The sequence below is a fragment of the Numenius arquata genome, chromosome 16 (genome assembly GCF_964106895.1).
Source record: "Numenius arquata chromosome 16, bNumArq3.hap1.1, whole genome shotgun sequence".
Classification (NCBI taxonomy): Eukaryota; Metazoa; Chordata; class Aves; order Charadriiformes; family Scolopacidae; genus Numenius; species Numenius arquata.
Window position 1 is genome coordinate 8638149 of NC_133591.1, and position 119368 is coordinate 8757516.

The following is a 119368-nucleotide window of genomic DNA, read 5'->3' on the forward strand; positions in this document are numbered from 1 at the left end:
ATTCAAAGAAGCCATTAGGTTCCTAGATATGTTACAGGATGGCAAGACTGAATGCCAAATTAAAAATAATGGGGTACTTTTTATTCCTTCTAAGTCCCACAGTGGACAGGCTTTCCATTGCCAATCCCTTCGTGCCCATCTGGATTTATACTTGTTCAACCAGCAGCATCCCAGGCCCTCCTATGGCCTCTGTTACTGCAGTCGATCGCTGGCCCCACAATACTTAATGTATTTCATCCTCTCTACTCTGCAATTCCCCTCACCCTATTTTACAGAGAGAGCAGAGGCATAGAGGGATTAGCGAGGTTTGTCTACACTATTTAATTTACCAGCATGATTATCTTGCACTTGCAGAGGTGCCCAGAGATTCCCAGGAAATTCATTGCAAAGCAGGGAGCATGAATGCACCCAGGACTCTGGAAATCCCCCTTCCATGCCCTGTCCAGGGTCAGACTATTTGTATTACACTGTTAAGCGAGTGCATAACATTTAGGCAGAAGGGGAGACAGTTAACCTTGTTTACTGTATTTTATCATGTGGTTCATTTAAGGCTACACTCTAGTTTCTACGTATTTGTCTGATAAATTTTGTTTATTTGCAGTAGAATGGAAGGGAACTGCATTTAAATATAAGCTAGTATTAATAGCTTGTTGCATGTGGTCATGTTTTCTGTAACTGGATTATATTAATGTTGCTATTCAAGCCTCAAAGCTGCAAAAAGTGTCCCATCCTAATTACTTAACCTCAGCTGAAGTCCCTTGGTAATAAGTGAGTGGAGAAAACTCTTCCTTACAAGTTTCTTGAGAGTCAGAAAGAGGATGTTGGAACCCTGCTTATTATGCCATGTTCGTTTTAAAAGACTCTTGTCAACCAACGACTCAGTAGCTTTTCTTCCCTCTGGGTTTTGTTAGGTTAATTGATGAGTCATGGAATATTTGACTACAACTTCACAAGTCACGGGAAAGCTCCATAGCCCTCATAGTTCTGGATGATCTTGCTGTCCGGTACTGCCAGGTCAGGTGTCCTCATGGTGCCTGGATACACATCGTGAATGCATCCTGCAACATTTTGTAGCGTCGATAAAGCCAAAATCCTCTACTGGGAAACAGCAGGGTTAACCTGGTGTATGAGCAGAACAGCTCTCAGAGCTTGTACCTAGCCCTGGGGAGAGCATTGGCTACGGGCAGAGAATTCCGAAATCAGGGTTAGCCTTTTCCCTCTTGCTTTCTGTCCTGGTTTGTTTCTATTAGTGACTGTACCTTGTTGTGTTTGACAAAGGGCGAATGACAAAATGCTGAGATGTGTACATTTCTAATCTTTAATTGGACGTAACCAATACTGCATTAGAGTCGCTACCAAAATCAAAGTAGTACAGAAATAATTATGAGATATTAGGTCTTCAAACACCTTGCCATTTACACAGATGAGGGAAAGGAAGAGACAGCAATCTAGGGGAGTTAAGTACCTAAATACCTCTCAGAAATGCATCTCTGATTTGTCAGGCAGGGAGTCGGTAGTCAGATATCTCCAATCCCAGTCAAATTGTTCAGCTAAACTGCATTTCTGGGCAATTGCTATATGAATTCATGGAGCTGAGAGGTCAGACGTGCAAAAAAGAGGGAAATAAATAAAAAATCAGGGTAAAATAACTCTTATTTTTATTATTTCCTTGACCTTGCGCCCTCCTCTTTGCTGTGGGGCAATAAGTGCTGGGGTTCAGATATGGGCAGGTCTGACATCTTAGCAGATCAGTGGGTTTTGTTTTGTTTTATTAAAATGAGTTTGAATGCACTAAAAACTGAAGAAACTTCTCTGACGCTCCACTGGAAACTTTTCTTCTCTGTCACTCACTGCTTCAGGATTCCGTGCTGGAGAATTGTCCCTCTGGATTCCTAGAAATGTGCAAGGCCGAGGGATGGTTGCTTTGGAGTGTTGCGATGCGGGTACAGATCCCAGCTGCTGCAAACAGCAGTGCCCAGACTCGCTGTAGGGTGCATCTCTGCTGAGTTTTACATTTCTGCAAGGCAGCCTGTCCTTGTCGGTTGAAAAAGCTGCTTGATAACAGGACCAGAGGAAGAGCCTGAGTTGTTTGGGTTTTTTTTTCCCCAAGTGCTCACTCTTTGTATCTGTAGGAGTGGGACTAGTATGGTAACTTCCAAGGCCTGAGTTAGGATTAACTGCTCATATTGGGTTTTTAGGGAGAGAAACTCTCAGCCTCTGCCCGAAACCAGAACACTGAAGGCAAATCACAGAAAGGGGGAAAGAACTCGGTATAACATAGCTCATCTGAGGCCACAGTTTGACCTTGCCTGTGTTGTTCCTGCCAGGTGTTCTCCCAACCTGTCACAGAAAGGACAAGACATAACGAGCTTCAGCAGCAATGAAGGAGCTCTTCCTCCCCCAGATGGTTCAGGAGGGGAGCGGGCAGCAGCGCACCATCACCGCCGGAGCCTATCTCTCCTCTGGACATTCCTCACTGTTACATCTGTTATTTACATATGCCTGTAAATAAAGGAAACTATAATTTCTGCCCTGGCTTTACATGGGATGAGTAAGGCCTTGGCTGGAGCAACGCCTGCTTGAAATTGTATATGCTACTGGTCTACTTGAAAGCATAGACATCCCCAAGCCAGTTAGTCATAAAGAGGAAAGTTTCATTAGCAGTCCCTTCCCAAGGTGAAGCTGAGAGCTCGCTGGAAACAGCCATCCCAAGTGAGCTGGGCCCAGGGGTGCTCCTGGCCGTGCCTCCCCTCCCCAGGAGCAGGTGCTGATGGACCAAACCCCGGCTGCAAAAAAATGCTTGAGAATCCCATTTTTAAGCTATTACAGGTCTCAGCACTTCCCAGGTTTGCGTCAGAGAGGAGGAGGTGGCTGTTTTTATAAGCACACACGCTTCTGTGGCTCTTTGCCTTAAGCCAGCAGGGAGCTGGTGTTAAACCTGGTCTCAGATGGGCAGCTCTTGGAGCAGGAAAAACAAGGAGGCCTCTGATTCATAACAGGATAGATACAGGCTGCTCTGGGAAGTCACTGCTGGCTTCTAATATTTTAGCTTTCATGGGTGATTTTTGTCCTAAGGCTGCTTTTAAGGTCAAAGAGAGATGATAAATGTGACTTCACTGTCTACCTGGACTGCTTTGGAAAGACTTTCTTGGGCTGAGACTTTCTGACTATGATTTTCATCTCTCTCCTGGAGAAGAAGGTGGTCCTTAAACCTGGAGGTTTCCCCTATATGAGTCATGCCCCTTTTTCACCCCACGTTGGCCCTGCCCTATCTGGACAGAAACCCAAGCTGAATGCTGAGCAACCTTCTTCTGGCCCCTTAAATTTATGACTTCATAGATGTGAAAGATGAGGGATGTGACGCTCTTCCTCTCTCTCCCCCCATGAGGTGAGTAGTTATTTTTAACACAGGGGTCACCAAAGCAAGGGCTAGTACTGAAGCTTGTTGGAGCTGCTGCAGAGGATCACGTTGACTTGAGTGGGCATTGGAGGGGTCCCAGAGGACCAGGGTACTGGCTGAAGAGCAGCTGTGTCCCCTCCCAACAAACCTTGGCTTCCCCAGGACTGATGTGAGGGGGTCCCGTGGATGGCATGGACCAAGGCGTGTATGCAGATGTGAAAGAGGCTGAGAGTGGATCTGTTCTCATCCAGAACAGAGGCGATGTCTTACAAGGAACTGTGTGGTGATACCTGCTGATATATGGACAAGCAGTGTTCTGGCAAGAAATAGCTTCCAATTAGTCTGAAAACAGATTGTTCTGGGTGGAGATTTGCAGACTCTCTCTTATTTACTGGCAAGCCTCATTTTAATATAATCAGCCGCTTGACAGGCAGGTTAGGTAATGGTCCTTGATGTAAGCGCTAACAGATTTGAACACCGAGTACAGCCTTTAGTGCCCAGAGCCCTCTGCCAGCAGCTGAAATGCATCTGATATTAAAACGCAAGGGGAACCTAGGAAGCCCCTTGCCAGAGCACCTTGCTGAGTACATTAAAACGGCACCTTCAATAATTCATAAAATCTGTTCAGTGTATATGTGTGGGGAGAGGGGTAATAAAACATCTCAGACCTTGGCTGCCAGGATAATTGAGTGGCTAGTTAAATCTCTCAACAGTATTAATCAATAAAGGGGCCCAGAGCTTAAATAAATCCAGACTGTAATATGATAGGGCTATGGAAGTGCATGGAAAGTGATTCTTCCTCTCCTGTGCAGGAGGCTGGGTGCCATACTGCTCCAGCAACTGGGAGCTGAATAACCTCAATGCTCTGAGGGTTCAAACATCCAGCCTTTCCAGCTGTGTTATCCTATGCTTAGATGTCACTTAAATGTCTTCGATTCAGCTGTGCGTGCGCGGGAGGGAGCAGTTGGCTGTGGAAGGCAGGGAGCAGACTGTAAACTCTGTCACTTCACCCAGTGTCTCCAGTTTCACTCATCCAGAGTTGATGTCGCGAGCGGAGGATCGCTCCCTTCCTAAGATAAAAGCATTTTACTGGAGTTGGAGTGCTGTTTCTGCAGATCCCCAGGAAGGTATGAACAAATACTCTTGACATAACTTACACCGCTGCTGTAAATTTACAGATGTTTTCAGGGCTCCAAATTAATCCACTCATTCAACCTCCCCAGGAATGCAACACAACTGGGCTGTGTTCAAAACTCACTTATCCTGGTGGGACTTTGGTGCAATTCTACTGTAATCTGTGTCTTACTGTAACTGAGCCAGAATCTGACCTACTAACAAGCATCTGAAATAGATATGAATAAAAGATGTAATTTTAATTTTCCATTAAATTCAGCCTGCAGCTTGCCTTCCATTCATTAATGCTAGGCTAATATTTACTTTTACCATTTACAGATATTTGTAGACCTTCCACATATTTCTATCACCAAACTGATTTTCAGCCAAGCACTGCATATTCAGCTCCTTTGCTCCTTCCTGATGGATCTGGCAAAAATTCCAGCATTCAGGTTAGTGTGGGCTCTGCCCAGATACTGGCGATTACTCTCAGCTCTTAGGATGTGTGTGGAAAGCGGATGTGTAACTGTCTTAACACGTCTGAATTTGAATAAGATTTTGAAACCGCACGAATACAATGTCTGCTTTTCATCCAGATGCACTCTGAAACTGAGCCATACTTGATCTTTCCTCTTGTGCTGCTCCGTCCATCTTTTTTGGCTATAAAGTACCCAGAATAAGTTTCAAGCATCCATTTCTGTGAAGAAAATAAATTACCCAGCAGCAGCACTACCTACAACCGTGCTACAGCTCCTCTGCAGGCTTAAGCTTTCATTTCATGCAAAGAGGCGATGTGTGGCCAATTAACAGGCTCAGTCCGTGTGCAGTAATTTGTTCAGTCACATCTTGCTCATGTGCCCAAGCCTCACAGTTCGGCATTTCCCTTCCTCCAGAAACACAGATTTGTTTTCCTGGCCCTTAGTGCTTCTGTCTGTGAGGCAACCGCTGCAATAAAATGATTGCACAGGAGTGTCTTGGAGATTCCCTCTCTGTCAAGCAGAACTTTGATTTCAAAATAGAGATATACGGTGAGGGAAAGAACTTGTTCTTTGCAATCGTATCCGGCCAAGGATTTCCCCCACGCCTTCCAGATACGGTGCTTCAACTCCGTGGGTGGCCGCTGTGAGGCTTCTGGTGTCTCATAGGACACCGTGGGGAACACTGGGATGGAGCTGCTGAACTACAGAAGAAAAAACATTAAGATCCTGGGAAAGACAGTTGTGTGGCCCACAGAGGATGCTTGTGGTAGCCAAAACTGTCTAGAACAGCAACAAGTCACACATCTGGCCCAGGTTCTTCGGGATATGTGAACACAGGCCTTTCCTATATAAGGGCAAATGTAAAATGTCACTTGTCCTAGAAGACATAGTCAAATAGATACATCTTGCTCCCTGGGTATGTCAGGATGGGACTGTAGCCTCATGTAAGTGTTCATGGAAGCTCTGGTCCCTACAGCAAAGTGCACACAGCAGCAGGCAGCCCTCAGAGCATCCACCCAGGTTCCAAGTTAGGCTTTGCAGTCCAAGATGAAGTCTGTGTTGCTCCCGGTTACTGATAAGAGAGTTAGTTTGCTTAAAACTAGTTGTACCTACATGAGCTTCAGTCACACCTTGAGATACTGGTAAGGTACACACATAATTATTCCATAGGTTGGACTATGATGAGAACAATTTAGCCTTAGATGGAAATCTCTAGTCTGTCTTTATTCTAAATCTTTATTCTGAGTTTGCTTGTTCTTGCGTAATTCCCTCATACTTCTGCATACAGGTGATGTCAGAGATTATGATGATGATAATTATATCATATCTCGGCATCCCAGAGGTAAGGATGGCACTCTGGGATTCTGGTAGGTAGAAAGAGCCGTATTTATGACTACTGATTAAAACATGGTATTGGAAAAGAGTATCATGTGAGTCATCAGGATATCAGTTGTCTGTTGCTTTCCTTCATGTGTGAATTAGAAAAAAAAAAAGAATAAAGCTGCATTAAATTAAAAAAATAATTTCAAGAAAATTTTCAAAGGTTTCCCACAGTTGGGTGGATGCTTATATTTTTTTCCACCCATTGTAAATCACAGCAGTAGATCCTCCTCCACTCATGTTTTGCATTAGTCAGTTGAACTGTCCCCTCAAACGTTAATGCCTCCATCCGAGGCAGCAGTTGAATACGTGCCGGTGGTAGTACTTTCATCATTAGCAAATGGGAGACTGTGGGAGGAGAGCAGAATTTCCATGTGTTGGATATTGGCCTAAACATACTCTCACTGAATTCTGGACATCAGGGAAGAATTGATAGAGCATAAGTATTTAATCAGAAACCACAGGAGAAAAAAAAAATAATGGAGGAACCCTACTTTTAATTAAAAAGCTTTTCAGCTGCCTTTGTTCCAAAGCAAACAAACGTTTTGCTAATACGTTTTGCTAATATGTCTGCACAGTGCACTCCAAATATCTCAAAACTGTATTTGCTGTCAAGTGGCATTACATTTATTAGTTGCCCTTGGTTAAGTTTTTAAATCTCTGTAGAAGTTTGAAATCTTTTCACCAGCCTATTTTTGGAAGAGACATTTGAGATACATTTAACTGCTACAAACGTTAAACTGTCAGTTCAAAGAAAGTGCCGTGCCTCGTGTGTGCGCACAGCATCCAGTACAACTTGGCCCTGATCCTTGAAGAGACCTCTAAGCACCTTCACCACTCTTACGCTACTTTGAAGTTCCACTTATTCACTAGAAAGCTACCCAGTGAGTCTGCTTAAAAACAAACCCAGTTTGCTCAGAATAAAAGTAAAACGTCAACAGAGAGGAGGCTGACTTTGCCACCTGGCTCTGTATATAGCTGCGTGCAGAAAGCTACCTTAGAACCCACCTTTAACCAAAAACGATTTAAGTTAAACATTTTTTTTTCCCCAACCAACAGCACGTGAAGGAACAAACAAGCACACGCAGTACAGAACAAAGAACATTCATCACGGTGATATTTTGGCCTCTAATTGAACAGCAGTCGTATCAACTTCCTCCTTCGCCCCGCGCTAGGACTGCGTGTCTCTGCCGTGCTAGGAAAGTCAGGGCAGAAACACCTGTGGTCACTAGAGATTTTACCGCAGTTCTCGCAAGAGCGCACTCGCTAACCGTGGTGCCCTGGCTCTTTTCCAGCCAAGGGGGATAAAAGATTTTGCCTGCCTCGAAGTCATCTAAGAAGTTTCAAAACATTTTCTTCACTTCCTGCCTTAAACTTTTGCAACTGGTATGCTCTGCATTACAGGCAGCGGTTTTTAACAGCTGGTAAAATAAATTCCCGTGTCTGCCATTTGTCAAGTAGCTTGATTTTTTTTTTTTGCGAGTTTGATGATGTTTGCTGTTTTTACTGGTTTCTGTGTTAATTTTTTAATTAACCCCTGTGTGATCATTGACAAAAGCCTGAGATTGTAAACCCCATGGATGGCACAGGCCTAGAAGTGAGAATAAAAACAAGGAGCAGAGTAAACTGTATTTTTTAAAAAGATAAAGTTTTAATTCATTTCTGCTGAAATCACAAAGGCACTCTAGTCTTCTTTTGGTTTCAAGGCTACTTCAACAGATGCTGTTATCAAATTCCTATAGAAGAATACCCTTATCGCTTTTACAGTTCCCACCAACCACTAAATAACTGCTGGAATTTAAGATGCAAACTACCATCAGTCAGGCACTGTGACTTTTATATCAGCATTTGGTATATGCTGTCATTTTTTCAACAAAATTTTAAGCGCAGGATGGTACCTGAACACGAGTTACGTACCATCCAAGGGCAGCAGACCACAGGCCAGACGCTGTAGCAGTCAGCCAGTGCTTTTGTGTAGAAAACAAGGTTTGACGCTGTGAGGTGCTGCTTGTTCCTCATTTTTGCTGAAAACAGTGATAACTGCAGATGGTCAGTGTCACAATACTGAGCACCCTTTGCCTTGCGTCTCTGTAGGGGCGCTGGCGTTGTAAGAGCAGCGGATGTTTGGCATTGCGGTGCCAATATGGTGTGATACACAGGTCGATACTGCGCAACCGTGTAAAAAGCAAACTTCAGACCGGTCTGTGCGAGCCGGGGTGCTGCCCATGGGGAACGTTATCTTCCCTGCAGCTGGAATATGATGTTCTGCTTTGGACAATTTGATAAGGCTGCAGACGGAAGGGAGTGAGTGCGCAAGCGGTCCTGATACCACCACGGCTGGCGGGAGCGGGTAAGGGCAGCCTGGAGCCGGTCAGACCTGGGAGAGGCTCCCGCCATGGAGGGAATGACCCATGGGCCCGCACCCCCAGGGCAAAGCTGGTGGGTAACTGCACAGCCAGAGACGGGGGATGGAGAGCCGAGTACCAGGCTGGCTCTGGGCAAGCTTTCTCCTCGCAACGATGGCACACTGAGCTCCACAGCGGGGTGTGGAGAGCTTTCTCAGAGGAAAGCCTCCTCAGGGCGAGCTGTGGGCCTGCTGCCCTCCTGTCAGAGGAGCGGCGGGGCCCTGGGTCCCCACCACAGCCGGCTGTGGAGAAGAGCCGGGGCCTGTGGAGGAGCTGGGAGAAGAAGGGGTACTGTGGAAGGTGGGATGGGGCCCACGTGCCCCCTTCCCAGCCCCTGGGGTCCCGCCTGGGCCCTCTCACTCATCCTGTGGTGAATTTGTAAAAATTCACCCGAACGGACTCATTTCTTCATTTGTTGGGAACAATTTTCAAAGGCCCGGACTGGGCAGAGGGTGACAGGAGCTCTCCTGCCCCGGTCCCCGACCACAGGGCCGCAGGGGACCGTGTCGCGCCGCTGACTCAGGGCCACCGGCGGGCGGCGCCTTTAAATGCGCCGGGCTCGGCCCCCTCCGCCTCAGGTGCCGCCGCCGCCACCGCTCCGCGACCGCCTCCCCCGCTGCCGCGCACCGCGCTTGCGCCGCCGCTCGCCGTCCGCGCCGCGCTCCGCGGAGCTTTGTCTGGGCCCGGACGGGCGGCGGGACCTCGGGGGCGACCCCGGCCCCGCTCCGGACCCACGGTCGGGGGGTGCAGGCAGCTCCTTAAGGTGGACTCGCTTTTAAGGTGGCCCGCTCCCCTTAAGGTGGACCGGGCGTTAAGGTGGACTCGCGCTTAAGGTGGACTCTTCGCCAAGCCGCGCCTGCCGGGCGGGGAGGGCCGGGGCTCGGCATGGGGAGCCCCGCCTGAGGCGGCCGCCGGAGGAGCCGCGCCGGCCCGTCCTGAGGAGGAGATGGGGAAGGCCCGCTGCTGAGGAGCCAACTTCTCCCCGGCCTCTAACAATGACCAGCGCCCGGCCGCTCGGCAGGAAGAGGCAGCCCATGGAGGAGGGCGAGGTGGGGGAGAGGAGCCCGGGGCTGACAGGAGAGAAGGGGGGCGGCTCCTGGCGGGGCTGACAGGAGAAAGGGGGGGCAGCGGGAGGGGGGGTGGTTGAGCCGTTGCGTTTGGATCGGGAGAGGTTTAATTTTCTTTCAAGGCAGCTCCTTCATCACCGCCATCCTCCTCCTCCTCGCCCCTTTGCAGCTCTGAAGCCCTCCCGGCCGCAGCCCCCCCGCCGGCCCCGGGGACCCCCCGGCGCAGCGCCATGGAGACGGTGGGAAAGTTTGAGTTCAGCAGGAAGGACCTCATCGGGCACGGAGCCTTCGCCGTCGTCTTCAAAGGCAGGCACAAAGAGGTGAAGAATCTATTTTCCTTTGGTTTTTTTCTCCCCCCCACTTTTTATTTATAGATGTATTGGGCCGAGCTGGGCACCGCGTCCTGGTCACCCTGTCCCCGCTGGGCTGGGGTGGCTATTCTTAGCCTGGGCATCAGCCCCAGGCTCTGGGGCAGCTCTGGTGATGGTAGATATATTTATTATTATTTATTATTGTTATTCTGGAGTTTCTTTGGGAGGCAGACGTGTGTCCCAGCAGGACCCAGGCAGGTGGCTTCACCTTGCGGCTGCCCAGAGCAGGGCCAGAGGCTGGCAGTCCACCGTGGATTCTGGTTGCCAAAACTGGCCCTTACCTTGAAAATGAGCAAGAAAAAAAATCCTCCCACACTGTCTGTGAAGTGTGTAGAGGGCTCTTGCTTTGGGGTGGCTTGGGTTGTGGGTTTTTTTTGTGTGTGTCTGTGAAGTTTTGTTCTTTTCCACTTAATTTTTCCAAGAGGAGGGGAGATCGCTCACTGGTAAATAAAAGGAAACCAATCCGGCCGTGGATTTTCCATCATTAGGGCTTGGGATAAGCCATGGCTCCCACAGTGCGTTTATTTCTAGTGATTAAATAAGAGGATAATCACTGTATAAAGGAGTAACAAAAACCCAAACCTTGGGCTGACAAGCATAATATGGGAAAGGGCAAGTCTGAACAAGTGAGGGATAGGCATTAGGATATAAAGTGAGGGGCCTTTACCGGTGCTGCAAGACACTTCTTTCAGTAGTATTTGTAATCTGTTAACAGGCTGCTTATCCTAATGTAAATTAATAGTGAAATTTACATTTATTATTGAATTACATATGCACTCTTTCAGAAGCCTGAGCTGGAAGTAGCTGTGAAATGCATTAACAAGAAGAACCTTGCAAAATCTCAAACTTTGCTGGGCAAGGAAATAAAAATACTTAAGGTAAAAGTAGACTGACTTGTTTTCTTCAGTCTTTGTTCTGTATGTCCTTTGTTGTTCCTAGCTGATGGTCTTTGTTTTGCTTTTTCTAGGAACTGAAACATGAAAACATCGTTGCCTTGTATGACTTCCAGGTAAATACATTCAGTTATGGCAAAGCATTTGGGATTTGGGAGAGGTTGAATAGAGTTTGTGGAATTTCAGTTTTTAACAGATGTTTGTAATCAAACACATGTATTTTGAGGGGGGTGGGAGTGGAAAGTCTTGTGATAAGTTAGGGAGAGATAAACAAACATGGCTGAGCAGCTCATGTATTAATTGTTGTCCGCACCACGAAACTCCCATGCAGTTGAGAGCTGAGGTGGGAGCTCCTGCTCCCAGGATGTTACGCAGTGAAATCATTGTCTGGTGAATATGTCTGTGTTGGAAGCGCCTAAGTTCTCAAAATGTTAGCAATAAAATTACAGTAGTTATTCTTGGCATGCCTACCTTTTATTTTCTTTCTCTGGTCTGGATATACTCCCTAAGAAAATCTCTTTTTCCTAAGTAATGTAAAAATAGTGTGAGCATGACTTTGTAGCATATGATTGTCTTCAGTTCCAGAGAATTTTCATTTGCATTTTTCTGTTGTCCTTGTGGCAGTCACTAAGTGTTAAAAATTGCAGCAGGCATTTTTAGATTATTGTGGTTTCCCGCAGTTGCTTTTTCCTTCAAAGTCCTCTGAAGATCTAATCTGAGGGGCTAAAACTGATCTGCTCTGAAACCCAAGTTATCCAATGACTTTTTTTTTTCTCCCACCCATGAATTTTTAGTTAAAAACAATGCTACTGGGTCATAGTGCAAGTCTTCTCTGACATTTGTGATGCTTTTTAAAAAAAATACAACCAACCAAACAAAACCATCGCAGGATCTAAAAGCCTAAAATGGATCCCTCCTGTTCCTGGATGGAGGGGCTGGTGTGCGGTGCATCGGTACGGCCTGTGCCGCCCCAAGCTCTGGTGTTTGCCAGCGGTGGCTGCGTGACTGCCTGACGCCCTGGGGTGGCTTATCTGGAGCTGCCTGCCCCGTCCCTGATATCACATGTCCCGCAGGCCGCCGTGTTTGTTGACATTCCTCCTTCTCCCGTGGATTGGCTCCGGTGGCCTCTGCGTCACCCCGAACACGAGTCCCAGCCGGTTGGTACAGCCTAATTGCAATGCTTTCTGGGTGCTGTAGTCTCCCCGCGTCACCCCGGCCCCCGGGCTGTGTCACCCACCCTGTCCCACTCCGCCAGAGTAGGGGGTCACCGCAGGGTGCTGCGGGGGGGTAGGTCCTTGGGAAGCGTTTCGTGCCTGGCGTTGTTTTGGAGAGGTGTGGAGGTGGGGGATTTCAGGCTGCTCCGGGAGGCAAAGCTGCTGGGAACGGGATTGCTTCTTGGAAATATCCTTTGGTTGCTCCTGAACCAGTCTTTGGAGCTGGTCGTGGGAAACAGTGACCGCCTTTGGCCTGATGTGTACTGCAGAGTAGCTCAGAGGGATGGGGGAGCTTCCTCTGGGCACAGGCCGCTTGGGGCATTAGATCTCGTGGTTTTTTCATTCTCTGTACCTTCTAAGTTTACTTAATAATTTTTCAGTTGAGGGAGTGAGTGTCTGCTCCTGCGCTTCCTCTGTAGTTTGCATTTGTATGAAGCATTATGCTGCTGGATTTGCTTATGGCAGATCTTTCAGAACCTTTGTTCATGTTCTGCTCCTTGCCTTGCTGGGTAGGAGGGAGCTCAAAGACATTTCCTGCAAGGGGAATGATTTCATCACTGTTACAACTGCAGCAATACATTTTTCTCCTTATGTGATGGCAGATGAGCTTTAGTTAAACTCTGTGTATAGCAGCGTAGCCTGGTGAGATATTGGCAAGAAGCTGTGTAAGATACCACAAAAAAGGAACATGAGAATGGTCCCAGGCTCAAGGTATGCCCAGGTGTATGTTCAGTTACTAGCTTTGTCAGAGAGTCCTTGTATGACCAGGGTAATTTGATTTCTTGGACAAAATGAGATGACTTAGGTGGCATTGGGTGTTATATCATTCTGCCAGGGTGTGGAGTCTCCTCTGGTGTAAGGTGATGGGTCATCAGACACAGTCCGGTGCGTTCCACCCACCTTGGTTGTGTATGATGTGTCTGAGTGGCCCTGCTCTGTGTCCGCTTAGGAGTTGTATGGGAGTAAATTACTGCAGAGGTAAAAGTGCAGTTCTGTGGAAGGCTGGCTGCTGCCCACCTTTCCTTCCTTTGTGGGAAATACTTATTACTCACCTTGTTCCCCTGATACAAGATCAGTTGCTTCATTCATAGCCACATATGTATTTACCCTCAAAAATGTCATAGTTGCATTTAATTGAGCCCTTGCTTTTAGACTTTCTAAAACTGAAGGGGTTTATTCTTGTATTACAACATCATAGAGTAAAAAGGAAAAAATATTTCCTGTGAATCTTGATGTTGCTCTGTAACTTTGTCTGTTATTGCATTTTGTATTGTCCCTTCCTCTGTGCCTCCTGTCAACAGTGCCTTTAACTTTTACTCGTGTGTTCCTTACACACAAGGAAATGGTTGCCAAAACCACAGTGGCTGTAAGCAAGTGATTACACCCAATGATGCTTTCATTTGCATTTTCCTGGTTAAAAGCTAATGCTAACCAGGCCTCGTACAAATCAAGATTTTTGATGTAATGCCAGATTTGCCCCAGACAGATACTTACAGTGCTGATATTTAATACTGACAGCAGCTCTCACCCTGACACACTTTATCCTTCAAATCCAGGAAAATCACTGTGTTACTTCTTGTTTCATAGATCTTTGTGGTATTGGTTCATAAATAATGACAAAATAAGAAGCTTCCTAGGAATAAATGATACTGGTGAATGTTTAATGCATAAAAGTGCAGTGTCTGGACTTTTATAGATCCCCTCACTGGAGTCCTAAGAGCAGCATCGTTACATGAGAATGGCTCACAAAATGAAATATACATATTCCCATTCTTATGTGCTCATGTATTAATGAGAGGTGCTGTGAATAGTCGAGGAGCCTAATGCAAGAACCTCTGCTCAAAAAGAGGATAAATCATATTCTATTGTTTTTCTAAAAGTACTGTCTATTTAGTGTCTGGAGTTGTGGTGCGGATCTTTTCTAGGCGCAGGAGATACTTGGCATAAAGTAAAAACCGTATTTCACCATATGTAGGTACATTAGTTGCTGCTGAGCAGTTCCTGACTCCTTGGCTGGCTCTCAGAGGGGCTGGAGTTGGAGTCTCCAGGCTGCAGCAGTCGAGGGGAGTACAGCAGTCTAGAGGGACATCTGGATACCACAAGTCTTCTAACTCTGAAGGCAGCCAAGTGAGGTCTTGTCCCTTAAGGTGGAAATTAGTGACAACAAGGGTATAAATGATGGCTTCTGCTGGGAGAGGAAATGGACGTTTCTTGGAAAACAGTTTTCCAAAACTCTGAGGATCAGCTCAGCTCTTCACACATGTTGACGCTGAAAGCTTAGCAGCCTGTGGTCTGGTGTGTGGGACTTGCTTTGGGACTTGCGTTGGTTTCTTTTGTGACTCTGGACATGGTCTCTGATCACAGATTCAGATTCAACTTGATAAGCCAAGGGGATTCAGTGGTAGGAAGGTAACTCTTGAACTTGTCAGGTCCTGGGAGCACTGTGCGGTAGACAGCTTCTTCCAGCACTAGTAAGAAGTAGGTTCTTCCATGTAACTAAGATCTTTAGGGCAGTGGGAGGTTCTGGGTATGTTTCCTTCCCTGTGCTGTGCCAGCTGCCCCGGGAAGGTTCGTTGACTAGGTGTCAACTGAAGATCTCACATGTGGCTGTGTTGGTGCTAGGGCAGGATATCTGCTATTTGTGGACATAAATCATGCTTTGGATATTAGAAAGTGTTTTCCTGCATGAAATAGGAAGAAGGATTATTTTACTTCGTTTTCCTTAGTTGTGTGCCATAATCTCAGCTTGCTTCTTAAAGCAGCCTAGCTATGACTGTGCTTGTGGGGGTCTTGGGTGGTTTTTGGTGGTGGTTGTTTTTTTTTTTTTCTAATTTTTGCACAGGTGGGATGGACAGGTTGTGGGAACATAGCTGTTAATGTCACACAGGGTGCTGTGCTGCTGAGTTTCTGGTTCAGCCTAGGTTACCTAAGGGTCTGCTTTCCATAATTTTGTGTCAAGTTGGGTTATTGTACTCACCAGCTCAAGATGAGCTGAGAGGAATGCTTAACTCGCTCGTGCAGTACAGACTTACCAAAAATATTTTTGCTGGGGTGACTGTGTCACCTGGAGCTCCTGGAGACAAAGAACATGGTGTCCTTGCAGTGCAGTTTTTCTTGTGCAGATGGATTAAGGCATGGGTGGCAGAACAAACACGTTTCAGCTTAATGATCAGTCACCCTGGGCTGGTCTGGAGAGCCAAGTAATAACAGGCTTGTTCTGTTGTTGCTGTGTAGAAAGTCCTGGTGATCAATAGGTCCTGGCTGTTGGGCTATGATGTCCTGTTGTGCTGTCTGCACCATCGCACTTTTCCGACAGGGAGCCTTTAGCTGCCAGTCCACATCTTGTGTACGTGCCTCCTGCTGTCCCCTGGGATCTCCAGAGCTCTGTGTACGGCAGTGTCCTTTGGTGTGCCCTCCAGCTCCTCTCGCTTCTGCTGCAGCGCTTTGCTGATGAGCGTGATGTTGGATGAATCAGTGTTGCTGCAGTGTCACCTCCTTACCTTGCCACCTCTCGTGCTACCTAGTGCAGGATCTTCTGTTCCTCAGGCGCTGCTGTTGGGGTGCCCCATCTTGGGAGACAGGGCTCTGCTGTGACACTTGGAATGACTAAGGAGGCACTCTGTGCCTGGGAGATCAGACTCCTGAGGTCGGGCTGCCTGCCTGGTTAAATCCTGTTTTAATTCCATCCCTGAGCAAAGCTGGCAAGTTGCCTGGTGAGTGGGTGTAAAGTGCAGGCTTCTCTGAACTGCCAAGCAATCCTCTTTCTGTTTGCGCTGCGGACAAGAATGGGGTGTCTGCTGTCCTGCTCCGTCAGCATCCTCCCATCTGTTGGAGGGATTCACTCTGTTACTGAAGATTGGGTCTGGCTTAATTTAGAGCTAGAAGGGGAAAAGGACAAAAAACCAACCACTCTCTGCCGGTAGTGTTGTAGCACAAGTCTTGAGAGTTTAGTGGACCAAAATGGCTATGTTTATGGAGTGTAGAGAACTTTATAGTCTTGAACTTCTATTTAATGTTGGTTTCGCTAGCTGAGTATCCTACTCTGCAGGTCACAGAAACATCTAGCAAATGCTGACCACTAAATATAGACCTCAGAGGAGTCATGGGCTTTTTTTAGAGGGAGTGGTCTTGTTGCATTTCTGAAATCATGATCACTGTTTTACTCATCCTGTGTGTAAAGCACGTACCTGTGTTCCTCTCACATGATTAGGATGTCATGGAAGAGCCAGCGACGTGGAAGTTAATAGCCTCTAAAGCTCCTGTGGAAGGTGGCATTACTCAGACTATAATGACAGATTAAGGAGTGTTTCCCAGGAGTAATCGGAAACTGCTAGGCTGTTGTGTTCACAGTTTGACAGCAAAGCTCTGGTAATGGCTGAAGTGCTATTCGTGCTTCTCTTCTTGAAGCTCCATCAGTGTTTCCATTATGAAAATTTCCACTGTTTAAATCCTTGTGATGATTGAATGCACTTGGTTGGAGTGAGGAAAGCAAGGAGGTGGAGATCTGGAAGATTGGTCAGAAGAGGTGCCTCCTAATCAGTGGCTGGGTGGGATTGAATTCAGATAGAGAACCACAGTTTGAATTTCTTTCAAATATTTATAGGTCTAAACCGAAGCCCAATTAAAAGATTTAATTTTGTGGCTGGACTTGACGTGACCTTAAACTGTGAAGCTGCAATAAAACTAGGTGTTTCAAAAGCTCATCTTAATGCTCAAGCCTGTGTAGAGAATTGAGGATACAATTAACTTTCATGCGTGTTCCTTTTTCCTCTCCCTCTCCTGCACCCACTGTCTTCACACCTGTTGATACCAACTGCAAAGCTTTTGCTCAACAGGCAGGCTTGTGGAACAGAGAACGCAGGGTTGGTGTTGGTGGTAGGAATCTGAGCTGGATGCCTCTGGTTTGCTTTGGGGAAACTCAATAGAGAAGCTCTGGGCCTCCGAAGCGGATGTGTGTCTTCCACTGAGATAGGTGGGAAATGAGAAGCCAGGCACGGGGGTGTTCAGCAGAGGTAGTGGTCTTTGATTTGCCAAGTCAAGGAGAGAAGGTTTTTGGGTTTGTTTTGTTTTCAAAATAAATATGTACTTTTTCTTGCTTGTTGTTTTTTCTTTGGTTAGTTGTTTTGTTTTTGTTTTTTCCCACTGTTACTCATGTTCATGTAGCAACAATAATGGCAAACTTGATGGAAAGTGAATGAGTGATGTGGTCTTCCAAGGCAATGTTTCTCAGGTACAGACTTAAATGTACTTTGCTTGAGAGAAGCCATCTTAATTGTCTTCAGATGTTATGGTCCCTCTCTGAGAAATTTAATGATAAATGTCCACAGCAGAATCCAGGGAAGAGCCCTGCCAAGAGGTAGCTTTAGAACCTCTTTTGTGCTTAGTGTATAGCAAAGAGGTGCTTTAACTGTGTGATGTCTCCTGCTTTATGATGTGCAGGCCTCAAATACCACCATAAACATGAAGAGATGCTCTCAAAATGCAAAATGGGGATCTCAAAGCTGTGTTTGTTTATTAAGCAAGGTTGTTTCAAGGGGGGCTGGTAGCAATGAATCAAATTCTGCATCACAGGTTGCTTAGGGCAGTGATGTTCTGTCTGGCTGCAGGAGCACCTGGCTTGTCTCCTAGCATCAGAATAACAGAAGGAATTAGGTCAGCTGAGCTGGCACACTAGAGATCAACCAGACAGTGTGGTTCCAGTGGGGGGAGTGAAAGATGCAGAATTTTAAGTCATTAGAGATCCTATTTAGCAAAGCGTCTTACATCTCCAGGAAGGGAAGGCCTCCCAGTTGGCTCGGTAGGCACTGGTGGCCCAGTGAGAGCTGCTGGTGGGATGGGAACCCCCCGGCTGGTGGTGGAGGCTGTATGGTTCCTGTGCTGAGTGTCATGGTGCACACAGTGGGGCAGCTGGGCTACTTTCTTTCTGGAGAGAGGCTTCTTCATTTGTGTTTGACTGGGGTTTTTTGTTTGTGTTTTTTTTTTTAATTTAGTTGGCAATTGTAGCCAGCATGTAAATATGTTAAAACATACTTGGTTTGCTTCGGTTTTTAAATACTGCAGATTCAAGCCCATGTTACTCTGGCTTCCAATAATTGGATTTTTTCCCCCACTTAATTTAAGACCGTTTTAATTTTAAAGAAAAAAAAGCATGGGTTTTCTTTTAACTCTGTTATAACATTTTTGTGCTGTGTGTTTGTTTTCTTAAATCTAGCAAATGAAGTATGAAATAAATGGATGTAAAGGAGAAGACTTGCAAAGGCTAGTCAGTCATCAACTGCCATAGCAATTGTGGAGGCTGGGCCTCTAATTTCCAGAGTTGCTTAAAAAAAGTTTCCTGCAGGGTATCAGACTGTTTGGGGTATACTGGTAAAAAACCAAGCCATTCCCAGCTTTATCAGTAGAACTCCATAAATTGGTTCTAAAATCAAACTTCTGGACTGAGCCACTTTGTTTGTATTTGCACATATTTCAGTAAGTGGATGTGTCTCAGTGAGTGTGTGATTAAAACTGAAACGTTCCCTCCTGTAGCCGGCCTTATTATCCGCCTCGACCCGCAGCACTCCCCCCACTACTCCTGCTCTTTGGGCAGGCTCATAGAATGCAACTTTATGGTATGCAAGGATTTCAGTCCAGTACATGTGACTGAGCTTAAGGTAATGGGGAATTCAACCTTAAATGTTCATTTTATAATATGACTGTGATACAGACAGGAGATGAGGATTAATTATAGAAAAGCAAATCAGATCTTCAATATTTTTATCATTGTTTTTAGAATTCTGAAGTTTCCTCTCTTGGTAGTATTAACATAATTGCGTTGCTCTTTGCAAAAAGGAGCTTGCTTTTGTTTAAAGAAGCTTCTGGGTCTTACTCTGCCTGTTGGCAAAGGGGTAACTACTTCTTTCCATTCCATGTCAGAAAGTCTAAGCTTTTCAGGATTCTGCTGCTCTTTTCCCCTGCAGTCTCTTGTCCTTGCTGGGCTGGTGCAGCTGCTCACACAGATGTGACCAGCGGTAGGTGCCACCAGACAGTGATGCCTTCCTGAGAGCTGGGGGCACAAACTGGTGTCGGTGGTACAGTGTTACCCCAGACAAACACGACTGCTGTAAGAAGCGATTGCTTTTCAGTGTCCCAGCAGTGCGAATCTTCAGTTTACTGCATGTTTTTGGACTTGCCTTGAAGCTCTGTGACTTGTGGAACCTGCCACTTTGTCTCTACACTCTTATTATGACTTTAATCCTATACTTTGGTTTCTGTGGTTAGGCTCAGATGCAGCTCTCAGCTTTGACTTGCTGCAGTGTGTTGCTCTGCAGAGGCCCAGTCTGCCTCCGAAGGAGAGTTGTGTTTTCCTGTTTGAGCTCTCTGCAAGTGCTGTAGACACCCACCACCCAGCAAGTGCGTTGAATCTCAGGGCTTTGATCAAGGCCTGCAGTGAACTCCTGTGAAGCCAAGAGCAGAGTGTCCGGTCGGTGGGGGCTGTGACAGGCACTGCAGCCTCCACCACTGGGAAGTGGAGAGGAGAAGAGAACTAGGGCTGGTTTGAAGGAAGCTGCAGAAGGCTTGTGTCCAGTGGAGGAGATGGGGAAGTTTCTTTATGTCACTTGAAGATTGAGCTGTCTTACCAGCTGTCCTACCATTTGTCTGTGGTGGTATTGGCTGCCTCGCAAACAGTAGCTCCATGGACATGGTGTTGCCTTGTTTGTTGTTTTAATGTCATACAGTCAGACTTTAGGACTGTTGCCAGGGGGATGGGAAGTACTTTCCCTCCCTTCCTGAAGTCCATGTAGGACCAGAGGACAGCTTTCCTGCTGTTTTTTAATCTGCCCTGAAGTACGACCTGTCCTGAAACAACTCATCTGTTTTATAAGCAGAGAATACCGTAGTGCCTGGAATAGGGTAACACTGGCCCTCAGCATCGTTGTTCTTCTGGTCCTACAGAAATCTACCTGCTGCAAGGCTGGCCATAAACCACTTCAGTGCTGCAGGGCCTCTCTCCTGCTTGCCCTGTGCCTTCACTGGTGCTCCGCATGCTGGAGTGAGCTGACAGGTCTGTAGGAAGCAGAATGCAGTCAAGAACCATTGCAGACATCTGTGGGTGTCTTGATTCTTATGTTTATTCTCTGGGATCTACACAAAGAAATTAGGAGCCCTCATTCTTTCGGGAAGTCAAAGATCTGCTGACCGTGGTAATAATGCTTTCCAGTCAGTAGCACTAGGTTTTATTGCTGGATCTGGATGTGCCAAAACGGGCAAAGATACTGAGTAGACTGTTGGATGATGGTATTTGTTGCTTGTGTATTGTCTCCTGGTCCCTGCTTATATGTGGCTGCTACCATAGTCCAAGATTTGTCACTTCCAATGTAGCCCATAAGTAAGAGGAAAGCGGATGCTGGTTACTTACAATGTGCTAACTCTTCTGGTACAGGACCTCACCATCTGCATGACTTGAATCCCAAAAGTCAGTCCTAAAATGTGCTTTTTTTTCTGGCTGTGGAGCTATGTCTGGGTTTGAGAAACATTTTGTGGTGGTGCATGTCTGTGCAGAGAGGAGATTATACTGCAGTGAATGAGTACTTTCCTCTTCTTTCCTATTTTCTTCCTTTGTCTGAGTTAATTGTTGTCTCTTGAATTGGAAACCTGCTTGAAAAGTTCCTGAGTCCTTATTGGTAAGGTTCAGAAGGAGTGAAAAGAGCAACCAGGGCCAGAGAACAGAGAAACACAGTAGGCTCTGAGATATGTTTTTCTTTCTGCATGAGTTCAAAGGGTATGTGAATATCTAATAGCTATTTGCTTTAGATCTGTTTTCCAAAGAGTGAGTATTGGTAGGTGTTCCCACAATTCAGACCGATGTTACTATTGTCTTTTATCTTGCTTCCGTTCAAATAGTTGCGTCGGGAGATAATCCTTGCATAGTGTGACGGTTTTCCTTTCCCTCAGTAGAGGTTACCCTGCTTGAGCCAAGCTATGAGCCAGAGTGAAATAATACCAAGAGATTTTACTGTTTGGAAAGTTTCTTCTCTCTTTTGAGAACCCTGGGTTCTGTTTCCCAAGCCCAGCCAGCCTGGGAACCTCTGTCTTAGCCAGAGGCTTTGCAGGTGCTGTTGGCCTAGGAATTGGTTTCTGTAAAGCAAAATTGTGTTTGACTCCAGCGCCACTGTCAGAAGAATGATGGCTAGAGACCATAGGCCAAAAGGGTGCTGGCTCCATGAGATCCTACTGGCAAAACAGGAGGATGCAGTCTGCTGTGGTTCTGCTGCAGCAAGTAGAGGAAGTAGCATTAAAAAAACCCAACCCAGAGTGGAAAAGCTTAGCTTTCAGTTGATGTCGAGTTTATCTTCCACTGTCAGACCCTCAGCTTTATTCTGTGCTGCTGTTGTGTTGGTACAATTGATGAGTCCTAGCCCCATGTACAGAGATCTGCGTGCAGCCATTATCTGTGCTTGGCGGCTGCTCCGGGTGCTGTTTGAGAGGCAGTGTTGAGCAGCACATGGGAGATACCTTCTGAGAGGTACAAAACAGGAGCCTTTGCCATCGGAGGGAGGCCAGGAAACAGGCAGGGGTATGCTCTTCTTCAGGAGAGTAACAAAACCAGTTTTGAGGACTTGAGCCCATAGGGCTCCTCTCCCATAGGCAGTAGGAGTCTTGTCAGCCACGTGGCACTCAGTGCATGGGTGAACAGTGGAGCTACGTTCATCTTCCAGGTGTTCCTCCTGCAGCCCCCAGTCTTCCTAGAAATGAGGATTTGTGTGAGGTGGAAGCCATTCTTTGCTGTTTCTACCCCAGTGTCTTTTACAATGCTGGTCCCATGCAGATTGGTGACAACACTGCAGTGCTGAGAAAGTTTTGGAGTGTTGTGTAATTAAACTTTTTTTCCCTTCCTAAACACCTTTCTAAACTTGGTGGAGGGCTGGGTGCTGGGGTAGAGTGCAGAGGAGGATTTCTCTAAGGAAGTTTCCTCTCGCAGACTTTTTAAGCTGTGGTAGGAGGATGACTAACTGTGGGTACACCCAGACATTTCCCTTTGGACACACCTAAACACACACTTTCCAAGAAGAGAATCATGCCACCTTGTATGGGTGGAGACAAAATTTAAAGGGAGACAGGACTGCTGGGTCTCATTGTCTGTAATGCCATCCCTCCCAGTGTCCCAGTGAGGAATTTTAACACAGCACTGTCCTGGGGTGATTTATGCTGTGCTGCTAAATTAAGTTTCTTCATTTCTTTGTCCTCCATCAGATGTGTGTTATTTGTAGACAGTAGAGGCTGTTGCCTATTTTTACACTCAATTAAATTGTAACTTCATCGCTGGGGCCTCTGCTGCAGGAACTAAGAGTCAGGCAGTGATCCAGACTGATTAATTATCAGCTTAATGTCTTTGGCAGAGGCTGTTTGATGCTGCTGTGGAGTGTGGTCAGGGTACTGCTGCACTTTGTGATGAGAGGAAAAGTTAGGAGGTCGCCTCTATGCTGTTCCCTTCGTCAAGCTTGTTTAATGACAGGATTAGCCTTGGCTGCATGGGCTGGCACATGTGAGTAAGAGGCCCAGAGTAAATTATCTGCAGCACTTCTTGGACATCAGCCTCTGCAGAAATACAACAAACTGATATTCTTGTTACTGATGTGGAAATGAGTGGGTTGGGCATTTTGTTTCTTTTTAGAGACACTGGTAGCCTGCAAAAATCTGGCTTGCAGTATTTTTTTCCTTGTTTTGTTAATGAACAAAACATAAATACTGTGGAAGGATAAAAGTGGAAAAGAAATAGCTTCTGCTGCTAAATCATCTTGAGAGAAGCCCGTCAGCCCATTTGGGAAACCAGAAGTCACCTTAGACCATTGTAATCCACAGTAAGCTACTTGCTTGAAAGCTTTTTTTCAAACAAGAGCTTGTTTCCAGGGTCCTTCCTGAAATAAATGTTTACTTTTGTTGGCAAAATTCCTACAAATCTCTATCTGGTAAGTTGGTCTTAAAATGCTGAAGTTGCAAGTGTAGAAGATGTGTCATCACTGCTACAGGCGTCTGCCATCTGAAAATAGGCTTGTTCAGTGTCTGCTGCTGCAGTGGGGGTGCGTGCAGCATGCTGGTGAGTGTGTCCTAGTGAGGCTTGGATGGATGGATGTTCAGAGAGTGCTTCCTAGTGAGGCTTGGATCAAGGATGTTCATGGGGTGCTGTGGCCATGGAAGTGTTGGGGGAGAAACCTGCTTCTCTCCTAGAAGCCTTTCAGGCATTGCCCTCTTATCTTGTCACCCTGTGTTGGTGGGATAAAACCACCAACCACCAAGGTCACTTTGTCGAGCAGAGCATCTCCCGTGCCTCTGTGGGTCCTTATTTAACCCTAGTCACTGTACACACTGCCTGCCAAAAATCAATTACTTGCTTGATGATGTTTGTTTGCAGAATCTTTAAATAACGTACAGTGGAAAAATAACCAAACTGTACAGTGTACATTAACTATTGGCCAATAACTTATTACAAATACCTTTTGGACTTAGTTTGTGTAAGCTAAACTTCCTCTTCATTTTCTGTAAAGGTAATAATATATTAAGCTTCCCCAAACCTTGCTGGCACTATACATAGTAACGTGTATGAGATACTGAGCTGCAGTGATCACAGCATGTTTAGACAAGAAGTGTCTCTGAAGAGTGTTGCTGTGGCAGCGATGAGCTCAGTGTGGGCTGCAAAAACCACTTCAGACACTTGCCCATGCCCAGCAGTTGCCCTGCAGTTGTTCTCTGAGCAACTGCAACCTGCTTCTGAGGTGGCCTTGTGTCTTCTGCTACATCCGTGGCTGGAGTTCCCAGAGAAGTGAGAGACCTGGGTGTCTTCCATAAACCTTGTCCTTTTGCTGTTCCTGCCAAGGACAGCAGGAGCTGGTGGGCTTTGAACATGTAGGAAAATTTTCCCCTGGTCTTTGTTAGGTGCAAAGCTTGTGATGATGGCTGGGGTTTGCTGCTTGCACTGCTTCCCTGGGCTGGTGCTTCTAACCACAGACTGGTTCCCCACTTCATCTGAGGGGTGTGTGGAAGTGGATGACTTAATGCATACTGCTTTTAAATGCAGATATTGGAAGACAAGGCCTGTTTAAAGCAGTATTCATCATGCAAGGAAACGCAACAAACGCCTTCTTGAAGTATCACAGAAAACTGCTTTTTTGGACATAAAAGGAGACCTCAGAAAGCTCAGCTGGGCTTGGCAGAGCTGTAAGAGCTGGGGATGGCCAGTCCTGGTCTGGTGAATGCTCGGACTAGGGGATGCGAATGAGCTGGGGCTGCTGGGTTGCCCAATGCCTTGAGCCCTTCCAGGGAAGGTGGATGCATACTGCTGTAGCTTGAGTCTCTTAAATCACAGGTAGTTCAGCTTCCTCCCCTCTCCCCTCCTTCCTCCAACCAGTCTTCCAGCAAGCATCTGGAAACTCAGATTTCATGTTGAGACATTAAAAGAGGACTGCAAGAGAAATGATGGGAGGTGCTGAGGGCTCCAGGCGTTGACAAAGGCAGTCAATTTGGTACGGGCTTGACAGGAGGTAGAGTCCTGTGGGCAGACGGAGATGAAAGGGGCTGAGAGCAGACAGCAGAGGCTGCTTGGAAGCTAAAAGGCTGGTAGGGTGGATGCTGGGGCTTTTTGAAATTGTAGTTGATCTCAGAAGAGGAATCGGGTGGGCAGGTGTCTAAACGGCCTGTGAGTAAAGGCATGCTGCCATGGAGCTGTGGGAATGGAGTGAAGGCCCTTGCTCTGCTTTCGGAGCTTTTTCATTCACCCAGGCTATTGCTGCCTGCACTTAACCAGGACCCGGCCTTGAGTTCAGGAGTGACTTAGGCCATAGAGGCTTTTCTGTAGCAGGTCTGCTTCTGTCTTACTCCTATTTCAACAAGAGGGTTGAGTCGTTCACCCTTCTGGGTCTACCCAGGGTTGAAACATCTGGCTGTTCTCATGCTTGTTCTCTGCTGGTGGCTCTGCCAAACAAGTGCCCAGCAGCCGCTGGTGCCAGCATGTGTTGCACAGACACCAAAGTTCCCAGTGTGGCTCCGTGGTGCTGGATGTTTTCGGGGCACTTCTCTGCGGTACCTTGTGCTCATACGGTATATATATGGCCTTGTACATGCTTCCTAAGGCCGGGGAGCTGGTGGAGAAGATCAGTGAAGGCTGGAGATAAACTTTCCAGACTGGAAGCATCGTCACAGTGTAGCACCTCGTAGCAAATTTAGGAAGATGAGCATTTGGCCTGGAGTTTGCTGGTGTTGCCCCCCAACAATAATCCAGAAAGCTTTAGCCACCTGATAATAGCACTCTGTTAATGCATGTGTAGAAATTCATTGGCTGATGATGCATTTTTGACCCAAGATCTTTCCCTTTTGCCCTCAAATCATAGGTGGAACTCTTAGGCACTTTCCACCCGGAGGGTTGAATTGCAGATCCCAAAGTTGTGTGGCTCTTACCTCTCTGTTCATCCTAGTGCTGTTCATGTGGGCATGGCTGCTATAAAGGGCCAAGTTAAATGTAGAAATGATTAAGGCTGTAAGATAGTAGTGTGCCAGCATCTGCGTTGCATACCGCTGTTAATCCCAAGAGCCCGAAAGGAACATGAAGACTCAAGCCACAGTGCAGGAGATCTGCTTGGGTAAACAGATGCGCGCTCAGAAAGAATTTAACGTGCTTAAATACCTGGCACTTTCAAAGTAAGCAATCTTCCAGGAATTAATCTGTAATGAAGTTTCTACCCTCACTTCTGTCGGAATCATAACAGAGCACAATTTACCTGTTTAAAAGCAAATGCAGCCATTGTAAAGTGTGTGAAATATTTCAATGCATAAATGTTTTATTTTTCCATTTTCTCTTTCCTCAGGAACTGGCAAACTCTGTCTACTTGGTTATGGAGGTATGTGTCTTTTTTTTTTTTTAAACTTGGTTTAAACAGACCAGCTTGTTACAGAAGTAGTGCTTTCTGCTTGCAGTCTCTCTCACCTGTGATGTTTTTGCCAATCTAATCTGCAGCTGGGTGCCTTTGGGGACTGGAGCTGTGTGGGTGAAGATAGCAGCCAGGGCGATTTTTCATATTGCTGCTGTCAGAAGGTCATGCTGGCACAGGTTTAATCAGTCAGATGTCTTACCTCAAGGGTCAAATGGGTGTTACTGGGTAGTATCTGCTTCAGAGATACATGGAAAGTAAATTTTCTCCACACGGCTTGGCTGCAAAGCTTTCAAAAGTTTTCTTTCCTCTGCAGTCCTCACTCTCAGGTCTTGTTCGCTTTCCCTGATGATATGGAATGAGATGTGGGGAATTTCAGTTTTCAGCTGTGGCTGCTCCCAGCCTTTCCTCAACCAGTTTTCTGGTGGTGTCTCCAGCAGTGACTCTTCTGCTTTGTTCTGGGTTTATCTTTCCCTGATGTGCACGTACAAGGATGTGCACACACACAAGAGCTAGTTAGTGTTGGTGTATCATAATGCAACACAATGTGTAAGGGAAATGGGACAGAACAGGGATATACTGGAATGGGGTTTTCCCTGCCAACTTCTGAATGTGTATTTTGACTCGTGATTGTTTATGTTTAAATACTATGATAAGCCTACCATCCTAGTGAAGTTTACTGTTTTTCTTTTTAATCTTTCATTTCCTGTGCATTTACTGAGCTTTCTGTTCTGTTTGCAGTACTGTAACGGTGGTGACCTGGCAGACTATCTTCACAGTAAGTAGAAAAATATGGAGAATATTCTCTGTATTCAGAAGAAAACACTGACTGTTTTAGCTCATTACACTTACTGGGGTTTGCGGAAGGTCTAAGTAAGCAGATGGTGAATTTTTTTTTTTAATTTCTGCAAAATAAACAGAGTATCACTGCTCCTCTTCTAAGAGGTTCAACCTTGATAATAACTTGAAAACTGAGAACCCATGACAATAAAAGCTAGTCTTGTAGTCTTTCCTATATAGGTCAGTGGTGACTGCTGTCAGTAGTTACGTATTTTAGTTACAACGGCCTTATAGATTAAACATTTTAACACTGCTAGGGATGTGGTTTGTCTTTTTCTTGGTCACTGGAAAAAAGCTATTTATACTTGCAGTTAGTTAGAAGTCTTGCAGTTCTGTAGGATTGGATCAAAATAAGATTCCAACAGTATATTTTGCTTTCTTTAAGTTTTCCTCCAAGGTTGTCCCCACATCTAGAGCAGAACGCGTTTCTTTCTTCAGTGTTTTGAGGGTGACTGTAGTGTAGCCAGTAGTGTTGTGAGGGTGATGAAAACTACTAACTTCAGGATATTTTGAAGAATATTGCTCAGGTATCTGTGACTGTGGTGCCTTGAAGAACCTTTTGGAGAGACTGAAGTGTGTCTTTGCCGTCAAACTGAATGAAATGTGCTTTGCATGTTATCCAGCAGTGTTACTGGGACTCAGGCTTCCATCTCCAAAGCTATTTTTCAGTGCAGCCCCCTGCATGGGTACAGGATCCTGGCCTATGTGAAAATCCCGTTGTACCTGAGCACCTAAGCGGTAGGGGAATAACATGTTTAACAAGTTGCTTAGCTGCAGTCAGACATAGCCCTTATTTTCTGTTGGCCTGACTGTATTTCTTTTTTCTTTAAAGTAGCTTTCTTCTTGTTTTGCATGTTAACTACAAGATTACTAAATGTGAAGAGACAACTTTAATCGCATTTCTTATGTGGCTCTGGGTCATGGTTAAACAAAGTTTGTTCGCATTGTTTAAATTAAAAGCTAGTCAGCTGGATAATACTTCAGGCTCCTTATTTGAGGTACATGATGCCTGGAAATGGCAAAAATTGAAGGATTAAAAGCTAAATTTGCATTTGCCCTACAGCTAGTGTTGGTATCCATAGAATGATTATTTGGTGCTTGATGCTGGTATGTTGCACTCTATTCATACAGGGTAATGAATTATGTTGGTAGACTTTAATTTTTCAGAAGGGATTTAGTACTTGAAGGAAAATGAAGGAATATTCTGCCTTTCATGTGTTTTATTCGTTTAAAATGTGAGTGAGATAGAAGTGACAGGCATTTGTTTTTCAAAACCCAGGTTTAGTGTGCTTTGTCTTAGATAAGTGATGGTGTTTTGCATCCATTGGGTATTGCTGTGTTTCAAACAGGAGCATCTTTGGTGGTGGTGAAATGCTGTTATGAATACCAAGTGAAAATGGTTTTGTATTTGATACCTTCTTTTTCTCCTTGAATGTAAGTGCAAATTTTAATAATGAAATGCTTTTTAAAAATAATCAAACTTGAGTTTTACCCATGTGTAGGCTTTGAAAGCTAAAGTTTTTAGCTTTCATGCACATGAAATGAACCTTCATATTAAAGCACTGGCTATGCACTGTTGACAAAACTGCGTATGTAAATAAGAACACAACTTCTGGCCAAATGATTTATAGAAACATGGGGTTATAGAAAATCTTCCTGTTCATGTACTGCTTCTATGTGTACATTGTCATCTTCTCCCTTCCACCACCCCATCAAAAAAAAGTGAAGCCTGCTGTGAATTAGCTAGGCTATTAATGCAGCTCACTTCCTTGTTTATCAAATGAGACTACTCAGGAAATTAGTGGCTAGTTTGAGAAAGGGATGGTAAATTGTATTTTTCCAAATAAAATTCAGTTGTACCCCAGTTTGATTTGTTTGAGTGCTACCTGGGGTAAGGTTCGATCCTTCTTTGCCTGAGTTAAGGTAATATTGTCAAATTTAGTTCTGTTTTTACCAAAAAAATATTTTACCTTGACAACTGTAAAGAGCAGCTGTTGTGACTGGGAAATTGGTGCTTGCTTTTATTTTAATTCTCACCATCTGTGTGCCTGTTGCCAGTAAAGAAAACCCAGCAGGCACAGATTTCCAGAGGGAGCAGTCCGTAAGGGACTGCAGTAAGAAAGTTATTGCTCCAATCACTGCAGCGGAGATCTGGGTATTCCAGATCCCGGAGCCTAGATACAAGTGTCTGCTTTTGCATCCCGTGGCTTTTTCCATTCCACCATGTTTTCCTTTGGGGTATCTCCTCTCCTGGCTTCTGCAGGTGCTCGGGGGTGCTTTTGACAACAATGATTTTTTTTTTTCCTGAAAGCTCATCTTGGAAAGTTCAGATTTCTTCCAGGGTATTTCACTGGTATGTCAGAGTCTCATCTATATTGAACGGTTATTGTGATGCTTCGGTTACTTTGATAATTGTGTGATGGTATTTAACTGCAACATCTACTTTCCCACTGACTCCTCAGACATTTTTGCTGGTAGTTCCTGTAACACTTACGCAAACTGCGCATGCAAATCCTCTGTTTCTCATTGAACGAGATGCTTGTAAGCTTCCCAATCCATTCTGCCCTCTAATTACAAGCATTAGGCAATATGGTAATTCTGTGTTGAATCCAAAGGCACTCTAATTCTCCTTGTCTTCATAACTGGAAGACGTGCGTATGTGCACATTTCAATGCAATATGAGTGTTGGCTGGGTTACGCTGTTGGTCAGCCCCATCTCTTTGATACAACCCAAGGTTGTGTGTGTTCCACTGAGCGTAACTTCTGTGGTGGTGTTCTTTAATGGTGTGGCATGACTTCCCTTCTGATAGATCTCTGTGGATGTTGCTTTCATTTAACGCCCATCTGAGGGTATGTTTTGAGCTGAGAGTGGCAGATTGCTGCTGTGGGTGGTAGAGCTGTGGGCAGCGTTACAAGTGACTGTCCTCTGAACGGGAATAACTGGAATTCTGTGGCCTTGAATACTCAGGAGGTCAGAGTAGATTGATCTAAAACTTCTTCTTAAATTCTGTGAATTGGCCTTGACACAGGCTGTTACAGACAGTTCATAAGTGCATATTCATGACCTTCCTTAAAGCTGCTTCTTGGAGAGCATTTTATGTCAGAGCGGGGCGTTTCTTGGTTTGACCATGACATGTGCCAGAAGCTGTGATCTTCTAATTCATCCCAAGTAGTGTGGGGACCCCTTTGCAAACAAGAGGTGTAAGGCACTGCTGTGTGACTCTTCACCCTCTACAGCTAGGTAATTAAAGAATATCTATGATAAGACTAGACCTATCTGGAATAAGTCTTCTGACTTGTACAGATTTCAGAGGAGTCTCGCTGGCCACGCTTTGCATGGGTGGAGCTGGGGGAGTTACATGATGGGCCCCAAATAAGTCAGCTTGGGTTTGGATTGGGCACATGTTAAAGAGAAGCTTGTGGCACCTGTGGGTAAGAGGAGAAGCTTTTTTTTCCTAAATAACTTTTCCAAAATGGTGTTGTCATGTAACATCAGTGGGTGGACTCCAGTGCATCTACCCTTGGATCTGCTGACAAGGGCTGTTTACTACAATTTGCCTGGCAAGTTAAACATCTGAGCACAGGCTAACCAGGGCACTCTTTAGGTGGTTTCATCCTTTTCCTATGCCTCACGAGCTACAAGGCACACAGGCCCCACACTGACCCGCAGTAAATATTTGCTCTGATCTACTGACCTGTGTGGCTGCCGTTCCCAAGGCAGTAGGCTGAGTGCCTCGTAACTGAAGTGGAGCCCATGAAAATAAACACAGGGATATTATTACTTCTCAGTAACGGCAAAGTAAGGCTTGTGAAACAGCGTTCTCTGCAAGAACGTGTTGCTGACCACAGACCTCCATGGGGATGCCCAGACTTCAGTGTGGATTTAGTGATTTGCCAGCAGTTTTCTGGTAAAGATGATAGATGTTCCCTTTCTACAAGGACAGAAGTACAAGTTAAAATCCCTGTTTGGGATGTAACAGGGGAGCGAGTTGTTTCATTCTCCATGCTTTATTTTTTTTTTTGGTGGTACCTAAATAGAATGAGTCTTCTGTACTTCTCCCTCCCTCTGCCAATGGGAGCTGCTTTAGAAGGTCTTTTGCAGACCAATATCCTGAAGTTGCTGAAAGTGTCAGTTGTATTTATGTCTCTGTCCTTCAGTTGGAGATTGCTGCTGTCATGCAGTAGACTGATGGGCTGGATACGAGAGATAAAGACTTTCGTTCTTCTGTGTTACAGCCTGTTTGTTAATGGAGGGAGGTAAAAGGGTATGTCCCTACACTCCCCAAGCAGCTGACTGTCCCTTCTCTGTTACTGAGGGCAGTGTCACAATTTCACAGTCCTGCCTTGCTGCAGTACCTGGATTTGTGAGATTTAATGCTGCCAGAGGACCCAACAGACCTCCATCTAATTTTGCTGTGCTGCAACATGGTACCTCTGCTGTGCCATAGCAGTTGCACTGGGAGAATCTGTCTGTGAGCTCAGGACACCAGCTTAGATTCTGCGTGTGTCAGGAAAACAGTACCTTTGCAGGGCTGAGAGCTTTGTACAGACTTCTGTGAAGTGGAAAAGCTTAAATTCTGCAGAAATTAGTAGCTCAGGGGCCCTGTTTTCTCTGGGTGAATGGATTTTTCTGATGTCTGTAGCAATGTTGTTTTCAGTACAAAAAGTAAGAGCCCACATTAGGGAGGCTCTGCTAAGGGATGGTGGCCGCTGCTGTGCTAGTCTTGTAGCCACCCAATTATATAAAGGAGAGGGAACGCCTTAAAGATGTGGCATGCTCTTGGGACTGCAGGTCAGAACAAGGCTCTCGACAGCACAGTTTCTCTGCTAGAGGCAGAGCGTATTTAGCCAGGAGTTTGTAATTGCCTGCTAGCTTAATTTTAACAACTGCCAAGTTTCAGGTCTTGCTTCATGTTTGGGGGAAGATGAGATGGCCTGTCCTTTCCTGGGCCTGAGCTGAGTTGGGCGAAAAACTTTGGAATTCTTGCTTTTTTGTTTAAAGATGATGTTTTAACCATTCCTGAATAGATTTCCTTGAATAGGAATCGCAGAAATATTGCAGAGACCTTTTGTTGGAGAGAAGATTGAGCACAGCTGAGATGCTGGACTTTTAATAGACAGAAAATAGTACAGGACTGAGTACACTGATATATTTCAGCAGGAGGTCTGGGAAAGCCTTGTTAAAGATGAGGCAGTGCTTTTGTGAAGATGCAAGTGGGTTTGGAAGACTTGTATCTGAGCTGCCTTTTATTAGCCTTAAAATCCCTTCACGGAATCTCCCCTTGCTAGAGGAGTCTCTTGCATTCCAGCTGAGTGCCAGTTCATGAGCAAAAAGGCCCAGTGAGGGGAGAGAAACTCTATATACATGTGCACTGGTCTCACGTGTATGACTCCAGGACCAGCTGATAGCCCTGGTGACATTTTAGCTCTGCTTGTGCTGCCTCCTAGAACAGCGAGGTTTGGGAGTGGTGGGAGTTTATTTTCTATTCTAAGTGCTGTTTAACTTATCTGTGTCCCTTGCTGTTTCCCATGCATGTATTTTAAAAGTTAGATTTTAATTTCCTGTGTTGTGTTAAAGCTGTATGCAACCTCATCTGTGTTTTTGTAAGGATTCCTCCCTTCTAACTGACTAGGTAGAGTAGCATTTTGAAGCTCTTGCCAGCTTGTTTTAATGTCCTACTAGAGAACAGCTGCAAAAACACTAATGAATTCCCAAGTAATTTACAGGGACCTTTTACAAAAGACATTATTTCATTCAAGTGGAATGGCGCTTGCTTTAAGCCTGACTTGCTCAGGCCAACCAGCGCTGTTGGTCCTGGGGTTTGTTTAGCAGGCTGCTCCCAGCTTTGGCAAGAGTTTCATACATATAGCTCTTAAAATAACGAGAGCTAATGTCGCATCACTCTGATTAGAAGAGCCAGTTGAACATTATTTTAATCCCTTCAGTGTTTATTTTCACACCACTGTTCTTGGGAAGTCTGTATCTTGGGAGAGTGCAGTTCAGAGCTTCCATATTTGCAGATTTTGATTACTAATTTTTTTTTTTTTTAAAAAAAAGTCGCTTATAAAAGCGTTCTGAGATGGTCTTCCTGCTCTTTCCTACCTACGGATGCAAGATAGAGGATGTCAGATAGCAGTTTGCAGTGGCCATCTGGTAGGGGTATGATGTTAGGTATTGGGCTGTGGTTCACCCTAACACTGAGTTTGGGGTTAGAGTGATGGTTTGGTCTAGTGGGTGTTGATGCACAAGAGCTGGGTCTGGACTTGGACTCTGTAACCCTGAAGTTACAGATCCCTGCTGGTCATGTACCATAACTCACTCTGAACCTACTGAGCCTTAATGATTCCTGCAGATGTGAAGCCTAATCCTAACTGCCTTTCCTCTTAGCTTCAGGTTTACACGTAGTCTGTGTGATAAAATTCTGAATTTATTGACCATAGCTCAAAGGTAGTGACCACAGGCCCTGCTTAGTGCATGCCTGTAGCTGGCCGGCAGCTTTTGCTGAGGAAAGCTCTAAACCTCACCAAATGTCACTTTTTGGACCCAGTTGATTACCCAGATTTAGCTCCCGCCACTAGTCTGAGCTCACTGTGAGAGGCTCGGGACTGAGAACAGCCCTGACCACAGAATAAGCTGGGAATAAAAAATGCTCTCTCTTGTTGCCTGTAGGAATCATCCAGAAATAGCATGTGTAGAAAAAACACCATACGTGGAAGTAAAAATGCCAAATTATGGCTAATTGCTGTGGACAGTCTGCCCTCTGGGCTCTTCAGAGAACTGGCATTGTAATTTTTTCATCTGTGGTTATTTTTTCCTCCTCCCTAGCTATGCGGACACTCAGTGAAGACACCATCAGGCTCTTTCTCCAGCAGATAGCAGGTGCCATGAAAATGCTGCACAGCAAAGGCATCATCCATCGAGACCTGAAACCACAGAATATCCTCCTTTCCTACGCAGGAGGCAGGAAATCAAATCCCAACAACATTCGCATAAAGATCGGTAAGACCCCGCTACAGATGTCTCCATGAGAGCTCTTGGGAGTTTGGTGATGGATATGTGGCAGGCCTCAGTCCTCCTTTGGGGAACTGTCTAGAGGGAGGAAAATTGCTGCACTTCTTAAAATGCCCTCATGTTTTTCATCTTAGTTCCTGTGCTAGACACAACCATTAGTCGGCTCCAAGCAGTAGGAGCAAGAGCTTTCTGCTCTGCCAGGACACAAACCAACCCAGAAGAAATTGGGCAGGCCTTGCTCTACTTCCAAGCTGAACGGTGCCTCCCTTGGTAAAAATAAATACCAGCCTGCCCTAATTGGCTTGTAATCTCCAGGTTTACCAAGAAATGAGCAGCCATTGTGACTTTTGTCTCCAACTTTTAATAGAATTGAGGTAAACGTTGGTGTCTTAAGGCCTGAAACTAGCTGTTCTCCTGGCTGGCCTCAGAGAGCACAGTGGGAGTCAGGCACACCTGAAAGCAGGCATTTCCACAGTCCCGATTAGAGGCAGGCTTCTTGGCTGCATCTTGAAGAAATTAACTTTTTGCACATTAGGCAAGTGGCACAGATAGACCAGTAGTTGGGACAAATGCTCCAGTAATCCAGTTACAGAGCACATGTATTCCCTGCGGCCCCTCAGAAATGAGCGCTGGATGACACTACCCTCAACACTGAGGGTGATATCCATGACTTTGGATTATGTTACAGTTCATGAGCTGAAGCTGACACAAATTAGATAAAATTAAAATGGGGTCCAGTGGAAAAGTTTGAAGCGTTGCTGCCCACTTGGATGAGGTGTTTTTTGTGAAGTGCAGAGTTACCTGAAGGTGTCTGTGACTGCCAGTCACTTCTGCAGGAGGGCCGTGGGCATGGCTGCTCTTGATGTGATGTACCCTGTAACCCCTCCATTCTGCTTCCCTGAGAAGTACATGGTCCAGGGAGTAGCTAGCTGTACCAGTTCATTAGTGACAGGTGACAGTGTAAACAGCTGTGTCAATCTTCTAGCTTGAAATATCTGGTAACCTTGAGAGAACCTTTAAGTGTCATATGATTAGATGCTGAGTAACCTGCAAATTCGTCTTGTTATTCCTTGTCCCTGGCTTTTCTAGCCTCCAGGTGAACTATGGCTCAGCTTTCTGTCTTCCTGCTGGGGTTAGCGTTTTTGAAACTCTTCTAAATGAACAGAGCAAGACTGTTATCAGTAGGGCTGGTCTAGAAATGTGGGTGGTGGTGGGCAGTGGTTTCTCCTGGATGCCTGTTACACTGCAGCCTTTTCAATGGAGGGGAACTTTTAGTTCCCTAAATTAAAAGTTGAGGTAGCAGCAGATGAACTAGCTGGTATGAACTGGCATGCTCTCACTGAAGTCAAGAGAGCTTTACCAGCTCCCAGCAGCTGACATTTTGGAGTGCAGGTGAATAGGTACAGCAGGAAGTGACTTAATCTCTGAAAAATGGGCGGGAGTTTGTTCTTCTGAATACTTCTTCTTGTTGTGGCTTGGTTTGTCCTCTTCTAGTGCCTGTAGTGTGCGTTAATAGCTAGCACAAGGATGTTTCTGCTTGAGAAGAGAGCTATCAAAGTCTTATTAAGATGGGGTACTTCACTTGCTGGGAAGATTCACAGGAAGTGAAATGAAAGAGGGAATCAACTGGGGAAGATGCAGGCTCTCTACAACTGGTGTCTGATCCTGACCTACCTCTCTCTCTTTGTAGCTGACTTTGGGTTTGCCCGATACCTGCAGAATAACATGATGGCAGCAACACTGTGTGGTTCACCAATGTACATGGTAAGTGTCTTTTGCCTTCAGGTTTTTCTGTATTGTTCTTGCTTTGCCCTCCAGAAGCAAGGCTTTGTTTTTTGCTAGTCTTTCCCCCAAAGGTGAAATTTTATTTACTTGTCAGAAACCAGCTATTACACAGGGAGACTTCATAAAGTTCTAGCTGCTGGTAATGTTGGACAACAGGTGCCTGTGTTGTCGTCTAACTTTCTGGTGAGCTGTTGATAAATAAAAACAGAACAAAACAGAGTATTGATTGCTGTCTGCTCCCGGAAAGTGCATCGTCCAGAGGGGACTGGGGCCTCTCCGCTGAAGGCATTGGGAAATTAAATCTATTTCCTCTGCTGCCAGCAAAGAAACAGCAATAGAGAGTGAGGGCTCGGGTGATATTTCACACATCTGGCTGTATTTGAGGTGTTGCCTCCTTGGAGAGGAGCCTTAGTAAATCACTGCTTCAGCAGGCCCTTTTGAGACAGAGTGGTTCCACAAGCCTGCTGTCATCTCGGGCTTTGCAGTCATTTTTGCTAAGGCCACAGCATCAGGAACAAGGTCCCTTTTTAACAGCAATTTTGAAAATCTCCAACTGTTTTTAGCTCTTTGGTCTTGCAAAATCCCTTGAGACCTATGGACCTATGCAGGCAGAGATTTTGCCATTTTTGCTAACTTACTCCGAAGTACACTGTGCTGTGCAGCTCAGCAGATGGGTGTAAATGGAGCTCACCTGCTTCTGTTTGCAATTTGTTCTGTGCATTCCCACTTCCTAACCCTCCTCCCACCACTAATTCTTTGACCAAACCAGCTGCTTCCAGAATGACTTCTTAGCTTGTGAAACAGATGTGTTTACAAAAAAACCCAAAACTGATCCCTTTCACTCCCCTTGTACTTTCCATTCTGGGACCAGGATGGGAGGAGGTGATTTTTTATTTGTGCTTGTGGTAGCAGTCAAGATCTGAGTGTCACATCAAGTCAGTGAAATTAAAAATGACAAAACCAGGCCAGAAATAAAAATGTCAAAGCCAGCCATGTAGTAGTTCCTGGGGATGTGGGCGTCTGAGCTCAAAGTAAAAAGATGATGTGGATGAATTTAGGTTTAATTTTTTACAAGTGCCCTGGGGGTAGTAGGCACCTGATTTTGAACATGGTCTAATCCACTCTAAGTTTTTCTTTTTTTTTTTTTTTTTTTTTTGTCTGTACTCTTTGGGCAGAGTTAGGCTGGGCTGTGCCACACAGGGGTAGCGTGTTTGGTAGTCTGTTCCACAGTATTAACTCAAGAAAAACAGGCTTCCTCTCTCTCTCTTTTTTTGAAGCCTCATGTTTATTTGAACTATGCTATATGTGAAGATGATGTAATTTTTTTCTCCTGTGAGAGTTTCCTGAATTGTCTATTTTTAGAGAGACTTTTTCTTTCAGAGTGTTTTGTGAAAGTAAATGAAAACACCCAGCTTATTTTTTGAAAGGGCTGGAGGAACCTAGTGATTGCCTTTTTCTATTTTATTTTTTTATTTTAAACAACTCTGGACATTACAAGGAATCTCAGAATGTTTCATATTGTCCTCTGTTTACTGATGGGTTTGAAGGAAGATGAGGAGGGAGGGTTCAGTTGGGATTTAGGAGTGTTTGAAGTTTTTCCCTACTGCTGTTGTGTGGTAGCCCTGGGAACATCTGCTGGCCAGGCAGACCCTTATTCCCTGCTTTAGCTCGTAGCCCATTGCTGCTCTTTTCATTTTGCTCTTTTAAAAAAGAAAGGTATTTTACCCATACCAGGATGAGCTTTTTGTCTGAACCCTGATATGATCCATGTCATGTGAGACTTGAAACCTCCTTGTGCAGTTCTTGTCCTGTTTCCTTGGCTGTGTTTGGGGTGTCACGCCTGCTTCCCTTAGGGACAGACCGAGCTCCTGTCCACAACTTGTTTGCTGCTATTTTTTTTTTCCATTACATGTGGCCTTTACTCTTCACAGAGCTAGAAAATTGATCCTGTTCCATGCTGGCAGCACTGCGATGAAATCTGTTGTTATAAACATGTGGGATTAGCAAGCCTGCCCTTCTGTCCCTCTTCTGCTACCGCTTCTAAGGCACGCTGCCTCCTGAGCCACGGGGCTTTGTGGACTCACACCATCTCCAGCTTCTGCAACTAGCCTGGGAGGGAGCAACCAAGGGCACAGTGTGATATTAGAAACTAGAGTCTGAGGGACAGAAGGGCTCAAGCTGTTGGACTGAAATGCACAGATCTGTCTTTGAACCCAAACTGTGACCTTGGCAGCAGGAACAGGCTCTGGAGCATAATTAATATACTGCCATCTTAGACTAAATGAGGAAAGTGCCCAAGTGATGCAGATCAGGATGGAGGCTCAAGGTTACCTGTGTGGTGTGAGCCTTTGCTTTTCTTGATCATTTACCTGTTACTTTAGTTTAGAAGACCTGTCTGTGCAATTTCAGTGAGGCTGCTTCTGAGCACAGGTGGATTGAGCAGAAATTGGTACACTGAGAAGGGAAAGTACTGAATTTGCCCAAAGTAGCAAAACAGCTTCTGGTATTTTTTTGTCTGACTGAGTGAAAGTCTCTTAGACAGGGAATTGGCCCTTTCAAGGTAGTGTAGCAGTCTTCGTGGGAGCAAACCTTTCATGGTTACTGGGGAGTCTAGCTCAGGGGTTTTTAAAGCCTAATACTAACTTCTGTTTCTTTCTTGTGCCTGACAAAGAAGGCCCCAAAGCTACTTTTTTTTTTTATAAAACAGATTTCTGTTCTTTCCTCAAAAAGGCACCAGAAGTCATTATGTCTCAACACTACGATGCCAAAGCTGACCTCTGGAGTATAGGAACCATCATTTATCAGTGTTTGACAGGAAAGGCTCCTTTTCAGGTGAGTAGCTTAGAGCTAATGTTTCTGACTTTCTTGCTTTTTTCTTTTTTCCTTTTAATCTGCTTACTCTTAGGCTTCTGTCATCTATAATATTAATTCCCATAGATCCAGCCTCATAAAGGTCTGGCTGTCCAACACCTTGACAATGAGGTGCTTTATATGTTGTAATGCTGGACGTTTTACTAAATGTGACTCTCCTTCTCTGGACTGTGTCTCAGTGAAATGTATTTCCTGATTATAAATCCTTAGGAACGGTCATCTCTTTAGAAGACTACCACAAATCAGTTAAAGCAGAGGGATTTTTCCAGGCCCACACTTAAAAAAATCAGTTTCTATTTACAACTGTACTCAGTGTATAATTTATAATTATAATTCTGTTGGGTATGGAAGGACAATAAGGAAGATTGTAATTGCAAGTTAATGTTTGGGATGATTTGGTGGTAACTGGTGTGTTGCAGCTAAATTGATTTGTTTTTAGAGCAGTTAGGTAGGATCTTATCAAAAGGATCTTATCTGTCATCTCACAGCAATCCCTTCCTGAAATGTTTGTTCATCAAGTCCAAACCCCTCCAAACATAACACAGTCCAGTAAAACTTCACCCTGTAATTTATGCCATAACTTCTGGATGAGCTAGAGCATATCTTTTGTGAAAGGTATTATCTGATTCTAAATTTTTGAATTATGGAGAATTCATCACAGCTTTTATGTAAGTTGCTTCAGGATTATTTTACATATTTTTAAGCTTATATGTAGCTGAAGTTCATCTAGATTCGGTGTATTTTTCTTGTTCCCAGTCGTTTGTGTGCCACACTGCGTATTACTCTTCTGTGTTGAATGAAATCTGCAAGACTCTCCCTTGCAAGCACTATTTTAAAGTACTGTACTTGCCAGATTTTTTTCCTTTCTGTCTTGCAGCATAGCAGAAAGATGGTTGAGTTGCTGATAGCTCTTTGCCTCTCTAATGTGTGAGCTTTGTAGAGCTCATCTCTAATGTATGGGCAAAGACCAAACCTCAAATTTACATACTGATGTGTCAGCTGGTGCCAACTCTTCAGCTTCTTAGATCAGTTAGGGCAAAGGTGAACTGTGGCCCTCTTTTCTCATGTCCTGGTATCTCTTTACCCTGACTCCCTAACAAAAAACCAAAACCAAAATCAACCAACCAGAAGCAAACAACCCAAACAAAACAAAAGTCAGTTGGGGGTGGGGTGGAATTTATGCTCATGTAACAAGGCCAGTTTTACGAACTCTGGGACTTTCTGAGCTTGAGTTCCACAGCTCTTTAGAATTTCACACAAGACCTTGAATGTTTATGCAATTACATCATTGGGAAGGATAAAGTGAATACTGAATGTGTTGCAGGAAAAAGTGGGCAAATACAGAAGTAAAATAATGGTATGTTTTGGTTTTGTCTAGAGCCAAGAACACTTTTCTCCTTCAGGGTAATTTTTCCCTGCTGCTGTAAGGATCTTCCATTCCAGTGCTTTATATTCTGTCCACTAGCTTGCTCTGTATTTAGAGCAAGACTTCATTTCCTTTGCATGTTTCTTTTTTTATAAACACCACTACAAAGTACACAAACTCCTGAATGGCTCCTCTTTACTGGCTGCATCCACTTGTTGTCAGTGTTGGTATCTTTGTTTGAGAGGAGAAAATGACTGTTGGGATAAAAGAAAATAAATATTTATGCATTAAGAAAAAAATGTGGGGTTGAAGAAAGCCAGCTTTGACTCTGCATGCATAGGAGAGCCTTGCACTCGTTCTATCTTGTAACTTGGTGCCTTTTAGTCTCTAAAGGCACCTTGATACTGCACTCATTCAAATGATTTAGTTATCATTTAACATGGTGACTTTATCATTCTTAGCTTAGTAGCTCACACACAACCTTCGGGGATCTGATTTCTTTGAAAGGAATTTGGTGGCTTTTGTCATTGGTCATTGAAGCATGTCACAGAAATGTTCTTCTGAAAACATTTGTTCTTACAGAGAAGATATTTCAGGGGAAATAAAACTGAGTACTAGGCAGCTTCATTCTGCTCTCCAGCCAAGGTTTGGAAAGGGCAGGTGGTCAGAAAGCCATCAGCTCCCTGCCTGTACACGTGTCCTCTGGCTCACACAAAGGTGACAGCAGTCCTGTATGCCTGTGTCTCTCTGCCTGAGGCATGGCAATACCCTGCCTTGTGGTGGGCAAGGAAGGGATATTTCGGTCCCTGCCCAGCAAGTCCTGATCCTTTGTGCTTGCCTAACTGGATGACTTCTCTCTTCCCCATATACATCCAGCATATATTGGATGGGGGATGGGGGTCATTTGTTTCCCTATTTTAATTTTTCCCCACACCCTTTCCTCTTTCAGGGTTTGTATTTTGAAGGAAAATGCCAGGCTCCGTGTGTTACTGCAGTAGCAGCTGTGGATTTGTTTGATCAGGGAGAGAGGAGAGCTCAGCCCAGATGGCTCTCTGTGCACCACTTATTTGTTTTGACCATGTGTGTCACAAATTGCCTTGTCCTGGCTGCGAGTTTCAGGTGAAAGAAGCCTGTCCAGGGCAGATGTTGGAAAGCTAGTTAAAGGTTAACCAGCTTTATTTCTTTGTCGGCGTGACTGTGTTGTAAGAATTTGCTGATGGTCGCTGAGCAGGCAGAAGCTATTGTTTACAGGGCTTTTATGAGGAGAGAGGGATGGTGGACAGAGGTGATGGGAATTCTGTGAATAGCAATGAGTGCTTCTGGGAGGGACATCTACAAATGGGTGGGGAGAAAACAGGCTGGTTCCACACAGTGCCACCAGCAGACCCAGTTGTACAGGGCAGCCAGGAACTGGATTTCTGACATAAACCTCTTCAGGCTAAATCCTAAGCGTGCCTTCCCTCCCAGACTGGCAAGGGCAGCCCCTCACCTCTGCCTAGCTGAGATTCCCATGGGAATCTGGAGCACAGTGGCATGAAACATCTGCATTTGGGTGCCCTGGCTGTTCGCTGCATGACCCAATTAGGCACCTTCATGGGTATGCAAACCAGGAGGATTCCAGCGTTATCTGCAGTGAGGAGGAATGAGCTGCCAAAAAAAAAAATAGGGCTTCGGGGGGCTGGATGGAGAGAAGATCAAATGTGTGGAAAGTCTGAGGCAGCTGTCAATCCAGAAGGTGCTTGTAAATCAAGGCAGAGATGTGTGTATGTGCATGAGTGTGATTTCTAGCTGTCTCAAAGTTGAAATTAACTATAGCTGGGTCACCCAAGGCAACTTCCCAGAGCCATTCCTGTCCCTTCCCTGCCTCACTGCACACAGACAAGAAGCTGCTGATGCTCAGATGTGGACAGTTGGTAGGATGGCTGATGAAGCTGTCTTAAGGAGCTTTTGTATTAAACATGCTCATAAACAAAACAGTGAGACTGTCATAGGGATGAGATTAATGGGGTGCATAATCCCTATAAACAGATTTGCTGAGCACTGTATTAATGTGGAATTGTTAATTTGCCTTGCCTAATAAGTGGTCTGCACTCGCATCTCTTCATTTCTTAGTTGAGGACAGGACTTGAGCAGTGCATTTCCTGCTCTTGCTGACTGGTGCTTGGAGAAGCCTTGAGAGTGTAAGGGTTTTCCTTTGTCCTACCCGAGCTGAAAAGACGGGGACCCAGTGCCCACCACGGGATGATGTGGGCTGAGTAGACAAGTGACAACCAGAAGCAAAACTGGAGACGGATTTACACAAGGTCTAAAATACCTTCCAAAACCAATTTGGTCCTTCACAGATGATGTTTTAAATATGATTAAAGTTAATGGCCTCAGTTTCTTTTTTTTTTTTTTTTTATTGTGGTGTGTGGGAGATTGTTTTGTTGTGTGACTCCTTTAAAGACTGGGCAGCTCGTGGTAAGCAGGCGCACGGCCAAGCTCATGCTCTTTGTGTCGGAGCTGTCTCTGGCAGTGGCACAGGTCCATTTGGACATCAGTTCCTTTCAAGGACCACAAAACTTGGTTGCTGTCTGAGCCTTTGGGTGGATCTTCTCCTGGCTGCTTTGTGGACATGGTGCGCTGTGTCTGTGGGAGAGTGAGCTGGGGAGAGGGAAGTGGCAGGAGAGGTAATGCAAGTTCTGCAGCCTGTTCCGGCAGCTCTGAAGGAGTTAACCTGCCTGCGTATGTTCTCATCCCAGCTAACTGCTAGGCGAAAAATTAATTTCTAAGCCTGGTGTACCAAGTCCACTGCTTTATTTCTGGGTTAATTCTGCCTGCATAAGCGCTAGGATTATGTGTCACTTAGAACAACTGCTATTCTGTGAAATGGCCCTTGAGGAGGATGAGGAAAGGGAGGATTTTATTCCCAGAATTTGAACTCCTGGTTTATTTGTTAGGCAGGCTGCTCTTACGTGCCCAAAGCTGTTCCTCTGGAGATGTTCTCTGTCAATGGGGACAGGTATTCCTGGTGAGGGTAGGTTACTCTGCTGAAGTTGGATGCAGTGATTGACTTGTTGCTGCAGACAGCGAGCTGTTGGCTTTTGGCCCAGAGTTTGTGGGCCTGATCCTGATCTGTTGGGAGTAGAGAAAAAGGTTTGTGGTTTGTTTTGGTTTTTTTTTTTTTCTGGTTGTTGTGCTTTCAGGATCTCCCAGCCACTTAGTTGTGGGAGTCTTAAAATATCAACTGTAAGACTGCACAAGCAGGAGGTATTTGCAGCAGATTTAGAGCTTTTCTCTAGAACTGTAAAGCTAGAAACATCATTACTTATTTCTCCTTTCTTTCTAAAGTATCTGAATCCCCTCTCTGCACCTCCAAATCCCCAGGAATCCCAGAGGAAAGGATTCAAAGAAAAGAACAGATACCACACACCTGCTGTGAAGTGTTGACAGTGCTGTTCACTGAGGGTGTGAATGTCTCTGGAGCTCTTCTGACTGAGTGCTGGGCTTTTGCATCCAGCCTTTGCCCAAGCGTGACAAATCCAGTGCTGAGTGCTTTTGGAAACACCACCCTGCGTGCTCTTCGCGTGCAATTCACTTGCAGGCAGCCAGCACCGAGTGGGATTTGGCAGGGTTACTCTGGATGCCTTTGTTGGCTCAACATATTTCCACTGCTGCTGAGGACAAAGTAACAGGGTGGCAGGACTGGATTTGTCCGATTGTCTTTATATATAGAAAGGACAGACAAGAACAGAGCCAGTTACTCTAATGCAGCTGCTCCATAGTAACATGAGAGGGGGAACAAGCGTGTGAATTGGCCTGCTGGTCCCTCTCCTGGTCTCGGGGAAAACTGAGCTGTCCATTCTGCATCCCTGTTTCTGGCAGATGGATGCTGTCCTACAGGTAGCAGCTGGCTCTGTGCATCTTGAATGATCTAGTTGTTAGGTGCCTGAAATGTGCTTTCTGCTGTTTTTCTTGGGTAGGGTGTATCTGCCTGGAGGGTGGATTTCAAATTAAGTCCTTAGCTTCCTGGAAGGAATTCATATGGCATTTTTAGTGTCTTACAAACACTTCTGCTTTTCTTTTTTTTTCTGCGATTCTCAGAGAAGCACTATTTATTGAAAGAAGAGGTGAGCAAAGTGGCTGAAGATACCACTGCTTTACGAAATGCATGCTAAGGGCAGGAGAGCAGTGAGCATGTTAGTGCAGGTCTGAGAACCTGCTACAAGGAGCAGACCTGTGTGACCCAGTTGATTAATGATGAAGTTACATGAAGATGCAGCTGGTTTTGCCAAATTCATGGTTATCCACAGTTGTCTGTCCTGGGCACTCCCTAAAATGAGCCTATTCCCCAGCAGGCAGCTACCTATATCAGAGCCAGCCTTGAATTGCGGGCTCCTGGGGCCAGCCCTAGTGAGGAAGCATGGTCTGGGTGGGCAGGAGCCTGGCACCCTGGATGCGGTCCTTGCAGAACAAGTGGGAGTTGTACTGAGACAGCAGAACGTGGAGGACCAACATCCCTACAGGGATATCTCTTTCATTTGTACAAAGAGGAGCGGAACTTTATTGAGGATTTTGTTTCTGTCTAAGCTAGTGCTTAGAAACCCTCTCTAATGAACTAGGCTTTGCATGTGTGCTGCTTTTAATATACTCTGTCTTTATTGCCAGGAAAATTTCTGACAAAACAGTGTTTGAAATAGATCAGAGCTTCATTGTATTTGTGAAACAATTGAGTTGTTGCGACAGGAAATGAACAGAGCAAACAGCCAAGGATTGTATCTCTCTGATGCGAGCAAGCACTTCGCTTCCCTGCGGTGGAGTTCTGTTCCTCCTTGTATGTTACCTCTGTCAGGCACATTTCTCATCACGCAGGGCACTGTGGCCAAGCCAGTGTGTACACTTGCCTCCTTAAAGTTTGCCAAATATTAAAAATCTAATTGCAGGGCAAGATCTGCAAGGAGAAGGGTGTAAAATGGAGTATTACTGAACCAAATCAAATTGAGTGGCAGCGATTGGAAATTTCGATGCAGTTTGGCTTCTATGTAACAAGGTGCTTTGCTGAATAACGTTCATTTTAATGGTTTGTGAAGAAAGTATTTTTGCACCTCCTGTTTGGGTCCCTGCTCTGTCTGAACAGCAAAGCATAAGCTATTGCAGAAAGGAGAACCAGGAAATCTTATTTCCTTCTTTTAGGAATGCAGTAACTCTTACTGGTACAAATTGGTAGGAGAGCTGCGAAGCTTGAGTTGCTAAGACTATGCAAGAAATACTGTCCTGGTCAGTACTACAGGAGTCTATTGATATTAGCAGCTTTTGAGACTCTCCCTTTGGTTTCTCTTGAGGTTTTGCGCTGAGCTCTCACAGTTATCCTTAATTTTCATCTTCAGCCAGAGGGAGTAGGTGATGTTGAAACAGTGTCTTATGTGTCTGCTTTTCCAGCCGTGCTGTGTTAGTGGTATTTTGATGGCCATCTGCAGATTGGCTTGTCTGATTTGCTGTTTTAAGCATCTTAATTGACCTTAAATGCTTCTAATTTAGAAATGGAAGTAGGTGGAAGGCTTGAGGGTTTTTTGAGCCTGCCCTGAACATCAGGAGAAGCTGCCTGTTGCCTCCTCATTCACACTTTCCTACACACTCTGCTGCACCAGTAATTGATTGCAGATGAATCTCTCTGATCTTCCTTCCCTATTTATATGTGCCTTCATGTCTGTGTCATGCCAGCCAGCCTGCTCTGCCTTTAATAAAGAGACTGCCTGAGCAGAGAAGCCTGAGACACTAGGGTTAATTTACTGGCCTGTATTATTCATTGCATAAAAACAAATGGAGAAATGACGTTAGGAGATTTTTATGTGTCTGTGCTTCTATACTGGAGAATTTATTTTTAACCTCAGCCATAAACCTCTTGTTGTGCCCAGTCCCTTTTTTTTTTTTTTTTTTAATCCCATCTCTCAGAATTTGGGATCTTGTCGTCAACATCCCCAGCAGTTGTGTATATTACTGGGACTGTGGCTTGAGACCTTCTGGCTTCCTGGAATTAAAGTAGAAAATCCTAATTCAGTTGCTATTTCTCCATGTTCCTGGTCTCCTCACAGATCCCTTGCCCATCAACAGGCTCCCTGCCCCTTTTCTAAATGCCCTGCAGCACTAATCCATGTTCTCAGCGGGAGCTGCCATTCATCATTTGGGACTCCTCACGTCTGCAATTATTTAGCCTCCTGGGTGAGGCTATTAGGCCAGCTCAGACCTGAGCATCAGAGCCCACTACAATGAAGCTCAGCCCTTGGGAGCAGGACAGAACCAGGTCAGGGACAAAAAGACAGCAGGCTGAAATACTGTATTTTCACTCTGACACAGTGCTGGCTTTTCAGTCTAAAGCAAGCTGCAGGTTCTCATTGTCTGTGCTGGTTCAGCAATTGAAAAGTGCCTCTCTGCTCTTCAGAATAACTGTGAAATAGAAATGCTAATCCGTTTCCTTCATTGTCCACTGCTTCATGCACTGGTTTTCTTTCTTCTCCACAGGCCAGCAGCCCACAGGATCTTCGTCTCTTCTATGAGAAAAACAAGATGCTGATGCCGAAGTAAGCATTTTTCCAGTGCTGCCATTTGTATGCACTTGTTTACTCTGTATTTACACCTGTCCTCGCATGCTCCTGGCTTGTCACTCAGGGAGGTGACTGTAAAATATTTGGCCACCTGCCTTCCCCCATTCCTTAAACCAGCAGTGATGTGGCCAAGAGAAAGTCAGACAGCAGTGGACTGCCAGGGTTGGTCTTCTCTCTTTCCACGGATACTACTTCTCTTCTACACTGCAAAAATTCAGGATCATTAGTGATTTCATGAACCAGCGTGGCGTCCTGTCCCACATATGGCTTCACTGAGGCTGGGAGCCCTGGGGAGAAGTTGTGGCAATTCTTGAATAATGTGAGCAGCCAAACTGCAGTCTCTCCTGTAACCTGCCATACCTGATGGCAGATCACATTCCCTTTTCTCACGTGCCAGGACAGCAACTGCTTGTGTCCATCCTGCTAATAGCAGGAAATTTTATAACCCCAATGGAAATGGACACTATTGCAGTTCCCAAGGGGAAGATAACTGCTTTCGTCCCACCGGGGTGTATGTTACCTAGTGAAGCATCTAGCTGCTGCTCAGCGCTGTGATTTGTCACTATATTTTGGTTTTGTTGCTGTGGTCTTTCCTTTTGATCTCTGAGCTCTTAAAGCAGAACCTTATGCCTGCTCTTAAAACCTCAGCCTGGTATAGAGACAGGACTGAAGTTCCAAGTATATACATAAAAAAAACTGGAAGCTGTTTTTTTAACCAGCAACTTAGTTTCCATTTGGCAGAGCTGTTAATGTAGCCACATACCCAGGAAGTTAATTAAGTTGCTCTATGTGGAATTTATTTTTCCTTCTCTTACCAGTTTAGACAGCTCCAAGAGATAGCAGAAGGAAGTGTCAAGAAGCTAGAGCTCTTATCAATGACTTGTGCTATGCATTTAATTTCCTTACAAGTACTTCCTTTTTTTGATTTGGGGAGAAGGGGCAAATTTCTACCAGGATTAAATGTGGGATATCTGTATGCTCTTTTGGATTGAACCAGGGAACATGGTAGAGTAAAACACCCAAACAAAACAACTCAAAGCAAAAATACTGCCACATAGTTGGAGCTAAATAGTCTGTGTGAACAGAAAGTAGAGCTTCTGTTTCTCCTACATAGCTTAAAACATGACTGCTCGCCTTTGAGGTAGTCCCTCTTGCTGAGAGAGAAATTAATCCCTACAATTAATAAGCTTCCTTGTGTTGATCACGCTGCCCTGCTGCTGCTTTGGCTTGTGGTGTGTGCAGTAGGAGGCAGGTGAGGGGAAAAACGAAACTGGGCTGTAAGAGGACAGCATGTCATTTCTTGTAGGGATTAGTCCTCCTTTGTTGGGAGTCCTTGGTACGCGCTCTGCATCTACCACTTTCACTTATTTCTGCTTTTTAACTACCAAGTTCCTCCAAAATTTAGATCCAAGCCCATTGGGTTTTCTTTTTTCACTGTAGTTATCTGATCCCAAGCAGTCTTTGTGTAAATGCCGGTTCCCTGCTTTCCAAAGTCAGTTTGTCTCTTTAACATAAGCCGAAATCTGTGCTATTTCCTGAGTAAACATGAATAAACTGCCTCCGCCAGCCCTGCCAACACAGGATGAAAGACAAAGCCACTCCAGAGACGACCTCCTCAGGCTGCAGCAGTGCCAGGGTTTGGTTTTGTTCTCCTTGGGGCTGGGCAGGCTGGTACCCGCCTCCCAGGCATCGCCAAGCAAAGTGCTGTGTTTTGGCTTGGGAATGGGGTGGGGAAGAAAAGCTCCTGAAATGCTCCCCAGCGGTCTCTGCCTGCCAGGCTGCTGCTGGCAGGTGAGATGCCATTGGGAGGTGGGGAGCCCATGTCAGTAGGAGCAAGCCCAAAGGCCTCACAATTTTAATAGCGCTTATCTAAATAACTAACACTCCGTGTGGATTTGCGTGGCAAAGTATATTCTAGATCACAGTTGGAAGGAGGCAGTTCTGTTGCTTATGTTTAAAAAGATGGCCTTGGAAAACAATACTGTAGTGTAGCAAAGCTTGATGTTTAAGACGTGAGAGATGAGGCAAACAGGCTGTTTTTCTGCACTGTCTTCAGTCTGTGTTGTGACATCTGAGGTCTACTACTTGACTTTCCTGTTTCTTGGCTTTAAAACCATACAAAAGCTAAAGTTATTGCTGGGAAATGGAGTCATTTTGGATGAGAGCTTTACGTGTCATGGATAAATTATGACGATAATGCTGGAGGACTGCAGGTCTCCAGCACTAATGTATTTTTCAGGAGACTCTGCTAGCAGTGGTAGGTATCTTGGGTTATTCCATTACGCAGTATACTTACAAGGCCCACCTTTTTGGATGAGAGGGTGTTTTTTCTTGGTTCAAACTGAGTCTTGGTTTAATTGCATCCCTTCTGGAGTCCTGGTGGCCTCTTCCTCTGTTAGCCTGGGAAGGCATATGAAACCTTTCTAGTGTCAGGGATGGAAAAGCGACTCCTCCAGTACAAACAAGGATAAGGGATGCTTGCCATCATTCTCTGTTCTAGGAATTGCTGGGCTCAGATTCCTGCTCCAGCAAGTCCTAGGGCTTCACTGAAAAATAACTGGGTAGTACTGAAACCTATAAATACACACCTTGCCTCACATGTCTAGTTTCACTGAACAAGAGTCTGTTAGTGCTAGCTAGCACCTCTTTTGCCCCCAGTATTTTTGTCCCAGCTTCTTTTTTTTTTTCTTTTTTTTTTTTTTTTTTTAACCCTGTGTCAGGGTTGAAGGTGGTGGAAATGGTGCAGGAAAGATTTTCTCCAGCATCAGTGGGGCTTGGCTGCAGGGCGGTGAGTGATGCCAGCCCGGCCAGTGGAGCCCTGCCCAACCAAGCCACGAGCAGGCTGGAGCTCCACAGTTAAATCGCTGTGCTGAGCACACATGCCATTACCTCGGCTGACCTGTGCACGGGGAGAGGGGAAAGCCTGGCAGACCATGGGAACCATGCTGGCCACAGCAGTGATAAATAGAGTCAAGACTGAAAAGAGATGGAGCCACCTACGCTTAATTTGGAGAGCTCTGCTCTGGCTGTGGGCAGGACCTGGCTGCGACAGCCCCAAACAGGGCTTCTGGTTAGGGAGGAAAGTCAGCTGAGCTGAATCCACTTATGCAACAGCTGAACTCTGCTTTCCCTGCCTTAATCCTTTCATTTATTCCCTGCCTCTCGCAATGTACTGGGCTTGTGAAGAGCTGCCCTGTCCCCTTCCCCATCTGCCTGTGGGGTGAGGGAGAGCAGAATGATTTACTACCTCTTCTGTGCTGCAGTGGCCATTGAAAAGAGCATTTTCTTCCTAGCTATACTGGAAAGTAGGGTAATGGCTGCACTAATTTTAGCTTGCTTGGGTGGCAGTTGCTCACGTCTTAGTTGCCTTCAATTAATAAATGCTGTATATCGAGGAAGCAAATAGACAAAGGTCACTTGCTAGTCTTAAATAACCTGCATTGAAAAAGAAATGCCTTAATAAAATGGTAGTAACTGGTGATACACTTCACCACCAATGACTTAATTGGAAGCTTCCCCTTGGTAACTGCTTCATTCTAATGACCTCCTTATTCCCAGCAGAGCAAATAGAAGATGTTTTATTTATTGTGTGCAAAATATTGCATGCTGAATGGACTTAGCTGAGAATCAGAGGGATGACATTGGCACCACTGTGGAAGGGAAGGATATGCAGGTGCTCATGGGAGAGGCCACTAAAGCTAGATTAGCTGTAGCCTTAACAATGACAATGGGGAGCAAAAGCTAAACAGATGCAAATAGAGTTGTTCCTGTTCAGCCTCTCTCCAGTGAGCTCGCCTTAAGTTCCTAGCCCAGCAGGCACAAAGTGAGTTTGCATTTGCAGGTTGCCTTCCTGAATATGTAAAAGCAGTTTAAGTATAGACTGCAAGTCTCCCTTATTTTGCTTTTGTTTTCAATCCTAGCATCCCCAGGGAGACATCGAGCCACCTGAGGCAGCTGCTGCTGGGCCTTTTGCAGCGTAATCATAAGGACCGCATGGACTTTGGTAAGACCTCCTTCCAGTTTTAGTTCTGCTGCCTGTGTCATCTTTGGTGCCACAGCATTGCACAAACCTCCATGCTTTTGGCTGGTGCCATCCAAACACCCGGGTTTTACCTGTGCCTGGAAGATTGTGTGATCTTGGGGTTTTTAGTATATGTGCTGGTTCCAGTACAGTTTTGTAAACCCAGAGATTTGGCACACCTTCAGCAAATGTTTCTTACTTGTATTCCCTCTCCTGGCTTCTGCTTTCGTAATATTTCTGAACTTCCGTTGTGTTAAGCATGCTACCAGGTAAAACGTGTATCTTGTGCATCCAGGTTCTTTCTCTGTTGTAGTTCCTTCCCAAAGCTGCACCCATTTAATGAACAGTTCAGTCAATAACTTCCGTTTCTCAGGGTCTGCTGTGATCCCAGCCAGGAGACCGTTGCTGATTGCAGACCCTTCACTCATCCTCCAGGTTTCAGTGAAAGGATTCCTTCATTCTTACCAGGGCTCAAGCTGACAGTCTCTTGGCTTTCCCTGTAGACCTGCATTTCAGTCTCCTGACTTGGCTGGCATGAAGATGTCCTTTCTTGTTTTTTTCTAATGTCTAAATTCCTTCTAAACTGAGAACAATCATTATGTGACAGGCAGTTCTGGGTTTGGCAGCCTCTTCCAGATGTGTCTACCTGAGCCAAAATGCCTGAAGAACCTCTAGTGAAGCCATGCCTTAGAGGAAAGCAGGCAGAGATGGTACCTTTCCTAGAGCCCCTGAATGGGCCAGGTCATCTAAAAGCAACCCTGTGGTCTTTAGTCTTCCCCCCACCTCTCCCTTCCTCTTGGGCAAAGATAGGCTAGACCTGTCTCAGCTATAAATCAGGATGTGAATGCTCTCTCCCACCAAGGAAGTTGGTCCTGGTGGTGTGCCTCCTCTGAGTGTGGAGAAGAGCAGGGAGCAGCTTTGTTTCCATGGGCCAGTGCTGCTGGTGGAAAGGGTAAGTTTGACTCTCAGCCTCTGTGTTTGGGTAAGGTTTGGTGCTGGACAAACCTGTTCAAGTGGGTTTCCTGAAACAAGGCAGGGCCAAAGTCCACACATTTGTGTTAAGTATCAAGTGGGCACTATCAAAGCAACTCATAGAGCTTTCTGCTTTTTGCACAGATACTACCTTTTTTTTACCTGCAAATGAAGTGTGCTGCTGTGTATTTTCAGGATGTTGATTTTTAGTCAGGCTTGGGGTAAAAGGGTTTGATATTTGAGACTTTTGGGGGTTCGTTTTCTGTTGGTTTTTTGTTGCTTATCTGCTTGAGTGGATTGTTTCCTGCTGGTAGCGTATGCTAGTTGATGAAGAGAAATTGTTTTGCAGCCTCTATTATTCTTTCGGATTAGAGATACTGGGAAAGCCTTTCTGGGGGCAGTATCACCTGGATGAAGCAGCATGTGGATTAACTGGGGCTGATCATGATTATCAAGTGCCGAATGTAAAGGACTACTGGTTACTAGGATGCAGAAGTGAGAAAACAAGCCTTTTGAAAAGGGAGTTGTTGAAGCTGCTGACAGACTGACTTGGATATAAGCACCTCTCAGTATTATTCCCTGCAGATCTTCTATCTGGGCTGTGGATCTCTACCTCTTCTATCATGTTGCTGTGCATTTCAAAAGAAAAAGTCTTTGAGGTTCCAGTCACAGCAGAAATTGAGTCTGGTAAACCTTTTTAGCCCCCCTGTGAGCTGTTTTTGTGCCTCTTGGGAGTAGACTGCAGGAGTTAATGTCTTGGAACACTTGGAAACACTTGGAAATCTGAGATAATATACTTTGATTTCGCTCAGGACAACAGTTACAGCACATCTTGCTGCACTGAGATCGTTGCCTGCCCTTAATCACGTGTGGGATCCTTTTCTCTACAAATTGGCATGTCCTCCTAAGATGTAATTGTTTCTCAGGGAGGGTTTGTGAATACATTCTATGCAGAAGCCTGCATTAGAGATGTTCCTTGTGCTTTATAGAAGGTAGATCTCAATGGTTTTCTGGCATCCCATGTCATATTATAGTATCTCCTGTTGGTTGAGAGGAAAGCAAGCATCGGGGACATGATTTACTCTAGACCAATACACTTTTTCAGCATCCAGTTGCATTCTTGGTCTGATCCACCCTGGCCTTCTCTCATACGAGTCTTTAAAAATCTGCTGAAGCATCTGAGGTTCCTCCCTGCTTGTGACACAACTGTTTTATCTTTTCCCTGCTGTCCGCTGGTGCAATTCTTCAGCTCCTCTGCGTTCCTGAGGGCTTGGAAACACTCTGACCTACACCTGCTGAATGGACCCTTCTTCCTTCTCTTAAGAATGTCAGCTCAGGAGCCCTCTAGGTGATGCCCCTTGCCAGAATAGTAGCAGTACCTAAATGAGAGCACTCCCCTGTGCCCAACTATTGTCATGTTTTCAGCAGCTGTCTGTGGCCAGCTGTGCACAAGCTGTCAATGTCTCACAGCTCCAGTCTGAAGCAGATCTCCCCTTTCTCTTAGATGGCTCCTGGTAGACAGGTGCTTTGTCCTGCTGCTGGCAAACTAACCGTAGGCTGCTCTGTTCACCTATGCTATTTATAAAAGGTCTACTTTGGCTGATGGTTCCTTTGTTCGCTGTTCCTTTACCCTCTTTCACCCTCTGTAAGGTGAAGATTTGTGCGTGATGCTGGGTCACGGATGATTCCTGAGCCACAGTCCCCGGAGGAGCATGGTGTCCTACTGCTCTCTGTTCCCTGGGGCCCTCTGGAGTCTACCCAGAGATGTGTGCAGTGCCCTCCACAGAGCTCCCCCAGAGTTTGGTCAATTCACACAACAGCAACACATAAGCTCAAAACTTCCTTTACTTGTTGTGTGTCTCAACTGCTCTTCTACCAGGAACTGATGATCTTTGCAATCTCAAGATTATCTAGAGCAAAGCCAGGAGGGTTTCAAGTTGCAGGTCTCCTGCTGATGATTACAAGCAGGGTTGTTAAATTTTGCTTTGCAAGCGCAATTAATAAGCGGTTTGGAGGGGGAAGGGAGAAAAATGAAAGAAATCATCATTTCCACCCCCTCAATTGAATCAGCTCAGCTGAGAGATGGTACCTTCTAGAGGAAAAAGCTGAAGAAAATGTAGGAAAACCCAGCAGCTGAGCAGCTCCCAGCAGGATAGGGGTGTTCTCCATCCACAGCAGATCTAATCTGTGAGATTCCAGCATTCCCTGCAAGAGATTTCCATCACTTCTCACTTGTGCTGAGCTCCAGACCAGTGTGCTCTGGTTGCGGGACCCTGGCCTGGCAGTGGCAAGGAGGAGCTGGAGAGGGAGGGATTGTGTAAGTTTAGAAAGCAGACAAAGAAATAACCCGGTTGCTACTTTCTGGAAAGCTCACTGGCCAAAGAGGAGCTGTTTACTGAAAGCAGAAGTTTGTAAACCTTGGGTGTTGCAACAGGAAATCCATGCTGGGAAAACAAGTTGAACTGCCTGCAGTTAACCAAATAACCAGTGTTGGTCCATGACTAATGCTGCTGAACGGCTGTGTTGCTGATTGTGATAGGAGAGGCCTTGGCATAGGGCTGCAGTGGATCGGAGATGAAGGAGGGGTGGCTACTTGTGAGGACAGGAAAACATGTAGAGGGTCTCCAGCAAGCCAGGGCAGAAGCTCTTCTTGGCCTGGATCTTGTAGAATATCCCCTCGTAACGAGTGAAGAAAGCAGTTGTGTCTGGTGTGAAAGGGAGGGAGTGCTGGGCTGTTGTTCTGTGGTGGCCTTTTAGAAAATGCATTTCTGCCTTCAGTGCATGATGGGTTTGTCTCTGTGTGTGATGGAAGATCACTCAGTGGAAGTCTTTTTGACCATCACTCCTCTTCTGTGGAAGGAGTGGCAGCACAGTGTGATAAATATAGCTTCCCTGGTTCCCTACAATTAGGGTAACTTGCCATCCTGATCAGCCACGGACTTTGTCTTCTACTGCTACTTTGTGCTTTAGGATTTCTCTCTTCTTGCTGATAGGAGCTTTTGAAGCACATGCACAGACGTGGCCATGCCAGGTCTTGACGCAGTCACCCTATCTGGCCCCCAATAACTGATTCTCATTCCTATGAGTGTAAGAGCTGTTGCAAAACAGGAGCATTAACAATTAATTTAGTGTATTCTCCCTGGCAGCCCAGGGTTGTAGCTTGCAGCAAAACCTTTCTAAGTTCTTTCATGCCCTGTGGGGAAGGAAAATCCCTTAGTACTGGTGACAAGTCCCAAGGTACAAACCCTCATGTCCTTTGGCTGTGCTTTTGGCAAAGGTTCTTTTTTTTTTTTCTCCTCTCTTTCTTTACTTTCTTCATTCATGTAATTGCCCCAGCTGACTTCCGTTCTCTGCCACCTTTTTTTCCATACTTATATAGCAATCCCTGGATCCAAATAATTTCCAATCTTTTTTTTTTATAAGTAGGTCCTGCATTTATAATGCTAGTCTGCGTTCTTGACCATTACTATATGCAACTGCAGTCAGTTCATTTCCACGGTTGACTGGATTGCATAGAAAAATCATTGTAAAATACTATACTTTGCTATGCTTTAACTGCTTTGTAAACTTCTTACAATTTCCTTTCACTGAGTCATTGTTCTTGATTTTTTTATTTTCAGATGAATTTTTCCATCACCCGTTCTTGGATGCAAGTGCCTCTATGAAAAAATGTAAGTGTTGCGTTTTTGATTACAACTCTTTTTGAACCATGACGTGACTTCCTTTGCTGTTAGTTCAAAAGAAAAGAAAAAGACTGCTTTATGTTTTCTTAGTTACTTAGACAGGGATTCAACGTTTGTTACTGTGTCATGTCCAGATTTTGCCATCAAAATGTATTTGATTTTGCTGAGCTATCTTCAAAGGGATGATTAGGGGGCTATTTAGGAACATAAAGTAGAAGTAAATTTAGCTTTGAAATTTATTCAGCTGCTTTGTATGAAGTGCATGGCCAGTGGGGATGCTTGTAGCTAAACAGGATTATGCAGCGTGATCTTGCTTTTCATCCACATCTGTGGGACAATTGAGGCTAGTGAACAGTGGAAACTGGCGCTTCTGTCCCTGCTTGCCAGGTAGTACCTTAGGTTGGCAGTGCCAAACAGCAGGCCCAAAGTTCGTTCTTTCCTCTCTTGATTCAAAACTTGAAAATTTCCAACCATGTGTGCTATGATTCAGAGGTTTGTTTTCGGTGGAAAACAATTCAGAATTGCTTCTAGTGTATGGAATATAACAGTCCTGTGGCCAAGAGAGATGTCTTAGTGGAACTGTGTATGGTTGCCTTCTGGAAGGATCCTCCCAAGCCTTTAATCTCCTCAGTAAATGATAGAGCCAAGAATTTTCATCGGTGACTGATTTGGGGTGACCAGTGAAGCAGCTGGAAGTTTTGGAGGAATCATGTCTGATGCTTTCTGAACACAAGAGAAATGCTGTGGGTGGACGCCTCTTGTCTGATGTCCACATCACTCCTGACAGCCTCTTGCTTTCCTGGTTCCAGAGCAGGACTTCTCAGTTGTTCCTGATACAGATTTTAACTGTGTACTTAGGTGAGCGTCCTGCGGGCAAGAAAAAACGCTTCTGGTTTAGGGGAGCATGCAAGCCAGACAGACCCCTATCTCCATCTGCACCAGCAAGATGTGGGACAAGTCCTGTCAAACAGGCCTGCTCTGCAGGCAGGAAAGGACTCTGCCTGTGCGGGACTGCTCCTAAACCAGCTCAGCTCTCAGCACCTGCTACACCACTGCTGTGTGGGAAAACCCCTTCAAAGTCTGATCCTCCTGCAGGCAGAGGAAGACTCTCTTGGGATGTTCTTGCATGCCCACCAGCTCAACTGTTACCTCCGGCGGTTCCATTGCTTCATTGGCCAGGGGAACAGAAAAAACCCTGCAAACAGGAGAGGGTTCTCCTCACTTGGCCTCAGTTTCCAACTTCTGCACACTTGTGCAGAAACCAGAGGCACTATTATAAGCAGGGGACTGTAGCACAGCCTTTGCCCCCAGCTGCACCAAAGTTAATGGCGTGGGGTCAAGGCCTAGTAAAAAGAGCACCTTTACAGGCAGGTAAGGACTATACAAACTTCAGACTTCTCTGCTGCCCTGCTGGTCCTCGCCTCCAGGCAGATGTCCACAGCCTGGAGTCCTCTCCAGGCAGGAGAGGCCACTACGGGTTTTGAAAAGATGAGGGGAGAAATATCTCACCATTGCTGGAGGTCTTCAAGTTGCTCACAGAAATCTACTAGTGGAGAAGGTGGTTCTTATAGAAGGTGATCTACCGTGGTGAGACTCCACAGTCTCATAGTCTCTGCTACTGCCAGATGGCAATGATGGATGAAGCGCAGTGAAGAGCCTGGATGAGGATGGCTGCATGTGGGAATGGTGGTCCTTTTGATTTCTAAATAGGTGAGAGGAGCCAGCCTGTCAGCAAAGGTCTGGGTTATGCTGGTCTCAATAAGAAAGACTCACCTGAGATGCACAGAATGCTGCTTAATATGGTAGCATGCTTAACATTTGCACAGTTTTAGCTGAAATACGTGACTTATCAAGGTAGCCGTTGCTCAGGGGCTGGCTCCCCTGGCTTTGCATGCAGAACTAAGGTGAGTCCAGAAGTTTATTGTGCTACTTCATCTCAATGTGTGGTTCAGCATCATGAGTGTAGGAAATATCAAAGAAGAGAAGAGATATGGCTGCATCTGAATCGTGATAGTTGCGCTCAGACTGATTTAGAGTCCTCAGGTCTGCAGTGGAGAAGTGAGGAGAGGAACAGTGTGCCCTCATGTTTTTGTTCTCCTTGGGATCTAATAATTGGGCTACCACTGTCTTTGGTGGAAGCAGGACTAAGTAATTCACACTTGAGTGTGCGAGTTTCTCTTAGAGGAGTTTGGATGATCTGTATCAGCATCTGTGTTGGAGTAGTAGCTGTTGCGTGATGAACATGCTGAGACCTCAGCAAAGCTCAGGGACCGCTGTGTGGCCTTCGCCTAAAGGGCCTTCTATTCAGAGGCTCTTGCACTGCAGGTGTAGGCAACTGTGCATCCATTTAAGTCCCAAACCAATTTTAAGGTGAGGCGCTTCCTTTCCACCTGAGAACACTTTGCAGTCTGGGCAGAGCGTGGTGGTCTCTGTACCCTTGTGGGCAGGGCAGAAGGGGAGAGCTGCCACCAGCGTGCAGAGCTGAGCACATCACCCAGGCTCAGAGCTGGTCACTCAATGATTAAAAATAAAGTGAGAGCCAGCGGCTGTTCATTCGGTGTGGATATGTGTTAGTACACCATCTCATGGCATTGGAAAGAATTTTTTTTTAACATTATGTAATTTTGGAATGCCAGGAAATTGGGGAATCCTCAAATGTGGATAACTCCCTAAGAGGATAATTTTGAAGTTGCTAAGGTGGATGGTCCCCCTCATTTAAATGAATCTGCGTGTTTATTCAAGACACTCCAGCAAAATCAACATTTCTGTCAAAAATGCTTAAATACAACATTTCTGAGAAGCTCATCCTCTCCAGTGCGGTTTCGAGGGATGGTTGTTCTCGCATCCTCCTCTCATCTCACTCCTGTAGTGAAGCAAGGACTGAGCCTGCTGCCATCCAGGGGGTACTGCAAAGGCTGTTGCCTGGGCACCGGGGTCAGGGCCTCGGGCTTTGTTAACTAAAATGTGTACTTTCTTTTTTGTTTGTTTATTTATACTTTATATTGTGGGTTTTGTACCTGTGACTGAGCATGTACTTTAGATGTATTAAAAAAAATATTTATTAATAAAGTCTTTAAAATACTGTGTCTAGTCAGAATGTCGTCCGTCTGTAGCCAGGTCTGATCAGCATATGGTATGGGGCAGTGTGTTACAGTAATAATGCATGAGAAGGCATAATTAGATGCTTGTGCAAGTCCTCTCTCAGTAAACACATTGTAATTGGTACCCGTGCAGAGTATTTTGGAGTTTTTTTTGCTCCTGCCTTTAATGAATTGCAAGCTGGTTCCTCCTTTACTCTTGAGTTCAGACAGCATGGGACGTGAGCGGTTATGGTTCAGAAGTGTGGAACATCTGTCAGGCTTAACTTGAATTCTACCATTTTTATAATCTTCTGGTACATAAAATACTCAGATAAAAACTAGCAAAAAATCACCATGACTTCTGCACGTAAAAGACTTTAATGGTACAAATTCTCTAACTCTAAAAACCAGCTGATTCTTTAGGCAAGTCCTTTCAGTTTTTGCACTCAAACTATTGCCTTGTCAGAGACTGCAATTAAGTAACTTTTTGATGACTGGTTTTAATTGAACCCAGATAATCACAAAAATGCATCTCTCCAGTGTGTGTGAAACTCGGATTCCATATAAGGTTTTACATAAAGCTTGAGGCTCAGGTATTTTTAGTACAACTGAGGCCCTGGTAGGGTGATTTGTCAGAAGTGATTTTTGCAGGTGTGGGATCCGGTATCAAGATCCACACAGTTGGAGCATGGGCTTGCCTTTATGGCTCCCAGCTCTCCCATTTTGAAACCAGTTGGCATTGGTTACACAACATACAGAATGACTGTTTTGCTGCTGGAACAAGTTGGAGAGGACAATTATGAAAACACAGTTATTTACATTACAATTACAATCCAGCAATTTCTGGATTTGGGTGGGGGCTGACAGTTCAGGTTAACATTCCCTGCATTCAGACTTGAGTTGAAAACATGATGAGCCAAGCATGTGCACCCTTTTTAATTTTAAACTGGGAGTGCCAGGGTGTGTGGAGGAGATGGAAGAAGCGTCTTGCTTTCATGCTGCCCTATGTGGCTGACGCTGAAAAATGCACCAACAGGGATGTGGTGGTCAGAGAGGGTTTGTCAGAGCCAAACCTCATGGTTCTACATGCATGAAAGTTCGTTTTTAGTGTCAGGACCTTTTGAGTTGGACCTCACAGCATTACAGTGCGAATTTTGGGAGTTTATAGGGTTTTAAATTAGAACATGATTAATAGAATGTATATAATGGTGTGCTTCATGCAGATAGTTTTAACTTGAGTTTCAGATGATAGTGACAAAGTCTGCTTGCTTGTCGGCCTTTATAGGTTAATAGAAAACTGTTCAAAACAAATAGCCAAAAATAGAAAAGTCTTAATTCCAGCCAGGTTTAAATCAATAATGAACACAGAACCAAAATAGAGTGGAGGGGACCTTGAGAGAGCATTCAGATGACTAACAAAAATACCAATTCCAGTTAAAATGAATGGTGATGAGAAGTCTTGCAGCAAGCGTGTGTGGATACAGTTGAGAAATCATTTACCTTTTCTTAAAAGTACTTTCCATAATAGGAAGGTCTGTCTGCACAAGGGTGAATTGTTCTGTAACAGTTAGCAGGATAAAAATGGTTTGTTTGGTTTTTTTTTTTTTTTTTCCCCTCTCTCTGATTGTTGGTGTTAGGTATCCAGGGAAGGTGGTAGGGATGACTCTGTGGGCAGATGGAAGCTGTGCAGTTAGGCAGGAGAGAGCTCTCCCTTTGACAGGCCAGTTCTCTGACCACTCTGTGTGCTCCCAGAGCGTGGGGAGTGTGAACCAGCACTGCCATGGGTGCAGGCGGTGGAGCTCTCCATGCCCTGACTGACCTCCCAGAACATCCACCTTCAGGGGACCATGGTTCCTGTTCCTTTACCGGAGCCAGGGCAGTGCCTTTTAACAGGACAGTCCATCAAGGGCACAAAATCAAGTGTAGAATAAGTGCAGAGGATAAAAAGCAGGCTCTTGCAAAGCTTTGGAAAGATTTATTTTGTTACGGAGCCAACCCTCCCAGTGGTGGCAGAGTGAGCGCTGCCGCTGTGGCCCAGCACAAGAGGGGAAGGCAGCGGCGTGTGCCACTGCACCAGCCCCATGGCACCAGCCCCATGGCACCAGCCCCATGGCACCAGCCCCATGGCACCAGCCCCATGGCACCAGCCCCATGCAGCCTCCCCCTGCGGCTGCCTATTGCACGAGCCCCGGGACTCTGCTGCACCAGTCTCTATTTGCAGCATAACTTAGCCTCTCCAGAAAAAGCTTTTGTGTTCTGTTAATATTAGCAAAGGGTAGAGAAGATCGCTGTGACCCTGGTTAAACTGTTACAGTGGTTGATTACTTATGTGAAAATGTATATTTTAATTCTTTGCTGCTTTGGCTTCATTTTCCCGTTGTTGGATCTTGTTACATCTGTCAGACTGAGCAATTCAGCGTCTAAGTGATTGCTCTCTGTGCTAGGAGACACTGACTCAGTCATCTTTTAACCTTCTTTGATAGGCTTCATAGAAAGACTTCTTAAAGCCTTTTATTAAAAAGCATATTTTCCCATTCTTTTATCATTAAAACACTGTTTCAACAGTTAATTGCAGAGAGATGTACTTTTATTTTTCTAGCCCGTTGAATAGAGTGAGTACTTTGTAGTGTCTAATGTGATTAATGACAGAGGTAGTTTTACTTCAAACATAAGCATTCTTCTTCTAGGTGTTATTAACCTTCCTTGTACTAAGTATGGAGTCATTAGCACAGATCCCGTAAAGGTAGAAACCTGATACAAGTTGCTAATTCTCTGCCAGCATAATGGCAGAGAAACAAAGCGTTCTTCTCCTCATTTAAGCGTCGCCTCTGATCTGTCTTAAGTCATTCAAATACCAAAATGGTTGCAGAGTAAAAGCTGACTTCAGGCTGCCTTAAAGTGGGGATGTTGGGACTCTTCCACACTGTTCAGTCTTGGGCGGGCGGACTGGGGAATTTGAGCCACTAAATACTTCAAAGTCCTTTAAGGAGCTGATGTTACCTTTGACTTGTCTCCCTCCTTGGCTGAGCTAAGCTCTTGGAAGTTATTTACTGAACCTCACTTGCATAAGTTGTTGGAGTATTCTTTTCTCCTGTGATGCCTTAATCATCTTTTCTGCCTGAAGGTATTCAATGCTAACTAGTCCTTTCAGTGTGAGCTTTGTGCTTCTGTGGGAATTAGAAAAGCTAGTTCAACAATGAAGTGAATAAAGTGGGCAGTTCTGATATTGAACAATAAAACATGAAAGGAAGGGATGCGAGAATAGCCTGTGCTGTGGAACAATTTCTGTACAAAGAGATTAAATAAGCAAAACCTCTTTGACTTGCAGAAGTGACCGAGGGAGAACGTGTTAAGGTATAGGAAGTAATGAACTGTTTCGTTCTGTGGGTTTTTGGTTTTTTTTTATAGCCTGGAGTGCCCAAGTGATGGTTTGGGCAGCAAGCGCATAGGGCTTGAGTAGGCATGTGTTTAATTGAGCACAAACCTCCCAACGTTTGATTTAAGTGTGCTGAGCCACAGGGTCTGATGAAGAAGAAACTGTAAGGGATGATCTAGTTTTTAGCCTCTGTCCCTGACATGAGTAACTCGGACCACTTTTCTGTTTATCCTTCCCTTCACTTGCAAAGATGCTTTAGATGCTCTTTAGGGCAGGAACCACCTTAGTCAGATGTTCTGAGACCTTCTACCCTGTGAGTTATAACTGTGAAATAGCGCACGGAGGAGTGCATGGATGTGAATCATATAACTGAACAGAATGTTAATTTTTCTTTTGTTCTTTAATTGGGTACATTTGATACATGAGATAAAGCTGATGGGAAAAGATGATGAAGACTTTTTATTATTTATTGATCTTAGTTTGACAACTTCTTTCGTTTTTGTCTTTTGCTGTTTTTAGCTGCTTCGGTGCCAATGCCTTCTTATCCCAGTTCAGGCTCTGGTAGTTCCTCTAGCAGCTCTTCTACTTCCCACCTGGCATCACCTCCCGTAAGTACAGCTCAGAGGATGTACTGCTTGTGTTAATGGTCTCCCTGCTTGCTTCTTTGAAACAAGGCCTCTGCTTTTGTTGTCTTATGGTACAAGTCACTGAACACCTTAGTTCTGCCTGGGTTTGTTTCGGTGTCTTCTCCAGTCTGAGTTTGGATCTTGAAGATTGTCTTTCTCTCCACAAGAAATATTTCAGTTTGCCATTGCCTATTATATGCAAAGCCTTTACGAAAAGTTGCTATTAATGATGCTAGCTTGTCTTGACGGAGGTGGAGAGTGCCTTGGAACGAAAAAATGGTGGCTAATTCAGGGCATAGCACTGCTTACTTGACTGTAAGTTCTGTTTTCAAGCACAGTCTCTGCAGCTTGACAGCATATCCACCTCCTTTGTGAGGTGACCCCCCTCTTTTCTGACCAGCATTCCCATGCGCCACAGAGGGACATTCAGCAAAGTTTTCTGCTCAGACCAGACCTGCCACAGTCCGGTGGTCTTGTGAGAGAGGATCTGAACTGACAGATTTTTCTTTCTGGTTACATGAAATGATGAAACCTTTTCTGGAGGGCACTATATTAACTGACCAGTGAAGTGACATTCCTCCAGCTGGCTAAACTGAAAGCTTGTTTTCGGAGGCTCTTGGTGAAAGCTGCCTTTTGACTTTGAATTCAGGAATGCTGGTGGTGTGATGTGTAGGGAAAGGGAGAAGGATGGAATTTTTTTCCTCCCTGCTATTACTGCTTTTTTGCTTTGTTCTCTGAGTTTCCCTGGGCCAAGATGTCTCAACCTGATGCGGGAAAGGCTGAGAGGCACTATCAGAAGTCGATGTAGGTGCTCGTGACGCTGTGGGCTGTACAGAGAGGAGAGGTCTGGTCTCCTCTGAATGTGACATAACTGCATCCCTGAGAGCTTCTTCCCTGCTGCAGCCCCAAGTAGAGGGTTGTTGGCTGAAACCCTCCTGACCATGAGACTCCATGAATGGGTAGATGGTGTGAAAAGCAGACTCTCCTCTGAGATTTCCTGGTTTGGGAAACCAGGGCTGACTCACTGCCAGATCAGGAGCTGGTCCTGTGTCAGAATTTTTCTGCACTGGTCCCATTCTGCATTTTGAAGTTTTGCTGATGGAAGTGTTCTGGCTTGGCATGTGAAAACGCCACGTCTGCAGGGCAGAGCCAGCAGGTTGGGTGGAAAAGAGACATCTTTGAACAGTGGAAAATTCCTTCTGCGGTACTGCGTGTACAGTGAGAGAGTCCCCGCTGGTACAGGAGGAGAGTCACTGGAGGGTGAACAAGGTCTTAATGGGGCCCAAGTGAAAGCTGATTGAAGTCTTTCTTAGCCTAAAAATGCATTAGGATAAAGATTGTGATCTGCTCTGTGGGCAGTTCAGCTGTCTTAGAGCTTTCTTAAACCAGCCGGCCTCCTCCATCTGTCTGCAAAATGTGAGGATTGTGGGGCTATTCATTGTTTGGCTGAAGGAAGCAGAAAAATAGGACTTTTTCGTGTCTGTTCTGCCTCTGATGGCTGTGAGGTGTTCATCTATTGAATGCTTAGCCTCCTTTAAGCCTTTCTTTAACTCCTTATTGGAGCTACAACAAAACACGGTTGTCCTGAAAGTGCAGGGGCACTTATGTACATGTTCCTGAGTTCTGCTTACCCCCAAAGTGTGAGTAGAGGCCAGATGTTTCATGTTTAAGAACAAAACAAACAAAAAAAACCCCAGAAGAACAACCAAAGCTATCTCTGAAAGTTCCTCTCTGTTTCACAGCCATACTAAATTGAATTGGTAGAAAACGTGATTGATCCAGAAAGCCTTAGCAGAGGGATGCAGTACCTCAAGTGATTTTTTTTCTTATCTAGGGGGCATCAGACATGTTGGTGGCATGTTTTGTGTAACGGAAGATGGGCTGTTCTGACATGGACATAAAAGGCTGTTCCTTTTCAGTAAACTAAACAGCTGCTTCTGGCAAACTATCAGCCCTGGTTCATCAGCAAAATGTTGTTTGTAGCCTTGTACAGCTCAGTTTAAAGGATTGAGCAGAATGATGAAGTAGCTGTGCTGAAGCCAGTGTTTGTTTTCTTCTTGAATTAGCAGTCCCTTGGAGAGATGCAGCAGCAGCTGCAGGAGAAGACGCTGGCATCTCCGACCCAGGATTCCCCCGGCTTTCTGCATGGATCGAAGGAGTCTGCTGGAAGCAGCAGTAAGAATTCGTCCTGTGACACAGATGACTTCGTTATGGTCCCAGCACAGTTCTCAAGTAAGCTGGTTTCTGGAAATGCAAATGTTCTAAGCAGAGGGGGATGTGGGTGCTTAAGGATAGTTACTAGAAAGCTGAAAGAGCAATTAAACCTGTGTGGTTTGACTGAATAACAGGAATGGTTTTGTTCTCAAGCTGGAAGAGACATCTGTCTCAGAGGCTACTTTCATAGGATGTTTTGTAATTACCCTCAAAGATAGGATTTGAGAGTGAAGATCATTTGGGGACCTCAATAAGAGATTGAACCTGGAAATCCAAATGGAATAGAAGATAAGTAGGCTCAGAGGGAAATGCCTTCCTCTCAGAGAAGCTGTTCCCATGTCATCTTGTCTTCAGTTTCACTCAGCATCACAGTCCAAGACAGGACTTCAGCTAGCAAGATGGGTTTTATACTTGAAAAACATTTTAAATTTAATTTTATCACCTCTGTGTTTATACTTTGATGTAAATTGTTTGAAAATACATATGTATGCAAAGATTTAGGTCTTCAGCCACATGCCTAAGAATGTCCATGCACAAGTACTTAATTAACCAGCAGAAGAATATTGTTCAGCCTTGACTGTGTGTCTGATGCTTTACTGAGTTGGAACTTGGTGATAAATGCTGTGATTCATCCTTCCACAGTTGCACTACTTGTATTAAAACAAGAATTTGGAGGGGCAGAACTGCAATCTGTGAAAGGTCTCCACTGTGCAGCCTTTGATAAGGAAGAGCTCAGTGTTGTTTGTATTTTTCCCGGGAGCAGTGATGGGACTAGTATACACTTGTCTTGTGATAGTCGTATTTCCAGTGTTCAGATGTTCTGGAAAAGGCACAAACTCCCCTGTGTTGTGTATCCAGCTGCCAGTTCATTTGGCTGCCCTTGATTTTGGCCACGTAGGACAGGGATGTTTGGAAGCCCTACGTGCAACATACACCACTGTCTTTTTACACAGCAGCTAATTGCTTGCACCAAGCGGGCATATACCTGTTGCCCCAAATGATTCTGACAGGTTTTGGCCCCCTTCCAAAAGGGCTCCCTTTCAGCCTAAATTTTCTAAAACTTCGGGGTGTAAGAATCAGTAGCATCCACATCAGCTTCAGCCCATATGTATTTGGCAAAATGATGGCTTCAGAAGCAACTCAGCAGGTTTTGGAGGACCAGGAAATTCTACCCAAAACCTCCTTTGCTCAGAATATATAAAGATTTTAAAGAAAATTATCTTGAATTAATCTGTTTCTGCACTTCCTTGTTCCTCAGGTGATTTAGCTGCTGAGGCTGCAGGAGGGAAACCAATCCAAGACAGCCTGATGTACAGCGGGTAAGACCACCGAGGCAACTGGAATAGTTTAGCCACTAGAACATACTGTGCATTAGGGACTTTTGGGTTCTGGTGGATGGGAGGGAAGATCTTGCTGAGTTACCTTCTGTTTCAGGGATAACTGTCGCCTGTCTGATCCTGACCATTTTTAGCTAGATCATCAGCATGTGGCATCTGAACACCAAAGTGTATGTGGGGCAGCGTGAGAGTCACCAGGGCTCCTACGACTAGAGTGGGCAGAAGGTGCTAGGCAGACACAGCTCTGTAGGGGTGCGCAGGGGTGGTTCCCAGGCTCTAACAGCTGGCTTCTTTCTATCATTCTTCAGGAGTTCTCTGGTGACTTCAGCAGGCTTGGAAAGCCAGGGAAGGACACCATCTCCTTCACCGCCATACAGCAGTTCTCCCAGCCCGTCCAGGTAAGAAAGACTGTTCATTGGTGACTATGAACCATTGTTTAATTGAACACCCATTGGCTTCCAAGAGGGGATTTTACAGATGTTGGTATGCTGAGCAAGATCCACATCTCTTCTTTAAAGGGTAACAAGAAACACACAGGAGAAACTCCCCAGCCTCAGGCACCGATCACTCCCAACTACTGAGCCTGTCTCTCCCTCTTCTGGCCCTCAGGAAGGGGCCAGGAGAGAATGCAGTAGAGCTGGAATTAACTCTGTTCCCTGGAGGGCCAGGGATTATTCTCAAGCAGAAAGTAAATGGACTCCACTGGCATGTATGTGCTACTCATCCCTTCTGTGCTCAGCCTGCAGAGGCGGTGAATATTTCAGTTTAAGACCCTTCTGAAGTAATGCAATGAATTAGAGTACAACATTTCAGCCAAGGCTGAAACTACTGCGGGCTTGAATTACTGGGCAAGAGATAGGAGGGCAAATGTGGAGGAGTGTTGCTCATCTCGCCTTGCTGTTGAAGGGCAGATATGGGCTGATGTAGTTGTTTGCAGTTTGCTTGAAGCTCCAAAGTATAAGCTTTGTATGAAGCTGTATGAAGTCATGCTGCTACATGGGCCTTGTTTAGTAACAGAGGGTGCAGAAGAAACAAGTGCAAACAGGCGTGGTTGTAGGTTTAGTTCCAACTAAACCAGTTGCTATGAACTCAGCTTTGGCGTTCAGAAATGTCATAGGTGACAGCTGCCCACACGCAATGGCACCAGCTGCCCAGCACCACCAGGGCCCCCAGACCCATTTACGTTCACAAGATGTTAATGGTCTGTGGAAGATGATCCCGTTGACTCTAGAGCTTGAAGCTTTAGGGTATGTGCTTAGCTTACAGGGAGCTGGTGGTGTTCTTCCCATCTCATCCTTGCCTGCTGGGGAAGCAGGACAGCTTTCATCTTCTATTCTGTCAGTATGGCACCTGGTGGGGGAGGGCAGTTGAAGGGGACTTCATGGATGACCCTAAAGTCTCTCTTACAAAGAATACATAGTCCCAGGCTATGTGTTGAACACACTTATCACATAAACGGAGCCCAGAAAATGACAAAAGATAGCCTCAAAGCACACAAATGTAAAGGAGAAGAATATAGCTCAAAGACTTGCTGACGTGATCAGATTAATTGGCAAGCACGTACCACAGTGTGGAGTTTAATTACATGAGGCTTCTTATGCCATCGCCTGCTAAGCTTTTTAACAGCTTACTCCTTAACTGATTCCTTTGCATTTTCGGGATCAGGCTTTGTTAAAGGATTTGGCCTTGTTTCTGGACAGCAGTGAGTGGAAATTCATAGAAGTTGACTACAAATGCTGCCTACTTTTCAGTGTTCACCACTCTCTTCACCAAACTGGCCTCATCGTATTCTACTGGATCAGCAGATGGCAAATCAGTGCCAGCTGATATGATCTAAATGTGTTTCTGCTCTCACTGTCTTTCCTACTCATTCCCAGCATCTTCTGTGGAGCAGATACCAAACCCTCTAGTGCTACTTCCCACTTTTCTATCTGCTTTGAAGAAACTGAAAAGTTACTTCCTACCCTGTCCGGGATGGGGAGTAAGACATAAGTAATGAAAGACTGGAGCAGTCACTCTGAATCCAGAGGGTAAAGCATGATCTTTGTTCTGTCTCCTGAAAGGGCTTTGAACTGGTGCCACCCAGGTATGCCTTTGCTGTTGACATGGGTTTCAGTGCCCTTCGCTGTAGGTGTCATGAGGCCCGTGGGTTCAGCACTGGCAGAGAGGATTCCTGATCTTCTCTCCCTCTGTCTTTGCTCGCTCCCAAGCAGGAGCACTTGCTTTTGTGTGTGGCTCTAGGCTAGCAAGCAGTGCTGGATGTGGTCCAACTAGGACAGAAAGCAAAGGCTATTTTAGAGTGGCCAGCAGTAGGTTTTCCTCAGGATGTCGTGGTATGCTCTAGAGTAGCTCTTCTTGCTCTTAACTGAGAAGGTAAGAATTAGGCAAAATTAAAATATGCTGGTAATTAATGTATCTTTTTTTTTTTTTTAAAAGCACATCCTTGCTGAAGATGCTTAGTAAGTCTAACAAAAGGTAATTCCTTGGATGTATCCCACAGCAATGGATTTAATACCATTTTCAAAGGGTTTTTAATTACTGCCAAGTAATTAAACTCCCTGTCCCAGCTTTATCTCTAGGTCTTTGCAAATTTATGGTCAATTGTAGTCTTTAAGCTCGAGGCCAATTAACAAGGTTAGTATATGTCACCTCATTTGGATGCTCTCTTTTTGCAGCTTGCAGCTTGTGGAGAAACCTGGCTTCTGTAAGGACTTGATATAACTCTGTGGGAGAGGGAGGATCCTTTGCCTCCAAAGGATTTTGACTAGATGGAAAGATAGCATTTGAAATGTATATTGAAAGTGAGGATGTGCACAAAGTTTGACGTGAACCCTCATATTTCTTGGTTAAAGCTCTGTTCGCTTTATGTCTGACTTGACACCATGTTGTACACTGATGGAAGGCAGAGACACCAAAGCCTCACCTTTCTGCTGAGCAATCAAAAACCTTGAATGTCTTTTTTTTTATTGTATGTCAATGAAAAATCAAGTCTTCCATGCTGCCTTGTAGAGTAAAACATCAGATTAAGAGTCTGTTCTCATGATGGAAGAAACAAGAGCACACAAGGAAGAATATATAGAATTTAAAAAATTAGTAAACCTACTGAGAGAGAAGTGAAGAAGTAGGAAGCACATTTTGAACTCTTCCAGTTATCTGGTTATCTTGTGATGGAGGAACATCTTCATGTGCACAATGTGGAGATCTGCAGACAAGTTTCTGCAGGTCAGCTTTGTTTAAAACAGTCACCATAAGCTACAGAATACTATTGACCTTCCCAAAAAAGAAATTCTGGTAATGAACTGCCAAATAAGTCACAAACCTTTCTCTCTTACCCTATATGTGCATGTACATTCTTGCTGAATTAAATATCTCCTTTCATCTTATGTAAAACACTTTCACTCTGAGCATTAGACCCAAAGAAGTGATGCTTCCTGCTTCTCAGGGACAGACCCAGGCGTGTGTCCTTGACTGACAACAAGGAAAACTGCAGAAGCCTTCATTACCAATAAGATCTTTCTGTAATTGTGCAACATCCCTGCAATTGGTGTTGGCAGTTGTAAATAGCATTGCCATGGCAATTAATCCTAGAATTCTGGACCCTTTGGGAAAAGACTTTAGGCGGCTACTTAGTTAAATGTGCTGTTTGCATGGTTTGTGTATAGTGTGGTGTACAGGCTAAGAGTGACAGGGGAAGCTGTCACCCGGGAGAATAGGTATCAGACATGAGCTGATTAACCTCCTTGGATGGAACTAGAAAGTCTGAAGCTTGCAAAATGGGCATGTCCCATTTTGCGTGTGTGATGCTGTAGCTGACCTTAATGGATATATAGATACCAACTCCTGTCCTCCAGATTTATTGTCTCCCGAGTTGCCTTCTCCACCCTGCAGTTAGCTTGCAAATACTCGTGATATACACCACAAGTTTGTATTCTCTTCGTGGCATGCTGAGACTTTCATGGCAATGCCATTGCAGCAGCAGTGCCTCGGCATGAATCGCAAGTAGATCTTGGCAGCAAAATCTTTGCTGGTGTCCTTTGTGAGCCACAAATGTTTAGCCCCTGTTCAGTGATGTGCTCTTTGGCTGTGGATCTGAGCTGTTGGAAACTAGGGCAGTTGTGGCCTGAAATAGTCGGGCTCCAATTTTCCTGGAGGGAGTGGTGAGCTTGGGTGTATGTTCTAACTTCAGTCTGTGGGTGGGGATCATGCTGGAGGAAAGGTGCCGGTTTTCAGGAGATGTGTGGTGCCACTTCCCTTTGATACGACTTTGAACTGCCTCCCAACATAAACCCTCAACCTGAGAGCAGCCACGGGGACGCTCCCTGTGTACAGTTGCTTTACGAAGATAAAACCTCCAATTACCTGGCTGAAGGCCCACCCCTTACCAGAGCCTTTCTTTGTGTGTCTCCTTTCAACAGCCGGCCAGGTCAGTTTTCTAGCAGCAAGTACGGACACTCCGTGCCCATTCCGGTCCCAACGCAAATTCATAACTACCGGCGGATCGAGCAGAACCTGCAGTCTCCCAATCAATACGCCTCTCCACGGTAAGCGCTGGGGCTAGGAGGAGGGGGTAACAGCAGTGCAGGTGCTCTGGTATTACAGTTTGGGGGCTGTAAAACAAACTGCTTTACAGTTTGTTCTCTGTACCTCTAAAAATTTCCCTCTGTGATGGCCTCTCCCCCTCACTGTAGGGAGCCAATGTGCTGTGTGTTATATGGTAACATAGTTTTGGGGTATTTTTGTAGCAGTGTTGAGATTTATTTGTTACCGTGTGCTGTAAATTTTTGTCTCTGTGTGTATGTGAGACAGCTCCTGTCAACTCTCCGTGCAGGCTGAGCCACTTGGAGTCTTGACAGCTTTTCCCATGCCAGCCCTGGAATGGGTGTCCAAGCAGGGAGAACCATCCCTCTGGCAGATGCCTTTATAAAAGGAAAAAGTTGAGATAAACAACTAAAATAGACGATGCTACAAAACTTACCTTACTTTACCTTAATTGGTTCCTGTAGGTAGTCACACCATAGATGATGTGTCTGACACGAGTTGCATATTAATGTAGTTATGCAGCCAGGGCTGATTAAATCATGAGCAATTTATGCCTGTGAGGCAGAGCATGTTTTCTGAATGCAGTCAGGAAGACCTGGATGCCAGCCTTCAACTGTACAGCTGACCTTCTGAGTTCAGTGGTAATTCCTTGTACATCCAAGGCACATAGGGCTTCTACCTCTTCTCACGTATCAGTTTTGGTCCTTACGGGTTTGAAATCTCAGTTGACAGTGGCAGCCCAGGTCATAGACTACTTGGAAGGAGACTCATACAGGATAAGGAGTTTGTACAGCAGAGGCATTCCAGCAGAAGTGCCTATGAGGTGTCTTGTCTTTTTTTGGATGAGTTGCTCTGGTGTCTGGATTAGTTAAAGTTTAGATTTCAGAAGCAGGGTAATACCTATGTCAGCCCAGCCTAAGTTTGGGCTTCAGTCAGCCTAATTCAGGATAAGGCTTATTTGAAGTGGACCCAGAAGTAGAGTCACAATATGTTGATATTAATCAGGGATCAGCAGAGAGGTAGTTTTGTGCCAGTGCTACTTCAGTACTATTTTATGTTCAGTTCTTCGAGTGTGCAGCAGATTTTGTGGTAAGCTCCTTCCTGTTTCCTACATGCCTTGTATTTTGTACAGCAAAACTTGTGGACCCTGTTAGTTTGGAAATCACAAAAGAGTCTTGGTTATCCGTGTGATGTATGAGAGCTCTGGAGAAGGTGCAGAGGATGCACCTGGGCATGCTGTGCCCACCCCAGCCCTGGTGACAGGCTGCTGCGTTCAGGTTCACAGCCTGCAGCTACCAGTCAGCAATCAAACTGTCATGTCTTGTTCCTTTTAGTCACCTCCACGTAATGTTGAGATTAGCATCATCCCCACAGAGGAACTCGAGGAATGGACCCAATCAGGATGATTCATACTCTGCTTTTAGCATCTTCTCAAAATCTCTGGCGTCATGTGTTTTTCTGCCCCAGGAAGCCATATTTATCTCTCACCATCACTTCCTCTAATCGGCAAATTCAGTAGACACCCTTCAGGAATGGAAGGAGAAAACATCAAGCATCTACTATGTGATTCCACTTCTCCATCAGGTGTATCAAATAGGCCATTACAGCCAAGTGCCTCGTCATGTTTGCCAAGTCATTTGACTACAAACCTTGACGTACACTCTTGTGTCTGAAAAATTGACCACTGTCATCTGACTGGCTGGTGTATGCCTGTGTAACGTGGCTCATTTGTGGATAGATATGTTGCTTGTTGAGGTGGTAATTAAGTGTGCATGCTTTTGGCCACATCACCTGTCCTGCTCGTCTGCTTGCTTGCTTATCCCATGTCTCGTAAGGTGGCATTTGACATTCCACATCTTTCAGCAGCAGCAGTCAGCTGGTGTTTTTTTCTGCGATGTCCTGATAGATAATATTCAGCCTTCTGGATGGCTCATGTTCTGGAGAGTTAAAAACAAGGGAGAGCAATACTTTCTGCCACTGAACATCTAGGTATCTTTTCACCTTGCCAGGTGTCCTCTTCTGTTTCATTTTAGCAGCTGAGTTATACTTGAGGTTCCCAGAAGTGTGGGCTGTACAAATCAATGTTAACTCCCTAAGGTGAGCCTTCACAAGGACTTAACGGAGTTTGGTGCCCAGGCAATTCTGACTGTCCAGCCGAAAGAGAAGTTCCTCTGGGTAGCTGCCTCAGATCTGACAGCCTTACACTGCTCTGTTTTGCTCTGTAGCTTCTGATTTGAGTCAAAGCTGTGTTGCAGAGCAGTGCCTTTGGATCGTATGTGACTTTGCATCGTACGACCTGCACTCATGGAGCTTTCTACCTAAACGGCTGCTCTGACAGAAGAGCGAGTGACTCAGCACAGGAGGGACACTGGAATAAAGCCCTGTCAGGGCATTCTGAAGACGCTGCCTAAAATAAACGCCTTGGATGAGGCAAGATAAGAAATTCTGTCTTGTTCATGATTGATGTAGACACCTGAAAGCATCTCAAAGTGACTTCTGAAAAATAACAAGCTTTTCTGCTTACAACTAAGCTAATCTGTCTTTTCATTTGTTTTGCAAAATTTTGTTTGGATTGAAACTCTTGAGAACAAGGATTATCATCTTAATCTGTATTGGTGTAGTCCTAGAACAATGGGATTTTGATCCAGGTTAAGCAGCCATAAAGCTCCACTTCTGTGGAAGTAGCTCTGTGTGTGTGGTGATACTGTTCTCCTTACTCTTCTGTACGGGCTTCTGGAGTAATGTGTCCTGCTGCTGTTTCCTCTCAGGTCTGGTACGGTTCGGAGGTCTAGCAGTACAAGTCCTCTCGGTTTTCCTAAAACTGGTGCTTCCCCTCCTTATCCTGGAGAGCATGGATCTGTGCCCAGCTCTAGAAAGCTCTCCTTTGGTGGTGCCAAGCCGTTCATGCCATCACCACAAGGTAAGATGTCAGCAGATGTTGCTGCCCTAATAAAATGATGTGCCTCTTTCCTATAAAGAGGGAGGTTATGACCAGCTGTAGCTGCCAGGTAGTAGGGAATTCAGATTGTTGTGTTCTCCCGTGGCTCTTCTCAATAGATTATTTGACAAGTGTTTGGACTCAGTAAAATGGAGAGGAAAATACCTCTTAGCCCCAGCAGAGGCAAACTTGGTTTTAGTGTCTGCAGCAAACCTTTTGTTGCCCTCTGAAGAGGGCTTCTGTAAGTGCAAAGTGTCTTTTTACTGGCTCGGGCTGGGGTGAGAAAAAATGTAAGCCAATTGTTGCCAGAGCAAAACTCTGTCCAACTTTGGAAGGGCTTGAACTTCATGTTCAAACTGAAAAGTAGCTGTCTGAATATCTGGTAGCCCGATCCAGATGCTAACAAGCAGTTTGAATGGAAAGCTTAAGAAAAACCCCAGTGTGCAACTGATGCAGCTTGCTGTTTTCTATAAAGGAACAGACTCTGATGTAACTAGCTATCCTATATCCCTAGTGTCTCCAATCCTGTATTTATTAATCTCTGCTAGTGGGAAAAATGCAGAATATTCATATTGTATTGCTCTGAATTAATGTGATTGCAAAGTCAGACTAAAACTGGCTAAACTAATTCCAAACAGAGTTTTTTCCTCCTTTTACAGGAGTTGTTGATCTTTTCACTACAAAGCTAGGGCTTGGGCTGAGAAGATGGAAGAGTTAACTAGCATCTCTCTATAAAACAGGTGGTGCATAGTGTTGTTACTGCCTATGGAAACTTAATACTGAATAAACTCTTTCTTTATTGTGTTCCCTTAAAGTTGGGACAATCCCAGAGCAGCCCAGCCAGACTATTATCCCCTCTTCTCTTGGAGCAGAAGTGAGAAGCCGGATTCCTGTCGCCGGTGCGTTGGTCTTTACCTTCCTTCATTATTCCTATGAATAAGGCCAGAAGCAGTCTCAGGGCATTCAGAGTGGGGTATTGCCCCTCAGTAGCATCTCTTGATGCTTGGCCAGCCAGGATTATTTCTGTGTGCTGGTAGCAGCTGGGGTTGTTCCATTCACATCCCATCAACCAGCCTCTTCCAGTGCTGAGACATCCTGCATCGCAGAAACTCAAATTTAGGACTTTGAAGGCATTGGACTGAGTGAAGGAAAAGCATCTTAAAACCCGCAGCTCTCCCTCTGCCAAGTGACATGCTTGATGTGTAGTGTCCTTGCTGCTGAACCCTGACAGTCAGGGTCCCTTTCTCTCTAAGGGCTGCAATGAAGGAAAGCAGCTACACTTGTGTCCCTATTGTGCCTGTCTCTTTTTCCTGTAGAGTCAAACCAGATCAGGCCTGCAGATTGTGGCACTGGTCAGAGTGCCTTCCTTAGCCATCCACTGAAGGTTTTGATCTCTAAATGTTTTAGCAGTGGATCCTGGGATCAAGCTGGCTTTTTGTGATAGAACCGGAAAATGATGTGGTTTGTCACTGTGTTTGGACCCTGCAGGTTCCTCGGCGCCTGAACACTCTCCTCGAGGGATGGGATCCCGGCTCCACAGTGCTCCCAACCTGTCAGATTTGCATTCCTGCAGGCAGAAGATAACCAAGCAGCACTCTGATCCTCTTGTTGCTCACTTCGGTCATACCCCAGTCAGCCAGCCTCTGCAGATCCATGGCTTGCAGCACTGCCGGCAGCTCAGGTCCTCACCAAAGCTGTCCGAGTTCATGCAGAGAAGCCCTTTGCCAACTATAATGGGCTCCCCTACAAAGGTATGTCAAGGAGTTTGCTTTTGGTTTTCTCACAGCTCAATCTTTTTGGTTATTTGCGGGAGAACTGCTACATGATCAGATAACCCTGACCTGGATTTATCACCACTGGTTCACTTTTCTTCAAGGGCTGTTCAGTGATCTGTGTGAAATGGGGTAGTGTCCTAGTTCTTAGTGGACAGATCTCGCTTGGCAGCAGTGCTCACCATCTGAGCAGAGGCTGGGGTTTTAAAACGGTAATGAAAAGGAGCTGCCCCAATTAGGCAGAAGCGCATTAGTGAGCTGTGGTGCCTGGGCTGGTTTGCACACAGTGGCCCGGCTTGTGACGTGAGTGCGTGTCCGTCAGGAATCCCCAGCGGAGACGGCAGACGGTTAAGCAGGTGACATCCCTGGTGTCTCATGCGAAGCTGGCACTCTGACAGTATTTTCTCTGCTTATGTTAGGCTGTTACAAATTTTCAGCGGAGTTTGTTGTCCTTTCATTTCAGTCTTTCTGCGATTGGGGGCAAGTAACTGCTTGGGGTGGAATTTTTTTCCTGTTTTTCAGGCAGGTTGTTAAGCATACAATTTAATTTTGATAAGTGAATGGAGGGGGGAGTGAGGGGAATCTTCCTCTTTCATTTTAAACAGATTTTTTTTTGTTGTTGTTCTTAGGCTGTGTCCCCATTTGAGTTTCCCAAAACCCCAAGTTCCCAAAATCTCCTCACCCTCTTGGCTCATCAGGGGGTCATGGTTACTCCAACACGGAACAAGACCTTGCCAGATCTGAAGGAGATGGGTCATTTCCACTGCCAGCAAACTGGCTTGGGATTGAGGCCTGTGGAAGAGATCAAGGGCAGGTGAGCTGTAGTCCGCTTTATACAGCAGTACTTCATTCCCTAATACAGGACGGATGGGGCAAATTTCAAGCCCCAGATAACAGATATCTAAGTTGCAATGTAGCATCTGCAAACATTCTGCAGTTATCTGCCAACACCCTTGGGTTACAACCTGATATGATGCAGATTTTTTAAGTCTGCCTCTACAGGGGCAGGCCATGGCCTAGATTTTATTAAATTAAAGATTGTCTGCAGCTTCACACTGTGGTTAGTGTCCAGGGTTTCATCCACTGGGGATCAAGGATTTTGTTACTAGACCAGATTCCCTGCAATTATGCAGATCGTGCCTTTGTGGAGCCTGTGCCTGTCGTGGATGAGAGGGTGTTGTGGGTGTTCCTTGTTTATGAACAGTGGGCACTAGTCTGCAGACCAGAGATCTGCTTGAAAGCCACAAGCTGACTGTTGTGAGCATTGCAGGATACAAAGTTGCTCAGGTGTTAGCGTTAAGTTTTTCTAACACACCTCTCTGCAGACTGCGGATTTGTGCAGTGATCTGGAGGAGTCAATGGCCAGTCCGGCCCAAACCACAACACTGTTATTAATTTCCATATCTTCCATCAAAGAAAAATTGTGTTAGAATAACGCTGTAGTCAGTACTTGCATTACTGCAGTGAGTCATGGTAGTTGTGTGCTTTCTCCATGTAGCAGGAGGTGCTCGAGATGCTCTGTTGAAAGAGAAAGAGTGGTTATTTCGGCTCCAGAGTGTTTGCTGTGTAGTGTTAAGTGGTTGTGGACCAGGAATGGCACAAACTGGAGTGGAAGTGACCTGAAACCTTGCACCTGTTGACTTTCTGCATCATGTTATATGTCCTCTTTTTAGATCTCTGAGCACAGGCAGGCTCACTGACCTGCTTCTGAAGGCAGCCTTTGGGGCACAGATCTCGGAAGCTGGCAGCAACGACAGCCTGAACAATGAGAAGCCAATGGAAATTGCAGGTAGGTGGGGGGACCAGGCAGATCTGGCAGGGTGTCCTGGGCTGGGGCGAACAGTCTGCCTGCACGTTCCCTGCAAATAAGAGGCTGCTTTTCTGATGGCTTTTGTCACAGCAAGTGACTGCCGTGTGTGAGGAGTGTAATGATGTTTGCTTTTTGTTGTGGAGCGCTCGAAGGTCTGTGCTATGCATGCTGTGTAACTGCTGGCCAGCAGTGTGATTTTTGTAGGCAGGGCTTCCTCTTTTGGCCCCTTCTGAACGTGACAACGTGTGGAAGTGGGAACTTTCTGCCAGGCGGCTGGAACAGGAGTGGCTCTGCAAGGGTGGGTCTTGCTGGGCTCGCAGGTGGGGAAGTGAGGAGGGGAACAGCCGCAGCAACGTGTAATGCAGCTTGTGTCCTGGAGTCCATGCCAGCCTGGCTCAATCTGTTCTCGGGGGACGTCTCCAGCGGGAGCGCTGGCCTGTGCTGGTAACCACTGTCTCCCAGGAGAGTCTGCAGGAACATAAAACCGCTGGGTGAGGCACACCATGCTCTGAGTAACTTTCCTGTAATGCCAGTCTGCACCTTTCAACTGTCTCCCCAGCTCCCTCAGGTGCTTACGGAGGGACCCTGCACTCTGGTGCCCGGGCTGGGGGCTCTGCCAGCCCATCCCCAGTGATTTTTACTGTCGGATCCCCTCCCAGTGGAACAACCCCCCCACAGACCACGAGGACCAGGATGTTTTCAGGTAAAGGGCTGATACCTACCTGCCTGTCCCAGTGGGAATGCCTGGGGGTAGAGCGATGCAGTTGAATTCCTTACTGCTGAACACTGGTGGTGGCAGAGGGCTGCTCAGAGCACAGTCCATGGAGTTCAGCTGGTCTAAATTCTAAATGCCTTTGAGGTTCTCATGCTGGCTCCTGCCAAACCCAGTTGCCGCTGATAGCTGTTTGCACTGGCACGAGGGCTAATGCCCTGTAGTGGTTTTCCAGTCCTGGAAGAGAGAGGCAAACTGTTCTTTGACTTCATTTCTCTCTGCTTCAGGAATGATGCTGCAGCTGTTCATAGACCCACTGTTGCTGATAGGTCAACAAACATAAAGATTGTATTGTGTTCTGATTGTTTTCCCCATGGGTTTTGGATGAGCTATAAAAGACAAGCGTGACCATCCGTGCCCAACAATTTCAGTGCACAAGTACTGTTAGGAAAGGGCCAGGATGGCTCTGGATGCAAAATTATTAGTGGTGTTGCTTATGCTCTGAGCTGCTTAAGTAGGAAGTGGGGAAATGCGCTCCTGCTTGACAGATACTTCTTTTAAGATGCCAGTGCTCTGGCTGCATCAGCCAACAGTTGAGGCTGGTAATTGGCCCTTTTGGGATAGTGTGTCTGGAAGCTGGAGTCTGTGTTCAGTTTAAGAAAATATTTGGACACTTTTATTTGCATTTTTGGCTTGTTTGGGTTCTTGTCTTGGCTGTTTGTCATCTGAATGTAGTCGACTCTGTTGTTCTTAATTACTGCAGGGAAGGTTTGGATGTAACGATGAATAAGCTGCTTGACTGGGATGGGGGGGACACATGGGCTTGGCTCCTGGGTATGGCTTGGATTTCCATCATAACTAAAACCACTCACATCCTTGATTGTCTGGAAAGTTGGGACCATAATCCGTTCTTTGTCTCATGTATTTAGAGGGTAAGCTCTGTAGGGCAGAGACTCTTACAAAGTATCTGACGGGCCTGTAGCACAATGGGGTTACTGTCCTGGCTGCAGCCTCCAGCTACTACTGAAATGTTACTAGTAGAGAATTTGGACTTCCTGTATTGCTTTAGTGGGGATAATAGCAATTTGGAAACAGATTCAAGCACTAGTTTTTAACAGGTTGATATTTAGATGCTCAAGGGTCTGTGGAACAGTCAAGCTCTCCATGGGATGCCTGGAAGAGAAGGCAGTTGAATAGTGAACCTACAACACATCCGTGGGATTAGGTCAAGGCAGTCAAAGCAATGCTGCTTGACAAGCTTTGTTTGTTAGGTCTGTGCAGTAACTCCTTACGTTGTAGTTAATGCACAAAGTTAATGGTGAAAAGGGGATCTTTGCAAGCTGAAACTCTGCACCTCAAGTGCTTGGACACACCATGAGTAAGATCACTTGACAGATAGAAAGGCAGAGCCTTCTCATGAGTCATCATAACAATTCCTGTAAACAGCCTCTTGGAATTACAGAGTATCCTGAATGTGATATTGTTGGTCCTTTCTGAAGGATCTGGAAATACTCTGCCAGTCTTTGATGATCCACTTAGCTTTGAAGCATAGATGCCAGCAGGGAGAGAGCTTTGGGAGGAGAGGAGGCTGAGCTTCTCTGCAGATCAGTTGTGCATCATATTGCTGAACCTTCTGAAGGCAGGGTAGGGCAGCAAATTAAATTCATGGGTAAAAGAGAAACATTTCCCTCCAAAGGATCAGTGACAGTGGAGAACATCCCCCTGGTAGAATGTGCAGAGTTGTGTAGCTGGTATTGGCATCCCCCTGTCAGAATATATCCCTCTGTGGAGAGTGTCAGGGGATATGAAGCCCTCTGGAAGTGGTGAATGTGTTATAAATACTCCAAGACAGAAATTCCATTTGAAATGTCCATCTCTTATATGCAATGTGCTCTTAGGGTGGATTCGGGGAAAAAATGATGGTGAGGGAATAGTCTGAGGGACACTGGATCTACGCTGATCCATGATGGGGAAGTTGGCTATGGTGGTGTGTGGTAAAAATCAGCCCAAGATATCATGGTAGGATTCAGAATGTGTTTGGACAAAAAAGAAAGAGTGCTTCTGAATTGTCTCCGTAAATAACAGACATTCTGGAAGGTGCGTTAAATCTGCTTGAGCTTGTAAGCTGGTCTACCCATGTTGCTAGCTTGTTGGGGAGTGGTTAGTCTGTATCAAGAGTCCTTGTGTCTTCCTCCAAAGTTTGTGTTGCTGGCTCCTCTCAGAGCCAGGATCTTGGATCCTACAGGATTGTCCTCTCTGCTGGGTGAGGAATACCTGGCCTACTTTTAATATCTTCAGTAATTCTTTTGCCTGTTTTTCTTCTCAGTGGGGTCCTCCAGCTCTCTCAGTTCTGGAGGCTCATTCACCGGCAGGCACTTGGCAGTGGGAACTGGTGGGGATGCTGTGGAAGGCCCCTCAAGTCTCCGGTACACTTTTGCTGATCCCATCACTGCCAACCTGGAAGGTGCTGTTACATTTGAGGCACCAGAGCTGCCCGAAGAAACCCTCATGGAGGTGGGTATATCCCAGGGACCTGCCAGGGGCAAAGGACGGGGGAATAAAAGTGAAGCGAATCTAGAGGTGAGGTGACTCCATGCTTGCAGCCAAGGGGGTTGCTTCTGAAGATGGAGCAAACTGGTTTCAAGAGAGCCAGGCCAGTGCAGTCCTCAGAAAGCCCAGGGCATATTTAGCACAGTGACTTTTGAGCCTGGTACCAAGCTGTTTAGTCCACGAGACGGCCCATGACCTGGGTTAAAATTCACCATTTCCAAAGGTGAAATTGCAGTCTGGAAGCATCAGTTACCTGATGGCACTATATATTAACAGTTTCTGAAAAAAACTGGGTACTTCGGGCCTTTTCCCTTTTAAAAGGCTCAACATCAGTAACAGCTGAGTTGAGAGGGTGAGTAGTGTGGTGTGTGAAATGCCTGCTCGCTGCAGGCGCTGGGGGAGTCGGGCCGAGATACGGGCTCTGCTGAAAGGGTCTGAAAAAAGTAAACCTGACACTTGTGCTTCTGCTGAGGGCGGGGGGACACCACGTTCCGCAGCAGAACAACTCAACCAGATTGTCGAGCTGAAAGGCTGCCAGGCTCCCCTTCTCTGCGGGCTGGAGACAGGCTGAAGCAGAGCAAATGGTTTTGTAGCCGAGATATATTTGAAATGTAGGTCAGGCTGCCCCTGTGCAGTAGAGGTGGGAGGCAGACTGTCACAGTTTCAGCTCTGTTTGTGACACCTCCTTGGGCTGCCTGGGACTGGGGAAGGCTCTTTGTATCTGAATTTTGCTGGTGTTGCTAAAAACTCTTGAGATACCCACAGAGATATGCATACATTGTTTTAAGGATGTGGGTTTGCTCTTCTACTTCAGATTCTGTTTAGCTCAATTTTTTTGTCAATTATGCATTGAATTGCATTTGTTTGCTTAATTACCTGCAGAGCCACAGGGCTAGGAGTTTCAGCATCGATGTGATCATAATAGAAGTGAGTTTAACTGAGCATCCAACCTGTGTGAGGTCCCAGAAGAATGGGGCCCTGCCAGCTGCCACCACTTCAAACACTGGTCTGAAGAGAAGTTCCTAAGGAAGTGTCAGCTTGATCTTGTTAATAGCACTCAGCTCAGGTTCTCCTGTCTATAGTGAGTCATTTGGGTTCGGTCATCATTTCTGCTGAGCAGTATCCATTTGCATGTCACAAAACCTTTACACCATATTTCGAGACCCCTTTGTGCCCCATGGAGTGGGACAGAATGGAAACCTGGCAGACTTTCTGATTTCTGCTGATACTTTTGGGGCATTGAAATCTTACTGTTTAAGCACCCTTGTTTATCTTGAGCAAAGCTGTTGCGTACAGATGGGTGGTTCTTCCGTCTTTTGAAAAAATTTCTTCAGGTGCAGACAAGGCAAATTGAAGGCCAGGTTTTTGTTTGTTCTGCATTGCTTTACAAACACAATGCAGAGATGGCTATGGAAGGAAGGACTCTTGTGATGCCAAATGAGGCTGCGAATACCAGCATAATTGATAGAAGTCAACTGTATAAGCAGCGAGGAAGGACTGTGCATTGGTTAGAGATAACAGGCTGAGACCTGCAAGATCTCACCAGTTTCCTGCTTTGCCACAAACTTCTCGTATGATTTGGCAATTACTTAATCTCCAAGTTCCTCCTCTGCTTTTAAAGAAAATAGAGGAAGATGGAGATAACGCTTCCTTACCCTACTGGACCGTCCAGGTAGCAAGGTGGTGGGAGGAGAGATTCATGTTTAAGATAGTCAAAGCTGCCTCAGCAGCCAAGTGCCTGAGCCAGTGAATGAAAAACAAAAGCTTCCAGAACTTGAGCATGGGGTGTTTTTTTCCCAAATTCATGTAGGAAACATCCTTACCAGCCCCATTTGAGAGAACTGAGCCACTGACTATATGAAGATCAAGCCGGTTAGCCACTTCTCTACAGAGAAAGTAGGAACAATGGAGTTGCATCTGATCCAGGCAGCAGTTAATTTTTCAGGACCCACACACATTCAGTTTTTCCACAAATACTAACTTCCCAAAAATGTTTTCAGTGACTTAAGCAATGCAGCTTCCCAGAAATGGTATAATCCCCTTTGATCTGTAACAGCAGAGAAAAAACTGCTTTGAAAAGAACATAGCACTTAGTGAGTGGCACTGGCGCAAACACTAAGTGGCAAGGAGTTGCAGATAAAAGGTTGTCCTTGCTGTCTCTTCAGGGGACCTCACCTAGGGCTCACTGCTCTGAACTAGGAGGATATATAGATCAAGGGCTGAGTGAGGGCTGGGCTGCAGGGTGGGATGCGCTGTGTTTGCAGTTTTCTGTGGCGCTGAAAGTTGTCTCTCATGAAATCCAAACCCACTTTTAGTTTTGTACCAGCATTGCTGTGGTGGGGACCAGAGCTGGGCCTGTGGTGCAGATGGTCTCTCCCCCTTCCTGGCTGACTTCTGAGAGTCCTGCAGAGCTGGGATGCTCCTTGGGAAGGAAGCATGTAGTTTTGGACCAAGTCTCACCAAGTTCTTCAGGGAGCTGCCTGGAGTTCTCTGGCCTGGGCTGTCTCTTGTTGCTGTTCCTCTGAAGGGGGAACTGGTGTGGTGCAAGGGCTTGAGGCTGAGTTTGGGTGACCCTGCCTAGAGCAGCAGTGTAAGGGGTTTGGGGCCCGGGTGTTGTTTCTGTTATGTGGGATGAGTCACTGGCACAGCTGTAGGTGAGCAGCCCTCCCTGGCACACCAGCTTTCCCTCTGTAACCCCCACCTTGGTGTCCCTTCAACAGCAAGAGCACACTGACATCCTGCGCAGCCTCCGCTTCACGCTGGCCTTTGTCCACTACGTGATGGAAATCGCCGCCCTTAAAGGCAGCTCCAGTGAGATGAGCAGTTCAGTGACATCTGAGTACCAGCTCCAGGAGAGCGTGGTGGCCGACCAGATCAGCCTCCTCAGCCGGGAGTGGAGGTAAGGACAGGGGAGAGAGCCCCCCAGCTTCCAGGTCTTCTGTTGTCCCTCCCACCCCATGTATCATTAGGTACCAGGAGTCCTTTGGGACACTTATGCTGTCCCATCAATCTGTTTGCATCACGGTGTGCTTTCTTTACAGCTATGCGGAGCAGCTCGTGCTGTACCTGAAAGTAGCGGAGCTTCTGTCATCGGGGCTGCAGATGGCAATAGAGCAGATCAAAGCTGGCAAGCTCTGCCTCTCCTCCACCGTCAAGCAAGGTAAGGGGCCACTGGGCATGCGGCGCAAAGGGCTCCCCTCAAATGGAAGTATCCCAGTGGGTATGGAGGGGGTTGAGTGAACGTGAACCCCCACCCATATGCCCCGCGGCTTATTTCTTATTGCCCCCTGGCACAGCGGCGTCTTTTTTATTCGCACTGAGGGGAGTGTTCCTCTCTTCACGTTGACTTTAGGTCTCAAAACTCCTGCTCGTGCCCCTGTGAGAATCTCAAGCGCTAATTAGTGACAGGGGAATGTATCTTATCTGATTCCTTGTACATTGCTATCTCAGGTGCTTATTTTGTACTTGACGTAAGTCCAACTTAATTACACAGTGCGTGTCCTAGGAAGCGCTTACTTGGCAGATGGAGACCTGTCCTGGCAGTGATGATTTTTCAAGTGAAACAAAAACACAGGATGTAAAATACTGGTAATGCCGGAGTCACTTCTTTGCTGGTGTTACGGCCTGGCGTTTGCATCTGACTGGCTGGCTTGTGATGTGAGCTGGCTGTGATTCAGTGATTAGAAAAAAGTAATTTTAAAACTACAATTGTAATATTACTGAGGGAGCTTTCTGAAGCACCTGGAGTAGCACCCATCAGCTGCCTTCCCCAGGAGCTTAGTCTCTGAAAGTACTTGTGCTGCTGTGGGATGGGGTGTGTAAAAAAAAAAACCAACAAAAAATAAGTTAAATGCAATGAGCACACATACATTATAGCAGGCAGTATGGAGCAAGATGCATGGGTTTAGCTACACATCTTCCACATGTTCAGGCAAAGAGGAAAGTTGTCACAATCCAAATAAATTACTCCTTTTCGGGGCAGATTGCAACTTCTGGATTTGTAGTGTAATTTGTTCTTCTTTGTGTGGGAACTGGGCAAGGTTGTCTTTACTTGTTTCTCTTCCCACAAAATACTGCTCCCTTGAGGTTTTCCAGGGCACGGTGGAGACATGAGGATTTTAAAGGTGCTTGTGTATGGAAAAAAAGCAGGGAAGCCTGACAAGACATTGCCCTGGAGTGTCCTTGGGCAGCGTGTGCCAGGCAGGGTCCTTGCCCGCAGGCATCCTCTTTTTCCTGATAATCGGGGTACGGCTCAGAGCTCTGATTGAATTCCATGGAGGAAAATACTGCTGTATTTGTGTGTTGTTTTGGTTTTTAAATAGTCGCTCTTGACTTTCTTTCATGGAGTTTTTAATTTTGCTTTCCTGAGCTTTGGGGTTCCCACTCCTTCTCAAATTCCTTCTGGGCAAGGGTGATTTGACAGTCTGACCCTGACAGGGTTTCGGTTTTGAGCCTCAGTCCTTTTCTCTGACGAAGAGCTGCAGCAGCCTTTTTTTCTGCAGGCAGTCTCTTCTCTGGCTCCCTGCTCTCTGCCTGGGAAGGCTGGGTTTAGTGACAAGGCTTGGCTGTCACAGGAGGTTGCCCCTCTGTGCTGTAGCTGAGAGAGGCTGGTTTGTGGTGTGGGTTAATTTGCCTCCCACAGGAGCAGGTCATGCAGCGTGGGTATTTTCAGGTGCACACGTAGCAGTTACTACTCATTAGATGTTGGTGGGAGTTTGTGTTCAGTGCTTTGTGGAGACCATGCCATGCAGCTAGGGAGGATCAAGCCTGCAGCATCGCTTGCTGTTCAGGATTGTTATTTAATCCCTCAGAATCATATCCGATTCCTGATTCTCTATCCTGTAACTTTCCTGTCCTTGCTGCTGCAGTTCAGGAAAGGAGGTGGCCTTTCACAGGCATCAGTGTCTTTTCTTTCTGGGACAGCAGAGTCCCAGGAGAGAGATTCCCTTGCTTAGTCAGTGCTGCTCATCCGCACTCAGGTCCAGCAGCTACCACATGCAAGTCACGTACTGCTTCACAGCACGTCGTCACCCATCAGGTAGCAGAAGCTTTCGATCTGGCACGTCTGTTGCTTCTGGTGGTGCGTGAGACATCTTGCACAGTGCAGACTGCTCCCTGCCTCCTGGCAGCTGAAGAAAACAAAAATAGAGCTGGCCTCAGGTGAACTAGGCATATATGTAGGCATTGCCACATGCAGGCTTATACCTGGTGAAGGTGACAGAGGGCAGGAAAAAAACCCTGTTGGTGCAGCAAATACTTCCCTGCCCATCTTTCTTTTGGCTTTAATGGAACCCCATGGCGTTGAAGTTACTCGTTTGGGGTCCCATGCATGGATGGAGATTGGGAGGTGCAGGGAGAAGTGGAAGTAGCACCTAAAGCATTTCTTTCTTTTACTCTAGTTGTGAAGAAGCTGAATGAGCTTTATAAATCCAGTGTGTCATCCTGTCACTGCCTCAACATGAGACTCCAGAGGTTTTTCTTGGACAAACAGAAACTCATGGATCGGATCAACAGCATCACCGCTGAGAAGCTCATCTTCAGCTATGCTGTGCAAATGGTAATAACCATACGGTGCCTGGGAGCAGGGTTAACACGGAGCCAGTGTCGGGCATTAGCAGATCCTGCTGGTGGCCTCAGCAGATGGTTTTACTCATGACACTGTGTGCAGCCTCTGGAGGCTGGGCAAGGGTGGTGTTTGTGCAGCTGAGGGGCTGTGCTGGGAAAGCTGAGTCTGGTCTGGGAGTAACCTCTTGACATGGGGTTGTTGTCCACAGGTGCAGTCTGCAGCCCTGGATGAGATGTTCCACCACAGAGAGGACTGTGCACAGAGGTACCACAAGGCTCTGCTGCTGATGGAGGGGCTCCTGAACATCATCACTGAACAGGGGGACATAGAAAACATCAATAAATGTGAGTGTTCAGTGACTTTTTTTTCTCCTACTAGAACATGTGTTTTTCTAGCTTCATGGTTCAAAAATTTCAGTACCCAACATCCTTTTTTTTCTTTGGCTACATCTTGGTGGACATAGCAGAGAACTCTTGGCTTGTTATAGCTCCTTGCAGCCTGGCCTCCTGCTTTCCCAGCAGGAAAACTGTTAGAAATGCAGGTCCCTGTTCTGAGCCACATTTTGAGAGCTTCCCATGTAGAGTGATTGCCAGGGCTTTGTTGGAGCTTTTGATGCATGAAAGAACTTGCCAAAGGAAGTGGTTTGGCAGCAGCAGGGGCCTGGGTTTGGTTTCCAGCCGGCACCATCGCCGTGATTGCACAGAGCACTTGGGAACATGAGACTGCAGCGGCTTTTGGGCAGAGATGGCCGACCAGCACAACAAGGGCTCCTTCCAACATGTCTTCTGAAACAGGACTGCTGGCCTGCCTGGTGCCCCAGCCCTGGCTGGGCAGGCAGCAGACAAACATCTTTCTCATCAGCAAGTGCTTGCTGTAGCAGTGAAAGCTGAACTCTTACCTACTTGCCATCATTTGGCTTCCTCTCCCAGGGACAGATGGACCACTCTGGCTGCTTCTCCGAGCTGTCACCTCTCTTGCCCTCTCCCTTTGTTGTGAGGGGTGTTACTCTCTGCTGCCGCACGCCCTGCAGCGAATGCTTGTGGAGTGTAACGAGCTGACCTCACTGGCTCTGAGCGCACTTTCCTTGCCCTTATGGCCGGGGTTAATCCCCTCCGTCATCTCCCTCTATGGGAGGCAGGTGCAGGGATGAGGGACGGCCATTGTCTGTTAGAGCAGCTCGACTTCACCTCAGTGTCTGGACAGCAGAAGGGAAGGGGCTCAGCCGGCAAACCCTGCCTCTCCCCTCCGCTGGCTACTGAATGCCGTTCCTGGGCCGGCATCCGGAGTGCTGCCAGGCTGCTCTAGTCATCTGTGTAGGCAGAGCTCTCGGATTGGTAATGAGAGGAGAGATTTCTGGCTCCCAGGCAATCAGTTAGTTAATTATCACCAACTTTCACAGCTGACATGAGGCTCACTGAAGGAGAGCAAAGGGAGATTGGCAGGTGGTGTGTGGTACTGGAGAACTGAGTGACTAGGGAATACTAAGTAGTTTCTATTGTACCCTTTCTTACCAAACCTAAATCACACCTTTTGTCCAGAGATACAGCTAATGCATCTAATAGATTTCTTTTCCCAGTTGATATCCTGGTATTGCCTGTTTTACTGCACGTTCCAGCTTCCTGATTAGGCTGTTCTCTGGTAGGCTGTAGTGGGTGTGCATTTCATTTTACGTCTCGGGTATATGATCACTTATTTCTGAAAAGTGAAATGGTGATCAGAGAAATACAGCAAGTTTTCCTGTGGGAGGAATGAATTCACTAAACATTTAGCTTTTGAGAGAGTCTTGGGCTCGGACGGTGAGAACTGGGCGCTGCCCGTGCCGGGCTGGGCTTGGTCTCTCAGTTGGAAGCAATGACAAATGGCACTGGGGACCTCGAGTCATCTTGCCTGCTGGCAAAAGCCGCTCCAGTTGGTAAAAGTGAATAAATTGTCCCAGGGGTTCTTATCACATCTTGGTACCTCTGTCAGAGCTGCTGCGTCCTGGCTTTTGCTGTTGGATCTCCAGTTATTCAGCCCTTTCACCTGTCTCTTCCCAGCATGGTGTTTGCAGTCAGGTCCTCAACAAGTCTAGATTGATATGAGGTAGCGAATCTGGAAGGGCTGCTTAGATTTGCTGACACACTTTTTTTTTTTTTTTTTTTTTTTTTTTTTTTTTTATGTCTCCAGCATGTTTTGGTAGTCTTTACATTGCCTGGAAAACGAGAAGTTGATTTCTTTTATTGGGTTTTTTTTTCTCTCCCAGGTAAGCTGTGCATCGAGCGCAGGCTGTCAGCTCTGCTGTCGGGGTTCTGTGCCTGATTTCAGTGTTGTTCTTCTTCACGCGCCTCGCCCCAGCTGATCACTTTGTTTCCAACGGCTGCTGCTGTGGTGGGAAACGATTTTGGCAGTAGGAGACCTGGAGGATGAACTGCTCCATGTTTTGTATTTTGACATTTTGGGAAGTCGTTCCACAGAGCGGGATTCCTTCGCAGGGATGTGTGACTGCAGCAAGCACAAATGCTTCCCTGCCCAAAAGCCTGGGCGAAGACGTAGCCGATGTGGAAAGGTTTCCCTCGTTGGCAGAGGGGATGAAGGATAGAAATCCGCTTCTTCCCAGCACTTTGAAGGATAAGACTGCCACCTGTCCCTCTTGCTTAAGAACGGGGTATTCCAGTGCTGTGTCCATTGCAGGCAATGGATGTGCTGAAGCTGCCGGCTGCAGTTACCGTTGGAGGGTGTCGTTCAGAAATCAAGGCCAGTTCGTGTACTTTCCCCTGTCCCACCTGGGAGCCAACCATCTTGAAGCTTCCTGGCCACCTGAGGCTCCCCGTCTTTCTCTCCTTTGTCCCTTCTCCTACACGTTTATGCCTTGGAGGGCTTACGGAACGGCGGAGAGGAGGGAGTCTGCTCCCTTTTGCCTGAGTGTTGCTGAAGTGGCTCCCACCTCTGCAGACTTACCAGGCAGGGCAGAGGACATGCTGCTGCTGGGGCAGTTTCCGTCTCCCGTGGCCGCGTGTGGGCTCTCTGCGCCTGGACGGGCAAACGGCACAGGGAAGGAGACTGTGCAGGGAACAGGAGGACGACAGAAAGCGTGGCGTGACGCTCCTGTGTTTGTAAGAAGCCAAAATGAATCCGTTCCTCCCTCGGTCCCCGAGCTCAGCGGGACGGAGGTGGCAGTCGGCGGGCTGCTGAGCCTGGCTGCAGCACATATCTGCCAGGAGACGGCCCAGCGCTGCCCTGCTTTCAGCTGTGGGCTCGGCAGCCCCTGTCCCAGCCCCCCCGAACTGCAAACACTAGCTTTGTGAATCAAAGGAGCACTTTACACACTATGGGAACTGTGAGAAGTTGACTTTGCATCACACAACAACCCAGGAACATCACGACTGTTAGGAATGCTGTTGTTCTTATTCCTTTCCTTGCTTCCTGGTTGTTTTATTGCACTACGTGTGTGCGTATATTAATATGTATTCCTAAGGGTGAATATATATTGATATATATATATGGTTTGTGTGTAACTGTACGTATTTAACTGTACTGTATCTTGTGAGTGCGAGGCAAAAAGCACTGCGGAGTCTGTGCTGTTCCTCCTCCACACCAGGCAAAGCTGACTGGCAGTACCAAGATGTGTTTTGTTTTTGTTTATTTTTTATTTAAATGTTCTTTTAAGGACAGTCAGTACAAAGCTCCGTGCTTTCTAAGAGCTCAAGAACAGGCGTTAAGATCCTACACACTTACAATTGGAAACGCATTTTTTTAAGAAGTTTTATTTGCTGCTTCATTTTTTTTTTATAAAGAAATCTTGTAGTGTTCAGTTGTACGTTCAGCATTTCTTTTAAGGAGACTGTAGCCAAATGAGACTGCGGGTGCGAGTGGCTGGATCCAGTTGAGGCTTCGGATGCTGTGAGCATGAGCGTGAGAGGATGGAGAGCTGCTGCCTTTCCCTCTGTCTGCGTGCGCGCGTGTGTGTGTCTTAATTTATCAGAGTCGTGGCAGTATTTTGTTAGCGCTGGGCAGAAAAGTATCTTTGAAAGCAACTCGAAACCTCAGGCTTTGTTTTTGGGGATCCAAAAATATTTTGCACGTGGTGGTTAAGTCCTCATTGCTTTTTTTTCCTCTCAACGTTGGCACATTCAGTGTGATACTTTACAAGGGTTTCAGGAGCAATTTAATTGACTTTGGAGCTGGCATCGTCTTTGGCAATGTGGGTGTTTCTGATCGCAGAGCAGAAATGCCAACACAGAAATTTAAAAATATTTCCGATTGCCCCAACCAGGGAAGCTTAAGTGTAGCTTTCACAAATGCTTCAGCATTGGGCCGCTGTTACATCGTACGTTTGCAGCCTGCTGCTTCTGTGGCCGTTTGTGCTTATGCCTGGGAAAAAAAGAAAAGGAAAAAAAAAAAAAAAGAGATTATAAACATCAAAACATCCAGCCGACCCCCCCCCAGCCTGTGGCCGGGAAAGCCGAGGAGACCCAGACTGCTTCCCCAAAGGTGTCAGCGGTTGTGCAAAGGGCTATGGTGCCGGCAGGAGCGGGGCAGGGGGAGAGCACTGAGCCAGGAGGGACCCTGCAGCACCGACACCGCTCCGCACCCCCCGGGCATCACCCTCCCTCTGTGTGGCGAGCTCAGCACTAACCTTCCAGCTGTACTTAATTACTTGAATGTACCAAAATTGTCCACATTCAATGTACACAAGTATATACTGCTCCAAAAAATTGTGGTTTACAGGCCTACAACCAATATATATGTATGTGTTTGTGTATATACATACCAGGATGTGTGTATGTGTGTGTATGTAGAGATACACACGCAAACACAAACGTGTATATATATGTTTTCTCTCAATACTTGAAACTTAGTCACTGTGCTTGAATGAAAAAAACACAAAAACACACAAAAAAAAACCCAAAATGGGGGGAAAAAATAGAAAAATCAGACAGGTGATTTATTTTGCCATCACTTTGACTTTTTTTTTTATCTAACTGCATGTAGCGTGAAACCAACTTTTTTGGTGAAAAATATTTATTGCTTTGTAGACCATAAGGTATGCAAAAAAAAAGAAAAAAAAAAAAAGAAAAAGAAAACACCCCAAAAACCAGTCCCCACCCACTGTTGAAGTTGCTAGTGTAGGCCACCTGCTATTGTCATGGCTTTGTTACTGTTGCAGCGTTCGTGTGTAGCGTCTTTAATAGATTTCAAGAAACCTCAGTCTAATAAACACGTATCTTCAGGTTTGTGAGAGCGTATGATGATGTTCTTTATAAGGTAATGCTTGATACTTTGTCAACATTTTTTATTTGTGTTTTGTGTGACTTTTTTTTTTGGCTTTAAATTGTACAACACCAATTTAAGAAAATAAAATTGATTTGAAATTGTTAGTGGCCTGTTTTCAGTTTATCGCTGCAGTTAGTGCAAGGTATTTAATGGGTTTGGTTCTACCAGCATTGACTTTCAGGTGGAAGAAGTCACCCCCTTATTCCCAGAGGGTTAATGAAAAGTTGAGCTCTGCATCTGGGACGTGGGAGAGGTCCTGAATTCGTTAGTCCAGTCCTTGCACTCTTACAGAAGCTTCAGCAACAGAAGCGCAAAGTTTCGGGAGCCAAATACCATCATTCCACCAAACGCTTCCCAAAACTCCGCTTGCTGGAGCGTGCGTGTTGCTGTTGGCCATGAGCATCCCCGGGGAGGGTCCTGCCCTCCGGCCCCGCTGTGACTCAGCATCGCCCCATACACTCACGGGCGCTGCATTGTGGGTTTGTAAGAAAAGACCCTGTTTCAAAATCTTAATTGACCATCAGCTGGAATTGTTTTTTCTTGCTGAGCCCTATTTATAACTTGTTTCCTGCCCCTGCCTTTCCCAGCACAGAGAATTGGAGCCCACGTGTTTGCTCCGTGAGAACGGTCCTGCCTGGAGACGCCGGCTCTGCTCACGTGTCCATGCCAACTCAGGCACAGGGAGAGATGGTTCTTTTTCCCCGCAGAGTTGCCCCGTGCTGAGGCAGTGGCAGCTGGGGACAACTCTGAGAAGATGCACTTCGATGTGGTGAAAATGTGGTGGTACAACCTGGGCGAGACCCTACGGCAGCCCTCGGAAACCGGTCAGAGCTAAATAAATACAAACACTGGAACACTGGTTGTGCTTATAGTCTGGCAGCCCAGCACACTCGGACCTTTGCTTTTGGGGGGGGGTTTGTGGGGGTTGGTTTGTTTTAACACATAAAGCCCCCTTTTGTAGAAAAACCTTGTGTGTGTTTGTTCTCTGCAGCATGGGATTGTGGTAAAGAATATATAGATATATATATTTATGTACAAGTTACTGATGCTGAGGTTAAGGGAGGGTGCTTCTTTTAAAGCTGCCTGTGAAAAAGTTTAAAGGTTCTGGTGGAAAAATCTGTAGCCAAATGAAAGACGGAGCCCTGTGTCACGTGCCCGTGTGGCTTGAGAGCACTCTGCTGAATCCACGGGACACCCACAGGCAGCGGAGCAGGGGGGAAAGCACTCGCTGGGAAGACTTAACAGAAATAAAGAGTCTCTTCTAAAAGCATTAAACCGTGGAGCCCAAACAGTTCCAAATTGCACAACTCTCTAGATGTTGACTGTGACGTTACGTCGCTGTTGACTCTCGGAGAAAACAAACCCGAGCGATTCTTCCAGGGCATTTGGCCCCGTTCCTGCATTTTATATTTAGTTGTTGGTAAGGACATCAGCAAAAACATGCTCATTCAACTCTGAAAGATCAGAGGTGGCTTAGTGACATCAAGGAAGTAGAAGCGGGTGGGTGTGTGTTGAACCAAGGCGATACAAAGATCCAACGATTCCGCTTCTCGTTACCAGCTTTGTTAAAGCTGTATTTCAGGAGGAGTTAACTCCTTCACAGCATGTCTTAGCTCTGCAGTGTTGGACATGGCCACAGCCTCCTGCGGTGGCATGTGGTGGCCTCTATGTGCTGGCTGATGGTCCTGCTCAGCCGTGTGGGGCAAGTGGTCAGGTTTTTGGTGACGGAGGGGGAAAGGCTGCCTGGCAGGGAGGCAACGTGCTACCCCAGCTCTGCAGGGCAGGAGACAGTGCTCCCCAGACAAATCCTAGCGGTTGGATTTATTTAAATTTATTACCATAAATGTAGTGCTGGTGGTGGGTGCCATTCCCTGGATGAGGAATGGCACGTAGTGCGGGGATACAAACTTCCCTGGGACGTTTCTGTTCTAAAAACAGCATTTTTAGGGACAATAGAGTTGAAACCACCCCCCCTCCTGGGAGATGAAATCTGGCAGGCGATATGAACGCTTTCCAAAAACTTGTTAAATAACGTATTTCTAAGAATGAGCTTATGCAAATAATGTCAAACACAGGTTTCTTCCCTTAGAGTGGACAGAGGGTACCCACGTCTCCAAATGTTTACCGTTATCCTTCACGAGCCCGCACTGGGACTCAGATGCTGCCATTAGAGATCCCTGGGAGCTGGACCCGGCCACCTTGGGCTGTCGCACACCCGTGGCCGTGCCCACAGCATGGCCCAGATCCACAGCCCCGGTGCAAGACGAGTCAGCTCCCAAAAAGTCATTCCTGAATCTGCAGTGCAGGAGGCATCGTGCTGCAGACCTGCGGCACATGGGGTTCCTGGCTTCGGCTCCTTCTCAGCTCCTGCTGCGCCCGAGTGTTGGCTTACCTGGGCAGAGGGATCGTTAATAGGCTGCGGCAGGGAATTACGAGTCTGCTGCAGGTAATCCTGAAACACAAGTGAACCGTTGCTAAACTTCTCCCAATTCAGGTCTTGTTTTAGGCAGCCGAGTCACTTCCAAGTGAGAAGACGCTGGCCTGTGTTACAGAAGGAGAGGCTGGCAGAGGAAAAACACTCGACTTGGTCTCAAACAGGAATTGTCCACAGCTGAAAGAGCTTCCAGTGCTTCTCCCTCGTGTTCTGTGTGCTTATCTCCAGCTGGTGCCCTGCTACACAAGGTGTTCCTCGTCCCTTGCAGCGCAGCAGGTCTCCAGCACCCAGCATGACGGTAAAGAGCTTTTCAATCACGTTTGCTGTCTCCTGAACTTCTAGTGCCTGCAGCAGAGAATATTTGCCCAAATAAGAAAAATTTATCTCCGCAAATTTGCTTTGGGTTTGCCTTCCCAGCACTGCAATGAAGATCTGCCTGCTGCGAGTCTCAGGGTACGCACCAACCCTCAGCCCCCACCTCTGCCGGGGGACAGAAGGGCTGTGGGTTTCATGCTCTGCAGGAGCCGGTTGGTTCCCCGCACTCCCCACCCAGCCCTTGGAATCAGTAGGGATCAGTTCAGCAGGTTTTTTCTTCCCCTTAACAGAAAACAATTTGAAGGTAATGTCCTTCAAGAAACAGCGTTCCTTCAGAGTTTTTTTTTATTGATTTAAAAGAAATTCTATTTCTCTGAAAATTTAAAGCAAGTCCTCTTGAAACAAATATGTTATTTTTTCAAAGCAGTCTTTGTGGAGGCAGAGGAGAAAGTCGCAGGGACAATGTCACCACAGCAAAGAGGAAAAGGCTGCTCAGGGAGGGCTGAGCATCGCGTGTGGCCATGTGGTCCGCTCTGCTGGCCACAGGGGCCAGACTAACGTGTCCCCAGGGTGGAAGAAGTGGGTCCCCAGCCAGGGGCTGTAGCTGCATGTCCTGTGGCAGGGAGACACTGTGGGGCCGTGCATAAGGCTGTGTTCCCCAGGAAAGCGCCAAGAGGAGTGGGAAGCTCTGGGGAGGAGAAGGCGGCCCCAGAGCCCTGCCCGCAGGCTGCCACCAGCTGGGCCTGACCCTGCTCTGGCCGTGAGCCGTGGGTGGCCTTGGGGAGCAGGGTGGCCAAGGAAGGGAGAGAGGGAAGGATCCAGCAAGGAATTGCCCCCGAGATACTTTGAAGGACCCTCTTCAAAGGGTGAGGTGTGAGCGCTCTTATAAACCAATGCTGAGTGAGGACTGAGACCAATGTCATCATGAAAATGAAATTAATATGCCCCAAAACATGGCTCCGCAGGGACCCCTGTCCTGCAGCTACTTTACTCTCCGTGCCAGCTGTTCGACAAAGGTGTAATCGTCCCCGCATCCCCAGCTGCATTCATACCTAGAAAGCTTTTACAAGGCTGATTTCACTGCTGAGTAACCTTGATGGCAGCATTCTCACTTAAGGCCAAGCAGATGTACCATTCAATGCACTTTAATTTTATCAGTCCTATTAAACACGTATGACGTGTTCTGCTCCTCAGATGAACAGCAGGGAACTTCGCAAACTGTTTGCTCCAGTTCCAATTTAATTCTGGGTACTTGTGTGCGAGGAATGAAACTCCTTGTTTAATTCCTGAAGATGCTGGGTGCTCGCTGTGCATTGCAAGTCATCTCCAAGCAAGTGTGCTGGCTTTGCAGGCCCCACACGGCGATCTGCAATGGGGCCTCCTGCTCCTCGCCAGAAACTGCAGCCGTGTCCCTGCTGCCTTGTCACTTGAGTTACACATCCCCCAGGGTCTGCCTTCCCGGTGCCGACTCCCATAGAACTGGCCCAGAGCAGCAGCTCCGGCAAGTCACTTTAGTTTCTCCTTGCCTTTGGTAGCTCTCTGTTTAAAGATAAAACAGATAAATTAAAGAGAAAGAGGCAGCAGGTGCTGTGGCAGGTTGAGAGCAGAGCTTGTGCTGCCTGTTTTGAAGCTCCTTTGCTGCTCTTGGAGCGGGTAAGGGGCTGGGGTACTAAAGCTGTTTCCCTCCTGGGGATATCCACTCAAGTCTTTCTCTTGTCTCACCACTGTTTTTCCATATGGGCTGGGGCCTTCTTTCCTCTCTCAAATTTAGCTGAAATGAGCCAAATTCAGAAATCACAGCAGGGAGAGCGGAGGAAGCAACGGTGGTGGACAGACAGGCAGCACGATTGCATAAGCTTCACTTCCTAAGGAAATGAGGCAAAAAAAGATTCAGATGCCCTGGTTGAAGCGATAGAGAAATTTGTATTCCCGTTTCCCGTGGCAGCAGTGCCGCACTGTGACAGGCGATCTTCTATCACTTCTCTAAAGAAAGTGCAGCTGGGACCATGTGATAAATCTTCCCCTTGCCCCATGCCGCTACTGAAATAACTCAGAAGTGTCGGTTCAAAAAAGGACGTGCTGCATTTCTTCCCCTTATTAGCAGAAATAACAAGCCTGCATTTGATAATCTGGCCTGCTTGGAAACATCAACCCTTCCATTTTCCATCTGAATGACTAAATGGAGCTCTCTTACACTAATCTCACAGCGTGCCAGGGAACCCACGTCCTCTCTGGGTAGCTCCGTCCTACAAAGCGCTGAAGCTCGTAGCGTAACGTGACAATTTCCAGGTGCATTTGGCTTTTCCGGAGGTACATGCTGTTGCCTGATAAGGGTGCCTATTGTACTCCGCTTTCCCATTAAGTGCATCGCTGCAGATAAAACTTGTTGCAGAAGACATGAGCATGATAGTTGTTTGAGAAAGCCAGCTGGAGGAAAACCTGATGGGAAAACGAGACCATAGGTGCCTGTGCTTGATACCGGCACAAGCTTCTGCTGCGTGGAAAGGGGGGGACGAGGGACAACATTATATCCCTCTGGGGACCATGGAACCATGAGCTTTTAATGACAGCCCTGTGACTGCAAGGTTGCTGGTAGCACCAGTTTCCCCAGGTGCGTTTGTAAGGGAAAAATGGACTGGTTTACTGACTTACACAGCTAGTATTTACCACAGTAATGTATTTGTTAGTTTGCCCTTTTCCCTGCTCTTGCTCGATTTAATAACTTGACAGGCTTTTTGCTTGTGGTGGCTCCCGAGGGCCAGCGTGCGGCAGGGGGACTGCGGGCACTTTACTGGGAAGGCGGGAGGCAGGCTGGCCCGCAGGGAGCCACTACAGAGAGTCCCCGAGCAGGCCTCGGTCACCTCCCCATCCCTTTCTAAATCTCACCCGGCCGCTACCCGGCCAGATGCTCCCGGAAGGACCAGGCTCGATATAAGGAACCAAGAGGACCGGGCCGTGGCACTGACGGGGACGGGTTTGGTCCCGAGGACGGGAACCCCTTCCGCCGGCCCAACGCCCGGCCTCGGCCCCGACCGCGCCGCCGCTCCCCTCAGAGCCGCCGCTCCTCCCAACGCCGCCCCTCAGCCCCGCCTCTCAGCCCCGCCCCCCTCCCCTCAGCCCCGCCCTGCTCCCCTCAGCCCCGCCCTGCTCCCCTCAGCCCCGCCCCTCGCCCGCAGTGTCCCCGCGCGGCCGCCGTAGGGCGGCACGTGGCTCTCCCGCGGCGCGCCCGCGCGGTGGCGTCGTTCCGCAGCGCCCGCGTAAGTGGCGGCGGGAGGCTGGGGCTGAGGGGGGCGGCGGTGGCGGCGCCCGTGGTCTCTCTCGCGGTCTCTCTCGCCCGTTGCGTCTGCGCTCGGGGGCGATGCTGCGGCTGTGGTGGGGGCTGAGGGTCGTGAGCTGCGGCCTGTCTGCCGCGGGAAGCGCGGCGTGCGGCGGGCCCCGGCGCCGGCTGCCTGGCGTAGGTCCCCGCCGCGGCAGTGGGGAGGGGGAGAGGCCGGGCAGGCCGCAGGGTGAACCGTCTCGGCTCGCCCTCTCCTCGCCCTGCCGGTCTCTCTGCAGGCCGGGCTGCGGTGATGGCCTCACGGGAGGTGACATGGGCTCAGGGGGAGCGGGGGTGGGTGCCCTTTCCTGCCGTCAGCATCTTAAACGGCCCGGGGTGCCCCCTCTGCTGCTCCCGGGCGTGGAACTGACGCTTTTTGCCTCATTTTTTTGCTGAGTCCTGTCCGCTGTTTGTCCCTGGCAGGCTCTCGCGATGGCTGAGGATCTGAGAGCAGCAGTTGCCAGCCAGACGAAGAGACTGAGCAGCAGCGGCGAGGTGGTTGACAGGCTAGAAGAGAATGGACATCAGAATAAAAGGCTGAAGAGCAATGTGGATGAGGAAGATGCAGAGGATCAGAATAAAAGGTCGCCCAAAAGGAAGATTGTGTTGTTGATGGCATATTCAGGGAAAGGCTACCATGGGATGCAAGTATGTGGTTTGGCAAAAGAACACGTCCTGCTTTTTGTTTGAAGCCTGTTGGGTTTATAACCGTAGTCGTGGTGAGGGAGTAGGGAAGCGGTTGCAGCTTGGAAAGCTGGGTCAGGAACAGAGCATGCCTGGGTTCAAATGGCTCGGTAGTCCTTGAATTAAAAAAGTCAGTGGAACGTCTCTGATAGTTGGTGATTCTAGGGAGCCTGCCTTTAGTATAGACCTTCAGTAGAAGATATTTCAAAAACTACTGCAGACAAGGCCCTTGAGACTGAAAGCACAGGCACTGCAGTTCTGTCAAAAACTGATGCACTGTCTAGTGATCCCCTTCTGACCCCTGCTGCTGTTTGGAGCTTTACATTTCAAAGCAGGTTGGCAAAGTTTCTTTTAGGTTGGACCTCAAGTTGTCTCACTGCATGCAGATTCCGGAGAACTGAGCTGTGGTATTTGAATGAAACAAATTTGCATCTATGTTTCTGTCTCTTGTACTTCTAAAAAGATTATCTGTACTTGAAGACATTTTAAATGCTCCTTTTTCTGATGCACTCTAATGGGGTGGCTTATGGCCGTTCAGAAACAGGGAAACTGTTGCAAGACTTCTGTGTTTGCACGTGGAAGAAAAGGGATGTTGCTTTGTTACCGCACCAGCTTTGGAGCAGTGCCCTGGCACCACGGTGTTGTGGCAGGTACTGGCAGCAAGAGGGTGATGATGCTCCATCTGCTGCTCCTCTCAGTGTACTGCAGCTCCATGCATGCTCTTTAGAAGCTCCACAGGATAATTGATAAGATTGCACACAGACAGGGAAGGGAGTCTTTTACGCTTATGCAACAAAGTAGATTTGTTCAACAGCAGTAAACCTTGTGCTTGTGGGCACATCCGTGTAAATGCCTGTCGGCTTCACTGCTCTCCTAATTGAGTGGTGTGTGTTGAAGGTGTGTGCTTTGAAGCCTTACACACAATTGGAGTTGTGCAAGCTGTTACAGCCCATCTGCAAGGGAGTGCAGAAGTCACTGGAGAAAACCATAGTGTGCATTATGCGACAGCTCAGGCGAACTGAGCCAAAGAACCCAATCTCATTTCTAGACGTGGAATTTGCAGGGGCTGGGTGTGAAGTGGCAGTTGTTAACTTGCAGGCACTGGAACGCTATTTCGTTGGTGCTGTTTCGTGCAGTTGAAGGAATCGTCATTGCAGAAGTACTGAACAGTGAAATTGCTAGAAATGATCTTGCAATAGCAGTAAAAGCTAAATCAGAATGTAGATGTTTTATTAACACTCTCTGGTAAAGCATAGTTCGTTTTGTTAGAGAATCACGGTGCTTTTAGGGCTGTGAAGGGATTAAAGAATTTCACAGCAATGTTCAATTAACAAAATTTTTCAGTTATCCAATTATTACTATTTATTCTATTTCATATTTTTACTGTATGTCCTCTTAGAGAAACGTGGGATCTTCACAGTTCAAGACAATTGAAGATGACTTAGTATCTGCCCTTGTTCAGTCAGGCTGCATCCCAGAAAACCATGGGGAAGATATGAAGAAAATGTCTTTTCAGCGCTGTGCTCGAACAGATAAGGTATGTTGGTTAGGGCCTGTGCTCTCAGAAACTCTGGTGTACCCCGCCAGTACTGCTGGGATTGACTGGTAAAGCATTGTCTCAAGTGAGATCCAATAGCAAATACCATTCACAGTGAATGTTGCTTGCAAATTTGCTTTTCATCCACTACTAAACTTAAGCACAAACAAATATTTAGAAGGTGCAGGATATTGATTAGATGGTGTTTGTAAAGCTGGCGCTTTATACCTAAACTTTGTCTTTTTCTGTCACGTCCATCTGCTTCAGCCTCCCAACCTGCTGCTGCTCCTCCTTGTTGTTGCTGCCTGGCTGATGTGGTGCTTGAGAGTTTAGCTGCATCTCGGTTGTTTTTAATCCTGTCACAGTGGGGTTCTGAGTCTGAATTGGAGTTCGTGGCTGATCTTACGCGAAAGTCATTTCAGTTGGTGCTTTACTTACTAGCAGTTAAATATAATAAGATGTCATGGAAGGGAATGTAGTGTTGCGCTATCTAAGGTTGCGAAGGTGCTGTATGGTTATACAGCACCAACAGGTCTTCCAGGAGTAGTCTGACTTGGATTTCTGCCTGTCACCTTGCCTTTGCCTCGCTTCAGCCTGAAATGACCAGTGAGAAAAAGGAATAAACTTGTTATTCAGCTATTTCAATTCTGCAAGTGCTGTACCAAAGCTTCCAAGGTACATAATTATGTGATTGTGTGTTTTATAGGGTGTGTCTGCAGCTGGACAGATTGTGTCGTTAAAGGTCAGGCTAATAGATGACATCTTAGAAAAGATCAATAACCATCTTCCTTCTCACATCAGAATTCTGGGTAAGGATACTGGAATGGGCAGAGAAAATGTTTTCAAAGAGGAGCTTTCTGCTGCAGAAGGTCTCTTCCTTGCCATTATAATTTTACTCATAAGCAGTTTAGTTTAAACATAAATCCATATGTTTTTGTTAGTTTGAAATTAGGGTCCTATAAATCTATCTTTTGATTGTATAATATTTTTAAAATATTCTTGTTGGTAGAAGAGAGATCACAATCAGGTTGTAACCTACTGATTCAAAAACTTAATGTCACTTTTAAAACAAGGTCTGAAGAGAGTCACTGGGGGATTCAACTCCAAGAACAAATGTGATGCCAGAACCTACTCTTACATGCTGCCAACGTTTGCCTTTGCCCATAAGGACCATGATGTGCAAGAAGAAGTTTATCGACTGGACAAAGAGACCCTTGAAAAAGTCAATAAACTGCTTGCGTGCTACAAGGGAACACACAACTTCCACAACTTCACATCTCAGAAGGGACCCAGGGACCCCAGTGCCAAGCGGTACATCATGGAGATGTACTGTGGAGAGCCCTTTGTGAGGGAAAACATAGAGTTTGCAGTGATCAAAGTGAAAGGTCAGAGTTTCATGATGCACCAAATACGGAAGATGATTGGGCTGGTGATAGCTATTGTGAAGGGCTATGCCGCTGAGTCCATCATAGAGCACAGCTGGGGAGAGGAGAAAGTAGATGTCCCCAAGGCTCCGGGACTTGGGCTGGTCTTGGAAAGAGTACACTTTGAAAAATACAACAGACGTTTTGGAAATGATGGGCTGCATGAGCCACTGGAGTGGACAGAGGAGGAGGAGAAGATTGCTGTTTTCAAAGAGCAGTATATCTATCCTACCATTATCAACACGGAAAAGGAGGAAAAATCCATGGCAAACTGGCTAAACACCCTCTCCATTCACGACTTCAACTCTTCTGCTGTTGGGATGCAAGCAAACCACAAAAATTCAAAGGTAATGATTGATGCCTTTATTTTATCAAATGGAAGCTGTCAAGTTGAAGTGGCCTCTTCCCTTAGTAACATTTTTGTTTTCCGTGAATATGCCATGCAAGATGACAGTCCTCTGGAGTATGAAATATGTATTATCTTTTCCATCTTTCATCTTTGTGCACTTGATGATAGTGGAATGAGCTATACAACGTGGTATTTTTGCAGGGTTTTGCATGGGGCAGTTGAGGGAGGGAGGAAGGGAATGCTTTAAAGCACAGGGCAATTTGCGGAATCTTAAACTGGCAACAGAAGTTGTGGACGCATTACCGTTGCGGATGCATTACCAGCCTTTGCTGTTGTGAAGCTGTTTGAGAGATGAGTTTTCGGGTTAACAATTTCCCTTTAAATACCTGCTGGCTTTTTGTGTTCTTTATTTTGGGCTAATTCTCATATTGTGTAATGCCCTGTTCACTAGATAAGGTTTGGAATCGGGGGAAAATTTAGGACCAGCTTTTTCAATTAAATCTGCTGTTAGCCCAGAATGGGCTGTCAGAACAACTGATGAGTAAAATGGAATATTGTGGAATCTGATTTCTGACAACAGGAACTGCTGTTAGCTGTAAGTTGCAATAAAACAAAGGTGTAGAATACGTTTTTGACAAAAAGAAAATTTCAAGCTAAAGATTTTTTATTTTTTTTTCTGGCTGAGATGTAGAATAGCCTCACAAGAAACGAGTGGAAAGATGTTTGGAGCATGCTAGAAGTAGGTTGGAAACTACATGAGGAATCTTGAGTCAAACTCACAAAGTATTTCTTTAAATTCACAACTTAAAATACAGGAAGTCCCTGATCAACCCGACCTAACTTTGAATCAAGCCCTGCTTGAGTCGGGGCTTGGACTTGATGACCTAAAGACACCTTACAGTTCTGTATGTAATTCAAGATTTTCTTGGTCGGAGGGCTGACAAATCCCTGAAGGACAAATGTTGAGCAGGACTAAAACTTCTGTGTAGTGCAACTCAGAACAAAATAATAGCCTTTTTTTTTTTTTTTTCACATAATGTAGTCCTTAAAATTAACTTTATTTTGTGTAGGTAATGATGCTGCTCTGAAGAACGGTAGGTTTAATACTGTCTCTGCCATTTTTTGTTTGAGTACAAGAAAGAGTTTCAACATATAAAGTAAAATTTACAGCCTTGTTGAATAGTACAAGCAAGATACCAGAAATTTCTCAGGGTTATTTTTGTACTTGTAATTGTTTTTCTGAAGTATTGTGCTGTATGAGGGCATTTGTGACAGGAGGGTATGACAAAATGCCACATTAGTTTGGTTAAATGGAACCCAACGAGACCATGCGGTGCAGAGAGTCCTTACCCGGCTCAGGGGTCTTGATGATAATGTTGACAGGACTTCAGTGCTGACAGGTTCAGAACCACTGATGTATTGCTGGCAGGAGGCAGGTCTGCTGGCTTTAGATAAACTCGACCAAATGCAGTTTTGGCATCACGGTTAGCACAAGCACTCTGGAGAAGGATAAATAAGGGGATGATGTGACAGACTCCTTTGAGATTTTGCAGGCTGTTTGCACTTCAATGAGCTGTGCTTGCTGTTACAAAGGCAACTGTCTAAGTCTCTCAGAATTTGTTTTGTAGTAGGATATTAAATTGTCAATGTTAAATTCATGGGATCTGGAGGTTTATACGTTTTCAGCAAGTGCTGGTGAGAAAAAAAAAAAATAGTAACGACAGGCGTATTGTCATGTTCGCCTTTCTTTATAAAATCCTTTGATGACAATCATATCAGTCAAAATACTTGCTTCAAAAAGTTATGTAGACCCCCAAATTTATCACAATGTAATGACTTACTCCCAAAGGAGTGGCTCTCAGTTAAGAACTCAGACCAGTTTCCTTGTAAGTTGCTAACATTTGTAGTATTTCCCTAATACTACTTTGTACAACTGACTTTATTTTTAAACAAGTATTAGTGAGCCCTCACGTATCTCTAATACAGCTTGGACTAAATTCTATGCAGCAGACAAATAAAATTCTCAAATCTGGCTTCAGACAATGTAACAAACTTAAACTTTTGAGAGACTTGCATGAAAAAAGCACTTGTTAACTTCTCTTCTGCATTTATTTTAAACATGAGCATTTCATGCTATTATCCCACTATTGAGTTTCCCACGTACTGCAGGTTGTAATCATGTAAATATAAATGAGAAGAAATTTCTTCATCTTACAGTGAGTAATCCAATGTAAATTATTATTTAAGGTTTTTGTGGTTTTTTTGTGGGTTTTTTTTGCCACAAGATGTGTCATTTACTGTCACAGAGTGTGTTACAATAGATAGGTCCAAGACATGAAGTTGGGATCTAGCCCCATTTTCTTATACTTTTGGAGAAGTTTAAAGTCAATGTCTTTGATTTAGGTCTGTCTCTAGATGTAGATGAAATACTGACAAAGCATTTTCCGTTTTACTTTACAGAACAGCAGCGATCTCGAAGGCAGTGATGGTTGCGATGATGATTCCGACTGAACCAGTCAGTAAGTGGCTGGACGTGAGACCCTTACTGCTTGCAATTCCATTTGTCTACAAAAAAGTGGCCTTTCTAAATCCAAGAACCCAGTAAAGCAGGGGTTTGTGTGCTTGGAGAACAAGAACCGGATGCCCAGGAGAAACTGGGTGGGGAAGACAGTGCAGTAGAAAAAGTAAAAGAAGCTTTTTATGCCACTGACTGCTTCACCTGACTGATATACTTGAAAATAGTGTAATGGAAAGAAGCTTTCTAAAAGAATCTTGTAATGCAGGATATCTTAATTACTATTTGAATAACGTTTTTATTATGTTTACCTGGAAAATAGTATTTTAAATATGTGTAATATCTACATAAAGATGGGGTGAATAATTTTTATATACTCTTTTTTGATTATTACTATTATTGTGAAGTTATGACTCCATGAAATTTTGATTATTTTTTTGTTATTATTTTCTTCACCTTTACTTAACCTGATCTCTAAACACCATTAAGCTTTTTTTTTCCATGTCACCCATGACTTTCCTGTGGAATAACATGCATGGGTTAGGAACTCATTATGCTGACTGCTGTGAGTTCTTTTGGTATTAAAACAAATTTTCTGTTTTCTAAAGCTTTGCAATTCTAAAAGAAATGGTTCCTTACTCAGTGAGAGGTTTTCATTTTGGAATGTAGACTGAACCATGTATTTCAAGATGAAACCTTTTCTTTGGGAGATGTCATCCTCCCAGTATTGCCCACGTGCTCGGCCAGACTCGAGGGTGTAGATCCGCAGCCATGTGTGTAAATGGGCCTCTTCTGCCTGAGATGTTGTTTCATAGACCTGTAGTTGAGACGTGAGGAGAAGACGTAAATTAATTTTTAGGACTGCAATTCAAAGTGTGCAGCCGTGAAAGTTGTAGTGTTGCCTGTGGTGGATCACTAAATGTGTTGCTGCTGGTTTAGTATTTCTTGTTTTAGTGGAAAGTTATTTACCCTTCTGCTAGAATTGGGGTTGAATCAATTTAACATACGTGAAAGAAATGGTGCTGACTTTCTCTGGGCTTTAATCAACTCTGCCTTCACTTTGTGTAGTGTGAACTCTTAATTCCCATCAAGCTGCTCAGAACAGAGGAATGTGTGCAATGATGCAGGAAGCACACGTCTGAGGACTGTCTTCTTTGGGAATCCATTTTAATTTTCTGTGTTTTGGGGATCTGCATACTGTGGAGGTCTTGCTCTCCATTCCCCAACTGTGGTTTGACTTTGGTTCTTGTTTCCAATTCTCTGTGGAGGTGGTGGAAGAAAAAGCAAGTGAAGGCAGCAGTCTTCCTGCCCTCCCTGCCCGTGGAACGCTTCTGGAAGCGGTGGGATGAGGCTCTGCAAGCATTTGGGGATGGGTTCGAGTGCTTGATGTGCTTCCCTGGCTGGGTCTGTATGGAGACTTGCTCTGTAACATGGTTGTTATTGAATACGAGGAGTCAACTCCTTGCTCCTTCATTCAGCGGTTTCTGGCCAAAGCCTCTAATTTTATGGCTCCTTCTGGAATTTTTTTTCTTTCTTATTTTTGCCAGAGCACAGCTGTCCCTTAAAAAGGGATTTGCTTGTTTATTTTATCTGGGTTTTAGTTAGTGGTTTTTATTTTATTGTGACAGGCTTGCTCCATTTTATGGGAGCGAGTGTGTAAGTGTTCTGGAGAGGGACTCTGCCTGGAGTTTCATTTCTGTCCCTTGCTGGTTCATGCTGTTGACCTCATCTGCATTAGTCTTCTATCCAAAGCTCTTTTTTTCTACCCCTTTCAATCTGAGAAAAACGCCTTTATTGGCTTGTAACTAAGGCTCCCAAACTGACGTGTATCTCAGTTGAAATCAATGAGAATTCCTATTTATAGCCTTTGGAGAAAACATAATAAAAAAGGGTATTTCTTACCTCTTGGTACGCGTGCTGTTTTATTTCATGGGGATTATTAACTTAGTATTTCAGCTCTGTTTGCAGTGCAGGAGCTGAGTAAGAAAATTATTTAAAAAAAAAAAAAACAAAAAACAAAAGCCACAGAGGTGGTTTGTATTCTAAAACCGACTCTTTGAAAGGGCCCGACGCTGTGTGAGGGGGAAGAAAACAAGGACGGAGATGCAGAAGGCCCCTGTGGCGGGCAGAGGCCTCCAGGGACGGCCGCAGACTGGGGAAGGCGGAGGCCGGGCGCGTTGGAACAGATTCCTGAGAGGAAGGGCTGCATTTTAAGGGAAATGGGGCTCCTCCACCGCCTGATTTCGCCTCGACGCCGCCGAGCAGGAGGCGGCCGGCCCCGATCGGCGTCCGCGCATGCGCCGAGCTTGGCTGGTCCCTCCCGCCCTTGGCGGGTGGCACCGTCGGTGCCCCCCCCCGCGGTGAGAGGGGAATGGTATCGCTTGGGGGGGCGGGGCGAGGGGCGGCCACCGCCGCGGCCGCCAGGGGGCGCCGTGGTCGCTGTGCCCCGCGGGGCGCGGCGGGGCCAGGGCGTGTGGCGGGGCGGGGGAAGGGGACACCCCGCGGGGCGGGGGAGGAGGCCCGGTGAGGCCAGGGTGTGTGCCGGGCCGGGGGAACGGGTCACCGGGACACCGAGCGGTGTGAGAGGCGGGTGAGGGCAGGTCGGGGTGGCGCGGGCGCTCTGAGGCAGCTGAGGGGGGGGTCGCCCCCGCGTCGGTCTGCGCACCCCGGCGCCGCGCCAGGGCTGCGAAGCTGGGCGTTAGAGACTGATTTTCTCTCTCCTGGAAGATGGAGGGCGTTAAGTAAGCTGTATCCTTCCTCCTGCGGGAGCCGCAGGCTCCCCGTGGCGGGCGGGGGTCCGTCCGAGGCCGTGCAGCGGCGGGCGCGGGGTCGCAGCCGGTCGGGCCGCTCCTGACAGGAAAGCGGCGGGTACCCCCGGCGCCGGGGGGTGTCCGGGTGCCCTGCGGCCTCGGAGGTGCGATAATGCCTTCAGGTAACTTCATCTTTGCCCTAAAGCTCCTTCGCAGCCCGGCCAGCAGCGCCGCAGGCGTTACCGCGTTTTCAAGGCAGCATTTAAACCCTGCTTGGGTTTGTGTTAATGGCGTACGTGGCTGTAATGGGCTTGTAGGATAAATCCATCTGCCACTCAAATGGCAGCGCTTTATGAAACGAGAGATCTGGGAGTTGCGTGTGTCGTCCCAGCTTCCACCATCTCCAGGGCACGACCGTGTGTGTCAGAGCACCAGCCTCCCTCAGTCTCCCTCCATCTCCATGCTGGCTGCAGGGATGGTGAACATGTGTCCTTCTGCTGGAGGAAGCCTAAAGCGCCTGTTGACTGTCCTGTGTCATCTTCAGTGTACAAACATACCCGGTCGGGGCTCCATCTGTGCTGTGGGAATCCTCTGGACTGCCAGAAAGAAAGTAACTGGATAAATCTACTAGAATGACAAAGAATTCAAGTGGTTAAATTGAGTTAAATGGTCAGTGACCACTGAGGTGAACTCTCTTTATAAAAGGAAGCAATTCTGTGACCATAAAAACCATTTCATAGCAAAATAAAGAAAATGTAAAAGTGAAATCAAAGATAAATGTAGATGGGGCTTTGGAAGTGGTAGACCAACGCTTTTATTGATAATGAGATACTTTATTAGGTTAACTTTTTTATAGTTCCAAACTAGTACTTCACCTAGAGACTCAATTAGTTTGGTAACAGTTTAAAAAAAAAACCTTTAAAATAATGCTGGTACATCTGGTACATATACTAATGATTTATGATAAAGTATTTTCGATCAAATGTAAGTTTTAAGCTTTGTAATTAAAGATAATTACTTTAATGAGATTTACTGTAATTGTAACAGTATATCTAATACCAATTATACGATTTAAAAACCCTCTGGAGAAAATCTTAGAAATCTTAGTGAGCACTACACATCTCATTTTCCATGCACTGGGCTTAAATTTATACCCTCTGTGCCTAATTTGTTGTTTTCCTTAATTGATGTTGTTGCATGAATTTTTTCCTTGTTGGTCACTTGATACCCTGATAGAGACTGGTTGCTTAGCTATCGCCTCTCTGCAGGATGCTGTTAAAAAAGATCTTTGTGTTATCAGCTTAAAGAGCGGGTAAGTACATTCTAGACTAGCAAACTGCTTGATGTGCACCTTCATAGGTTTTAGGTATGCAATTGTATTGTGGTATGGTGGAAAGTTGATTTGACCCAACATGTAACAGTCTCGCCACTTTCGTTGGTTCTTTTCTATATACCACTATTTTAATTATTGAAATTGCAATTTTTCATTAGTTTCTCTGCAGATGGAATGCCTACCATTCCTCAGGTGGCTCAACAGATTAGCCAGGAGCAAAACCAACAGCAAAATGGACCAAACTTCTCAAGTTTGCGTAGTTCCTTGCCTGCTCCACACAGCAGGAACCCAGCTTTTCTTCAGCAGGTACAGACAGCAGGCTGTGATATGAAGCATGTGTCTTTGGTCCCAACTCCAGTTCCTGTACAACAACAGGTATCACATTCGAATATTATATTGTATGTGGATTTGAACGGCTGTTTTTTGTGTATTGTAATTGCTGTTATTGTCTGTTCTGCACCACTAAGTAGTCTGACTGAATACTGGAAGAGAATATGCTCAGAAACAGTGGTAACATCTGACTCATTAAGAAAATCTAGACAAGATTATTTTTTGGCACTTTATCACTACTTTCCCTTGAAATTTTACTTCTCTGAGGAACACATCAGTCCATTTATATAATTTGCAATGTCTACCCAGCTCTCAGTTTAAATATTCTTGTGCTGGATTTTCATTTTCCTTGAATCAAATTAATTTCATGCTTCAAAGTAAATTTCAGCCATGTGTGGAAGGTTGCAGGTGTGTAAGTTACAAGGTGCAGTGAGAGAGAAACAGGGTACTAACCTCTCGCTGTGTCTGGCAGTGTTGTCTTCTGTGTTTTGTATTGAGACTTCGTGGATGACAGGATTTATTACTCTTACCTGGGAAGAAGGGAGCAAATAATTTCAGTTATTTTTGCAAAAGACTTTACCAAGCACTAATAGTTTGCTTCAGATAGACGTTGTACAGCACAGCTGGGTATAGATCTTTCTTTACAATAATACTTTGTGTTCGTTTAAATCTAGAATGCTCTGTAGATAATTGTATCTCTCTTTTGGTTTTAACTAGTGGTGCAGACGTGCCACATGATTTTTCTTGAAGAAAGAAAAGGAGTGAGAAGGAAATCAGGCAGATCCTCTAGGGAAGCAGAATTTGTTCTTGTAGTGAAGTCCTAGAAGGAGATATAATTAAACCGAATCAATTATTTTAACTTTTTATGCAGCATATTTAGAATAAAGGGGGAGGAATCACAATGAAAGTTTGTGCTGCTTGAGCTCACTTGTCAGCAGTTGCAGGTTGCTTACATGTGTTAAAAATGCCATGAACGAAACGTATTTTTATGTGAACTTTTTAGAGAAATCTGTCCATCTGCCATCTGGCAGAGCATTTCAGTTCTGTGAAAATTCTCACTGAATCAGCCCTGTTCTTCTGATGAGATCTAGAGATACTATATTTTAGGAGGAAAAAATAAAGTTCTCAAGACTGAGTACCACTGCATCCCAAACTTCTCTACTGATTTTACATAATACCATTGCATCACAAAGTCCTTCAGAGACTTTACATAAATCTGCAAAAGATGTGTTATTTGGTATCTTTTAATAAAGTGCAACTTCAAACAGCATAGAATGTTTCCAATGCTTAGAAAGTAACCAACGATATTGGTTATTCATGTGCCATTTTTCACAGCGTCTCTGTCTTGGTTTTGTGTTGTACAGTAGGAAACATAAGTTTAATTATGTTTACTTGAAGGAAAATGAAATTCTGCAGCGAATAACAGCACTGAGGAAAGGAGGTTTATGGTCTCTGAAACGTCTGCCCAAACTCCAAGAGGCCCCACGGCACAAATCACACCATGATTATCTTTTGGAAGAAATGCAGTGGATGGCAACTGATTTTGTTCAAGAAAGAAGGTGGAAGATGATAACTGCCAAGAGAGTAATGTGAATTTGATATTTTCAACCAGAAAGGGGGGGGAAGAATAGGCAGCATTTTCATGGTTAGGACGTGATCATGAGGTTGTGTGAGCTTTGGTTTGGCTCACCACTGTGTTTGTAAGGTTTGGGCAGTACTCCTAAAGGGATTGTATTTTTTTTCTTTCTTTAGAAATATGATTTTTAGATAGAACAGAGTGAAAACTTAAAATAATTTTATGGTTTTATTCAGCTGATTTTAAGTGTGGCTCATCATCACGAGGATATGATACTTCATGAGGAAACATGCAAGAAAAGAGAAGAGAAGAAACTAAGAGCTGTTGCTGCTTTTACTGCTAGAGAAATTGAACATTTCTGGTCTACCATTAAACAGGTAAATGTAAAAAAAAGAAAAAAATTAATCTAAAGATGTACTGAATAAAAACCTATTGGACTGTAACAGTGAGAATCTTACAACTGAGCTTTGCTCAGCCCACGTGGTATATATTATCTGTTGGCAAAGACAGCTTCGTGTTGTGGCTGCATGAATAATTTCAGGCCTTATATGTCACGAAGGAGAGCACTTCACTTATCCTAGTCCGTGCAGTTGGCTCGCTGCAGACGTTTAAGTTCTGATGTGAGTTATTCTTGGGTAGCTCTTGCTTATGCAGCTGACTTCTATTCATGGTCAGTTTTGTACACACTATTTTTTTCTTTGAGTGGTCTGCTTTGTAGCCTGGTCTGATGCCTCTCTTACTGTTGAAGAAATTCATAGCTGCATTTGAAGCTAAGTGTGTGCATGTTTGTCATTTCATTCTGCTCTTTCCCCCCTCTCTCTCCATTGTAGGTGGTAGATTTAAAACTGCAAGTAGAGTTAGAAGAGAGGAGGAAGAAAGCATTGAACTCACAGGACGTCTCAGAAAAAGGTAGTAAGAACCTAGGACTTTTTTTCTTTTTGCATGACTGGTTTTTTTTCCTCTTGTGTACTGCTACTGGTAGCTTAAGTTTACCAAAATAAATGTTTAGGAGCTAGTATTTCGGTCTTAGTTTTGAATCATAAATATCTCCTTTCTCTAGCTTGCTAACTTGCTGTATCTTACAAAAGCTTTGATAAACGCACTTCAAAGGCTTTTTGTTGCTGAGCTCTTGTTTGTATCAGGATTAGTTTTATGTCCCCTGGGGGCCATGCATGAGACTAAAACTAAAGACCATTAGACTAAGACTAAGACCATTCACTAAAACTGTCATGTGTGCACCTGTGTCCCACTGCCATTTGCCCATGTTTATGTAGTCGTTTGACAAACTTACAGTGTTCTTATAGCGTGGAATACTTGTATTCTTTAGACCCTGGATTATGTGTAAATGGCATCAAATCTGTTAATGAATTATTCTTCTCAGATACCACAGCACCATAATTTTTATTGTTTTGTGCAGAAATAAGAGACTCTTTGAATAAGAAAGAGAGCCTTCAGAAGGAAATGGTACTTCCAGATCTTCTCACACCTACTGTAAAGAAATATATGGCAGATTTAGCAGAGATTGCTGCTGCTGCAGAAGTGTTGTTACCCAAAGGTAGTGCTCAAATCACAACAGTAGTAGAAAGTGATACTCCAACCTTATTATGCGGCACTCTTAGAGATTATCAGAAGACTGGACTGGAGTGGTTGGCAAAGCTATACAAGATGAATCTCAATGGTATTCTGGCTGATGAAGCTGGGCTTGGAAAAACAGTGCAAGTTGTTGCTTTTTTTGCACACTTGGCATGTAATGAAGGTATGAAATACTGTATGTCTTCTGTTTTATAAATCTATATTTTTAACTGTTTGTTAGTGAATGTCTTTTCAGTAAGAGAAAAAAAGAATTGCTTTTAATATGTGTAATTTAAAGAAATGTACCTGGAATAAATTTTATAAAAAGGGACACACAACTCCTTTCATTGTTAGTGCATGTGTATGTTGTTCGTACATGCACAATTGCCTTTTCTTGTAAGTTGTGAAGTGGTATGCAGTCATTTCCAGTCATGCTGTACCTTTTCTCTCCATAGGTAACTCGGGTCCTATTCTTGTTGTTTCACAAAACTTTAATGTGCTGAAGTGGGAGACTGAACTGAAATGGTGGTGTCCTGCTTTGAAAATTCTTCTGTATCTTGGGAACCCACAAGAACTTTTTAAAAAAAGACAGGTATTATGGAACGCAGTTTCATCTACACATGTACTGGGTAACATGAGCGTTACACAGAAAATATCAGCCTGAGTCACGTTTATACCATTGTGGTTAAAAATTTCAGTATGGTGATATCCCAACCTGGTTCTTTTCTCTTTTGTTTTGTTGTTCTCTTCCAGTATGTGGTATTTCCTCACTTCATGAATGGTGGTTCATAAGCAGAGTTTGATATTTACCAATAAAATCTGCTTTGATGACCACCAATGTCTCACTCACCTTTTTAAGTTGTTTGTAAGTAGTTACTAGTATGATGTCCCTTAGCACACATATTTTTGGCTAGTGGCTAATGTCTCTATGGGAAACTTGCATCTTTGCTCCAGTGACTTGTACCCCATCTTAGTATTCACAGAAGTTTACTAAGAAAATGTGTTGAATGTAGCCATTTTTTGTATGATAAATCAATCTGTAATCCAGAAGAATGAACAGGAAGTTTGGTGTGTATTTCATAGCTTAGAAGCCAGGTATGTTTTCAGGCTTCAAAGCTTCACTAAACTTACTTACTTTTCGATTTCTTTCCTTGTTGGAGTCCTTCATAGAATCATAGATTTACTAGCAATTTTTAACTTCTCTCTTAAGTTTGTAGAATTGGACCATGTAAGTCATGTAATAACTTTTTCTTTCCTTCTGACCTGAGCAGAGCAGAAGAAAATTAAAAAAACTGACGTAGCTTTGAGCATTTTTATTCCTTTAGTTCTGTGACTTTTCCTTTCATTCTTGCGATTTTAACTTTGTGTCTTGTGTTTCTAATTTTTTATTTGCCTTTGAAAGCAAATATTAGGATATTAATTCACACATTTAACAGCTTCTGCGATCAAGTTCATAATCATTTTGATACTTCCAGGTAGAATTTACCTAAAGATTGACACATATGAATCTTAGAGATTAGAATTTATCCGTTAAGTACGAAAACTATTGATAACCTGAAAAATCAAGTTATAGGTATTCTGAAACACATCCAAATGCTTCAAAGAACAATTTAAAAACGTATAAGGAAAGATGGCTTTTCATAGCCAATTGGTTTTGGATGGGTAGGAGACTCGGCCTACTGTGGTTTGTGCGTTTGTGTGTGGTTTTTTTTCTTCTTTAAAAAAACATTTTCTGTTAAAGGTATTTTATGTAATGTTTTGAACATCACAACTGGAGAGTTAAATTGAGCATTCTCTTCCCTTTTGAGATTTTGAAAGCTTTGAAGAACTGCGCTGGGATAAACTGCAAGATAATCTATTTTTATCCCAGAAGAGGAAACACTTAATAATCTTTGCTCAGTAATCCATCAAAAAAGCCTTCAGGATTTTTGTGTTTTCATGTTGCAGGAATGGACTGACCCCAATGACTTTAATGTATGTATTGCCTCCTGCAAGCAATTCTTCAAAGACTATGAAGCATTCATGAAAGTACAATGGAGGTACCTAGTTCTAGATGAGAGGCAGAATGGTAATAATCTGACAGAGAAGCACTGGGATGCAATACTCAATCTCTGGAGGTCTGGATTGTTCATTAACAATTTTCTTTTTGCTTTTGTCTATCAGTTACTTTCTGAAATAACTTTTGCACTTACAACTTCAGTGTTTTTAAATTTTCTTGCTGTGATGCAGTTTAAGTTATGAAATAGGTCTTAATTGTTATCTTCATTGTTGACAGTCACCATCGTTTGCTATTGATGGATACACCTCTGCCTACTGCCTTAAAAGATCTGTGGGCCATTGCCTGTTTCCTGATTCCAGGGAATTCCCAATCCTATCTGGATTTTACAAAGGTAGCATCTGTGGAGGGGAATGAAGATCATTACCAGAGAGTGGCAATGAGATTGCAGAGGGTACGTCTCCCTTGAGGATAGTATCCTAATACTAGTATCTCTTCCTCTGAGGAAATACAATTAAGAAGTTACTGGTTTGGGTTCTTTTAGGTACTGCAGTCATTTATTTTGCAGAGGTCCAAAATTCAAGTTGAGAAGCAGTTGCCAAGGAAATACGAGCATGTGCTGACATGTGCTCTTTCTAATCGGCAGAAGTCAATGTATAAAGACATCTTGTCTCAACCAAGGTACATCTGTTAAGTAGCTCTTAATTGTTCATTCATCATTAAAGTTAGGAACCAATCCAATTACAGTCAGAGCTTGTTTGCTAGTATGTGATTTCTAAGTGAGTCATGGATAAACCTAAAGATTAAAGCACAGGCCATAATCATAGTGCTGTACAGGCTAATCATGTTCTACATTAAGTGGTAATTGTATTCAGCAAATTTTTTTGTGGGTTTTTTTAAATATCTAATTGTTTTACAAGGTGAAAAGAATAAACAGTACTTGCAGATTATGGGACAAAAATATTCTATATTTATAACTTACACAGTGGAGCATGTGTCACAGTTTTTATCTAAATTTAGTTCTTAAGTTATTTAGGAACTGAATATCCTAGGTTATATTTTACTTTGCTTTTCTGAGGTGTCTACTTTGTATTTTCCTGTAAATTTGACAATGTAAAGTGGTATTTATTCAGGCATTTAAAAAATGACCTTAATATTGACAATATGTCTTTCATATATTATCCAATTCACTTTCATTTGAAATAGAGTGGTTATTTGAGAAATTCAGGTCTATGATAATGAGTTTTGAAATCAGAATATATTCTATATGTTATTAGAAGTTTTTGTGAACGTGAGAGAAGCTGGAGGAACGGAAGACTGTAATTTTAAACTCATACTTTTCTAAGTTTGATAACTTGATGTTACCAGATTTATTCAGAAAAACAATTTGAGTATGCAGAAAGATCTAAGCTGCTAAAAAGCACTGGCTTTTAATGATAATTTAAATTATATTTTCATTTTAAATAACAGGACTCAAGAATATCTTAGAAGTGGGCACTTTGTCAGTGTCCTCCATATTCTGATGCAGCTGCTAAGGGTGTGCAACCATCCTGCTCTGCTCAGTCCCCGGCTTCCAAGTTCTTCTCTTGTATTGGACACGCTGGAGTTTACAACTGCTTCTCTGGTGCTGAGTGCGTTAGGATGGGATCTTTGGAAGGTGAGTAGGGAAGTAATTCTCTTGCGCTTGACTTGATTTGACTGGGAGAGCAGGTGGCTTAGGACATAAAATTGCTTACACATAATTCAGGTTCGAATTTAATTTCAAAATCTGAATAGCTAATTCATTTATTTTTGGAAGCAACTGCTAAGACTATAAATAATAACTGTTGACTTTATGGTAGTACTGAATTTAGTAGGTATGCTGGGAATTTGCTGTCTTTGTCAAAGAAAGTTGGACTGTTTTGCTTAAAGTTGCCAATTAAGCTAAACTGATGGGTTTTGGAATCAAGGGGAAGGTTCCATTCTTGTCCTGTCCTGTGTATAGCTCTGGAGGTGAGAAGCTGTATCAGATTCCACAGTTTAGTTTTAACTATAGTCTGTTTGTTGAAGTTATATTGCAAGGAATTTAATCCATTTTTTTTACTAGTGATTTCAGCAATACTAAAGGGTTAAGAAGACTAGACAAAGCTAAAACCATAGCATTATGTGTCCTACAAAATTCAAGTAGTTAATTCTTTAAGCCAGTTGGAAAAATCATTTTGGGGCGGGGGGACAGGGGCTTGTGGAGGAAATAGGGTTAATGTATCAGGGTGGGAATGGACGAGTCTGGAATCCCAGTTCTACAAAGGCAAATGTTTTATTTACAAGCATTGAATTAACTGCAGAGCTTGTAATTTGAGGGTGCTGGCCTGGTTTTGACTCTTGGTAACATGAGCATAATGCTCTATTTCCATGGTGTAGGTTGCTGAAACCTTTTAAAGTAACGGCAGCTGCTCTCTGCAAAATCACATGACGTGGCTCTTACATGTTTTGGTTTAATTCTGGCATCAGCTGTCAGCTTTTTAATCATTCTCAGATAATGTGGTATTATTACTACTAATTTTTTTTTTTTTTTTACTGCAAGTGAATGGTAGTAGAATATTTATTTAGGTTGGTTTTGGTTGGTTTGTTTGTTTTATAACTTAAGCGTGCAGACTGGTCTCTCTTTGATGTGATTGGGATGGAAAACAAAATGACTTGCTACGAAGCACAAATGCTGCCAAAACTGAAGGTAACTAGGAAGCTTATTGAAGAAATCTACTGTTCTCCTTCGTCACCCAAACTTGAGGCAGTGAAGCTTACACCAAATAGGTACAGTGTTCCAGAGACTGACTGATTGATTTTAAGTAACAGGTGAAAATGAGTAATATTTGTTTGAACCAAGCGGGTTCATTCAGAAGCATTTGTTTTTCTTGCTATCCTTTGTTCCCAACCTGATCACTGCTGAAGACTGTATGCCAGCCTTCTGAGGGAAAGCAGACTGCTTTTTACCACTTAATAGTTCTTTTAATTTATGAACGCTCTGTAGTGATCTTTCCTGCCAAACTCAGTATGAGTTGAAGTCTGTTGTGGTTTTGATCAAACAGTGGAAGTGACTCCTGCAGTAGAGTATCCTAAGCAGAATAATTTAATGTACTCCTAACTAATTTTAAGTTTAGGATGTGCTTACCAAGCACTTCAAGAAATCTCAGGGAGGGTTTGGGGGCTGGGGCCGGGGGAGAAAAGAAAGTGTTTCTGTTACATTTTGACCTTTTGTTTTTGCTGTTGACTCTTCTCTCTGAAGAGCAGTTGGGAGCATTCATTTTTGAGTCTTGGAGTGAATACAATTCTGCTGTAGAACACATCAGAGCAAGGTAGACTTAAACATTTCACAATACATTAATCTGATAAAAACAGAGTACGGTTACTGAAGGCAAAGACAGCTTCTGTAACAGGTTCAAGAAGGATGTCCTGCTCTAGTTCTATTAGGCAGTTCTGCCAGAAGGAAGCTTTGTAAGTTAATGAAATTTCAGAATTGGAAGCGATAGCTAAAATATTTATGTAAAGCAGAAAAAGAACTCATTCTTTTGCTGTTTAGACATCTTTAGTTCCCCTGAAGTAGTATATATGAAACAGTTATTGTGAAGCCAGCTTTTACAATTGCAGTATGTTTTTAAAGCCAGTCTGTCTGAAGATGGATGGAAGTAGAGATCCCCTGCTTTTTATGCTTATATCGACCTAGCCATGGTTAAGACTTTGCTCCATTAGGAGTTTTGATCCTTATTAGCATCTTTTGGGAAGTTTTCCTGCTGTCTCCAGATTCCAAAGATGATTAAGGAATATGGGAGATCTGTCATGCTTGTACCCCTCCACATAATATTTCAGAGAAGACTGGATCCTCAGAGCATTTCGTGTACTTTGCATTTTACAGTATGTGGTGTTTCCTCTGTGTGTTAAGAGAAGCAGATTCCCTCCTGCCATATGCTCTGCAGCTGGGTATCTCTTCCAGCTCAGATTACTGACTAAAAATGACTGTTTGCTTTTTCACTTGATTTTGTATTAGGAAGAAGGGATTAACAGCTTCCTTGTGTATGGTTTTTTATGTGTGGAAACACAATTTGTTAATTTTTAGGTTATTTACACCAGTGCAGTATGGACAGAAACCTGAAGGTAGGACTAGAGACTTCGCAGGGTCTCAGTTGCAACAGACGCTGGACACAACAACAGTTGCGGAAGATCATCATGAGAAAATACAAAGACGACTACCCCTTGCCGTGTTTTCAGAAAATCGGCATAGAAAAGGTATGTAGTACATACAATAAACCATTGCTTTCTGGTTTGCTGTCTTTTTAAAATATTGCTCGAATTTGGGAAAGAAATGAGGTTGTACTGAATGCATTTGTGCATTACATATTTGAATATCAAGTTCCGTCAGCAGTTTTCTAATGGGAATTCACTCACAAAATCAAAACAGAATTCCTTATTATCTATCTGTCTGTCTTTTTATAAACAGAATGATACTATTGTGCAAACACTGGAAATTTTGCTGGCAATTGTGTTAGTCTCCAGGTATTATACCATCGTACTGAAACTCTCTTCAGACCTGACCCACAGTGTGTGCGACAGCTTTTCAGACACGTCAGTCTTAACAGACGGAGCAGACTTAGGCATCACCACTGTCCCTTTCTCTGGGTCTCTGCTGAGCCACTACTAATGGCCATTATTAACTGGGTCTTTTTTATATGATACAGCCCTTTGAAAGAGACTGTTTTCAGATGATTTGGGATGTAGCGCAGTATTTCAAGCACACTCTTTTTCAAGCCTTTTCTAAATTCTCTACATACTGATTTCGGCTGGGTACAGTACAAGTTTTTGCATAGTTGGATGGGAAGCATTCAGTATGAACGGAGACTGAAATTTATATCTGATAATTATTCTTTTGTGGTGTTAACTGTTCTAAAAACTTCTTTCAGTGCTAAAAATGAATTGCACAGGAAAAGATCTCTTATTCTGTGGTTGGTTTCCCCCCAAACCTTGCTTAGAATGTACCTGTGCAGACTCTTGAAGCCCTTGCGAAGTTTGTACAGTGTCAAACTGAATGAGTACACATGTGAAATACCAGTCAAACTGTATCTAGGAAATCATCCTTTTTTTTTATATGTCCACCAGTGGTACTGAGGGGAAAATCTCTTGTGTAGTTCAAGAACACAGTCTTAGAGGGAGACCTACTCTGTTTGCAGTTAAGTGCAATCTAAGACTTACGTCTGGAGTAAAATTGCCCTTCATTAGAAATATGGCACACTGTATGCATGAGATAAGCATTCAAATCCTGCAGTGTACAGTGAGGAAATTCTTATTTTTAAACCTCATACGTTTTTTGTCTTCTCTTAACAGCCAGCAAGATAGTAGTCAGCCCGATGGCTTCCACAGCTGGAGCACAAGTGAGAGTTGCTCAGCCAGAGAAGTCTGTAACATTACAGTTTAGAGGGAAAACATTTAATTTGTCTTACAGTCAATTCTGTCGGCTTATTGGTGGCCAGTCTCTGAAGCATCGAGGTAAGCTGCTACATGATTCTATTTGCATCTTTATCTTTTTTTTTCTTTTTTTTTTTTTTTTCCTTTTCTTTTAACAGAATGACTCTTTTGCCTGTATTTAAATTTGTTTCTTTCTTGAGGAGCACGGAACTTTAATGAAGGTCATTGATGACATCTATCTCATTTTTTTTTGCTTTTCCATTTTTTAACTATTCAGAAATTGAAATACTAGAAGCTACAATATCCTCATATTGTAATATCATGCGTGTGTGAAATTGAATTGCTTTTCTTCATTAAAATATTTTTCTTGTCTTGCTGCTTTCCTGGAAAATTGATTTGATTAAAGTGACAGTGGATGACTTGAGTACTAAATCTAAATCAGTATCTACACTTTCATGTCCAACTCAGGTACTATGCTAACTCTTTATATGATAGAGTATATACTTGATCATGAACAATGTCTAGTTTACAAGATTCATGTGTGCATATCTGTTCACTGAAATAGTCAAAGTTTTAATTTTTAAATCCTGTAGAATATTGTAATCAGTCTCATCCATCAGTACTACTGGACTCTCCAGTGGTAGTTTGAAAGTCCCATTACATTTTTACCAATAAGC

General features: G+C 45.1%; 2 protein-coding genes across 4 annotated transcripts; both read left to right on the forward strand.

Moving 5' to 3' along the window:
- Positions 1-10017: 10017 nt before the first annotated feature.
- On the forward strand, positions 10018-90903 carry ULK1 (unc-51 like autophagy activating kinase 1). Of its 2 annotated transcripts, XM_074159326.1 has the most exons (28): positions 10020-10164; positions 11001-11093; positions 11183-11224; positions 26161-26193; positions 26965-27001; positions 33890-34063; positions 35766-35839; positions 38591-38692; positions 46596-46654; positions 50599-50681; positions 55292-55342; positions 62330-62418; positions 64506-64668; positions 65909-65969; positions 66296-66385; positions 70403-70528; positions 73295-73446; positions 74280-74363; positions 74953-75215; positions 75866-76050; positions 76910-77025; positions 77606-77749; positions 80085-80272; positions 83029-83207; positions 83350-83468; positions 85708-85865; positions 86083-86218; positions 88117-90903. In XM_074159326.1, exons 1-28 carry the CDS (start codon positions 10075-10077, stop codon positions 88170-88172), a joined length of 3147 nt encoding a protein of 1048 aa, XP_074015427.1. In that variant the 5' UTR covers positions 10020-10074; the 3' UTR covers positions 88173-90903. The 2 variants fall into 2 exon arrangements, with proteins under 2 accessions (XP_074015428.1, XP_074015427.1); XM_074159327.1 differs by lacking the exon at positions 77606-77749 and having other exon boundaries at positions 10018-10164; positions 64503-64668.
- A 6201-nt stretch (positions 90904-97104) lies between these two features.
- On the forward strand, positions 97105-105601 carry PUS1 (pseudouridine synthase 1). Of its 2 annotated transcripts, none has more exons than XM_074159602.1 (6): positions 97105-97133; positions 97616-97840; positions 99276-99413; positions 100120-100222; positions 100487-101184; positions 103647-105601. In XM_074159602.1, the coding sequence occupies exons 2-6, from the start codon at positions 97625-97627 to the stop codon at positions 103695-103697; spliced, it is 1206 nt and encodes a 401-aa protein (XP_074015703.1). In that variant the 5' UTR covers positions 97105-97133; positions 97616-97624; the 3' UTR covers positions 103698-105601. The 2 variants fall into 2 exon arrangements, with proteins under 2 accessions (XP_074015703.1, XP_074015702.1); XM_074159601.1 differs by lacking the exon at positions 97105-97133 and adding an exon at positions 97138-97330.
- The last annotated feature ends 13767 nt before the right edge of the window (positions 105602-119368 follow it).

What these genes read in the sequence shown, in the direction of transcription:
- ULK1 (XM_074159326.1), top strand. Translation starts at nt 10,075, where the DNA reads ATGGAGACGGTGGGAAAGTTTGAGTTCAGCAGGAAGGACCTCATCGGG. An exon ending in TAAGGACCGCATGGACTTTG is followed by an intron (nt 50,682 to 55,291) that starts GTAAGACCTCCT and finishes TTTTATTTTCAG; the next exon opens with ATGAATTTTTCCATCACCCG. An exon ending in GAAGCCAATGGAAATTGCAG is followed by an intron (nt 77,026 to 77,605) that starts GTAGGTGGGGGG and finishes CTGTCTCCCCAG; the next exon opens with CTCCCTCAGGTGCTTACGGA.
- PUS1 (XM_074159601.1), top strand. Translation starts at nt 97,235, where the DNA reads ATGCTGCGGCTGTGGTGGGGGCTGAGGGTCGTGAGCTGCGGCCTGTCT. An exon ending in AAGGCTACCATGGGATGCAA is followed by an intron (nt 97,841 to 99,275) that starts GTATGTGGTTTG and finishes ATGTCCTCTTAG; the next exon opens with AGAAACGTGGGATCTTCACA. An exon ending in GCTGTGCTCGAACAGATAAG is followed by an intron (nt 99,414 to 100,119) that starts GTATGTTGGTTA and finishes TGTGTTTTATAG; the next exon opens with GGTGTGTCTGCAGCTGGACA.